Source organism: Hordeum vulgare, chromosome 6H, assembly GCF_904849725.1.
Source record: "Hordeum vulgare subsp. vulgare chromosome 6H, MorexV3_pseudomolecules_assembly, whole genome shotgun sequence".
Taxonomy (NCBI): Eukaryota; Viridiplantae; Streptophyta; class Magnoliopsida; order Poales; family Poaceae; genus Hordeum; species Hordeum vulgare.
This window is the reverse complement of record NC_058523.1, coordinates 278020242-278164420: the sequence shown is the minus strand read 5'-3', so window position 1 is coordinate 278164420 and position 144179 is coordinate 278020242.

Sequence of the window (144179 nt, the reverse complement as noted above, 5' to 3'; positions counted from 1 at the left end):
TACACAATTGGTTGGGACTCAAGAATGTCTATCGATATCTCCAAAGGCATCAAACATACTGTCTTTCAAGTTTTAAAGAAATCTTAAAACCAATACCATTGGATAAATTGATCAGATCCCCGCTATGTGAGATCATAGACAAGTTTTGTGTTCCTACTAGGTGTGGTAGCCCTCTCATGAAGAGTCTTTGAAACAGACTTATGGCTACATCCACCAACCATTATATAAACGATAATGTTTCTTGTGTTGCCCGGATGCAAACAAGTTACGCAATAAGCAACATAGCTATATGCATATCTTGCAAGTCAAATCATGTGACTTATTTTCTCACGAAGTCTCTACCTACTTTTACATTCCATAAATATGTTCATGGATTTGGTATGTGACGACCTCAAAATTTGCAAGAATCAGGGGGAGTATCTTCCTGAATTATTCCTGTCCAATGCATCATATTATACTCTTTTTTCCTTCGTGAGTTTACTATAAAGGTTCTCATAAAGGTTTTTAATGAGGTAATATCAACACAAGATTATATGTCCTACTTTATATTTTCCCCATCGGGTTACTTAGGAAAGTATATACGACATATTTATTGTCCTCTAAACTCTATGCTTCTCACATATTGAGTTAAGGGAGACAATAACTATTATATGTTGCAGCATTTTCTCCTTATTTTCCCACTTGGTTTGAAGGAGTTCTGGCAACATATAAAATATTATACTCCTCATATTTTCCCACATGTTTTTGGATGAGCTTTTAAGATGACAATGTCTACAAGGATAGCGTATATTAGGGGGAGTGTTGAGATTTAATTAAGACACATGTTAATTAAGAAGAATCTCCAGTATCCCTAACCGCCATGCATGAGGGACGCGATTGTTCGCTCGTGTCCCTCCAGACCATCGTGTCTCTTGGATACATCCCCTCGGGGCTATATATACTTGTACTCAATCGTCAATAAAGAAAATGGTTCACTTTACATCTGTGTGAATTCTTGTCTCTCGTTATATTCTAACAGAATCAAAAAGCTTCAAAATTAAGAAATATAGGGAATTAAAATAATTAATTAAGAGAGCTTGTTGAGAAATTGTTGATGGGGTCAAAATGAGGTGATAAATTCTACTTCGACACCTCAACTGATTACGAGGCATGCAATCCTAGGAAACTTAATGATATACTCCCTCTGTACAGAATTGCTTGTCGCACAAATTTATAGAAATAGGTGTATATAGAAATAAAATACATCTAGATGGATCCATTTTTGTGATAAGTATTATCAGACGAACTGTGAGGAACTTGAATCTCACATACTAGATAGGATGAATTGGGGAAAATGTACTGGAAGAATTCAAATTACAGGAACGAGTTCTTCTCTCTCTCCTTATCCACTCACGCGGGTTGGCTGAGCCGCCAGTCCATCGCCACCTGGTCTAGAGAACGACCAATGGTATAAGTAGAGTTACACCCGCACTAGCAGGCCGAGTGTGGGCTTGCAAGCCTGTAGGATAAGTTCCTAGGCCTTGTAGACTTGGGACTTTTTGCGAGCCTTGTAGTCTTCAGGCCTTGGTCATCAGTTGTGTCGGTGTTCTGGGAATGGGGGTACCCATACCTGCCTGCCTACGGCCCAGGGCTATCCCACTTCATCAAGCAAACCAACGGGCCCGACACCACCCAAGACAAGGCCCTCGCGAGGGTCCAAGCCTCGCGAGGAGGAACGACATCACAACCCACAAGGGGCCTCCTCAGGACCCCTCTGGAGCGGTGGATATTCCGAGGCGAGGCCCGGCCTCAGGAGTCAAGGATGACGCAAGGGAAGGACAGGCGAGTAGCGGACAGCATGACCGGGCAGTTTCCCCTTTGGTGCAAAGGGGGCAAGGACAAATACAAGTTCCCAAGGCATCTTCTAAAGGTTTCCATTCCGGTGCAACAAGACCATGGTCACCCACCGGCAGGACGGACGTCACCCCTGAACCGGCCCCTACAACGCTGGCAGCTACTTTGTAGGCGAAGACCACTTTTGGAGACGGGAAGCACTTTCCGTGTCCCCCTTCGAAATTGGCCATTGTGGGATCCCTTCCCGCCAAAACGATAAGGGAAGAGGACCGGGGCCGCCACTATAAATAGAGGATAGGTTGCTTCATAGAGAGCGGCCCGGTCATTCATTCACCCATCTTGACACCACTAAGGCCACCCAGCTCCAGGAGACCGAAGAACACTGTACTAGTTCATCCACCAGCCCCAACGAGAGGCAATCCACCAAAGCAGGAGTAGGGTTTTACGCTTCACAGCGGACCGAACCTGGGTAAACTGTTGTGTTCTATGTTTCCCTCACCATCGAGTGAGTTCTTCGCCGTTCCCATCAAGGAGCATGCTAGGCGAGGTTAGGTCATGGGAGATCTTTGTACACACCCGTGAGTTCGAATATTTACGATTTTGCGGAGCCCGAAATCCGACATTTGGCGCGCCAGGTAGGGGGTGTGTTAAGGTCTTCTCCAAGCTTCATCTTCCCTAGGCACGCCAGGTCGTCAACATCGTCTCCACCGTTATAACCACCCGCACCACACAAGCGCACGAGGCTGGGTGGCGTCCCCGGCAGCCACGACACGCCACATCAACTTGGGGGACCTCGACGCGCACGACGCGTTGCAGATGGCAAGCGAGATGCTCTGCCAACGACCGACGTAAGGTGGCTTCGACGCCTGGGCGGACCACATTATGGAGCTGATCACCATCGCCCAGAAGGCCATACAACCCTGCTCTTCTTCAAGGTCGCAAGCGTCGGGCACCGGGGGCTCGCACCTCATGCCGGCCCTCGGGGCTGCAAGGAACGGGGTCCCTCCTATGTTGGGCGGGACCGAGAGAGACGCACCTCGTGCCGCCCTCCTCCTCCTCCAGGTTCCGGCGCTCGGCCCCGAGGTGCATCACGCCGATAACCACCAGGGGCGCGAAGAGAACGGCAGAACGATCGATGCACACACCGGTGCGCATCACGAAGACCAGGTCGGCCCCCGATAGTCCGGGGCGGCCAGACAGGAGCGCTCCCTCCGGCGCAGCCAGCAGAAGGCGGAGGCGACGGCGTGGGCGAACCACGACAACAGAGACGTGCCGGGGCACCAAGCGGGGAGTCAACACCGAGTGGCGCATGGACCAACCAACGACAACAACAGGAACAAGCGACTTCGCGCGGAGGCTTATCATAGGAAGATCTTCGAGAAGCACGACCGGGGGGACCCCCTCCACCGTTGAGGGGACCGCCACCATCGCACTACTGGACGGCTTCAGAGGATGATCGAATGCCTACATGGAGCCATACATGCCGGAGTATGCGACATCACCTGACCCTCCCGACGAGGAAGAGCGCAAGCGTCCCCCCGGGCGCCTATCTTCCTCAGGAGTGAGGAACGCTTTGGGACCCCTCCTTGAGCCGGGCCCAAGAGGCGCGGGCAGGCAGGTGCGGGTGCCGAGGGCAAGGCCTCATGAGTCGCCCCCAGGCACAAAGAAGCCATTGGAGGTAATTTTTTGGATTTACTGCATTAGGAAGCGTGTGCTGACCGGACGAACTTCAAACATTCAGGGAATGTCTCCGCCCTCCATATCATTTGCGCACGCTTCCATAACTTTTGCTACCTCCGTTCGACGACCTAACATCTTGCCTTGCTTGCATATTTGGGCAAACTACCCCCCCCGCTCGGGGGCTACGACCGGTGCACGACGCCCCGTCACGGGACTTGGAGACGCCCCACAACTCCCCAGGGCCACAGCAAAGAAGAAGAGATGGGGGCCGCTTGAGCGTCAAAAGGGGGCTCCTGAGCATCGCGCCTCTGGGGCCTTATCGGTCATAAGGTCACCTGCCACCCTTGATATCGTCCACGAACATTCGGTCATTATCGGTAGGTGGCAGGGCTTAACCCTGTAGCTACATCGGTTCATTTGGTCCAACGCAACGATGGTTGGGAAATGTGCGGGATTGGATCCTAGCGACACAGAGCCGCTCAAACGTTAAAGGGGGCTTTTGAGCATCGTGCCTCAGGAGCCTTACCGGTCACAAAGCCACTTGGCCCCTGGTTCAAGGCCTTGCCCCCGTGAGGCGCCTCACGGTGGTAGGGAAATGTGCGGGACTGGATCCTACAGACGTAGACAAATAGAAAAGCCCTTAACCGGTCTCAGGAGAATGAGCGCGCTAGACCTACACCAACTCACGACAACTCTGCATCATCCTGCAATCCTTCCGGAACCTACTTCATCCCGTGAAACTCTCATGTAATAACGAGCCGAGGCTGCATACGCCTAGGGCCCCCCGAGGACACAGAAGGGGTCCACACCACGCCTAGTGGTAGCCCTATGCTCAGCGCTGGGGAGAAGACGATGATAATCAACACAGTCCACCAATGGCTTACGGAATCAGGCGCCTAATGCCTCGGGAGTAGGGAGACTCGTGAGGCCAAAGCGTCCTCACGACCTCCCATACACACCCCCACCGTGACACTCTCACGTAATAACGAGCCATGGCTGTATACGCCCAGGCACCCCCGAGGATGCGGAAGGGTCAACCCCACGCCTTGTGGTAGCCCTATGTTCAACGCTGGGGTTGGGGGCACCCAATCTAGTCCACCAATGACTATGCCCCCAGCTAGCAAAGGAACCAACTCAGTCCACCAATGACTGTGCCAGCTTAGATGCCGGGCACGGTGTTTTGCTTGCTTTTTTCTTGGGTCTTGAACTCTCTTCCGCTGAACTCAAACTTGCCGATTTCAAAAGTTGGTTTCTAACCCTCATTACCGTACGTTTGAAAAACATAAAAGGGGGGGGGGTGGACTTTCTCTTGCGCTTTCTCCTTTCGCCGGCTTCAAAGCCTCCTTTACCGGATTACATTTTTGGAGTTGAACGCTCCGCACCGCCCCTAGGAGTCAAGGAGCACGAAAGAAAGGACTTGCCGCCCCAGGGGAGAACACTTTTCAGTAGTCAACCCCCGCTCGGGGGTCCAGACCGAAACTTGATACCACCACAAAGAGTCTCGGGAGGCCTCAGGGCCCCCTGTGGCGATGACCAAAGGAACAGAGTGCGGAATCACTCGAGCGCCAAAAGGGGGGATCCTGGGCACCGCCCCACGAGCCTTACCGGTCATAATGCCACTCGCCGCTATTGGTGCCTTCCCGGAGCTCCGGTTGGCGTCAGGAGTGGCGGGGCCCCGCCCTGTGAAGTGCGAACCTAACAGCACGGGGATGTGCGGGATCTGGGCCTGTTGATGTAGAGCGGCTTGAGTGTCAAGGGGGGCTCCTGAGAAGCATGCCTTAGGAGCCTTACTGGTCGCAAGGCCACTCGACCACCCAGGTATCGACCACGTTGGCACCTGGGGCGCCGGGGCTTTGCTCCATGAGAACAACCTTGGTAACGGGTTGCGCCTGACGGAGGCACAAAAATGTGCAGGACCGGGACATGCAGACATAGAGTGCTGAAAGGGTCTTCACCTTGTCCCATCTACAAAACAGGAGCTACTTAGGAGGGGCTACACAAGAGACCGGTGCAAACCCACGAGCTAAGTATGCCGCAGGCCCAGACCGGGACTATCTGGTTTCACATCACACTAACGAGGAATTAAAAATATGCGCACTAACGAAGGGATGAAGAGCCCAAGGATTCAGCTGTGGTGAGGAAGGAGGTCATCAACCAAGCGTGCGGTGACACGGGCGGTACCTTGGGAGGACGGGACCTCCTGATGGTCCCGGCCGCCGTTACTCCCGAGCGACGGCTGGGGCAGCAACGAGCCCTATGCAAAGAAGCCGAGCTGCAAGGACTACCGACAAGCAAGCAATCGAGCCACGAGCGAAAGGGAAAATGGAAAACAACAAAGGTAACGAACACAATTTTAACGCCCAACAGGGCAGAGTTCTTCGTCTGACGTTAGAGGGGAAGGAAACGGAAGCTAGGAGACGCCTAGGGGGAAAGGCCGCCGACGCCACCCTTGGCGCCTGTGGGCTCGGCGTCGGAGGCCTCCTCCTCGCTGGAGAGACGCGCCCGGACGTACCGCTCCACCAGGGCGTCCACGTACGGGTGCACTTCGTCTCGGAGAAGGCGCTGGGGCTCAGCGGGCACCGGCTCGACGACGCGCTGGAGATCGAGCTCTGGGACAAGGCGATGCAGCTTGGAGAAGACAAGCGTCAAGGCAAGGCCCAGAAGCTCGCGCTCGTCGGACGCGCTCTCCTCCTCCACTCGGGAGACGCCGGCCTCCAGCGCCTCCACCACCTTCTCGAAGAAGGCGAGGTAGCCCCCGTCGCTCCTCACATTTGGCAGCGCCGAGGCCTCCCTCGTAAACCGGCGCGTCGCATCAGCCGCCCAGCCGGCGATGCCCGCGAACTACTTGGCCCGCTGGGACGCCATCATCCTTGGCGGCCAAGACGGCGTGGGTCGCCTCCTGGACCTGCTTCTGCAGCGACGTCAGCTCGGCGTTGGCCTCCGCTTTGCCCTCGCGGGCGGCGTGGAGGGCGGCCTTAGCCCTCATGAGATGAGCCCGCAACCCCTCCACCTCCTCCTGAAGGTCGCCTAATTTGAGCTTCTTGGCAGAGGGCGCTCTGGAGTAAGGGAAAGATCAACCAACAAGCAGCAGATGAGGCGATAAGGAAAGGAGATGCACACGAGGGACTTGCTCGTCACTCAGGGCCCAACGGTGGCGGGCGCGCGGTGACTCGGAGGGCCCTCCGCCGCTGCCCCCGGGGACGTACAAAGGCGCGGAAGGTGCCGCGCACTTCCCCCGGTTGAGATCACCTCCGGGAGACGCCATGAGGACAAGTAACGAAGGGAAGTATTGGTTTTTTGGCTGTGAAGCAGAGGAAGTAGAGAAGGAGCTCAAGGTTGCGATGCCTCGCCCTTGGCGGAGGCGGGGCGGATTTATAGGCGAACCACGGCCACCAACCGTCGTGGGAGCGCGAGCGTCGCGCGCCCAATGAGGGTCGCGAGGTGGACCGACTGGAGCGTTGTAGCTCACGTCTCTTCACCTGTTCACCGAGCGGTCACGTCCGCGGGGGCCGTTGGGTGTGGTCAGGCCGCACCTTTGCCATTCAACAAGAGCAATGATGGTCTGCCTGGTTCTTGGAGAGCATGCCGCCGTGGCCTGGTGCACCCAGACGCCTCGAGGAGCAAGAGCGACGCCACATAGCCGCTAGACACGTGGCCGCCTGGCTCATAGGCAAATAGGGCCCGTGACGCTTTATGCCGCCCTCAAGGGTTTGCCAAGAAGCCAACCAGGGCGCACCTTGGGCCCGGGGGCTACTGTCAGCGTTCTGGGAATGGGGTACCCAGACCTGCCTGCTTACGGCCCAGGGTTGGCCCAGTTCATCAAGCAAACCAACGGACCCGATACCATCCAAGACAGGGCCCTCGCGAGGGGCCAGGCCTCGTGAGGAGGAACGACATCAGGACCGGCAGGGGGCCTCCTCAGGACCCCTCTGGAGCGATGGATATTTTGAGGCGAGGCCCGACCTCAGGACTCAAGGATGACGCAAGGGAAGGACAGGCGAGGAGCAGATAGCAGGACGGAGCAGTTTCCCCTTTGGTACAAAGGTGGCAAGGACGAACGCAGGTTCCCAAGGCATCTTCTAAAGGTTTCCATTCTGGTGCAACAAGACCATGGTGGTCCGCCGATAGGACGAACGTCACCCCTGAACCGGCCCCTACAGCGTTGGCAGCTACTTTGCAGGCGAAGACCACGTTTGGACAGGGGAAGCATGTTCCAGTGTCCCCCTATGAAATTGGGTGTTGTGGGATCCCTTCCCGTCGAAACGATAAGGCAAGAGGACCATGGCCGCCACTATATATAGAGAGTAGGTTACTTCATAGAAGGGGAGAGATGGATTCATACTCATTAACCCATCTTCATACCACTAAGGCCACCTAGCCTCAGGAGGCCGAAGGGCCCTATACTAGTTCATCCACCAACCTCCACGAGAGGCAATCCACCAAAGCAGGAGTAGGGTTTTACGCTTCGCAGCGGCCCAAACCTGGGTAAACTGTTGTGTTCTGTCTTTCCCTCACCATAGAGTGAGTTCTTCACCGTTCCCATCGAGTAGCATGCTAGGCGAGGTTCGTCCGTGAGAGATCTTCGTACATGCCCCTGAGTTCGAATCTTTAGGGTTTTGCGGAGCCCGAAATCCGACAATTTTCACGTCCCGCGTCGCTCCCTTCTCCTTCATTGATTGCCTGAGTCATTAGTGGGTCGCTGACATCCCCCTTGTTTAGTAGCGGCTTGCCCCCAAGCCGCAGCCCGAGGGAACTACTGTTGCAAGGACTCCGAGTCTTTCGAAATAGCTTTAGCAAGACGATAACCATTCCATAAGATCAACCCTTGTGCTACAGTCTTCTGACCAGCTTGGCAGACGCGAGTTTGCAGAACTGCCACTGGAACCCGCAATGGTAGGAATCAAATGGTAGCTTGGGTTGAATTGCAGACATTGTGGAAACAACTTTCTTGAGTTGTGACACATGAAAAATTGGATGAATCTTGCTTGTGGGAGGCAACTCCAATTTGTAGGCCACTTCACCAAACTTGTCAATAATCTGGTAAGGTCCAAAATACATGAAGGAAAGCTTGTGGTTAGCTCTGCCCGCTATAGTAGATTGCACCTAGGGTTGCACCTTCAGGAATACCATCTTGTGGAAGGATGATATGAAGAACTCATGTTGAGTTGTGTGCGAGTTTTCTTAATGAGGGTCTGCTAGAAAGCACTAGTGAAGATAGGATCCGTGTCACATACAATGTATTCTGGCATACCATGCAACTTGTAAACATTGCCCAAGAACATCTTAGCAACTTTGGTAGCAGTGAAATGATGCTTAAGAGGCATGAAATGTCCATACTTGGTAAATTTATCAATGACAACGAGGACACAATTAGAGTGGCCTGAAATAGGAAGTCCAGTAATGAAATCCATGGGGACATATTCCCATGTTTTCTTAGGAACTAGTAGAGGTGACATCAGACCAGGGTAATTCACTCTCTCAGGTTTAGCCTGCTGACAAGTGAAATAGGATTGCATTCTGTCCTTAATGAATTTCTTCATTCCAACCCACGTGAACAGAGAATGAATTTTGTGATATGCGACAGGAAACCCTGAATGACCTCCCACTGGACTATCATGGAAAGCAGCAAAAAAATTGTTATGGAGTTGAACTTTAGCACCTATCCAAATGGCCCCTTTGTATCTGATTATCCCGTGCAACAACTGGTAACTAGGCTTGGAAGAAGGATCCACAGTTAGTTGCTGAAGCAAGGCAGTGGCTGCTTTGTCAGTCTCATAGCTGTCCAGGATCGGTGTCGTCCAAATAGGCTGAGCACTGGAAATAGACCAACTCAAACTCAACTGTTCTCCTTGATAAGGCACCAACTATAGAATTTTCAACTCCTTTTTGTAGACTATCCGATAATCAACCCCATTATCTTAGTGAGGGCTTTCTGCTGCCAAATACTATGTAACTTCCGACTCTGCAAATGTACCCAACTCTTTTGATCAATTTTGATGATAAAATGCTGCATTTGCAGGTAGGGTCTCCATTATTCAACTGCTAGCCATATCGCCAAGTACTTCTTTTCATAGACTAACATAGCTCTATTCTTGGGTAAAAGGGCCTTACTCACATAGGCTAAGGGGTGGCCTTTTTGCATAATTACTGCACCAATCCTCTTATCACAAGCATCCGTTTCAATAACAGAAGGTTTTTCAAACCGAGGAAGATCTAGCACACAGGTTCCACAAAGGCTTTCTTCAAGATAGAAAAAGCTTACTCACTTACTGGAGACTAGATGAATGGCACAACCTTCTTCAAAAATTCAGTAAAAGGTTTGCTGATAATACCATAGTGCTTTATTAACTTCTTGTAGTAACCATTGAGACCCAGTGTAACACCCTGGTTTTTGCTCATGTTTTTTGTCCTTTGTGGGATTTGACTCCCATCCTTTTTGTCGGTGTTATCATATTTCTTTCACTCCAGGGTGTATGAAGATGGTCATTCAGCCTTGCCTTCCTCTCCAGCAAGAGATTCTTTCCAGTCCAACCCTGCCACCGAAGATCTATCTCCAGACTTTGCCACTGAAACCCTACCTTTCGAGTTGCGGGAAGGGAAACCCTAATCCATCCAGTTACAAAGGAACCCCAATTTCCTTTGATCTGTTGCCTCCAAAATGGTTCCCAGTGATCTTCCTTCATCTTTAAACCCTAGATATGCAAAATATTGCCACGTCATTTGCAATATTTTTCATTTATAATTAATTTCTTTTTCAGCCTTTCAGAGGAATTAAATTCAGGAAATTATCTATCCATCTCGAGAGGTCATGAAAACTTGTGGAGATATTCCTTGTGATCATATTGAGCCCCCATAAATATATCGGCCATAATTAAATAAGGGAAATTTAATTTTCCTATTTAATGCCAATATTGCATGTTGGGCACTTTCTAAAGGAACTACCATTTTGGTAGCCAGGAAAAATCCCAAATAATTTGTGGAGCTTCTAATACACATATCATCCCCAGTTCCACCAAGAACCCAAGTTCCATAGTTCAAAGTTTGAGCACAACATCAATTTGCAAATTCTGTCCAGTTGGGAAATTTGCAAAGGAAGTGCTTGAATCCTTGATCTATATGAGCTGAAACTTTTCATGGTGGTTAACATTGCTAAATCACCCATGGATTCCAAAAATCAGCTCAATCCATCTATCCATTTTCCCTCAGTATTTTTCCGAAGTTTCTGTCCATTGGAAAGCATTGTGAAGGAAGTACCATTTTGGTGTCCCCAAATGGTATGAAATTTTTGGAGTAGCTTCATATATTCAAATAACTTCCCTCCACCAAATTTGAGCCAAATTCATCTAGCCAATTTGTCCGAGTAAATTATTTTCCATTTCTGGCCACTTTGTAAGTTTGCAAAGGAGGTACCATCTAGAATTTGCTAAACTTGGCTAGGATGGTTACCCTGGTGAATGATCAACCTTTGCCACAGATCAGGCCAAGGAGATCACTGTGGTGGTCACACTATGATACGTGCATTTTGCATCATGCTTTCATGTTGATATTTATCGCTTTATGGACTATTATTATACTTTGTGGAACCTTACCGGCAGCTGGAATTCTGGACTTGAAAAGGAGCAAGTCTGAGTCCTCTATTCTGCGCAACTCCAAACGCCCTGAAAATCAATGTGGATTTTTTTTGGATTTTATAAAAAATACTGGGCGAAAGAAGTGTCAGAGGGGAGCAACCAGGGGCCCACAAGCTTGGTTGTTGCGGCTTACCCCCCTGACCGCGGCAACAGGGCTTGTGGGAACCCTGGCGGCCCACTGCCCCCTCTTTTGCTATATGAAGGGTTTCGTCGGGAAAAAAATCAGGGTGGATCTTTTTCGTGGATTCTCCGCCGCCACGAGGCGGAACTTGAGCAGATCCAATCTAGAGCTCCGGAAGGACGATCCTGCCGGGGAAACTTCCCTCCCGGAGGGGGAAATCGTCGCCATCATCATCACCAACACTGCTCTCGTTGGAGGTAAGGCATCTCCATCAACATCTTCATCAGCACCATCTCCTCTCCAATCCCTAGTTCATCTCTTGTATCCAATCGCCGTCTCGCGACTCCGGTTGGTACTTGTAAGGTTGCTAGTAGTGTTGATTACTCTTTGTAGTTGATGCTAGTTGGATTACTTGGTGGAAGAGTTTATGTTCAGATCCTTGATGCTATTCATTACACCTCTGATCATGATTATGATTATGCTTTGTGAGTAGTTACTTTTGTTCATGAGGACATGGGATAAGTCATGCTAATAATAGTCATGTGAATTTGGTATTCGTTTGGTATTTTGATATGCTGTATGTTGTTTTTCCTCTAGTGGTGTTATGTGAACGTTGACTACATAACGCTTCACCATATTTGGTCCTAGAGGAAGGCATTGGGGAGTAGTAAGTAGATGATGGGTTGCTGGAGTGACAGAAGCTTAAACCCCAGTCTATGCGTTGCTTCGTAAGTGGCTGATTTGGATCCACTAGTTTAATGCTATGGTTAGACGCTGTCTTAATTCTTATTTCGTAGTTGCGGATGCTTGCGAGAGGGGTTAATCATTAGTGGGATGCTTGTCCAAGTAAGGGCAATACCCAAGCGCCGGTCCACCCACATATCAAACTATCAAAGTAATGAATGCGAATCATATGAACATGATGAAACTAGCATGACAGAAATTCCCGTGTGTCCTCGGGAGCGTTTTTCCTCTTATAAGACTTTGTTAAGGCTTGTCCCTTGCTACAAAAGGGATTGGGCCACTTGCTGCACCGTTTCTATTACTTGTTACTTGTTACTTTTCGCTTGCTACATTTCACCTCACTACACCATCACTTGTTAACGCTACTTTCAGTGCTTGCAGTTATTACGTTGCTGAAAACCGTTTATCAGAGCCTTCTCCTCCTCGTTGAGTTCGACACTCTTACTTATCGAAAGGACTATGATTGATCCCCTATACTTGTGGGTCATCAGGACTCTTTTCTGGCGCCGTTGTCGGGGAGGAAGCTCCTTTGGTAAGTGGAATTTGGTTAGGAAACATTTATATACTGTGCTGAAATTTATTGTCACTTGTCACCATGGAAACTGTTCCTTTGAGGAGTTTGTTCGGGGTATCTTCACCATGAACGGAAGCACGAGGAGTTGTTCCTCAACCTGAGGTACCTACTGAAAATATCTTTTATGAAATTCCTTCGGGTATGCTTGAGAAACTGTTGGCTAATCCTTTTACAGGAGATGGATCATCACATCCAGACTTGCATCTAATCTATGTAGATGATGTTTGTGGTTTATTTAAGCTTGCAGGTTTGCCCGAGGATGAGGTAAAGAAGAAAGTCTTTTCTTTATCTTTGAAGGATTAGGCCTTGACATGGTATAGGCTATGTGATGATACTGGATCATTTGACTACAATCGGTTGAAATTGGAATTTCATCAAAAGTTTTATCCTATGCATTTAGTACATCATGATCGAAAGTATATTTATAAATTTTGGCCTCGTGACAGGGAAAGCATAGCTCAAGCTTGGGGGAGGCTTAAATCAATGCTATATTCATGCCCCAATCATGAGCTCTCGAGAGAAATTATCACTCAAAACTTTTATGCTCGGCTTTCTCATGAAGATCGTACCATGCTTGACACTTCTTGTACCGGTTCTTTTATGAAGAACGATATTGACCACAAGTGGAATTTATTGGAAAGAATCAAACGTAACTCTGAAGATTGGGAGCTGGAAGAAGGTAAGGATTCAGGTATGAATTTCCAGTTTGATTGCGTTAAATATTTTGTTGAAACAAACACTTCTAAAGATTTTAGCGCTAAGTATGGACTTGACTCTGAGATAGTAGCTTCTCTATGTGAATCTTTTTCTGCTCATGTTGATCTTCCCAAAGAGAAGTGGTTTAAGTATCATCCTCCTGTAGAAATCAACATAGTTAAACTCAATCTAGTTGAGGAGAAAGTCATTGCCTTTAGTGATCCTATTGTTCCTTGTGCCTACACTGAGAAACCACCTTACCCTGCTAGGAAAAAGGATTATTCTAAAGCTCCAACTGTGATACGTAGGGGTTACATTAGACCACTTGCACCCCCTGAGGAAATTAGAGTTGAACCTAGTGTTGCTATTATCAAAGATCTCTTAGCCAAAGACATAGATGGGCATGTTATCAAATTCTATGAGGACTCTGCTAGAATAGCTAAACCTCACTTGAAAGACAAATACGGACCTGTAGTTGGCCTGCCCGTTGTTTCTGTCAAGATAGGAGATCACTGTTACCATGGTTTATGTGATATGGGTGCTAGTGTTAGTGCAATACCCCGTTCCCTATATGATGAAATCAAATATGAGATTGCACCTGCTGAGTTAGAACCCATTGATGTCACTATTACGCTAGCTAATAGAGACACTATCTGTCCCCTGGGAATTGTGAGAGACGTAGAAGTCCTGTGTGGTAAGATGAAGTATCCTACTGATTTCCTCGTCCTTGCTACTACACAATATAGCTTTTGTCCCATCATATTTGGTAGACCCTTTCTCAACACTGTCAATGCTCACATTGATTGCATTAAACAGACTATCACGGTTAGTTTTGAGGGTGTGTCTCATGAATTTAACTTCTCCAAGTTTGGAAGAGAACCCCATGAAAAAGAGTCGTCTGGTAGGGATGAAATCATTGCTCTTGCCACTATTGCCGTACCTCCTACGGATCCTTTAGAGCAATATCTGCTTGAGCTTGAAAATGATATGCATATGGAGTAAAGAGATGAGATAGATAAAATTGTCTTAGAACAATATCCTATTCTCAAGAATAATCTGCGCATTGAACTGCTTGGGGATCCTCCCCCACCAAAGGGTGATCCTGTGTTCGAGCTAAAACCGTTACTAGATACTCTTAAGTATGCCTATCTTGATGAGAAGGAGATATATCCTGTTATTATTAGTGCTCACCTCTCGAATCATGAAGAGAAGAAGTTATTAAAAACTTTGAGGAAGCACCGTGCTGCTATTGGATATACTCTTGATGATCTTAAGGGTATTAGTCCCACTCTATGTCAGCACAGGAGTAAAACCGATCCTGATTCTAAACCAGTTGCTGATCATCAACGGAGACTAAATCCGAGGATGAAAGAGGTCGTGAGAAAAGAAATATTGAAGCTTATGGAAGCAGGAATCATTTATCCTGTTGCTCATAGTGATTGGGTAAGTCCAGTACATTGCGTACCTAAGAAGGGAGGTATCACCATCGTCCCTAATGATGAGGATGAACTAATCTCGTAGAGGATTATTACTGGCTATAGGATGGTGATAGACTTCCAGAAACTGAACAAGGCAACCAGGAAGGACCATTACCCTTTGCCGTTTATCGACCAGATGCTAGAAAGGCTATCTAAACACACACACTTATGCTTTCTAGACGGTTATTCAGGTTTCTCGCAAATACCTGTTGCACAATCTGATCAAGAGAAAACCACCTTCACATGCCCCTTCGGTACCTTCGCTTATAAACGCATGCCTTTTGGCTTGTGCAATGCACCTGCACCTTTCAAAGATGTATGATGGCTATATTCTCTGACTTTTGTGAAAAGATTGTTGAGGTTTTAATGGATGATTTCTCCGCTTACGGTTCTTCCTTTGACGATTGCCTCAGCAATCTTGATCAAGTCTTACAGAGATGCAAAGATACCAACCTCGTCTTGAACTAGGAGAAGTGCCACTTCATGGTTAATGAAGGCATCATCTTAGGACACAAAATCTCTGAGAGAGGCATTGAAGTTGATAAGGCTAAGGTTGATGCAATTGAGAAAATGCCTTGTCCCATAGATATCAGAGGTATACGAAGTTTCCTAGGTCATGCTGGTTTCTATAGGAGGTTCATTAAAGACTTCTCTAAGATTTCTAGGCTTCTTACCAACCTCTTGCAGAAGGATGTTCCTTTTGTTTTTGATGAGGATTGTGAGGAAGCTTTCGAAATACTTAAGAAGGCCTTAATAACCGCACCTATTGTTCAACCACCTGATTGGAACTTTCCCTTTGAAATCATGTGCGATGCTAGTGATTATGCTGTTGGTGCTATTCTAGGACAAAGAGTTGACAAGAAGTTGAATGTCATTCACTACGCTGGTAAAACTCTAGACAGTGCCCAAAGAAACTACGCCACTACGGAGAAGGAGTTTTTAACAGTCGTGTTTGCATGCGAAAAGTTCAGATCTTATATAGTTGACTCCAAAGTCACTATTCACTCTGATCATGCTGCTATTAAGTACCTTATGGAGAAGAAGGACGCTAAGCCTAGACTAATCAGATGGGTTCTCCTGCTGCAGGAATTTGATTTGCACGTTGTTGACTGAAAGGGTGCTGATAACCCTGTAACAGATAACTTGTCTAGGCTAGAGAATATCCTTGATGACCCACGACCTATAGATGAAAGTTTACCCGATGAGCATTTGAATGTCATCTGCACTTCACATAGTGCACCGTGGTATGCTGATTACGCAAACTATATCGAAGCCAAATACATACCACCCAGTTTCACCTACCAGCAAAAGAAGAAATTCTTATTTGATTGGAGACACTACTTTGGGATCATCCTCACCTTTATAAGGAAGGAGTAGATGGTGTTATTAGACGACGTGTGCCTGAACATGAACAGGGACAGATCCTGCAGAAGTGTCATTCCGAGGCCTACGGAGGACACCATGCTGGAGACAGAACTGCTCATAAGGTATTGCAATCACATTTCTATTGGCCCACTCTCTTCAAGGATGCCCGTATGTTTGTCTTGTCTTGTGACGAATGTCAAAGAATAGGGAACAATAGTAAACATCAGGAAATGCCTATGAACTATTCACTGGTCATTGAACCATTTGATGTCTGGGGCTTTGATTATATGGGACCCTTCCCGAGTTCCCATGGGTACACTCACATCTTAGTTGCTATGGATTATGTCACTAAGTGGGTAGAGGCTATCCCCACTAAAAATGCTGATCACCACACCTCTATTAAGATGCTTAAAGAAGTCATTTTCCCAAGATTTGGAGTCCCTATATATCTGATGACTAATGGCGGTTCACACTTCATTCATGGTGTTTTCCGCAAGATGCTCGCTAAGTACGATGTCAACCATAGAGTTGCATCTCCTTATCATCCTCAGTCTAGTGGTCAAGTGGAGTTGAGTAATAGGGAGATCAAATTGATCTTGCAAAAGACCGTCAATAGATCTCGAAAGATTTGGTCTAGCAATCTTGACGATGCACTATGGGCTTATAGGACTGCTTATAAGAATCCCATGGGCATGTCACCGTATAAAAAGGTTTACGGTAAGGCCTGCCATTTACCTCTTGAGCTGGAACACAAAGCTTATTGGGCAATCAAAGAGCTCAACTTTGATTTCAAACTTGCCGGTGAGAAGCGGTTGTTTGATATCAGCTCATTAGATGAATGGAGGGCCCAGGCATATGAGAATGCCAAGTTGTTCAAGGAAAAGGTTAAGAGATGGAACGACAAAATAATACAAAAACGAGAGTTCAATGTAGGTGATTATGTCCTACTATACAATTCTCGTTTAAGATTCTTCGCAGGCAAGCTTCTCTCTAAATGGGAAGGTCCCTACATTGTCGAGGAAGTATATCGTTCCGGTGCCATCAAAATCAATAACACGGAAGGTAATTTTCCTAGGGTGGTAAAGGGGCAAAGAATCAAGCATTATATCTCTGGTACTCCCATAAATATTGAGACCAATATCATCAATATCATAACTCCAGAGGAGTACATAAGGGATGTTTATCAGCCTGTTTCAGACCCTGAAAACCAAGAGGTATCTGTTTCGGTAAGTAATTGGACTCCAAAACTTTTCCAATAGGAATTTTTATCCGTTTTGGAATTTATGCAAAATTAGAAAAATAAAAAGCAGTCCGGAGAGCGCACGAGGCGGCCACAAGCTTGGTTGCCGCGGCCTACCCCCCTGGCCGCGACAATAGGGCTTGTGGGCAGCTCGTGTGCCTCCCGGACTCCGTTTTCTTGCAGAGCACTCCTTCCGGTCCAGAAAAAATCATTATATATAAGCCCGAGGGTTTTGATCTCCGTATCGCGCAGTTTTCCTATGTTTTTGTTTCGAGCTTGTTTCTGTCGCAGATCTAGACCATCATGACTTCCCCAAAAGCTCATAAGGACAAGATGTTCGAAAAGGTCATCAATCCCTACCTCACAGAAGTGCTGAAACACCCTCAATCTATTAAGATGAGTGAGGGCATGTTGCACATCCGTGATGTTGAGGGGCCTAAGAAGACCGGAAGTGTGGAGACGAGGCTCGAAGCAATGGAGCGACAAGTCTTCAACTGCCAAGGGATGATGGAGCGTGGACTCAACGCCAACCGCATGATGATCACGGAGTTCACCAGCAATCACAAGATGGATGCCATTGACATTGGGAAGCACCTCTCCAGGCTCTATGACAGGGTTGATAGACTCCAGGGCCAGATCTATGACCTGCAGAACCAAAACTGTGAGTATGAGTATAGATTTAAATCAATACGGTTGGCTGCAGATTTGAGGATTCTGGCGACTCGTTCATCCGGCCATGATGGAGCACCTATGCCTTGGAAGACGGAGTATCAGACTACTTCAACATCGCCACCACCATCACCACCAAAGGAAGACAACTAGGCATTGGTATGGGCACTTTCTATAATTGTGAGCACTCACCAAACTATTACATGCCTAGAAGTAGGTGTTGGACAAGGAAGACAACATAATGAATTGTGTTTGCTTGGTTCCAAACAACGTTATATGATTAGAGATCCCTTAGCATGTGACGATTGCTTCCACCTCACATTAGCCAAAACTCCCGCACCAAGTAGAGATACTACTTGTGCATCCATAAACCTTCAACCCAGTTTTGCCATGAGTTTCCACCATACCTACCTATGGATTGAATAAGATTCCTCAAGTAAGTTATCATTGGTGCAAGCAATAAAAATTGCTCTCTAATATGTATGATCTATTAGTGTGTGGAAAATAAACTTTGTACGAACCTGTGATGAGGAAGACATAAAAGCGACAGACTGCATAATAAAGTTCTTTTATCACATGAGGCAATATAAAGTGACGTTCCTCCGCACTAAGAGGACACGCATCCAAACCTCAAAAGCGCATGACAACCTCTGCTTCCCTCTGCGAAGGGCCTATCTTGTACCTTTACTTTTTGCCCTTATAAGAGTCATGGTGATCTTCATCAATTCCTTATTTAGCCTTTTTCTTGGTGAACGTCATACGCTTGGGAAAGATCTATATTCATATATCAACTTGGAGCTGAGTACTTATGCTTTATCATTGTTGACTTTACCCTTGAGGTAAATGGTTGGGAGGCAAACTATAAGCCCCTATCTTTTTGTGTGTCCAACTGAAACTTTGATACCATGAGTACCATGTGAGTTGTAACAATTGTGGAAAACAAAAGAGATGATTGAGTATGTGAATTTGCTTTACAAGCTCTTATTTGACTCTTTCTGATAATATGATAAATTGCAATTGCTTCAATGACTTTGGACGGTTGTTGGCCACTTCTCGGTAAGGTTTTTGTTTCATACTTTGCTTTGTGAAGGAATTGTTACTTTCCCATAAGAATCTCTATGATGCATTGCTGTTCTATGTGTGATCATGATGCCCTCATGTCCGTATTATGTTTTATCGACACCTTCATCCCTAAACATGTGGACATGTTTTGGGTCTTGGTTTTCGCTTGAGGACAAGCGAGGTCTAAGCTTGGGGGAGTTGATACGTCCATTTTGCATCATGCTTTCATGTTGATATTTATCGCTTTATGGACTATTATTATACTTTGTGGAACCTTACTTATGCCTTTTCTCTCTTATTTTGCAAGGTTTATTTGAAGAGGGAGACTACTGGCAGCTGGAATTCTGGACTGGAAAAGGAGCAAGTCGGAGGCCTCTATTCTGCGCAACTCCAAACGCCCTGAAAATTAACATGGATTTTTTTTGGATTTTATAAAAAATACTGGGCGAAAGAAGTGTCAGAGGGGAGCAACCAGGGGCCCACAAGCCTGGTTGCCGCGGCCTACCCCCTGGCCACGGCAACAGGGCTTGTGGGCACCCTGGCGGCCCACTGGCCCCCCTCTTTTGCTATATGAAGGGTTTCGTCCAAAAAAATCAGGTTGAAGCTTTTTCGTGGATTCTCCGCCGCCACGAGGCAGAACTTGAGTAGATCCAATCTAGAGCTCCGGCAGGACGATCCTGCCGGGGAAACTTCCCTCCCGGAGGGGGAAATCGTCGCCATCGTCATCACCAACACTCCTCTCGTCGGAGGGAAGGCATCTCCATCAACATCTTCATCAACACCATCTCCTCTCCAATCCCTAGTTCATCTCTTGTAACCAACCTCCGTCTCGCGACTCCGATTGGTACTTGTAAGGTTGCTAGTAGTGTTGATTACTCTTTGTAGTTGATGCTAGTTGGATTACTTGGTGGAAGATTTTATGTTCAGATCCTTGATGCTATTCATTACACCTCTGATCATGATTACGATTATGCTTTGTGAGTAGTTACTTTTGTTCCTGAGGACATGGGATAAGTCATGCTAATAATAGTCATGTGAATTTGGTATTCGTTCGGTATTTTGATATGCTGTATGTTGTTTTTCCTCTAGTGGTGTTATGTGAACGTCGACTACATAAAACTTCACCATATTTGGGCCTAGAGGAAGGCATTGGGGAGTAGTAAGTAGATGATGGGTTGCTGGAGTGACAGAAGCTTAAACCCCAGTCTATGTGTTGCTTCGTAAGGGGCTGATTTGGATCCACTAGTTTAATGCTATGGTTAGACGTTGTCTTAATTCTTCTTGTGTAGTTGCGGATGCTTACGAGAGGGGTTAATCATAAGTGGGATGCTTGTCCAAGTAAGGGCAGTACCCAAGCGCCGGTCCACCGACATATCAAACTATCAAAGTAACGAACGCGAATCATATGAACATGATGAAACTAGCATGACAGAAATTCCCGTGTGTCCTCGGGAGCGTTTTTCCTCTTATAAGAGTTTGTTGAGGCTTGTCCCTTGCTACACCTCATAATGATACTCTGCTCAACTCACTGGTCATATCAAGGATTACAGAAGCTATATATGACAGAATCCTTTCCATGAGTGATAGAGTTTGAAACAGGACATTCAGATAGAATGGCTCAAAGCACGTCAGCACAAACAACCCGTAGACGTCATTGGAATAAGAAATTACTATCTATGATTACCATGTGATCATGCCCGGCATTTCAGTTGGGGATATAGCAACAATAGCTCGGTCATGCTTATCCATGGATGGCAGATCACGTAAGTACAAAGTCAGGATGCTGAAGACAAAAGGAAATGTTAGTACGGAACTCACAACCACACTGAGCATTCTGACACGGCAAAAGAGAACCACCCCTAGTAGCTTGAGGCCATACGAGCAGGTGAGCCTAGTACCAGGAAAGGATGTCTTACCCATGACACTGAGGGTACGAAGCATCACAATAAAACCCAAAACAGTTACTTCCAGGCCATGGAAACCGAGAAGTTTGTTGGTATTACCCATCCAGCAACATCACTACTAGGACAAGAAGTTCACCTGACAGGAAAGGAAGGATTCAATAAAGTTGTGTGCAGAAACAACAAATGGTTCATCAGAAGAAGTAGTTAAAGGGTCAGTGAACCAACGAAAACAAGAACGCCGATGGATCCAAGTCGCACACAGGTAAGTCCCTCTTCCCCGGGAGGTAAGCCTGGAAATCTCGAGGGCGAGATTTTCTTAAGGGGGAGTAGGTTTGTAATACCCTGATTTTTGCTCCTGTTTTTTTCCTTTGCGGGATTTGACTCCCGTCCTTTTTCTCGGTGTTATCGGATTTCTTTCATTCCTGGGTATATGAAGATGGTCATTCAGCCTTTCCTTCCTCTCCAGCGAGAGATTCTTTCCAGTCCAACCCTGCCATCCAAGATCTATCTCTCGACTTTGCCACTGAAACCATACCTTCCGAGTTGCCAGAAGGGAAACCCTAATCCATCCAGTTACAAAGGAATTAAATCCAGGAAATTATCAATCCATTAATTACTTTTTCAGCCTTTCTGAGGAATTAAATCCAGGAAATTATCTATCCATCTCCACATGTCATGAAAACTTGTGGAGATATTCCTTGTGATCATATTAAGCTCCCATAAAAGTATTGACCATAATTAAATAAGGAAAATTGTACTTTCCTATTGCATGTTGGGCACTTTGTAAAGCAACTACCATTTTGGTAGACAGGAAAAATCCCAAATAATTTGTGGAGCTTCTAATACACACATCATCCCCATTTCCACCAAGAACCCAAGTTCCATAGTTCAAAGTTTGAGCACAACATCAATTTGCAAATTCTGTCGAGTTGGGAAATTTGCAAAGGAAGTGCTTGAATCCTTAATCTATTTGAGCTAAAACTTTTCATGGTGGTTAACATTGCTAAATCACCCATGGATTCCAAAAATCAGCTCAATCCATCTATCCATTTTGCCTTAGTATTTTTCCCAAGTTTGTGTGCATTGGAAAGCTGTGTGAAGGAAGTACCATTTTGGTGTCCCCAAATAGTATGAAAATTTTATAGTATCTTCATATATTCAAATAACTTCCCTCCACCAAATTTGAGCCAAATTCATCTAGCCAATTTGTCCTAGGAAATTCTTTTCCATTTCTGGCCAGTTTGTAAGTTTGCAAAGGAGGTACCATCTAGAGTGGTTCATTTGTGCTAAGACTTGGCTAAGATGTTCACCCTGGTAAATGATCAACCTCTGCCACATATCAGGCCAAGGAGATCACTGTGGTGGTCACACTAGAACACAAACACCTTGCTGTTTGTTGTTGTTTGACCAAGGTGCAGTTATATCGAAACTCTCCCGTGCCATCTAGCTGCACAAGTCGATCCAGGGAAGGGTGGAGAACACTCCAGACATATCTTGGCAACGAGTGTAGCATGGCAATGTTGGGGAACGTCGCATGGGAAACAAAAATTTTCCTACGCGCACGAAGACCTATCATGGTGATGTCCATCTACGAGAGGGGATGAGTGATCTACGTACCCTGGTAGATCGTACAGCAGAAGCGTTAGAGAACGCGGTTGATGTAGTGGAACGTCCTCACGTCCCTCGATCCGCCCCGCGAACATTCCCGCGATCAGTCCCACGATCTAGTACCGAACGGACGGCACCTCCACGTTCAACACACGTACAGCTCAACGATGATCTCGGCCTTCTTGATCCAGCAAGAGAGACGAGAGGTAGAAGAGTTCTCCGGCAGCGTGACGGCGCTCCGGAGGTTGGTGATGACCTTGTCTTAGCAGGGCTCCGCCCGAGCTCCGCAGAAACGCGATCTAGAGGAAAAACCGTGGAGGTATGTGGTCGGGCAGCCGTGAGAAAGTCGTCTCAAATCAGCCCTAAAACCTCCGTATATATAGGTGGGAGGGAGGGGGGCCTTTCCTTGGGGTCCAAGGACCCTCCAGGAGTCGGCCGAGCCAAGGGGGAGGACTCTCCCCCCAAACCGAGTTGGACTAGGTTTGGTGGGAGGGAGTCCCCCTCCCTTCCCACCTCCTCCCTCTTTTTTTTTTCTTTTCTTTTGATTTCTTATCCTTGGCGCATAGGCCCCTCTTGGGCTGTCCCACCAGCCCACTAAGGGCTGGTGCACCACCCTCATAGCCTATGGGCTTCCCCGGGGTGGGTTGCCCCCCCGGTGAACTCCCGGAACCCATTCGTCATTCCCGGTACATTCCCGGTAACTCCGAAAACCTTCCGGTAATCAAATGAGGTCATCCTATATATCAATCTTCGTTTCCGGATCATTCCGGAAACCCTCGTGACGTCCGTGATCTCATCCAGGACTCCGAACAACATTCGGTAACCAACCATATAACTCAAATACGCATAAAACAACGTCGAACCTTAAGTGTGCAGACCCTGCGGGTTCGAGAACTATGTAGACATGACCCGAGAGACTCCTCGGTCAATATCCAATAGCGGGACCTGGATGCCCATATTGGATCCTACATATTCTACGAAGATCTTATCGTTCGAACCTCAGTGCCAAGGATTCGTATAATCCCGTATGTCATTCCCTTTGTCCTTCGGTATGTTACTTGCCCGAGATTCGATCGTCAGTATCCGCATACCTATTTCAATCTCGTTTACCGGCAAGTCTCTTTACTCGTTCCGTAATACAAGATCCCGCAACTTACACTAAGTTACATTGCTTGTAAGGCTTGTGTGTGATATTGCATTACCGAGTGGGCCCCGAGATACCTCTTCCTCACACGGAGTGACAAATCCCAGTCTTGATCCATACTAACTCAACTAACACCTTCAGAGATACCTGTAGAGCATCTTTATAGTCACCCAGTTACGTTGCGACGTTTGATACACGCAAAGCATTCATCCGGTGTCAGTGAGTTATATGATCTCATGGTCATAGGAATAAATACTTGACACGCAGAAAACAGTAGCAACAAAATGACACGATCAACATGCTACGTCTATTAGTTTGGGTCTAGTCCATCACGTGATTCTCCCAATGACGTGATCCAGTTATCAAGCAACAACACCTTGTTCATAATCAGAAGACACTGACCATCATTGATCAACTGGCTAGCCAACTAGAGGCATGCTAGGGACGGTGTTTTGTCTATGTATCCACACATGTAAATGAGTCTTCATTCAATACAATTGTAGCATGGATAATAAACTATTATCTTGATACAGGAATTATAATAATAACTATACATTTATTATTGCCTCTAGGGCATAATTCCAACAGTCTCCCACTTGCACTAGAGTCAATAATCTAGCCCTCACATCACCATGTGAATTACATTGTAATAAATCTAACACCCATACAGTTCTGGTGTCGATCATGTTTTGGCCGTGGAAGAGGTTTAGTCAGTGGGTCTGCTACATTCAGATCCGTGTGCACTTTGCATATATTTACGTCCTCCTCCTCGACGTAGTCGCGGATGAGGTTGAAGCGTCGTTTGATGTGTCTGGTCTTCTTGTGAAACCTTGGTTCCTTTGCTAAGGCAATGGCACCAGTGTTGTCACAGAACAAGGTTATTGGATCCAGTGCACTTGGCACCACTCCAAGATCCGTCATGAACTGCTTCATCCAGACACCCTCCTTAGCCGCCTCCAAGGCAGCCATGTACTCCGCTTCACATGTAGAATCTGCTATGACGCTTTGCTTGGAACTGCACCAGCTTACTGCACCCCCATTAAGAATAAATACGTATCCGCTTTGCGACTTAGAGTCGTCCGGATCTGTGTCAAAGCTTGCATCAACGTAACCTTTTACGGCGAGCTCTTCATCACCTCCATACACGAGAAACATCTCCTTAGTCCTTTTCAGGTACTTCAGGATATTCTTGACCGCTGTCCAGTGATCCACTCCTGGATTACTCTGGAACCTTCCTGCCATACTTATGGCCAGGCTAACATCCGGTCTAGTGCACAACATTGCATACATGATAGAACCTATGGCTGAAGCATAGGGGACGGAGCGCATATTCTCTCTATCTTCATCAGTTGCTGGGCACTGAGTCTTACTCAATCTCGTACCTTGTAACACTGGCAAGAACCCTTTCTTGGACTGTTCCATTTTGAACCTCTTCAAAACTTTATCAAGGTATGTGCTTTGTGAAAGTCCTATCAGGCGTTTTGATCTATCCCTATAGATCTTAATGCCTAGAATGTAAGCAGCTTCTCCTAGGTCCTTCATAGAGAAACTTTTATTCAAGTAACCTTTTATGCTCTCCAAAAGCTCTACGTTGTTTCCAATCAGTAATATGTCATCCACATATAATATTAGAAATGCCACAGAGCTCCCACTCACTTTCTTGTAAATACAAGATTCTCCAACCACTTGTATAAACCCAAATGCTTTGATCACCTCATCAAAGCGTTTGTTCCAACTCCGAGATGCTTGCACCAGTCCATAAATGGATCGCTGGAGTTTGCACACCTTGTCCGCATTTTTAGGATCGACAAAACCTTTGAGTTGTATCATATACAACTCTTCCTTAAGGAAACCGTTAAGGAACGCCGTTTTGACACCCATCTGCCAGATTTCATAATCGAAAAATGCAGCTATTGCTAACATGATTCTGACGGACTTAAGCATCGCTACGGGTGAGAAAGTCTCATCGTAGTCAATTCCTGGAACTTGTGAAAAACCTTTTGCCACAAGTCGAGCTTTATAAACGGTCACATTACCGTCAGCGTCCGTCTTCTTCTTAGAGATCCATTTGTTCTGAATAGATTTGCGGCCCTCAGGTAGTATCTCCAAAGTCCACACTTTGTTCTCATACATGGATCCTATCTCGGATTTCATGGCTTCTAGCCATTTGTTGGAATCTGGGCTCACCATTGCTTCTTCATAATTTGCAGGTTCATTCTTGTCTAACAACATGATTGATAAGACGGGATTACCGTACCACTCTGGAGCAGCGCGTGATCTCGTCGACCTGCGTGGTTCAACAGAAACTTGAACTGGAGTTTCATGATCATCATCATTAACTTCCTCCTCAACCGGCGTCGCAACGACAGAGGTTTCCCCTTGCCCTGCGCCACCATCCAGAGGGATGAGAGGTTCGACAACCTCGTCAAGTTCTATCTTCCTCCCACTCAATTCTCTCGAGAGAAACTCCTTCTCGAGAAAAGCTCTGTTTTTAGCAACAAACACTTTGCCCTCGGATTTGAGACAGAAGGTGTACCCAACTGTCTCTTTTGGGTAACCTATGAAGACGCACTTTTCCGCTTTGGGTTCCAGCTTTTCAGGCTGAAGCTTTTTGACATAAGCATCACATCCCCAAACTTTAAGAAACGACAACTTTGGCCTTTTGCCATACCACAGTTCGTATGGTGTCGTCTCAACGGATTTTGATGGTGCCCTATTTAAAGTGAATGCAGCTGTTTCTAATGCATAACCCCAAAATGATAACGGCAAATCAGTAAGAGACATCATAGATCGCACCATCTCAAAGTACGATTACGACGTTCGGACACACCATTACGCTGTGGTGTTCCAGGCGGTGTTAATTGCGAAACAATTCCACATTGTCTTAAGTGAGCACCAAACTCGAAACTCAGATATTCACCCCCACGATCAGACCGCAGGAACTTGATCTTCTTGTTACGATGATTTTCCACTTCACTCTGAAATTGCTTGAACTTTTCAAATGTTTCAGACTTGTGCTTCATCAAGTAGACATAACCATATCTACTTAAATCGTTATTGAAGGTGAGAAAAGAACGATATCCGCCGCGTGCCTCTACGCTCATTGGACCACACACATCGGTATGTATGATTTCCAACAAGTCACTTGCACGCTCCATTGTTCCGGAGAACGGAGTTTTAGTCATCTTGCCCATGAGGCATGGTTCGCACGTGTCAAGTGAATCAAACTCAAGTGACTCCAAAAGTCCATCAGCATGGAGTTTCTTCATGCGTTTTACACCAATATGACCTAAACGGCAGTGCCACAAAAATATGACGCTATCATTGTTTACTCTAACTCTTTTGGTCTCAATGTTATGTATATGTGTATCGCTATCAAGATTCAATATGAACAATCCTCTCATATTCGGTGCATGACCATAAAAGATGTTACTCATAGAAATAGAACAACCATTATTCTCAGACTTAAAAGAGTAACCGTCTCGCAATAAACAAGATCCAGATATAATGTTCATGCTCAACGCAGGCACTAAATAACAATGATTTAAGTTCATCACTAATCCCGATGGTAGCTGAAGTGACACTGTGCCGACGGCGATTGCATCAACCTTGGAACCGTTTCCTACGCGCATCGTCACTTCGTCTTTCGCCAGCCTTCGTCTATTCCGCAGTTCCTGTTTCGAGTTGCAAATGTGAGCAACAGAACCGGTATCAAATACCCAGGCACTACTACGAGAGCCGGTTAAGTACACATCAATAACATGTATATCAAATATACCTGATTTTTCTTTGCCCGCCTTCTTATCTGCCAGATACTTGGGGCAATTGCGCTTCCAGTGACCCATACCCTTGCAATAGAAGCACTCTGTTTCAGGCTTAGGTCCAGCCTTGGGTTTCTTCGGTGGATTGGCAACAGGCTTGCCGCTCTTCTTCGAATTGCCCTTCTTGCCTTTGCCGTTTCTCTTGAAACTAGTGGTCTTGCTCACCATCAACACTTGATGCTCTTTATGGAGTTCAGACTCTGCGACTTTCAGCATCGCAAACAACTCGCCGGGAGACTTGTTCATCCCTTGCATGTTGTAGTTCAACACAAAGCCTTTATAGCTTGGCGGCAGTGATTGAAGGATTCTGTCAGTGATAGCTTCTTGCGGGAGTTCAATCCCCAGTTCAGCTAGACGGTTTGAGTACCCAGACATTTCGAGCACATGTTCACTGACAGACGAGTTTTCCTCCATCTTGCAAGCATAGAATTTATCGGAGGTCTCATACCTCTCGATCCGGGCGTTCTTCTGAAAGATAAACTCCAACTCCTGGAACATCTCAAATGCTCCATGACGCTCAAAGCGACGTTGAAGTCCCGGTTCTAAGCCATACAAGACTGCACATTGAACTATTGAGTAGTCCTCCTTACGTGCTAACCAAGCGTTCTTAACATCCTGATCAGCCGTAGCGGGTGGTTCATCTCCTAGCGCAGCATTAAGGACATAATCCTTCTTCCCAGCTTGTAAGATTAGCTTAAGATTACGAGCCCAGTCTACAAAGTTGCTTCCATCATCTTTCAACTTAGCTTTCTCTAGGAACGTATTAAAATTCAGGATGACTGTCGCGTGAGCCATGATCTACAACACAAATATATTCAAAGTGGACTTAGACTATGTTCAAGATAATTAGAGTTCAACTTAATCAAATTATATGCTAAACTCCCACTCAAAAAGTACATCTCTCTAGTCATTTGAGTGGTTCATGATCCACTTACACTATCCCAAGTCCGATCATCACGTGAGTTGAGTATAGTTTCAGTGGTAAGCATCCCTATGCTAATCATATCAACTACATGATTCATGATCGACCTTTCGGTCTCATGTGTTCCGAGGCCATGTCTGCACATGCTAGGCTCGTCAAGCTTAACCCGAGTGTTCCGCGTGCGCAACTGTTTTGCACCCGTTGTATGTGAATGTTGAGTCTATCACACCCGATCATCACGTGGTGTCTCGAAACGACGAACTGTAGCAACGGTGCACAGTCGGGGAGAACACAATTTCGTCTTGAAATTTTAGTGAGAGATCACCTCATAATGCTACCGTCGTTCTAAGCAAAATAAGGTGCATAAAAGGATTAACATCACATGCAATTCATAAGTGACATGATATGGCCATCATCACGTGCCTCTTGATCTCCATCACCAAAGCACCGGCACGATCTTCTTGTCACCGGCGCCACACCATGATCATCCATCAATGTGTTGCCATCGGGGTTGTCGTGCTACTTATGCTATTACTACTAAAGCTACATCCTAGCAAAATAGTAAACGCATCTGCAAGCACAAGCGTTAGTATAAAGACAACCCTATGGCTCCTGCCGGTTGCCGTACCATCGACGTGCAAGTCGATATTTCTATTACAACATGATCATCTCATACATCCGATATATCACATCACATCGTTGGCCATATCACATCACAATCATACCCTGCAAAAACAAGTTAGACGTCCTCTAATTTTGTTGTTGCATGTTTTACGTGGTGACCAAGGGTATCTAGTAGGATCGCATCTTACTTACGCAAACACCACAACAGAGATATATGAGTTGCTATTTAACCTCATCCAAGGACCTCCTCGGTCAAATCCGATTCAACTAAAGTTGGAGAAACCGTCACTTGCCAGTCATCTTTGAGCAAAGGGGATTACTCGTAACGATGAAACCAGTCTCTCGTAAGCGTACGAGTAATGTCGGTCCAAGCCGCTTCAATCCAACAATACTGCGGAATCAAGAAAATACTAAGGAGGGCAGCAAAGCGCACATCACCGCCCACAAAACCTTTGTGTTCTACTCGAGAAGACATCTACGCATGAACCTAGGTCATGATGCCACTGTAGGGGAACGTCGCATGGGAAACAAAAATTTTCCTACGCGCACGAAGACCTATCATGGTGATGTCCATCTACGAGAGGGGATGAGTGATCTACGTACCCTTGTAGATCGTACAGCAGAAGCGTTAGAGAACGCGGTTGATGTAGTGGAACGTCCTCAAGTCCCTCGATCAGCCCCGCGAACAATCCCGCGATCAGTCCCACGATCTAGTACCGAACGGACGGCACCTCCGCGTTCAGCACACGTACAGCTCGACGATGATCTCGGCCTTCTTGATCCAACAAGAGAGACGGAGAGGTAGAAGAGTTCTCCGGCAGCGTGACGGCGCTCCGGAGGTTGGTGATGACCTTGTCTCAGCAGGGCTCCGCCCGAGCTCCGCAGAAACACGATCTAGAGGAAAAACCGTGGAGGTATGTGGTCGGGCAGCCGTGAGAAAGTCGTCTCAAATCAGCCCTAAAACCTCCGTATATATAGGTGGGAGGGAGGGGGGCCTTGCCTTGGGGTCCAAGGACCCTCAAGGAGTCGGCCGAGCCAAGCGGGAGGACTCTCCCCCCCCAAACCGAGTTGGACTAGGTTTGGTGGGAGGGAGTCCCCCTCCCTTCCCACCTCCTCCCTCTTTTTTTTTCTTTTCCTTTGATTTCTTATCCTTGGCGCATAGGCCCCTCTTGGGCTGTCCCACCAGCCCACTAAGGGCTGGTGCGCCACCCTCATAGCCTATGGGCTTCCCCGGGGTGGGTTGCCCCCCCGGTGAACTCCCGGAACCCATTCGTCATTCCTGGTACATTCCCGGTAACTCCGAACACCTTCCGGTAATCAAATGAGGTCATCCTATATATCAATCTTCGTTTCCGGATCATTCCGGAAACCCTCGTGACGTCCATGATCTCATCCGGGACTCCGAACAACATTCGGTAACCAACCATATAACTCAAATACGCATAAAACAACGTCGAACCTTAAGTGTGCAGACCCTGCGGGTTTGAGAACTATGTAGACATGACCCGAGAGACTCCTCGGTCAATATCCAATAGCGGGACCTGGATGCCCATATTGGATCCTACATATTCTACGAAGATCTTATCGTTCGAACCTCAGTGCCAAGGATTCGTATAATCCCGTATGTCATTCCCTTTGTCCTTCGGTATGTTACTTGCCCGAGATTCGATCGTCAGTATCCGCATACCTGTTTCAATCTCGTTTACCGGCAAGTCTCTTTACTCATTCCGTAATACAAGATCCCGCAACTTACACTAAGTTACATTGCTTGCAAGGCTTGTGTGTGATGTTGCATTATCGAGTGGGCCCCGAGATACCTCTCCGTCACACGGAGTGACAAATCCCAGTCTTGATCCATACTAACTCAACTAACACCTTCGGAGATACCTGTAGAGCATCTTTATAGTCACCCAGTTACGTTGCGACGTTTGATACACACAAAGCATTCCTCCGGTGTCAGTGAGTTATATGATCTCATGGTCATAGGAATAAATACTTGACACGCAGAAAACAGTAGCAACAAAATGACACGATCAACATGCTACATCTATTAGTTTGGGTCTAGTCCATCACGTGATTCTCCCAATGACGTGATCCAGTTATCAAGGAACAACACCTTGTTCATAATCAGAAGACACTGACCATCATTGATCAACTGGCTAGCCAACTAGAGGCATGCTAGGGACGGTGTTTTGTCTATGTATCCACACATGTAAATGAGTCTTCATTCAATACAATTATAGCATGGATAATAAACTATTATCTTGATACAGGAATTATAATAATAACTATACATTTATTATTGCCTCTAGGGCATAATTCCAACAGGCAATGCGGTGGCCACGCAGTGACCACGTGCAGAGCACGCCAAACCCGCACCCTGTGCTCTGTACATGTCGGGAGTGCGCCTCCAGCAGATTTTGGCTTGCCCGTGAGCACCGGCGAGCTACCCACCACACGCGTGTGCCCTCTGGAACTCTCTCCCCCTCGTCGCCTAACTCCTGGCCACCTCTACCGACGTTGATTCGCCGCTAGGTTGCCGCCACATCGACGAGCTCTCGAAGCTCCATCCGTCATCGCGTAGCCCCTTCCCTAGCCTATTTAAGGCGTTCCCTGAGCCCTCCTCCTCTCGAGCGACCTCCCAAGCCCTCTCTCTCGAGCTCCCGGAGCTCTCTGCCCTCCCATGGCCGAAGTGGCAACTGACACCACCCTCCCAAATTCACTCGCCCTAGGGCCCTTTTCTCTCCCTCTGGTCCCGCAGCCGACCACCATCACCACCTAGAGCCCTCCCCATCTCCAGTTTTCCTCTTGGCAGGCCATAGCCTCGGCCCCGAGCTCATTACAAGCTGGCATAATACAGGTACCACAGGTCCATTACATATAGGTTTAATACATCACTAAGACAGATGTACAAGTTCTCAGCCAACATCAAATATATTAAAAAGTACCACGACAAGAGCACCAAGAACACCAGAACATAACCACACAACCTAAGATATACACCCCCTTGGCAGCAGGTACAGAAATGGGAAATGACAAAAGGACCACAGTGGATCACTGAGTATCATCATCAGCATCACCATCGCTATCACCATCACTTGAGTCATCAGTGTCTAAAAGAAACTCCGAAAAATCTAAGTCATAAAAAAATCGACACCCGAAATAGGAAACGACGCAGGAAGAGGCTCATCAGGCTCAACAGGGCTCTCAGGGCGCGCACGAAGGCGAGCCCTAAGAGGGTTCACCTCAGAGATGCGATGAACCTCCGCGTTAGCAACATGAGAGGCGGTGAAGTGGCATGTGTCAAAGATTTCTTTATGGGACTTCCCAATAAAGCGAGCTAGGCGATCAAAAGGCTTCATTAAAGGTCTAGGGAGACGAGAAGTTATCTCAGCACTTGGAGGAACACTAGCCTTTCCTCTGAGAAAGTCATCGCGCGGAGTCCACATGGTGTGAATGGACGTCTTGGCGATGGTACATGGATAAACAGAGTCAATGCATGTCTCAATGAAGGGGGCATTGGGAAGGCTCCGAAGCTTATGGAGGCAAGCTAGACGAATCTCGTGCCATACGAAGTCGGCCATGTCAATGGGACATTTGGCAGCCGTTCGAGAATAATACATTAAGTCAATGCTGTATGCCCGAACCATTCCACCATCCCCTTTCTTGGCGGTAATGAAGTTAAGGACACACTGGAAAAGCCACCTGTATTTGGGATGAAAGAGAGAGATATCATTTAGTTCCTTTCGTTTCTGCACCGTGGTCATCTGAGAAGGGGGGATGACAAGACAGCCACACGCACTAACGTACATGGCTTCAAACTTTGAATTGACCGCATGTTTCCTATACAGGTGAGCTTCAAAGCCAGGCATCCCCAAAGAAGTAGAAAACTCCTCGAAGGTGATAGTAAACTAAGAATGATGATTCATCCAAGTGATGGAGCAATCCAGGTGGAAGAAACATGTGGCCTAGAATTGTCGAATGGAAGCCTCATTCCAATCACAATCAAGAGTCATGGCATGACATAGCACCATGCCATCAATCTTCTCCAGAACACCCTCAAACTTGGAAGCATTTGCCTCGATGAATTCCATATCCACATGATGTTGGGGAGAGAACCTTAGGTGAGCAATTACAGACGGGTATATGTCTTGCCGAGCCAATGTACGAAAACAAGGATCGGTGGCATTTGGAGGGGCAGCAAATTGATTGACGTTACTCCTTAGCACAAAGTACTCTGAGGGCCCGATGGAGCGAAAATCAACGGGACGACAACCACGGTTGGAGGGGTTGGCCAGGGACAAAACCAAACCTACAGCAGAACCAGACTAAGAACTTGAACAAGTGGATGCCATCTTCCTCTTTGATTTGGTCTTGGGACGAGCAGGCACAAGTTCCTCATGCTAGATATCAGCCGCAAAATAAGGGTCATCAAGCCCCACATAGGAAGGACATGCATAACTCGACACCTTCTTGAGAGGATGAGCACAATCTTCGAAGTTCGTTGAGCCCTGACGACGTGCGGCTACGAGCATGAACAGTACATGGCCATACTATGAATACGAAACACTAGATGTACAAGCAACTACAAAGAATTGAAAATCATAGGGGAAACAAAGATGTAGTACCACAAGAGGGGCTCGTGGTCGTCTTCTTGACGTGCCGACCACCTCCACTGCCTTCGACCACCATGGTGGTTCCCCAGAGCAGAGGATCAAGCAGCAAGAGGGAGGGGGGGGGGGACACCCAGAGGGACTGCGACGACACAATAGATCGGGGGAAGGAGAGATACGAGCACTGGAGCACATAGCCGGCCGGGCTGGCTATAGCGGCCACAGAGAACCACTGGCAAAGCAGGATCTGCGGAGACAAAGGCGAGTTGGGGAAGAGAAAAGACAGATGGATAACCCTCTGCTCCCCCCGTTACCTTCTTTTTAGTTCCAGGCGTGGACCTTCTCAGATGTTTGGAGTATGCCTCAGATGATCCGGACGAGTTTGGATGTCGGAAACTAGACCCGGATGATCCGGAGGTGTCCGGATGTTCGGAAGAGTACCCGGATATCCGAGCAGGGGCATATTGGGGAGAAGGATAGGACAATTCTAATGTTGCCTTGGATGGATGTCAATGGAAAGAGATGCATTATCCTAGGAGAGCAAGTGAGAGTGAGCATGCATGGCTTGGCATGGGCATGATGGATTGCAGCTTATAGAGCATTATGAACAAGACTAAAACAAATAATGATGACCCTCTATGAGATAACTTGAGTGTTCTAAGATTGCTCGTAAGAGAGGTGACATGGCCACCATGTTTCAGCGTATGTGGCATGAGACTGTGAGGATACGAACCTTGAGCCCATTGCCACAACTCCATCATTTAAAGTACCAAGTCACAAAATGACCATAATAACTTTGAGAGTGTTTAGTGATTTATGCATTATATAGGGTGAGAGAACTCATGAATTGAGTGTCCTCCCCTAGATAAATGCCTACATCTAAACACAACATGACATAACTATATGCATGTGTGCAAACTTTCACATAATGCTATCAAGCTACCAAGTTCACGCCTAAGTTGACAAAACCTACATTCATCAAGTGATTTGGTGAAAATATCAGCAAGTTGCATACCCGTGCCAACATGAGCAATGCCAATGTCACCCTTTTTCACATGGTCTCTTAAGAAGTGATATCGAATGTCAATGTGCTTGGTGCGAGAGTGATCACTAGGGTTTTCAGCAATCTTGATGGCACTTTCATTATCGCATAGTAGAGGCACATGTGTGTAAGTTATACCATAGTCCTTGAAAGTGTGCCTCATCCATATCAATTGTGTTGCACAACTTGTGGTTGGAATATATTCGACTTCAGCGATGGATAGGGAGACACAATTTTGCTTCTTCGAGTAACAATTTACCAGGGAGCTTCCAAGAAACTGACATGTCCCGGAGGTGGAATTTCTTTCCACCTTGTCTCCGGCCCAATCCGCATCTATGTACCCAATGAGATCAAACTTGGAATCCTTGGGGTGTGAACAAGGTATCTGAGAATATGCTGAACAACCTTATGATGGCTTGCCCTAGGGGAAGCTTGAAGTCTAGCACAAATGCCTACACTTAAAGTGATGTCTCGTCTAGATGCACAAAGGTAAAGCAATGAACCAATCATAGAGCGGTAAATAGATGGGTGAAATGAAATACTGTTTGTGTCTTCGTTAAGAGAAGTTGTGGTTAGCATGGGTACCTTGCATGGACTGGCATTTGTCATGCCGAACTTTGCAACAATATCCTTTAGATACTTAGTTTGAGACAAGAAAATTCCTTCTTGACATTATTGGATTTGAAAACCGAGAAAGAACTTCAAATACGTGTTAAGTGACATCTCAAAGTTCTTTGTCATGGATTCCGCAAACTTCTTGTATAAATGGATGTTAGGGGAACCAAAAATGATATCATCTACATAAATTTGACACAAGATAGAATCACCTTTTCTCCTCTTAGTGAAGAGTGTATGTCGGTGTCTGGGAATGGGGGTACCTAGACCTGCCTGCCTACGGCCTAGGGCTAGCCCACTTCATCAAGGAAACCAACGGGCCCGGCATCACTCAAGGCAAGGCCCTCGTGAGGGGCCAAGCCTCACGAGGAGGAATGGCATCAAGACTCACAGGAGGCCTCCTCAGGACACCTCCAGAGCGGCATATATTCCAAGGCGAGGCCCAGCCTCAGGAGTCAAGGATGACGGAGAAGAAGGACATGCGAGCAGCGGACATCAGGATGGAGCAGTTTCCTCTTTGGTGCAAAGGGGGCAAGGACGAACACAGGTTCCCAAGGCATTTTCTAAAGGTTTCCATTGTGGTGCGACAAGACCATGGCCGCCCGCCGGCAGGATGGACATCATCCCTGAACCAGCCCCTACAGCGCTGGCAGCTACTTTGCAGGCGAAGACCACTTTTTTGGACAGGGGAAGCATGTTCCCCTATCCCACTTCAAAATTGGTCGTTGTGGGATCCCATCCCGCCGAAACGATAAGGAAGAGGACCGGGGCCGGCACTATATATAGAGAGTAGGTTACTTCATAGAAGGGGCGAGATGTATTCATCCTCATTCACCCATCATCATACCACTAAGGCCACCTAGCCTCAGGAGGCCGAAGGGCACTGTACTAGTTCATCCACCAACCTCCACGAGAGGCAATCCACTAAAGAAGGAGTAGGTTTTACGCTTCGTAGCGGTCCGAACCTGGGTAAACTGTTATGTTCTCTGTTTCCCTCACCATCGAGTGAGTTCTTCACCGATCCCATCAAGTAGCGTGATAGGCGAGGTTAGGCCGTGAGAGATCTTTGTACACGCCCCTGAGTTCGAATCCTTAGGGTTTTGCGGAGCCTGAAATCCGACATTTGGCGCGCCTAGGAGGGGGCGTATTAAGGTCTTCTCCGAGCTTCATCTTTCCTAGGCCTGCTGCTCTGATGCCCGGCGCCCAACTAGCTTCTTCGAGCCTCGTCAACCTGGCCTCCAACCGACACATCACAGCGTCCGGAAGCATGCATACTAGCATTGCGGTACCAGGTAGCTCATACCAGATCAACAACATCGTCTCCAGCGTTGCAATCACAGCGGCCGGAAGCATGCAGACGTGACAGCCCGAGACCGACGTTCCAGAAGATTCCCCTTTTCTTTCCGTTTTTGTCATGTATCTATTTTATTTTGACGCATCATCATCGCATCATGCACATCATCTGCATTGCATCGGCATCTCCGTTGCCGCTAGTTTTCAAAACTTGCATCTGTTGTTAGTTGCCGGTTCAAGTCATTGTCTGTTCTGAGCCCGACCGCACATGCACGCGCGTGCGACAACGTTTAAATCTTGTTTTCAAAAGTGTGTTTAAAACTTTCTCTGATCAGGGTGAAACTTGGCATGAGGTCATAATTAGTAATAGCTAGGCCGCCTGTCGAATTTCGTCGCGATCGGAGACCGTCTGGTACCCGATCGGTCGACCGTAGCGGTACCGTATTCAGTCTATCGTCGGACGTTTGTCGGTGTTTTAAATACATTGCCGGGCCGCCCGTTTTCCCTCTCGTCTCCGGATATCTACCTACAGGGCCACTTACCCGTTCCCGCGTGCGGAATCGTCCGAATCCGACCGCACGGTTGGATCCGGAACAAAATTCCCGTTAACCTAGCCCCCCTTTTCTCTATAAATACCCCTCGTGCATTTTAGACAGCCTCCCTCTAATTCCTCCTTGTTTTCCGTGCCTCCTACCCCTAACCCTAGCTTCCTCCCGCAACCCCTCTCTCCCCAGCTGTCGTGGGCCAGCCGAGCCCATCCGAGGCCTGCCCGGGCCCGAGCCGCCGCCGCCCCCGTTCTCCTCCCATGCCTGAGCTCCTCCTGCCACGAGCCGCCTCACCGGGGCACCCCCACCAACCTCTCGCTGAGGTGCCCCGAGTAGCTCCCTCCGCCGCCTGCAGCGCGCAGCCATGCGTCCCTCCCCTCGCCTTGCCTCCACGCCGGCCGCGCCAGGTCGCCGCCGTCCCTCGCAGCCCGTGCCGAGGCTTCCCCGCCGGCCGCCTCCCTGCAAACCGCGCGCCGCCGCGCCAGATCTCGCCTCCCGCGACCCCCGCCGCCCGGATCCGCAGTTGGCCGCGCCGCCCGTCCCGTTCCCGGCCTGTCCGAGTCCCTCCGCCAGCCGCCGCCTCGGGAACCTGCAACCGCTGCCGCCTGCATCTCAGTTCGAGGGAACGAGGAGACCACGCAACGCCGCTAGCCCCCGCGTTGACCGCGCCGTCCCCGCGCAGGCCAAATGGGCTCCGCTCCAACTGCAACACCGATCCGGCCTCCTTCGGCCCAGCTCGGCGGCCCAGATCCTGCGGTGGCGACCGAGGCCGTCGCTCGCTACGTCGGCCTGCTCCGCCTCTCCCCAACGGCCCGAAGGCCTGAAGTAACCCCTGTTGAGCCCTCTATTTTGCACCTTGTGTGCCCTTTAGTTATTCCGCGCTCATCTGTAGGCCCGTTTAGCATCAGATTCAGCCCGAGAGGCTTTTTTTATTATCTGCGGATTTATTATTTCGAGATTAATGCTAGATATTCAAGTGCTCGTATATTTAAATCCGTGTGTCAGAACGAGGCATGTAGTATATGTATTTGGTGTAGTTTTGCGCGTAGAATCCGATTATAAAACTTGCATATTTGTTTGACGTTGTTTAGCGTGCCGTATGATGTAGGTTAAATGTGCTGTCCTATTATGTTTGTGCTCCGTATTTATTTTTCGCGCGTCTCCGGTTTGCCCGTATGCCGTAGGTTAAATGTCCATCTTTTAGGAACCCTCTTTCCATGTATTTTAGAGGGGTCATTGGTATTTTTGCGTGTAGTGATTTGCCGCTAGTTTATCTTCCGTGCTTAGGACATCTTCTCGCATTTACGTGTGGCAATATTTACGTGTTGCAACCCCACATGTTTTATATGTTTTCGGGGTAGAAAAATCCATAGGATTTGTCTGTGCAATTAGTTTTAGCTTTTGAGTAAGTTAGTTCGCACGATATTTTGCCATGTTGCCCTCTTGTCTATTACGTAGGATTTATTCCGTGCTTCGTTTGAAGGAGTTGTCAACAAGGGAGTTGATCTTTGATGTTTAGCCTAGCCCCTGGTATTTTTAGTTGCAATAGAAATGCATGTTCAGGTGTGGTTTGCTTGCTCTCAAGTTGCTAGAAATAGTGCTGATTTGGAGGTGCTGAAATATTTCTAAGTCTGGAATCTGTTATATTTTGTTGCTGTTTTGTTTTGCTTCTATCTTGTAATATGTAGCTCTTTTGAGGTTAGTCCAATGGACTTAGTTCTAGAACTTGTGATTCTCTAGCATGTTATGAATTTTCTTGCCATTTGGAGTCCTTTAGATTATAGTTTTGCTGCTGTCAATATGCCTTCAGATCGAAAACTGCAGCTTCGTAAGTTGTTATTATCACTAAGTCTGAAATAGTGTGTGAGATGCTATTTTGGGACTTCTTTCCCTAGTGATCCATGATGCGATGCTAGTTGTTGTTAGTTGTTTGTTGTAGTGATTCTTGCCCTCTTTCGTTTCATGCCTTGGTTGAGTAGATTGGAGTTTTGTAGCTCGTAGTTGTGGGGCGTAGAAAATGCTATGTGGCTGATTTTGGCAGATTGTAGTGATTTTTTGTTTAGCTCGTAGTTTTTGATCCGTAGCTCCGTTTTGATCGTGTACTATATGAAACTTGCTTATAATCTTGTGTAGTTTCTTTCTCTCTTTATGGTTGTATGTCTTGAAGTGCTCATGACCGTCGTTGCACATACTTCGCATTCAGGCCATCATATCTTGCGGTGCCCGTATCTTTTGAACCGTAGTTCCGTTGGAGATGATCTCTATGTGTAAATTGCTTGTAACGACGCGTAGAATCTCGTGAAACTATTTGTTGTGCTGTTTAACAGATAATTAAATGTGTTAGTTCAGATCTGGACAGAATTGTAAATTAACATGTGAGGTCGTTTCGGAGGTGCTATATGACATTTCCGACCTCATTTAAAATGCCTAGATAGGTAGATTAATTACTCTTCACCTCTTGCCATTTTTAACATATTTAATATTGCCGTGTATCTAATCGGGATATAACTAAATAATTAACGTGGAGTTTCGTCAATATGCAACTCGTTGCATATTAAACTTCACTTAATGTGTAGTGATGATTGTGTGATTTGTCATGCCGTGACTTTCATGTATTCGGCTTCTCATGCATCATTTGTGTTGTGCATCGTGTGGTGAATTCCGTGTGTTGATTTTTGTTTCCGGTTTGCTTCGTCTCGATAGAGTTCTGTAGCGTGCCGGATTGTGAGGACCCGTTCGACTACGTCGGTTCGTCTGCTTCACGGAGGCATTCTTCTTCCAAGCGGGATCTCAGGCAAGATGACCATTTCCCCAGATACCATTACTATCATTGCCATGCAAGTTTTATCGCATCTATCGATTATGTCTCGTGGCCTACCACATGTTAAATATCAGCCTCTCAACAATGCCATGAAAACCTTCAACCTGTTCAAGCTAGCAAACCACTGATTGGCTATGTTACTGCTTGCTTAACCCTGTGTTAGCTTTGCTAGGTGCAGGTGCAGTTGCTTCCGTGTGATAACATGGGTTCCTTGTTATATCACCATATTAATGCTATTTAATTTAATGCACCTATATACTCGGTAAAAGGTGGAAGGCTCGGCCTTTCTAGCCTGGTGTTTTGTTCCACCTTTGCCCCTTAGTTTTCGACTACCGGTGTTATGTTCCATAATGGAGCGCTCCTAACACGATCAGGGTTGTTATGGGGACCCCCTTGATAATTCGATTTAGATTAAAGCTGGTTTGGTAAGGCCCAACTTTGGTACTACATTTGCCTAATAACCTAATAATAATGCATAGGGACCCGTCGGCACCCGCGGAGTAATTTAATCAACCCCCGGGCCAGTGCTCCTCCTGAGTGTTGGTCCAAAACAGAGCAACTTATTAACGCTACCCAGGGCAACTCGGTGTTTGGCGTGGTAACCATCGCTCATCCGTCGTGTCCTGAGAACGAGATACGCGGCTCCTATCGGGATCATCGACACGTCGGGCGAGCTTGCTGGATTAGTTTTACCTTTGACGAAATATCTTGTGCATCAGGATTCCGGTGATGTTGTGGGTAATCTCAGAGTTGAGGTTTTCCACTAGGGAATCCGACGAGATCGCGAACTTCGTGATTGAGGATTTCTATCCGGCTTGTGGTAATTTGTGATGGACTAGTTGGAGCACCCCTGCAGGGTTAAATCTTTCGGAAAGCCGTGCCCGCGGTTATGTGGCAACTGGAAACTTTGTTTAACACTAGTTCTAGATAACTTGAAGTTAACTTAATTAAAATATGCCAACTGTTTGCGTAACCGTGACTGTCTCTTTCGTGAGTTCCTTCTCCGATCGAGGACATGGTGGGGTTATCACTGACGTAGGTAGGTGTTCAGGATCATTCATTTGATCATCAGTAGCTCACTTCCGTTATGCGTAGAACTTCCCCCTCTTATTTCTTGTACTCGTAAGTTAGCCACCATATACATATGCTTAGCTGCTGCTGCAACCTCACCACTTAACCATACCTCACCCAATAAGCTTTGCTAGTCTTGATACCTTTGGAAATGAGATTGCTGAGTCCCCTGTGGCTCACAGATTACTACAACACCAGTTGCAGGTACGGGTATAGGTTACTTGACGCGAGCGTGTTGATTGTTCATTTGGAGTTGCTTCTTCTTCTTCTTCTTCATCGATCTAGGATGGGTTCTAGGCCGGCGGCCTGGGATAGCAAGGATGGACGTCGTTCTTCTTTTCTCATTTGTTTTCGTCCGTAGTCGGACCCTGCTCTTCTTCATGATGTTTGTGTACTGTACTGCTGTGACTCTGATGTAGCTTGTGGTGAGTGTAAGACAATTCTATTTATTTAACTCTTCTTTTCAGTACATGTACTTGTAACGATATTCATTCTTGTGACACGATGAGATGCGCTTCTATCCCTGACGAGGCCCTCTTGCCAAATTGAGGATAGGGTCGCATCTTGGGCGTGACAAGTTGGTATCATAGCAGTACGGACCTAGGAGCCCCCTTGATTGATGGAACTTGGTCGAGTCGAGTCTAGTGAAAAACTACTTTGAGTCTAGTTATATATCGGAGCGTAGGATTTTTTTTCTCCTCTTCTATGCTCTGGTGTGGAATCTTGACGTAATATTTTATTCTACTCCTCTTCTCACTCAAATTTTTTTTAGGATCACGCGGATATTTTTGGAGTCTATATGATGCCGATATGATGGAGTTCTGTCTTGGTGCCTCTTGTCTGACTTGATTTTCTTCTGGGGAGTTGAGCTCCAGGGGATTCTTGAGCACATCGTTATCATTCAGATTTCCTAATATCTTAGGACGAAGGATGTTCATAATTGCTTCAATACTAGTAGTGGCGAGATAACCCCGGTGTCCCCAGTACTGGTGCAGATTGTTCGGGAGTACTGCCATACTTTGTATCGTTGTGATCACGAGGGTCTGTTGTAGATGAAGGTCCGAGATTCTGGTTGTGTGTTGACGGATGTGATACAGGTGACGGGTTAGTATAGGAGTTGTGTGAAATATTACTCCTTGTATCCGTGTACCAGATTGCATGACCAGATATTTCGGGAATTCATAGGTGGGAATTCAAGTAGTTGCTTATAGGACAATCTTCCAACAAATGCATGATGTTAGGTTGGGGTTCGACATCTAGTGGATTCGTTTGTTGACGATCGACTTAGAGCGGTTCTCGTTGTGTCTTAAAGAGTCCTTGTAGCTTGCTACGATTCGGGGATGCTTCGTATGTCGGGTGCACTGCCTTGCACTTGATGTCTACTGTAAGGTTCGAGCCCGTGCGATCATGTCCACGAAAATATCGGACGAAATCTTTCTCCTGAGTTTGTTCTGGCTTGTTTCATAAGCCTCTCCCTTTGTTTTGTTGAATATGGTAATTCAAGTTGCTTCGATGTCAAGTGGTGATTTCAGATCTTTCCAAGAGGTGTTCTCATATTTTTTATGGGGATGCTAATTCTTTTGCTCAATCAATGTCTTATCAATTCTTGTCAATCAGAGTCGACATGTTAATTCTTTTCCAGCCGGTGTGTTTCTCTCCAAGTGAATTCCATCCTCTCCAATTTTTGCAAGATCATTCTCTCATTTTAATCCGGAGTTCATCTCATCTAGCCCAAGTTGTCTTTGTTTTTCCCCGCCCTCCCGCCCTTTTCTTCAGTGATTGGATTTCATCCAAGTGCATTTCATTCCAGTGATGCTTCCGCTATCTCATCTTCCTTTCGTAGCCGTTGATTCATTGCAAAGATTCTCAGGAGCTTCGTGTTAATATTTATTCAATCTTGTCATCTTTCCCGGTGAATTCAATTTAATTATCCGTGTTCATAATATGTTGTTCATCCTTGTAATTCTTTCCTATGTTGGAGATTCTTACCAGTCTATCTTGTTTATTTAGTTATCTCTATTCTATCCGAAGAGTTGAAGTTATCTCAGAATTCTTGTTCTCAATTCTTAATTATTTCGAGGTTCTCAACCTCATATAGTTTTCATTTGCACCGGTGCAGTATCCTTCTTTTTGAGAAATCTTTTCAACGGTGGTTCTTTTGAGTGGGCCCATAACCCACAGGTTCTTTCCCAGGATCTTTCCTGGCTCTTCTAATTTTTTCCCGGAGATCTCTAATTCTTTTCAACTATGACGTAAGTATGAATTTCATCAGTCATATCCCTTCTCCAAGGCCTATTTGAATTAAATCTCACATTTGGCTCAACCTTGCATTTTTCTTATTCCGGAGTGTCTCAGCTATTCTTGGTGTTGTTCCTCGTCATCATTCTCAGCTTGCAAATTCGAAGGAGTGTTTCTCTCGAATCTTGGTCTATTCTCTTGGATATTCGTCATTTCAGCTTTGTGTTATCATCCTGAATTTGTTTTCAATCATGAGTGATTCATTTATTGCTATCCCATGTTTTCTGAGTTGTTTTCATTCTCGATCCTCCGAAGGCCATCATTTCAGAAGATTCTTCGTTCTCAGCTTTCAGCTTTCACCCTCAATTCTTCTCAATTGTTGTCTCTTCGTCCGTCTCTCGATTATCCGGTGCCTTGTTCAAGTTTTCTCTCAGGTGGGTTATGATCTCTTCACTCTTATGTATCTCCATTAATTCGTGGTGTTCCCATTCAATTGTGAATTCTTACCGATGCGTACTTCAGTTATGCTTCAAGTGGTGCTTATCTCTCTGTCTCTTCAAGATTCTTTCAAGAGGAATAAGTGGTATGCTTCATCCATTATTTTTCATCAATTTAATTGGTGAAGGATTAGCATAACATAATTCTTATTCTTGTTTCATCAAATGATTTCAGTTCTTCGTCCGGAGTGGCTCATGATATCAATTCCTTTTTCTCAAGTGTTCTTATCTTTTCTTTTCCGGAGTTCCAAGCTTTATCAAGTATCTCTTTGTGAAGTATCATCTAAATCTTGGGAAGGTCATAATCTTATTCTTTTCTACCTTCATATTTGTTGCATCATTCAGTTGTATATGGAGGTCCTTCATGGTGGTTCGTCAAGATTTCATTCATTCTGAAGTGTTCTTCAAGATTCTTATTGGAGAACCTAAAGTATTCTTTCTCTTGCATTTCCAAGTGCAATTCTTCTTCCTTTATCCTTCGAGGTGGTATTATAGCATTCTTGTTAGTGTAGGAGTCTCGAAGAGTATTCCTTTCAAGAATGAGATAATTAAACCCACCAGTTCTATGATCTTGAGATATTTTCAACCCATGATTTCTTCATTGAGCTACCTTGGTTTGGATTTCAGCTAAAGCCTTTCATATGGATTGTTGCTATCATGGTGCTTGTCATTAATCCAAGTTCTCAATGTATCCTCTTGGTGTAAGAAATTGTTCATATCTTGTTTCTCCCAATCAACCCTTGTTTCTGTTAGTGGCAGGTTGTCACTTCATTAGTTTGATAAGGTTTCCATAAGCCCACTTCTATCTTGTTCTTTTCATTGTTGTTTTTCCAACAACTCCGTCCAATTCTTCTTGCAAGGATGCTTTCCAAGTTCATTGGAGTTAGTAGTTGTCATTCTCTTCTTCCGTATGACCTAGTTCCTATTCTATTGTTCCGGTGGCATTGTGATATTTCGCTTTTGGGTCAATCTTGTTGTTCTATCAAGATCATGGTGTTCCCTTGTTCTATGTAGTTGATTGTTATGAATATTGTCTATTTCTTCCATCTTATCGATTTTTTTGTCCCATTTTTCTACCGAAGTGCTGCCAAATTTTTCCGTGAATTCTTGCTTCTTTCTCATATCATTCCTCATCGCCTTGAAACTTTCAAGGATCATTTGTTTCACTCTTTGTCAAACAAGTGACTAAGTTTTTACCACTTGTTCTTTCTCATCCTCTCCCCCTTTCATTCTTGGATCTCGGGGCGAGATCCTCTTGTAGTGTAGGAGAGTTGTGACAGCCCGAGACCGACGTTCCAGAAGATTCCCCTTTTCTTTCTGTTTTCGTCGTGTGTCTATTTTCTTTTGTCGCATCATCGTCGCATCATGCGCATCATCTGCATTGCATCGGCATCTCCGTTGCCGCCAGTTTTCAAAACTTGCATCCGTTGTTAGTTGCCGGTTGACGTCGTTGTCCGTTCTGAGCCCGACCGCACACGCACACGCACGCGCCCGCGGCAATGTTTAAATCTTGTTTTCAAAAGTGTGTTTAAAACTTTCTCTGATCGGGGTGAAACTTGGCATGCTGTCGTAATTAGTAATAGCTAGGCCGCTTGTCGAATTTTGTCGCGATTGGAGACCCTCTGGTACCCGAACGGTCGACCGTAGCGGTACCGTATTCAGTCTATCGTCGGACGTTTGTCGATGTTTCAAATATGTTGCCGGGCCGCCCGTTTTCCCTCTCGTCTCCAGATATCTACCTACACGGCAACATACCCGTTCCCGCGTGCGGAATCGTCCGAATCTGACCGCACGGTTGGATCCGAAACGAAATTTCGGTTAACCTAGCCCCCCTTTTCTCTATAAATACCCCCCCTGTGCATTTTAGACAGGCTCGCTCTAATTCCGCCTTGTTTTCCGCGCCTCCTACCCCTAACCCTAGCTTCCTCCCGCAACCCCTCTCTCCCCAGCTGCCGTGGCCCCGCCGAGCCCATCCGAGGCCCGCCCGGGCTTGAGCCGCCGCCGCCCCCGTTCTCCTCCCATGCTCGAGCTCCTCCTGCCAGGAGCTAGCTCACCGGGGCACCCCCACCAACCCCTCGCCGAGGTGCCCCGAGCAGCTCCCTCCGCCGCCTGCAGCGCGCGGCCATGCGCCCTCCCCTCGCCTTGCCTCCACGCCAGTTGCGCCAAGTCGCCGCCGTCCCTAGTAGCCCCTGCCGAGGCTTCCCCGCCGGCCGCCTCCCTGCAAACCGCGCCAGATCTTGCCTCCCGCAACCCTCGCCGCCCGGATCTGCAGTTGACCGCGCCGCCCGTCCCGTTCCCGGCCGGTCCGAGTCCCTCCGCCGGCCGCCGCCTCGGGAACCTGCAACCGCTGCCGCCTGCATCTCAGTTCGAGGGAAAGAGGAGACCACGCAGCGCCGCCAGCCCCCGCGTTGTCTGCGCCGTCCCCACGCACGCCAGATGGGCCCCGCTCCAACCGCAACCCCGATCCAGCCTCCTTCGGCCCAGCTCAGCGGCCCAGATCCCGCGGTGGTGACCGAGGCCGTCGCCCGCTTCCCCGGCCTGTTCCGCCTCTCCCCAACGGCCCGAAGGCCCGAGGTAACCCCTGTTGAGGCCTCTATTGTGCACCTTGTACGCCCTTTAGTTAATCCGCGCTCACCTGTAGGCCCGTTTGGCATCAGATTCGGCCCGAGAGGCTTTTTTTTATTTTCTGGGGATTTATTATCTCGAAATTAATGCTAGATATTCAAGTGCTTGTATCTTTAAATCCGTGTGTCGGAACGAGGCATGTAGTATATGTATTCGGTGTAGTTTTGCGCGTAAATCCGATTATAAAACTTGCGTAGTTGTTTGACGTCATTTAGCGTGCCGTATGCCTAGAAACACGTGCCGTCCTATTATGTTTGCGTCCCGTATTTATTTTTCGCGCGTGTCCAGTTTGCCCGTATGCCGTAGGTTAAATGTCCATGTTTAAGGAACCCTCTTGCCATGTATTTTATAGCGGTCATTGGTATTTTTGCATGTAGGGAGTTGCCTCTAGTTTATTTTCCGTGCTTAGGACATTATCTCGCATTTACGTGTAGCAATATTTTTGTGTTGCAACCCCACATGTTTTATATGTTTTCAGGGTAGAAAAATCCATAGGATTTGTTCGTGCAATTAGTTTTAGCTTTTGAGTAAGTTAGTTCGCACAATATTTTGCCATGTAGCCCTCTTGTCTATTTCGTAGGATTTATTCCGTGCTTTCTTTGAAGGAGTTGTCAATTAGGGAGTTGTTCTTTGATGTTTAGCCTGGCCCCTGGTATTTTTAGTTGCAATAGAAATGCATGTTTAGGTGTGGTTTGCTTGCTCTCAAGTTGCTAGAAATAGTGCTGATTTGGAGGTGCTGAAATATTTCTAAGTCTGGAATTTGTTATATTTTATTGCTGTTTTGTTTTGCTTCTATCTTGTGATCTGTAGCTCTTTTGAGGTTGGTCCAATGGAGTTAGTTGTAGACCTTGTGATTCTCTAGCATGCTGTGGGTTTTCATGCCATTTGGAGTCCTGTACCTTATGGTCTTGCTGCTGTCAATATGCCTTCAGATCGAAAACTGCAGCTTCATAAGTTGCTATTTTCACTAAGTCTGAAATAGTGTGTGAGATGCCATTTTGTGACTTCTTTCCCTAGTGATCCATGATGCCATGCTAGTTGTTGCTAGTTGTTTGTTGTAGTGCTTCTTGCCCTCTTTCGTGTCATGCCTTGGTTGAGTAGGTTGGAGTTTTGTAGCTCGTAGTTGTGGGGCATAGAAAATGTTATGTGGCTGATTTTGGCAAATTGTAGTGATTTCTTGGTTAGCTCGTAGTTTTTGATCCGTAGCTCCGTTTTGATCGTGTCCTATATAAAACTTGCTTAGAATCTCGTGTAGTTTCTTTTTCTCTTGCTGGTTGTATGTTTTGAAGTGCTCGTGACCGTCGTTGCACATATTTTGCATTCATGCCATCATATCTTGCGGTGCCCGTATCTTTTGAACCGTAGCTCCGTTGGAGATGATCTCTATGTGTAAATTGCTTGTAACGACGCGTAGAATCACGTGAAACTATTTGTTGTGATGTTTAACAGCTAATTAAATGTGTTAGTTCAGATCTGGACAGAATTGTAAATTAACATGTGAGGTCGTTTCGGAGGTGCTATATGACATTTCCGACCTCATTTAAAATGCCTAGATAGGTAGATTAATTACGCTTCACCTCTTGCCATGTTTAAGCATATTTAATATTGCCATGTATCTAATCGGGGTATAACTAAATAATTAACATGGAGTTTCGACAATATGCAACTCGTTGCATATTGAACTTCACTTAATGTGTAGTGATTGATTGTGTGATTTGTCATGCCGTGACTTGCATGTATTCGGCTGCTCATGCATCATTTGTGTTGTGCATCGTGTGGTGAATTCCGTGTGTTGATTTTTGTTTCCGGTTTGCTTAATCTCGATAGAGTTCTGTAGCGTGCCGGATGGTGAGGACCCGTTCGACTACGTCGGTTCGTCTGCTTCACGGAGGCATTCTTCTTCCAAGCGGGATCTCAGGCAAGATGACCATTTCCCCAGATACCATTACTATTATTGCCATGCTAGTTTTATCGCATCTATCGATTATGTCTCGTGTCCTACCACATGTTAAATATCAGCCTCTCAACAATGCCATGAAAACCTTCAACCTGTTCAACCTAGCAAACCACTGACTGGTTATGTTACTGCTTGCTTAACCCTGTGTAGCGTTGCTAGTTGCAGGTGCAGTTGCCTCCATGTGATAACATGGGTTCCTTGTTATATCACCATATTAATGCTATTTAATTTAGTGCACCTATATACTCGGTAAAAGGTCGAAGGCTCGACGTTTCTAGCCTAGTGTTTTGTTCCACCTTTGCCCCTTAGTTTTCGGCTACTGGTGTTATGTTCCATAATTGAGCGCTCCAAACACGATCGGGGTTGTTATGGGGACTCCCTTGATAATTCATTTTAGATTAAAGCTGGTTCGGCAAGGCCCAACTTTGGTACTACATTTGCCTAATAACCTAATAATAATGCATAGGGACCCGCGGCACCCGCGGAGTAATCTAATCAACCCCCGGGCCAGTGCTCCTCATGAGTGTTGGTCCAAAACAGAGCAACTTATTAATGCTACCCGGGGCAACTCGGCGTTTGGCGTGGTAACCATCGCTCATCCGTTCTGTCCTGAGAACGAGATACGCGGCTCCTATCGGGATCGTCGAAACGTCGGGCGGCCTTGCTGGATTAGTTCTACCTTTGACGAAATATCTTGTGCATCGGGATTCCGGTGATGTTCTGGGTAATCTCAGAGTTGAGGTTTTCCACTAGGGAATCCGACGAGATTGCGAGCTTCGTGATTGAGGATTTCTATGCGGCACGTGGTAATTTGTGATGGACTAGTTGGAGCACCCCTGCAGGGTTAAATCTTTCGGAAAGCCGTGCCCGCGGTTATGTGGCAACATGGAAACTTTGTTTAACACTGGTTCTAGATAACTTGAAGTTAACTTAATTAAAATATGCCAATTGTGTGCGTAACCGTGACTGTCTCTTTCGTGAGTTGCTTCTCCGATCGAGGACATGGTGGGGTTATGACTGACATAGGTAGGTGTTCAGGATCATTCATTTGATCATCAGTAGCTCACGTCCGTTATGCGTAGATCTCCCCCTCTTATTTCTTGTACTCGTAAGTTAGTCACCATATACATATGCTTAGCCGCTGCTGCAACCTCACCACTTAACCATACCTCACCCATTAAGCTTTGCTAGTCTTGGTACCTTTGGAAATGAGATTGCTCAGTCCCGTGTGGCTCATAGATTACTACAACACCAGTTGCACGTACATGTAAAGGTTACTTGACGCGAGCGCGTTGATTGTTCATTTGGAGTTGCTTCTTTTTCTTCTTCATCATCGATCTAGGATGGGTTCCAGGCCAGCAGCCTGGGATAGCAAGGATGGAAGTCGTTCTTCTTTTCTCGTTTGTTCTCGTCCGTAGTCGGACCCTGCTCTTCTTCATGATGTTTGTGTACTGTGCTGCTGTGACTGTGATGTAGCTTGTGGCGAGTGTAAGCCAATTCTATTTTTTTAACTCTTTTCAGTACATGTACTTGTAACGATATCCATTCTTGCGACACGATGAGATGCGCTTCTATCCCTGACGAGGCCCTCGTGCCAAATTGAGGATAAGGTCGCATCTTGGGCGTGACATGATCGCCATCGCCCAGAAGACCATTCAACCCCGCTCTTCTTCAAGGCCGCACACGTTGGGCGCCGGGGGATCGCACCTCATGTCGGCCCCCGGGGCTACGAGCAATGGGGCCCCTCCTACGCTAGGCGAGGCCGAGAGAGACGCACCTGATGCAGCCCTCCTCCTCCTCCAGAGTCCGGTAGCTGGCCCCGAGGCGCATCACGCTAACAACCACCAGGGGCGCGAAGAGAACAGAGGAACGATCGATGCACACATCGGTGCACATCACCAAGACCAGGTCGGCCTCCGACAGTTCGGGGCGGCCAGACCGGAGCGCTCCCTCCGGCGCAACCAGCAGAAGGCGGAGGCATCGGCGCGGGCAAACTACGACAATGGAGACACGCCGGGGCACCGAGGGGGGAGTCAGCACCGGGCGGTGCCGAGACCAACCAACGGAGGCAACAGGAAAAAGCGACTTCACGCGGAGGCTTATCACAAGAAGATCTTCGAGCACCATGGCTAGGGGGACGCCCTCCACCGCCGAGAGGGACCGCGACCGTTGCGCTACTGAACGGCTTCAGAGCACGATCGAATGCCTACATGGAGCCGTACGTGCTGGAGTGTGCGGCATTACGTGGCCCTCCCGACGAGGAAGAGCCTCAAGCGCCTTCCCGATTGCCTATATTCCTTATGAGTGAGGAACGCTTTGGGGCCACTCCTTGAGCTGGGCCCAAGAGGCGTGGGCAGGGAGGCACCCTCGAGCCACGGGGCATGGCGCCAGCCGCCTCACCCGTGGAGGAACTACGAAGGGCCAAACCCCAGGCCTCAGGAGGACGAGTCAGATGCAACGAGAAAACATAAGTGACACGGGCCAACCGCGGGAACCACGATGCAGGCGTGGGCACTGAGGGCCGGGCCTTGCGAGGCGCTCCTCAGCCACAAAGAAGCCATTTGAGGTATTTTTTTGGGTTTACTGCATTAGGAAGTGTCTGCTGACCATAGGAACTTCAAATATTCAGGGCATCTCACTGTCCATCATATCAATTGCACAAGCTTTCATAACTTTTTGCTGCGTCCATTCGGCGACATGACATCTTGCCTTGCTTGCATCTTTGGGCGATGTATGACCCCCCCGCTCAGGGGCCCCGGCCGGTGCACGATGCCCCGTCACGGGGACCCGGGGAGGCCTTGCGGCTCCCCAGGGCCACCATCAACACGACGAGATGGGGGCTGCTGGAGCGTCAAAAGGGGGCGCCTGAGCATCGCGCCTCAGGGGCCTTACCGGTCATAAGTCCACCTGCCACCCTTGATATCGTCCACGGACATTCAGTCATTATCAGGGGTGGCAGGGCTTGACCCCGTAGCTACATCTGTTCATTCGGTCCCACGCAACGGCGGTTGGGAAATGTGCGGGACTAGATCTTAGCAACGTAGAGCCGCTCGAATGTTAAAGGGGGCTTCTGAGTATCGCGCCTCAGGAGCCTTACCGGTCACAAAGCCACTTGTCCCCCGGGTCAGGGACTTGCCTCATGAGGCACCTCATGGTGGGAGGGAAATGTGCGGGAATCGATCCTGCCGACCTAGAGTAATAGAAAAGCCCTCAACCGGTCTCAGGAGAACGAGCGTGCGGGACCTGCATAAACCCATGGCAACTCTGCATCGTCCTTCAATCCTAACAGAACCTACTTTATCCTGTGACACTCTCTCATAATAACGACCCGAGGCTGTATACGCCCAGGGCCCCCCAAGGACTCGGAAGGGGTCCACCCCATGCCTAGTGGTAGCCCTATGCTCCATGCTGGGGAGAAGACAGCGATAATCAACACAGTCCACCAATGACTTCCGGAATCAGGCGCCTAATGCCTCGGGGGTACGGACACTCATGAGGCCAAAGCGTCCCCGCGACCTCCCACATACACCCCCACCGTGACACACTCACGTAATAATGAGCTGAGGCTGTATACGCCCAGGCCCCCCCGAGGATGCGGAAGATGTCCATCCCATGCCTAGTGGAAGCCCTACGCTCCGCGCTCGCGATGGGGGCAACCAATCCAGTCCACCAATGACTATGCCCCCAGTTGGAAAAGGAACCAACTCAAGCCACCATTACTATGACAGCTTAGGTGCCGGATGCGGCGTTTTGCTTGCTTCTTATTCAGTCTTGAACTATCTTCCGCTGAACTTGAACTTGCTGATTTTAAAAGTTGGTTTTTAATTCTCAGTACCCGACGTTTGAAAACAAAAAGGGGGGAAAACTTTCTCTTGCGCTTTCTCGTTTCGCAGGCGTTAAAGCCTCCTATTATGAATGACATTTTTTTGGAGATGAATGCTTCGCACCGCCCCTAGGAGCCAAGGAGCATGAAAGCACGTACTTACCGCCCTAGGTGCAAACATCTTTCAGTGGACAACCCCCGCTCGGGGGTCCGGACGAAACTTGATACCACCACATAGAGTCTCGGGAGGCCTCAGGGAACCCTGGGGCGATGAACAAAGGAACAGAGTGCGAAATCACTCGAGTGCCAAAAGGGGGTCTCCTGGGCACCGCCTCAGGAGCCTTACTGGTCATATTGCCATTCGCCACTGTTGGTGCCGTCCTGGAGCTCTGCTTGGCGTCAGGAGTGGCAGGGCCCCGCCCTGTGAAGTGCGAACCTAACATCAGTGGGGAAATGTCCGGGACCGGGGTCTGTCGACGTAGAGCTGTTTTAGTGTCAAGGGGGGCTCCTGAGGAGCATGCCTCAGGGGCCTTACTGGCCGCATGGCCACTCGGCCACCCAGGTGTCGACCATATCGGCACTTGGGGCGCCGGGGCTTTTCCCCGTGAGGAACAACCTTGGTAACGGGTTGCGCCTTACGGAGGCAGGGAAATGTGCGGAACCGGGACCTGGAGACATAGAGTGCCGAAAGGGTCTTCACCCCGTCCCACCTACAAAACAAGAACTACCCAGGAGGGGCTACGCAAGAGACCGGGTCAAAGCCACGAGCTAAGTACCCCGCAGGCCCAGATCTGGTTTCACGTCAGACTAACGATGAATGAAAAATATGCGTACTAACGAAGGGATGCACAACATAAGGACTCGGCTGCAGTGAGGAAGGAGGCCATCGACCAAGTGTGCAGTGACATGGGCGGTACCTCGGGAGGATGAGACCTCCTAAGGACTCTGGTCGTCGTTATCCTCGAGTGATGGCTGAGGCAGCGACGAGCCCTATGCAAGGAAGCCGAACCGCAACGACTACTAGCAAGCGAGCAATCGACCCATGAGCGAAAGGAGAAACGGAGAACGACAAAGGTAACGAACAGAAGTTTAACGCCCAACAGGGCAGAGTTCTTGGTCTGACCTTACACGGGAAGGAAACGGAAGCTGGGGGACGCCTAGGGGGAAAGGCCGCCGACGCCGCCCTTGGCGCCTGTGGGCTCAGCATCGGAGGCCTCCTCCTCATAGGAGTTAGGCGCCCAGATATACCGCTCCACCAGGGCATCCACGTGCAGGCGCACTTCGTCCCGGAGAAGGCATCAGGGCTCAGCGGGCACCGGCTCGACGACGCGCTGGAGATCAAGCTCCGGGACAAGGCGGCGCAGGCTGGAGAAGACAAGTGTAAGGCAAGGCCCAGGAACTCACGCACGCCGGACGCGTGGTCCTCCTCCACCTTCTTGAAGAAGGCGAGGTATCCCCCATCGCTCCACACGTTTGGCAGCGCTGGGGCCTCGCCCGGAAACCCGCGCGTCGCATCAGCCGCCCGGCTGGCGATGCCCGCAAACTGCTTGGCACACTCGAATTCCATCATCCGGGCGAATGACGCCTCGTCCTTGGCATCCAGGACATCATCGATCGCCTCGTGGTCGTGCTTCTGCAGTGATGTCAGCTCGGCTTTGGCTTCCGCTTCGCCCTCACGGACGTCCTGGAGGGCGGCTTCAGCACTCACGAGCCAAGCCCGCAGGCCCTCCACCTCCTTCTGAAGGTCTCCTAGCTTGAGCTTCTTGCATGAGGGCGCTCTGGAGTAAAGGAAAGATCAACCAACAAGCAGAAGATGAGGCGACAAGGAAAGGAGATGCAGATGAGGGACTTACTCGTTGCTCAGGGCCGAATGGTGGCGGACGCACGACGACTTGGAGGGCCCTCCACCGCTGGCCCCTGGGACAGACGAAGGCGCGGAAGGTGCCGCGCGCTTCCCCCGGCTAAGATCACCTCCGGGAGACGCCATGAAGACGAGGAACGAAGGGAAGAACATGTTTTTTCGCAGCGAAGAAGAGGAAGCAGAGAGGCAACTCAGGGTTGTAGTGCCTCCCCCTTGCCAGGGGTGGGGCAAATTTATAGACGAACCACGGCCACCAACCGTCGCGGGAGCGCGAGCGTCTTGCGCCCCATGAAGGTCGTGAGGTGGGCCGACGGGAGCGTTGCCACTCACGTCGCTTCACCTGTCCACCGACTGGTCACGTCCGCGAGGGACGTTGGGTGTGGTCAGGTCGCACCGCTGCCATTCAATGAGAATAATGATGGCCTACGTGGTTCTTGGAGATCGTGCCGTCGTGGCGTGGCGTACCCCAGACGCCTCGAGGAGCGAGAGCGTCACCACATGGCTACTGAACACGTGTGTCCATTGGCACGCAGGTAAATAGGGCCCGCGATGCTTCATGCCGCCCTCAAGGCTTTGCCAAGAAGCCAACCCAGGCGCGCCTTGGGCTCGGGGGGCTACTGTCGATGTTCTGGGAATGGGGGTACCAGGAGCTGCCTGCCTACGGCCGAGGGCTGGACCAGTTCATCAAGCAAACCAACGACCCCAACATCACTCAAGGCAAGGCCTTCATGAGGGCCAAGCGTGAGGAGGAGGAATGGCATCAAGACCCGCAGGGGCCCTCCTCAGGACCCCTCCGGAGCGGCGGATATTCGAAGGTGAGGCCCAGCCTCAGGAGTCAAGCATGACGCAAAAGAAGGACCTGCGAGCAACGGACAGCAGGACGAAGCAGTTTCGCCTTTGGTGCAAAGGGGGCAAGGACGAACGCACGCTCCAAAGGCATCTTCTAAAGGTTTCCATTCTGGTGCAACAAGACCATGGCCGCCCGCTGGCAGGATGGACGTCCTCTATGAACCAACACCTACAGCTCTGGAGCTACTTTGCAGGCGAAGACCACTTTTGGATAGGGGAAGCATGTTCCCCTATCCCTCTTTAAAATTGGCCATTATGGGATCCCTTCCCGCTGAAACAATAAGGGAAGAGGATCGGGGCTGCCACTATATATAGAGAGTAGGTTACTTCGTAGACGGCCCGAGCTGGATTCATCCTCATTCACCCATCTTCATACCACTAAGGTCACCTAGCGTCAGGAGGCCGAAGAGCACTATAATAGTTCATCCACCAACCTCCACGACAGGCAATCCACCAAGGAAGGAGTAGGGTTTTATGCTTCGCAGCAGCCCGAACCTGGGTAAACTGTTGTGTTCTGAGTTTCCCTCACCATCGAGTGAGTTCTTCACAGCTCCCATCGAGTAGCGTGCTAGGCGTGGTTAGGCCATGAGAGATCTTCGTACACGCCCCTGAGTTCGAATCATTAGGGTTTTGCGGAGCCTGAAATCCGACAGAGTAGGGTCAATCACCCCGCACACAAAACCATCATCGAGTAGAAACTTCTTAAGATGATCATACCAAGCACGAGGTGTTTGTTTGAGGCCATATATGGCCTTGGGAAGTTTGTACACATAGTCTTTGTGATCGGGGTCACTGAAACTAGGTGGTTGTGCTACATATACTTATTATTGTAGAGGACCAATAAGAAAATCAGTCTTAACGTCCATTTGGTCTAAAGTAAAACCATTAAAGGCATCATAAGCAAGTAAAATGCGAATTGATTCAAGACGGACACCGGGGGCAAAGGTCTCATCAAAGTCCAAACCTTCAACTTGTGTGAATCATTGTGCCACTAACCTTGCCTTATTTCTGATGTAATTACCATCTTGTTTGTTCTTGAAGATCCATTTTCTTCCAATGACATTGTGCTCCTTAGTTGGCCTTTCGACTAAAGACCACACTTGGTTGCGCTCGGAGCTGTTCAACTCTTCTTGCATAGCAACAAGCTAGTCGTGGTCCATCAATGCATCTTGTGCCTTGAGAGGCACTACTATAGAGACAAAAGAGAAGGGAGCACAAAAGTTTGTCAATTGTTTATGAGTGACTCTACCTTCCAACATCTTGGTGAGAATTTGGTGAACGTCAACACGACCAACCATACGAGGCATGATGGAGGTGAAGGTTTCACAAGGTTGAACTGTGTTCCCATCATCAGCACCCTCAACATAAGGATCTAAAATGTGTGGAGGAAGATCTTCATGCATCGTTTGTTGAGGTTCATAATCATGAGCAGTTTCATTAACATCGACATATGCATGTTCTTGTTCTTGTACTTGACGACATACTTGATCTTGTTCTTGTACCAGATGGTGAACATCTTCTTGTTCTTGAATTATGGACTCCTCTCGAGGGATGAGATTTGGGGTGGCAAAGGCGTAGTAGTTGGTTGAGTATGAGTGGTGCTTGTGTCCTCATATTCACCTGCATGAGGAACATGTTCCATTGGAAGGAGAGCACCTACACCCATGGTCAAAATGTCTTGCGAAGGATCTTCTTCACCTGCATCACTTAGACCAACTTTCTCCCCATGGGAGCTATTAAATTCATCAAACAACACATCACAGGTTTCTACAACGCATCTGATAGATTTGTTGTAGATCCTGTAGGCATGAGAATTTGATCCATATCCAACAAATATTCCCCCGGTCGTTTTAGATTGAAATTTTCCTAACCGTTCTCTCTTGTTGAGAATGAAACATTTGAAGAGAAATACCCGGAAATACTTGACATTTGGCTTGTTTCCTGTAATGAGATCATATGGGGTTTTCTCCAAGATCTTGCAGTGGAAGAGATGATTTGAAGCATGGCATGCGGTGTTCACGGCTTCAGCCCAAAAGCTGTGGGGAGACTTGTACTCATCCATCATGGATCTTACCATCTCCACAAGAGTGTTGTTCTTTCTTTTGGCTACCCCATTTTGTTGTGGGGTATATGGTGCGGAGTATTGATGCTTAATTCCTTCATCACTGAGAAACTCTTCGAGGGTTTAGTTCTTGAATTCAGATCCATTGTCACTTCTTATTGCCAAGATTTGTTTGTCAAACTTGCGTTGAGCTTGCTTGGAAAAATCAATGAAGGCGATCTTTGTCTCAACCTTGGATTTAAGAAAGAACACCCATGTATATCTCGAGTAATCATCAACAGTGACGAATACATACTTCTTCCCACTAAGACTATCCATGAAGGAGGCCCAAGAGTTACACATGAAGAGCTCCAAAGGTCTTGAGGTTGATACAATATTCTTGGGGGTAAGATTTGATTGATGTTGCTTCCCGACAATGCATGCACTGCACACACCATCTTTCTCAAATGATACATTGGTTAGTCCAAGGATGTGTTCACCCTTTAATACATCTTGAAGATTTTTCATACCGACATGGGCAAGGCGACGATGCCATAGACCTCCCTTGTCGGCCTTGGCCATGAGGCAAGTTGCATGGAATGTGCTATCTTTTGAGAAATCAACCGTGTAAAGGTTGCCATCTAACTCCCCCACAAAGGTAACTTCAAGAGTATCTCTCTTAAAGACTTTCACATCTGTTGGTCCAAAAAGTGTATCATAGCCAACAGAGGCCAATTGACGAACACAGAGTAAGTGATATTTAAGGGATTGGACAAGCATGGCATTTGCAAGTGACATGTCATTTGTTATGGCTACCTTGCCCAGCCCAAGTACCTATCCTTTAGACCTACTGCCAAATACAATGCTCATAAATGGTCGAATTGCTTCCATGAAGTCCATGAGCAAAGTGCCATCTGTGGCCATATGATTGGTGCGTCCACTATCAATCACCCATTTAACTCCACCAGAGAAGGTGACCTACACACATTTCAAAACTTGGTTAGAGGCACCCATTTTACAATGGGACCTCTCACGTTAGTAACAAGAGTCTTAGGCACCCAGATTGCATAGAATAGAAAAGCATTTCAAGGACCAAAAAATTGAGCATAAACATCTCCATCTTTTGCCTTACGAAGCACATATGATGGATGCATGCATTCTTTTGGCATGTTGGGAGTAGGCTAGCCCCTCGTGACCTTCCTACTCGCAACCTTCTCGACGTCTCCCAATCTATTTTCCTTATGCCCTTCTTGCACAAATATCTCCTTGAGAGGAGTTGTGCACTTATGTGTCGTTATTGCATTCCCGCTTAAGCTTGGATTACATCCAAGCCCTTCCTTAGCTAGTACCTCCTTTTGTTGACTCAACACCTCATTGAGGTTCTTTTGTCCTTAGGCACATGACATGAGCCCTTTTTCAATTTGAGCCTTTAGCAACCGGTTCTCCTAAAAAACACTAGCTAGGTCACCACTTGGGTTAGTAGCACAAGCATCAACATTTATAATAGGAGACGAGTAAACTTCTCCTGGAATGTTAAAGAATTTGAAAGAGAGTAGGTGCGAGACAGTGGGATTGTATCGGAATGCTCAGGGGGGGCTTGCTTGCCAGACACTTTTGAAGATAATAGTGAGTCTTCATCAGTGACATCGATCTCAATGTCGGAATAACGTCTACCGATGGAGAACAAACACCACCAACAACAAAAGGAGCAACATTTAATTCACGGAAATGCAACATTATGGTGCATGAGCATGACATGGCGATACGATGTTGTTTGAGATAATGCATCTAGCAACAAGATTGAATGAAGTTGGTTTGAACCAAAGGTTCAATTCAAACTCCATATATGGTTATTTAAATGTCATTTCAATGAATTGTCCTAAACAGAGGACATAAGTTGTGCGAACATGGATGAAAGTGCCATAAACAGATTCCTTGCATTTTTGATAACTTTTCATATATTATTTGTTTTCATTGGAGTCACGGTTGAATTTCTATGATTTTTTCAAAGTTTATAGTATGTTCTAGAATTAAATAAATACGGAAATAGCTTATTGCGTCATCGTTGCGTCACACTCGTGTCAGCAGTTCAACTCACCCAATCGGGGTCAAATTTGATGAATTGGTCCAACATGTTAGTGACATGGTGGCTAATTAAACGATTTAACCTAAATTAAGCCAAATTAACAGGGCATGGGCCCCACCGTTAGTAACAAAGGGTTTAGTTAACACGGTTATTAGGTCCTAACCTAATCCCTGACCGGCCGGGCCCACATGACAGTGGCACAGGCCGGCGAGGTCATCTTCGGTGACCATAGTCGACGACGGAGGAACTCCGTCTGGCCGATTCAGGCAACCAGTCGAGGCGCGGCTGGCTTCTATGGATTCATAATGAGGAGATGCTTCTAATGGTGGTAAGAACGTGGTTGGAGGTGGTCACTAGCGACGCTGATGAAGAGCTCAAGAGCGGTCGGAGCACGGGGTCGAAGGAACCGAGGCACATGAGCACCTCGGGAGCAGCCGAAGCGAACCACAGACTCGTGGGAGGCTCCTGAGCACATTGGCGGGCTCGGGCGAGAGCCACAATGGTTATGGCCTCGGCCACACCTTTGAGGATGCGGAGAGGCCAGGGAAGAGGGGGAATCAAAGGATTGGCCAAAAGGGTGGACGACAAGCTCGGGGAGGTGCGTTCGCTGCTAATTCATCGATGGAGTCCGACGAATCCGAGGTAGAAGACGACCGTGACGACGATTCTCCAATGCACGAAGGCTAGCATGGCTCATCGAGGGGAGGGTAGAAGGCGTCAAGGTTGAGCTCTTGGGCAGCTTGAGGGGGCCAGAGGAGGGCGATGGCTGTGAGCGGTGGCGACGACCGCCTTTGGTCGTGCGTGTGAGAGAGAGATAGGGGAGGGGATGAGCACAGGGAGAGTGAGAGAGAGAGACCAGGGGGGCGTGGTGTCTCTAGGTCGTTGGGGAGGAAGGCAGGCTAGCAAGAGGTGGCTGGGGACGTGGCCTTGGGTGAGCGCGCTCGACTGCGAGCTACTCCTACTGGTAGGATGAAGACAACGGGGAAGGAGCTGGGCTGGGCCATCGGATGGTCTTCGCGGGTAAGTCCTCTCTCTATCTCTTTCTATTTGTATAAGTTTTCTATTTTGTGCAATTTTTTTGAATTTGGTTTGCTAACAAAATCATTTTATAAAATTTTGGAACTTTTTGTGGGCACTATTTGAGAGGCCCTCGGAAAGTTTCAAAATTATTGGAGCCATAAAATTATTTATTGCATTTTAAAGGCCCCAAATCAAATATAATATGTGTTGATTCAAAAACCCATATTACTTAGAAAAATGTGCATCACCTCTCATTGATGTTCTCAACAAGTTCCAGAAGTAATAGACATTTTTGAAAGCCAATTTATGTTAATTAAAAATTATATTAGGTTAAACCTACTTGAATTATATTTATGCTAGGGTTTGATAATCCCCCTTTCAATTTCAAAAGAAAATTAATCTATGGGGACCTCGACTTACGAGTCGAGATTGCCGAATGAACGTGCTCAGTGATCCCTAAGATCGATGCTCACCGAACACATAGAAATTGAATAACAAGAGTCTTACATCCATAGATACTGTTTGATACAATAAAAGACCATTACGGTCAAGTCTTACATATATAGGGCCTTGAAGGCCAACACACCAAACTTGACCAATAGCGGAGATATTGGTCGAAAGCGTAAACCCATGCGATCATCCTTAACCTACAAGCATTCTGACTGGGAAGCGTCCTAGCTCGCAGGAACGTCACCAAGTTACCCTTCTCCGTTTCCTGTTCTCTCATGCCTGGTCAATGAAATAACCAGTGGCAAGCCAATGAGTACTTTGAATGTACTCGCAAACAGCCCATGATGTGGAACAAGGTAACAAAAGAACATGAACTAGCATAAGATTGCAGCCTTTGTGGAAAGCAAGTTTTTCTTTAATTGTAGTAACATGGTCAAGTGTATGTATAATCATGCATCATAAGGTAGATGGTAATCATAAGAACAGGTTACATATATCAACATATCTGGTGAGGGATGAACACCTCAGGTTTACCCTATATGCCAAGTCACCGGACTTGACAATAACATCTTTCTCAACCACACACACACACATCACACACACACACACACACACTTGGTTTATGTGGAAACGACTTGATATAGTATAAGCGGGATTACCCATCTATCCTTGACCGTGGACATGGCTATTTGAATAGTTTTACACTCTACAGAGGTTGTAGGATGTACCCACAAGATCCGGGCATACCTGGCTAAACGGGCCAGGCCGGCCCGGCCCGGCCTGGCCCTCCGTAATCATGCGAGGCACTGTACGGCCCGCCTGGGCCCGATTAATATACGGGTCGTGTCGTGCCATCCCGCGTGCCAGGCTATCAGGCCCAAGCACGACACGTTGCCTAATCGGGCCGGCCCGCATCACGTTAGGCCCACGACACGCTCGCCGATTTTGATTTAAAAAATAAAACAGGCCAAAAAAATCATCTCCTGCGCCCATTTCCCGCGCCCCCTCCCGCCCAGCCGCCCCTGCCCCGCTGACTGCCGCTGACCGCACCCAGATCTATCGGTCTAAGACGTGCCCCCCGCCGGCCCGCCTCGCTCCCTCTTAATCGGGCCGGGCCGTGCTGGCACACGGGCTCGGGGTGGCGGCCCGGGCACGGCCCACGGCGTGCTCGTGCCTCGCCTAGGCACGATTAGCCCGTGCCGGGCCGGGCCCTTCTCGTGCCTGGCCTACGGGCAGCCGTGCCGGCCCGTCAGGCACGGCACGTTTGGCCAGGTCTAGATCCGGGAAACTTTCGTGGCATCCACAACTCGCGCTATATAACATACCCGAGGTAAGTACCCAATCATTGCCTTTCCCCTGATGACACTAGACAAAAAAACCACTCAATTGGTACCCAGTCCACATGTTGTACGTCTTACAAGCACCAACTCCAGACCGTATCATCCATGTGGGGACCAACGGTGTGCCCGGAACACATAAAAACGGCATAGTCAACCTACCTGGTACGACCCCGTCACGAGAGTGACCATATCACTCTCGCCAGTAGTAATGCGGGCTCTTTGTTAGCACCGACCAAAGTAATCAACAAAGCCCCATTCCATAAAGGGGTATCGTGGTCGTACATGTAAGGTTGGGACGGTCGACACATCATAAATCTAATCCCATTTCCGAAACAACTCATACAAAACCTTTCCTCTGTGCCACTTCTTTCTCAAGTGGTCATCCAGCTTAACAACAACACCCTCGGGCATTAGTGGCACCCGACGGGGTTGAAAACCTTTGATTGCATCTTTGTGTTACCATCATCATGCATATGCTCATCCTATGTGTAGCACTACTACTACTTGTCAACTTTTATCAGTGTGACCCTCATAGATGGTAGGGTCATGCTCAATGCAAGTGCTCCAGAGGAGCTATAGGTAAGACCCTACCGAGGGGTTACCGACTAATTCATGATCATATGCATCGGAGTAAAGTACTCAACATGACATGCATAAAAAATGTTTTCTCAGACATGGTCAAAGGGCTGTTTGCCTTTGCTCACATAAGACCTCGGGGTCTTTGAGGTCTTCAGGTCCAACTCCGAGTACTCGGTCTACTCCATCAACGATCATAGGAACAATCACAGTAAGCCACACAACAAGCAGAAACAAAAGTGTTATATAAATTGGAGTTTCATTTTTCTTGGACCTCTCTGGTCATAAGAAAAATACCTGAAGCTTTCTCTAGGAGATTTGGACCATCATGGATTTTTGAATGAACGAACGGAGGTACAGAAAAATACCATCATGGACCATCATGGATTTGGACCATCATGGACCATCTGGTCATAAGAAAAATACCTGAAGCCTACAGAAAACATTCTGCTAAAATTGAGTGGAGGCACTCATTTAATAGAACATGAACTTATAAACATTTAGGAAGTGGTTTCACTAGATTTGGAGTTGATATGAATATTCTAGGGATTTTACAACATTGGATAAATAGCAAAAAGGAACTATTTATTTAATACAACAGAAACATGCCAGATAAAAATGTTGACCAATGCTTAAAAAATGGTGCATGATATTAGAGGATTCTGGAAATTGGAATCACTCCTTTCGGAGTTGATTTGAATCCTCTAGGATTTTTGCAAGGTGGTATTTAAATATTCAAACATGTATTTGAATATTAATCCCACAGAAAAGTCTTATGGAAAAATGTGCAATGCACATATATGGATATGTCTTGTTTTGAGGAAACTATAGAAATTTGAATCATCAGATTTGGAATAAAATGAATTTATTATGGATTTTGGAACTTCCTAGTAAAAGAAAAATGAAAGGAAAGGTTTTTACCAGGGGTTAAATTGCGCCCAATGCGCTAAATAGGCCTCGTGCCGGCCCAGCTATGCGGGGGAGTGGTGACGCCGATGGCGCACTTCGGCAAAGGCACTTTAGCAACAGGGAGGCAGAGTCGGGCACCGGGCGCTTCCACTTAAACGGGTGGCCCCGGCCTCTGGCTCACCGACACGCGGGCCCCGGCCACTGTGTCATCCCCTACCTACCGCCCCATGATGGAGGTGCTGGGGAGAGCGAGGCAGGGCCCAAGTCGGCGCCTGCCCTGGTGGCTCCAGCGAGGGCTGGCAGCACCGCAACCACCTATGAGCTCGGGGAAGGGAGTCGCACCCACGTGGGCTGCCCTCCCCTACTGGAAGGCGCCGGAGAGCGCCGGCCCCCTGGCCGTTGTGGAGGTCGATGGAGGAAGCCCCAGGAGTGGTGCTCCAGCCACTCTGAGATGAAGGAGAGGAGAGCGAGGAGGCCGCAGAGGTGTAGGGGGTCCGTCGTGGACCAGAGAGAGGGGGGAGACGCCCTGCATGCCCGGATTTGGAGCTGGGTGGCCGGAGCTCCTTCGGCCATGGCGAGGGAACGATGGCATTGGAGCTTGATTGGGGGCACAGGGGCATTAGGGGGAGAGTGAAGGGGCTAGAAGAGTCGAGAGGGGATCGGGGGAGGCTCTATACAGATGGGGCAATGAAGAGGACATTTGATGCCCTCGGGTGCACTCTGGGCACGGGGAAGCACGCGTGCCACGGCGATTTGGAGGCTAGCCAGTGTTGGGGAGCGAGGTTTGACGGTCAAGGGAGGCATTGTGGCGCTTTGGGACACGTTTCCCTCGCTGGACCCAAGCTGCATCAAGAGGCCAAGGTGTAGAGCATCGTCTCTGCATGCCACGGAGGTAGTCACCGCGACCACCTATATATGTCTACAGGGCCCTTGTGACCAATCAAAGATGTCCCTAGAGCAAGGCATGCATGCAGAAAGATGACTCTGGAGTTTGGTTGCACATGGGGCTGATTTCAATAGGTTTTGACTGTAGTTTAGTTTGCAGCAGCAAACTTAAGGCTAATAATGAGGACACTTACTTCAGAGATAATGGGGTGAAACCATGTCTAGTAGTCTTAAGCATGGAAGGACTACAGTTCTACAAAGTTTCAGCTCAAGGGGATGAGTTTAGCTAGTAGTTGTAGCGCAAGGCTACAATTCTACCAAAAATCAAGTTTCAGATGTGATGCTCATTTTCCACACATGAGCATGTTATATTTTGATTTGAAATGATGCATTAGCATGGTAGAGATGCCCTGGAAGAATGTGGGGGCTTTGGCTTAAACAAAAGTACATCAAGAGGGAAAAAAGGTAGATACATGGAGTCATCCACGAATAATTGACCAGTGGCCATGGAAAGGTTACTGGAGGAATAAGGGAACTAGGGAAGGCTGTGGTAAAAAAAGAAGATCAAGGTAAATAGTGGAAGGGGCTAAAGCAACAACTTGTGTAAATGGACATAAGGTGTTTCATGGATGTTAGGGCTAGCGAATGGACTCCATTTCTTATGAAACTTAAGAGGATCACATAATAGATGAGAATAAGCTTCGACACCAAATTTGGGATTTGATGAAGAAAGTTTCCAATGTAGACTTGAAAAACCCATGAAATGGGCAGAAATGCCTTTCTGCTTATGAAACATTAAACAGTTTGGGATCAATTCCCACAAATCCACAACTTGGTGTGGGGGCATTACTCGAACATTAAAGCATGCACCACTTGGTATGGATGCAGTATTAGAGTATGAGAACATGTCCACCAAATTTGAGCACAATTGGAGACACTTGGCAATGTAGAGTTGGTCAAATTTGTATCTGGACAGATAGGGTTCTAAAATAATTAAGTGAATCAAATCAACTCGGATTGAGATGAAACTTGGCAAGATCATCACATATATCATATGTGACATTCTAGTATTTTACAGGAATATATCGAGAATATTTCTTACAGAAATATTACAAAAGCTTGAAATAGGCAGGAAGGGTTTTGAACTGTTCTGCCTAATATTTTGAACATGACCATGTGTTGGAACTACCATATATGGAATATATATGACCACCGAGTCTCCCAAAATTTTCTGAAATAGTTTGGAAGCAATAAAAACAACTTTCCTTCGTAAGGGACCATTTCTGGCGTCAAATAAAGGTATTTAAATAAAATAATATTTTTTTTAAATAATAATATGTGGTTTTGGGAAGTTATATTGATAATGGGATTTAAATAAAATATTTTGTCCAAAATAAGCTCCCTAATTTGAGGACTTGTAGTACAAATCCCAACTTAGGGTTTTTTGAAAGCCTAAATCAAGGAAATGCTTTTTGGTGAAAATAATATTTGGTAAAAATAGTTTCTAGTCCTATACACATGACATGATCATTAGGCAAGGTTTTCGGTCAAGGAGGTGAGTCTATAGAGTAGCAAGAACACTAGGATTCAAACACAAGCAAACAAGCAAACAAGCAACAATCACATCAAGCATCACAATCAGTCATACATTTTTTAATTGGTCCTAATTTTTGAGACAAGATAATTTGCCAGGAGAGTTAAACACAGGGTGTGACAGACCTTACCCCCTTAAGAAAATCTCGTCCTCGAGATTTCTTAGCTAGGCGTTGGAGAGGTACTGAATTTTAAGTTGAAGGCAGTCTTCACGTCCCCATGTTGCTGTTGTGGATTTTGAGGTTCTTTATGATACAACTTCTAATGCTGTGCCCGTCCTCGCCTAACCATGAGAGGAGTTTTGTAAATAAGTTAGGCTTGACAGAGGGTCAAGGGCTTGGTGCACTAAGTTCGTGCAGGCTTCTGGCTTGCGCGTATACTCCGAGGTCGGAATACGTCGCAGGGAAGGGTGTCTGGGTGCTGGTCTCGGGGTTGCTCATGTCGGTTAGTGACGTCTAGATGTCTCGTTTTAGAACATAAGGGTCAAGGTCTTCGCATAGCTCCCTCCTGACAGGGATGTCCTTGACTCCTTTAAGGCAGGCGGGCTATGGTCACAGGTGATCTTCATCCTCGAGGGTGTTGCAGCGGATCTTCGAAGGCTTCTTGACATCGTTGATGTAGTCGGTGCAGGATCGGTGGTTGACATCTACTACTTCTTCTTCCTCGTCGTGGTTTCCCAATCATGGCGGTTCTTCGTCTTGTCTTGGGTAGGATAGACTCCCGCTGCCTTCGAGAAGCCCACCTTCTCGAGATAACACCTTACTCTCGAGGGGCATAGCGATCGTTGTTCCTTGGGCTCGTCCAAACAGGACTAAAGTGTTCCTCCTCTTATTGGGTGGATAAGTATGTCATCCATGAGGATAACAACATACTTCCCCAAGCATCACATAAGCACGGTGCTCATGAGACAGGTGAGAGAACGGGAACTTGCTATGGGTGGTCACTGGCCGAGAGGTTTGTGGTCCAACATGATCTAGTCCTTCATGACCATGTTCGTCATAGACACGATGGGTGGTGGTCGGGCGTAGTACTGGCCATATTCCAATGAATTAGAGCCATTTCCTATGGTCATAATCCGCTCACCTTATGGCTCGGTGAAGCTTTGGGGTTTCATGGAACTTAGGACGTTAGTGAACATATATCATCTTATCCTAAGCACATTCCTTAGATGCCAATAGTCTGACCTCTCACTCTGGACAAAATTAGCCTATTTCATCGAAGATACCATCTCACATAAGTCAACTCCGCACCACTCATGCTAGTCGACTCCAGGGTTGAGGGAGGGACTAAACCCAACACCACAAGTATGATATAGCTACGTTGCACATGCATTTCTATGCAAGAACCTCGGGAAGACATAAAAGCTCCTAAGCTTAAATTGAGACACCACAAATCCAAATGTCCAGCTAGATCATCCAATGGAGAGGGTACCACATTTCTATAATAAGGAAACACGTAATATACCAATCCGAGATCTTGTTTCCTTTCTACGAATCCGATCAAGTGGTCCATCAATCTGGTCGATCATCACTAGACCCATCACACCTACAACTCCAATACCGATGGGTTTCTACATGATCACTCAGAGTCCTCATGTTCCACATATTATCGCCCGGACTACTTCATAGTGTATCCACCAACCTTCAATATCATGGCCAACTAATCTCTGAAGCTGGTGTCAGACTTCGGGCTCCGCAAAACCCTAAATTTACAAACTCAGGGGCGTGTACAAAGATCTCTCACGGCCAAACCTCACCTAGCACGCTACTCGATGGGAACAAGGAAGAACTCACTCTATGGTGAGGGAAACACATAACACAACAGTTTACCCAGGTTCTGGCCGCTGCAAAGCGTAAAAATCTACTTCTGCTTTGGTGGATTGCCTCTCGTGGAGGTTGGTGGATGAACTAGTGAAGTGTTCTTCGGCCTCCTGAGGCTAGGTGGACTTAGTGGTGTGAAGATGGGTGAATGAATGGTCCGGATCGGCCCCCCTCTATGAAGTAACCTACTCTCGATATACATTGGCGGCCCTGGTCCTCTTCCCTTATTGTTTCGGCGGGAAGGGATCCCACAATGGCCAATTTCAAAAGGGGACAGGGGAACATGCTTCCACTATCCAAAAGTGGTCTTCGCTTGCAAAGTAGCTGCCAGCGCTGTAGGGGCTGGTTCAGGGATGACGACCTTCCTGCCGGCGAGCGGCCAATGGTCTTGTTGCACCATAATGGAAACCTTTAGAAGATGCCTTGGGAACCTGCGTTCGTCCTTGCCCCCTTTGCACCAAAGGGGAAACTGCTCCGTCCTGCTGTCTCCTGCCCGCCTGTCTTTCCTCTGCGCCAGCCTTGACTCCTGAGGCCGGGCCTCACCTCGGAATATCGGCCGCTCCGGAGGTGTCCTAAAGAGGCCCCCTGTGGGTCTTGATGCTGTTCCTCCTCGTGAGGCTTGGCCGCTCACGAGGGCCTTGCCTTGAGTGATGTCGGGCCCGTTGGTTTTCTTGATGAACTGGGCCAGCCCTGGGCCATAGGAAAGCAGGTCTAGGTACCCCCATTCCCAGAACACCGACAGTAGTCCCCGGGCCCAAGGCGCGCCTGGGTTGGCTTATTGGCAAAGCCTTTAGGGCAGCCTGAAGCGTCGCGGGACCTATTTGCCCACGGGCTAGGTGGCACACGTGTTCAACAGACATGTGGTGATGCTCTCGCACCTCGAGGCGTCCGGTGTATGACAGGCCATGATGACACGATCTCCAAGAACCACACATGCCATCATTGTTCTCATTGAATGGTAGCGGTTCGGCCTGACCACACCCAACGGCCATCGCGGACGTGACCACTCGGTGGACAGGTGAAGCGATGTGAGTGGCAACACTCACGTTGGCCCACATTGCGACCCTCCTGGGGCGCGCGATGCTCGTTCTCCCACGACGGTTGGTGGCAGTGGTTCGTCTATAAATCTGCCCCACCCCTAGCAAGGGGGATGCATTGCAACTCTAAGCTCCCTCTGTACTTCCTCTACTTCGCCAGGAAAAAACCGCTTCTCCCCTTCGTTCCTCGTCTTCATGGCATCTCCCGGAGGTGATCTTAGCCGGGGGAAGCGAGCAGCACATTCCGCGCCTTCGTCCTTCCCCGGGGACATTAGAGGAGGGCCCTCCGAGTCGCCACGCGTCCGCCATCATTGGACCCTGAGCGACGGGTAAGTCTCTCGTCTGCATCTCCTCTCCTTGTCGTCCTATCTGCTGCTTGTTGGTTGATCTTTCCTTTACACCAGAGCTCCCTCGGCAAAAAAGCTCAGGCTAAGCCAGCTTCAGGAAGAGGTGGAGGGGTTGCGGGCTCGGATCGCGAGTGCTGTGGCTGCCATCAAGGCCGCCCGCGAGGGCGACGTAAAGGCCAAGGCTGAGCTGACGTCGCTGCAGATGCAGGTCCAGGAGGCGACCGACGCTGTCTTGGCCACCAAGGACGAGGCATCATAATCCCGGACGATGACATTCCAACGGGCCAAGTAGTTCGCGGGCATCGCCGGCCGTGCGGCAGATGTGACGCGTCGATTCATGGGGGAGGCCCCAACACTGCCCAACATGAGGAGCGACAGGGGCTTCCTCGCCTTCTTTGAGAAGGTGGTGGAGGCGTTGGAGGCCGGCGTCTCCCGGGTGGAGGAGGACCATGCGTCCGGTGCGCGCAAGATTTTGGGCCTGACCTTGACACTTGTCTTCTCCAACCTACGCTGCCTTCTCTCGCAGCTCGACCTCTAGCGTGTCACCGAGCCGGTTCCTGCTAAGCCCCGGTGCCTTCTCCGGGACAAAGTGCGCCCGCACGTGGACGCCCTGGTTCGGCGGTACGTCTGGGTGCCTGTCTCCAGCAAGGAGGAGGCCTCCGACGCCGAACCCACAGGTGCCAAGGGCGGCGTCGGAGGTCTTTCCCCCTAGATGTCCCCCAACTTCCGTTTCCTTCCCGTGTAATGTGAGGACAAGAACTCTGCCCTGTTGGGCGTTAAACTTTTTTTCGTTACCTTCGTCGTTCTCCGGTTTTCCTTTGCTCACGGGTCGATTTCTCGCTTGTCGGTGGTCATTGCAGCTCGACTTATTTGCATAGGGCTCGTCGCTGCCCAAGCCATCACTCGGGGGTAACGAAGGCCAGGGCCCTCGGGAGGTCCAGTCCTCCCGAGGTACCACCCGTATCTCCGCATGCTTGGTCGATGGCCTCCTTCCTTGTCGCAGCTGAATCCTTAGGCTCTGCATCCATTCATTAGCACGCATGTTTGTAATTCATTGTTAGTTTGACGTGAAACCAGATGGTCCTGGTCTGGGCCTGCGGGGTACTTAGCTCGTGGGTTTGCGCCGATCTCCTGCGTATCCCCTCGTGAGTAGCTCCTATTTTGTAGGTGGGACCGGGTGAATACCCTTTCAACACTCTTTGTATGCAGGTCCTAGTCCCGCACATTTCCCTGGCTCCGTAAGGCGCAACCCGTTACCAAGGTTTTTCCTCACGGGGCAAAGCCCCGACACCCCAGGTGCCGACATGGTCGACACTTGGGTGGCCGAGTGGCCTTGCGACCAGTAAGGCCCCTGAGGCATGCTACTCAGGAGCCCCCCTTGACACTCAAGCTGATCTACTTCGACACGCCCCAGCCCCGCACATTTCCCCACCGCTGTTAGGTTCGCATTTCACACGGTGGGGCCCCGCCACTCCTGACACCGACAGGAGCTCCGGGACGACACCAACAGTGGCTAGTGGCATTATGACTGGTAAGGTTGTTGAGGCGGTGCCCCAGAGCTCCCCTCTGGCGCTCGAGCGATTCCACACTCCGTTCATTTGGTCATTGCCCAAGGGGGCCATTAGGCCTCCCAAGACTCTTTATGGTGGTATCAAGTTTCGGTCTGGACCCCCGAGCGGATGTTGACCACTAAAATGTTTACCCCTGGGGTGACAAGTCCTTACTTTCATGCTCCTTGAGTCCTAGGGGCGGTGCGGAGCGTTCATCTCCAAAAAATGTTATCCGGAAAGGAGGCTTTAAAGCCGGAGAAATGGGAAAGCGCAAGAGAAAGTTTCCCCCCTTCTTATTTTTCAAACGTCGGGTACTGAGAATTAAAAACCAACTTTTGAAATCGGCAACTTTAAGTTCACCAGAAGATTGTTCAAGACCCAAGAAGAAGAAAGAAAAACGCCGCGCCCGGCACCTAAGCTGGCAAAGTCATTGGTGGACTGAGTTGGTTCCTTTGCCAGTTGGGGGCATAGTCATTGGTGGACTGGATTGGGTGCCCCCATCCCGAGGCTGAGCATAGGGCTTCCACTAGGCGTGGGATGGACCCCTTCCGCATCCCTGGGGGGCCCTGGGCATATACAGCCTCGGCTCGTTATTACGTGAGAGTGTCACAGTGGGGGTGTATATGGGAGGTCGCGAGGATGCTTCGGCCTTGCGAGTCATTAGGCGCCTGATTTCGAAAGTCATTGGTGGACTGTGTTGATTATTGCCGTCTTCTCCCCAGCGTGGATGATAGGGCTACCACTAGGCATGGGGTGGACCCCTTCCGCGTCCTCAGGGGGCCCTGGGCGTATAAAGCCTCGGCTCGTTATTACATGAGAGTTTCATGGGATGAAGTAGGTTTCCGAAAGGATTGAAGGACGATGCAGAGTTGCCATGGGTTAATGTAGGTCCCGCGTGCTCGTTCTCCTGAGACCGGTTGAGGGATTTTCTATTAGTCTATGTCGGCAGGATACAGTCCCGCACATTTCCCTCGCACCGGGAGGCGCCTCATGGGGAAAAGGCCTAACCTGTGGGCCAAGTGGCTTTTTGACCGGTAAGGCTCCTCAGGCGTGATGCTCAGAAGCCCCTTTAACGTTCGAGCGGTTGTACGTCGCTAAGATCCAGTCCCGCACATTTCCAAACAACCGTTGCGTGTGACCGAATGAGCGGATGTAGCTATGGGGTCAGGCCTTGCCACCCCTGATGACGAACGAATGTCTGTGGATGATATCAAGGGTGGCAGGTGGCCTTTTGACCAGTAGAGCCCCTGAGGCGCGATGCTTACGAGCCCCCGTTTGACGCTCAAGTGGCCCCCATCTCATCTTGTTTATTGTGGCCCTGGGAGCCGTGAGGCCTCCCGAGGTACCGTGACAGGGCGTCGTGCACTTACTAGAGCCCCTGAGCGCGCGCGCGCGCGGGGGGGGGGGGGGGGGTAGATCGCCCAAAGATGCAAGCAAGGCAAGATGTCAAGTTGCCAAATGGATGCAACAGAAGTTATGGAAGCTCGCGCAAATGATATGACGGGTAGAGGCATGCCCTGAATATTTGAACTTCCTGCGGTCAGCAGACGCTTCCTAAGGCAGTAAACCCAAAAAATTACCTCGAATAGCTTCTTTGTGCCTGAGGACCACCTCGCGAGGCCTGGCCCTCGGTGCCTACGCCTGCATCATGGTTGCCGTGGGTGGTCCGCGCCACCTGTGTCTCGTCGCTGCATCTGACTCATCCTCCTGAGGCCTAGGGTTTGGCCCTTCGTAGTTCCTCCGCGGGGGAGGCGGCTGGTGCTACGGCAACAAAAGTCCTTCCCTGGTGCTTAGGAATTCTTCTTGTTACTTCTCTGGTTTGCGTCGGTTTTTCCCTTGAAGAGGAAAGAGTGATGCCGCACAGGAGCAGTAAGTATTTCCCTCAGTTTGAGAACCAAGGTATCAATCCAGAAGGAGGGCCTCATCAAGTCCAAAGTACCTGTACAAACACAAACAAGCTTGCACTCAACGCTTCAAAGGGGTTGTCAATCCCTTCAAGATTGTTTGCAAAGTGAGATCTTAAGGCGGAAAGTGCAACGAAGTAAAAAGTGTAATGCTGAAATATGGTGTGGAGTAGACCCTGGGGGCCATAGTGTTCACTAGAGGCTTCTCTCATAATAGCAAATATCACGGTGGGTGAACAAATTACTGTCGAGCAATTGATAGAACCGCGCAAAGTCATGACGATATCTAAGGCAATGATCATACATATATGCATCACATCCGAGACAAGTAGACCGATACTTTCTGCATCTACTACTATTACTCCACACATCGACCGCTATCCAGCATGCATCTAGTGTATTGAGTTCATGACGAACAGAGTAACGCCTTAAGCAAGATGACATGATGTAGAGGGATAATCTCAAACCAATGATGAAAACCCCATCTTTTTACCCTTGATGGCAACAACACGATGCGTGCCTCGCTACCCCTTCTGTCAGTGGGCTTAGGTCACCGCAAGGTATGAACCCAAAATCAAGCACTTCTCCCATTGCAAGAATCATAGATCTAGTTGGCCAGACAAAACCCACAACTCGAAGAGAATTACAGGGATATGAAATCATGCATAAGAGAGATCAGAAGAAACTCAAATAAGATTCATAGATAATCTGATCATAAATCCACAATTCATCGGATCTCGACAAACACACCGCAAAAGAAGATTACATTGGATAGATCTCCATGAAGATCATGGAGAACTTTGTACTGAAGATCCAAGAGGTAGAAGACGCCATCTAGTTACTAGCTATGTTCCCGTAGGTCTATGGTGAACTACTCACGCATCATCGGAGAGGTCATGGTGTTGATGAAGAAGCCCTCCGTGTCCGAATCCCCCTCCTGCAGGGCACCAGGACGTGCCCCAGATGGGTTCTTGCGGAGACAGAAGCTTGCGGCGGCGGAAAAGTACTTTCGATGATCTCCTGACTTTTACTGGAATTTATGGGATTATATAGGCGAAAGACCTAGGGCAAAGGGTGTCCAGGGGGCCCACAAGCCTGGATGACGCGACCTCCCCCCTGGCCACGGGGTGGGGTCTTGTGGGGGCCCCTGAGGCTCCCCTGCCTTGGATCCCAAGCTTCCCGATCTTCTTCTCTTCCAAAAAAAATCTTTTCAAGGATTTTCTTCCGTTTGGACTCCGTTTCAAAATCTCCTCTGAAAGGGGTCAAAAACATGAAAAAAACAGGAACTGGCACTTGGCACTAAGTTAATAAGTTAGTCCCAAAAAATATATAAAAGGCATACAAAACATCCAAAGTTTGACAAGATAATAGCATGAAACCATCAAAAATTATAGATACGTTGGAGACGTATCAGCTGGCACCACGCCCCGTGGGTCAAGGGCACCTCCCTGCCCATGCCTCTTGGGCACGGCTCAAGGAGGGGCCCCAAAGCGTTCCTCACTCCTGAGGAAGATAGGCGCCCAGGGTGGATGCTTGAGGCTCTTCGTCGTCGGGAGGCTCAGATGATGCCGCATACTCTGTTACGTACGACTCCATGTAGGCGTTCGATTGACCTGCAAAGTTGTTCAGCAACGCGATGGTGGCGGTCGCTCTCGGCGTTGGAGGGGGATCCCGTCGTCCGTGCTGCTCGAAGATCCTCCTGTGATAAGCCTCCGCGCGAAGTCGCTTGTTCCTGTTGCTGCCGTTGGTTGGTCCCGGCACCGCCCGGTGCTGACTCCCCCCTTGGTGCCCCGGCATGTCTCCGTTGTCGTAGTTCGCCCGTGCCGACGCCTTCGCCTTCTGCTGTCTACGCCGTAGGGAGCGCTCCTCTCTGGCCGCCCCGGACAGCGGGGGCCGACCTGGTATTGATGATGCGCACCAGTGTGTGCATTGATTGTCCCGCCGTTCTCTTCGCACTCCTGGTGGTTGTCAGCGTGATGCACCTCGAGGCTAGTCACCGGAATCTGGAGGAGGAGGAGGGAAGCATGAGGCGCGTCTCTCTCGGTCCCCCCCAGCGTAGGAGGGGCCCTGTTGCTTGCCGGCTAGGGGGCCTACACGAGGTGCGAGCCGCCGGCGCCTGCGGCCTTGAAGAAGAGCGGGGTTGGATGGTCTTCTGGGCGATGGCGATCAACTCCATGATGTGGTCCGCCTAGGCGTCGAAGCCCCCTTGCGTTGGTCGTTGGCAGTGCTTCTCGCTCACCATCTGCAATGCGTCGTGCGCGCCAAGGTCCCCCAAGTTGATGCGATGCGTCATGGGTGCTGGGGTTGCCGCCCAGCCGTCGTGCGCCTGGGTGGCGTGGTGGTTCCGACGGTGGGGACGATGTTAATGAGCTGGTACGAGCCACCTGGTGCCACAACACCGGTATGTATGCTTCCTGCCGCTGTGACATGACGGTTGGAGGCCATCTCAATGAGGCTCGAAGAAGATGATTGGGCGCCGGCCATCGGAGCAGCGGGCCTAGGGAAGACGAAGCTGAGAGAAGAACTTAACACGCCCCCTACCTGGCACGCAAAATGTTGGATTTCGTGCTTCGAAAAACCCTAAAGGTTCGAACTCAGGGGCGTGTACGAAGATCTCTCACAGCCACACCTCGTTCATCCTTGCCCCCTTTGCACCAAAGGGGAAACTGCTCCGTCCTGCTGTTTGCTGCCCGCCTGACCTTCCTCTGTGTCAGCCTTGAATCCTGAGTCCGGGCCTCACCTCGGAATATCCGCCGCTCCGGAGTGGTCCTGAAGAGGCCCCCTGCGGGTCTTGATGTCGTTCCTCCTCGTGAGGATTTGCCCCTCACGAGGGCCTTGCCTTGAGTGATGCCGGGCCTGTTGGTTTGCTTGATGCAGTGGGCCAGTCCTGGGCTGTAGGAACGCAGGTCTGGGTACCCGCATTCCCAGAATGTTGACAGCCGGCTTATATAGGTTCGTAAATCAATTTGATGACTGCAAGTACCTGTACTTGTTATCCGCCGAGGAACATGGTATTGTGATCGAGATCGTTGGGCTAAATCCAATTTACTCCGAACCATGTGGCCTCATACATCATTGATACTCAATTTAGGTTACCTATTTAACCTGGATCTCAAGTCCAATAAGAACATTTACTCATTACAGCAAGTCTTTATGGTAAAATCATCAAATGATATCAACTACTTGATAAAGTCAATTAAACCACCAAGAATTATTGCTCGTGATCATAATCGTCCTACTAAATCCAAACTTACTCCAGGAACATGTAGGTTATGCTACTTATCAGCTTGTTCCACCAAGTTCACCTACCTTTATAAGGGTCTTACGATCCACCAAGATAGTCTAGCTATATCCTCAAGACACCTATCATCATCACAACAAACCATGGTCTAATATTCTTATATCCGAGAATAGTCCTTCTTATGGCATTGGGGTTTTCGTGCTAGCTTAGGATTGAAGGATACTTGTTCACCATGATCACTTGTTCCATAAAGAACTCGATGCTAAGCGGGGGTTTATCGGGGCTCAACGGTGCTCTGCCATATCCGTTTGTCAGACACGTGGCCAGAATTTGAGCTGAGAAATCTCACGAGGTTAGGTCGGTCTAGGGAGGGTCTTCCAATCCTGAGTGGGAAACATAATGCTATGGGGTTGCGTCTAGTGGAATATGCTGCAGTCGGAGTTTTCAGTGTCAACTGTCCATCGAAGTAGATCCTTGGTGCAGCTTGTTTTGCTGGTTTCCAGTTGTCGAGAAGGGTGAGAGAGAGAATAGCAGCAAATAGGGGAGTGCCTAAGGGGTGTTATAGTGAAGTGCAATCAAACAAGTGTCGAAAATTCAACTCAAACATCAAGATAATACACGTGATATAATCGCGTACGCACTGCGGGAGGCAAAAGCGCGACTTATATCAAAGCACAATCTAGCAAAACAAGCAAGACATAACATGGTCCCAGCCGAACCATTTCACGGACATGACTTCGTATAGGGAATTCACGACTCATCCTACCCTAGGGGTTATTGGACTCAACGGTCGTGCTTGCTTCATGTCTCGAAGAGGGTCCACTCAGTCTTCTGGGTTTCCTCATGGTGTTGCCATGTCTCTTGTTGTTGTTTGCCGAAACGAGTCGGGTTGAGCTGAAAAGAATTCTTGACGACTTCCTGTCTCTTGAGCTGCCGACGAGGGTGGTTCCTCATGGTTGTCATTGACAAGGTCTTCTATTATCATTGCAATCTTGTCATTGTCTTCTTCTCTTCCAAGGCGTCAAGAGTTCCAAGTGGACAACTTTGATCCAACGTCATCAGCAAGGCATGATAGAGTTTTGACCTGTCAGTCATGTTGATCACAACATCCACACATAGAGAGGGGGTCGAAGAGAACCATATCCTGCTCATTAAGGTGAGGCGGACCAAATGGCGAGGTTCTCATCCACTGTTGGTGGTCGACACAACCTTTATATTGAAAGGGTCGCTCTATTAGCGATGCAGATCATGGTCTTGGACATATTATGTCCTGATTATCGTAGGTGAAGGTGGCATCACTCCAGAACAGTGTCGAGGGTGTCACCATGTTTTGGGTCTCGATGTCCTTGTTCCTCATGGAGGTACTTCTGTTTGCGTCGTCTGGTAGTAGCGTTGTCATCTTTGTCCTCCAAGTACGTGGGTGGTCGCTTGGAAAGGTTACTTCCTTCCGAGTTACCCAGGAGGGTTTTAGTAATCCCGAGGTCACGCATAAGGGTGTTAGTGACCATTTGCAAGTTTTGAAGAAGGAGACGAGGAGTGTCAAGAGAATAAGAGTGGAAGTGCTAAGGCCAAAACCTTGCTTCCTTTGCAAATTTAGGAGAGGTGAGAAAGATACAGGTTTTGCAAGTAGTTTTGAAAGGTGTGGAAACAGTTTGTCCTAGCTAACATCCGTGCTAACTTATAGCTTCCTACAGTCAGGATCGCTTTGATACCAGCTCTGTGGGGACCCATACTTATGAGTCGAGATCACCAAATGAACGTGATCAGTGATCGTAGAGATCAATGCTCACTGAGGACACAAAAACTAAATAACAAGAGTCTTACATCCATACATACCGTCTGATACAGTAAACGACCATTGTGGTCAAGTCTTACATGTATAGGGCCTTGAAGGCGAGCACACTAAACTTGACCAATAACAGAGATATTGGTCGAAAGCATGAACCCATGCCATCAGCCGTAACCTACAAGAATTCTTACTAGGAAGCATCCTAGCTCGGAAGAACGTCACCAAGTTACTCTTCACCATTTCCTGTTCTCTCATACCTGGTCAATGAAATAACCAATGGCAAGCCAATGAGCACTTTGAATGTATTTGCAAACAACCCATGATGTGGAACAAGGTAATAAAGGAACATGAACTAGCATAAGAATGCAGGCTTTGCGGAAAGCATGTTTTTCTTTAATTGTAGTAACATGATTAAGTGTAGGTATAATCATGCATCTTAAGGTAGATAGTAATCCTAAGATAATGTTACATATATCAATATATCTGCTGAGGGCTGAATACCTCAGGTTCACCCTATAGGCCAAGTCACCGGACTTGACAATATCATCTTTCTCAACCACACACACACTTGGTTTATGCGGAAACGACTGGCCGTAGTTTAAGTAGGATTACCCAACTTTCCTTCACCGTGGACACGGCTATTCAAATAGTTTTACACTCTGCAGAGGTTGGACACTGTACCCATGAGATCCGGAAACTTCCGTGTCATCCATGACTCGCGGTATATAACATCCCCTGGCGACACTAGACAAAGAGTCCACTCGATTGGTACCCAGCCCACATGATGCACGTCTTACGAGCACCAACTTTAGACCGTATCATCCATGCGGGGACCAACGGTGTGCCCGGAACAAGTAAAAACAGCATAGTCGACCTACTTGGTACGAACCCGTCATGACAGTGACCATATCACTCCTGCCACTAGTAATGCGGGTCTTTGTTAGCATCGACCAAATTAATCAACAAAGCCCCATCCCATAAAGGGGTATCATGGTCGCACATGTAAGGTTGGGACGGTCGACACATCATAAATCTAATCCCATTTCCAAAACCACTCACACAAAATCTTTCTGCTGTGCCACTTCTTTTTCAAGTGGTCATCAGCTCAACACGATCACCCTCGGGCATTAGTGGCACCTGACGGGGTTTTCGAAAAACCTTTGATTTCATCTTTGTGTTACCATCACCATGCATATGCTCATCTTATTCTTAGCACCACTACTACTTGTCAACTTTTACCAGCGTGACCCTCATAGATGGTAGGGTCATGCTCAATGCAAGTGCTCCAGAGGAGTTCTCGGAAACACCCTACCGAGGGGTTACCGAGTAATTCATGTTCATATGCATCGGAGTAAAGTATTCAAGATGGCATGCATAGAAATGTTTTATCAGACATGGTCAAAGGGTTACTTGCCTTTGCTCACATAAGTCCTCGGGGTCTTCGAGGTATTTCGGTCCAACTCCGAGTGCTCTGTATACTCCGTCAACTAACGCCGGAACAACAATAGTAAGCCACACAACAAGCTGAAATAAAAGTGCTATATAAAAATACCTGAAGCTTGCTCTAGGAGATTTGGACCATCAGGGATTTTTGAATGGACGAAAGGAGGAATAGGTGATCCTTTAAGAACCCTACAGAAAACATTTTGCTAAAAATGAGTAGAGGCACTCATTTAATAAGGCATGAATTTAGAACATTTAGGAAGTGGTTTCACTGGATTTGGAGTTGATATGAATACTCTAGGGATTTTACAACATTGGATAAATAGCAAAAAGTAGCTATTTATTTAATGCAACACGAACATGCCACATAAAAATATTGACTAATGATTCAAAAATGGTGCATGATATTAGAAGACTCTCGAAATAGGAATCACTCCTTTTGGAGTTGATTTGAATCCTCTAGGATTTTTGCAACGTGGTGTTTAAATATTCAAATGGGTATTTGAAATTAATCCCACAGAAAAATCTTTTGGGAAAATGTGCAATGCACATATATGGATAGGTCTTGATTTCAGGAATGTGTAGAGATTTGAATCATCAGATTTGGAATACAAATGAATTTATTATGGATTTTGGAACTTCCTGGTAAAAGAAAAAGGAAAGGAAAGGTTTTTACCAGGGGTTAAATTGCGCCCAATGCGCTTGTCCGCGTTGTGGGAACGGGGGTACCCAGACTCGCCTATCTGCAGCCCAGGGATGGCCCACTCCATCAACCAAGCATCGGCAGGCTCGACAAGGCCCTCGTGAGGGGCCAGGCCTCACGAGGAGGAGCGACATCAAGACCCGCATGAGGACTCCTCAGGACCCCTCCGGAGCGGAGGACATTCTGAGGCAAGGCCGAGCCTCGGGAGTGAAGGGTGACGCCAAGAAAGGACAGGTGAGCAGCAGATGGAAGAGCGGGGCAGTTTCCCCTTTGGTGCAAAGGGGCCAGGAGCATACAGGGGTCCCAAAGGCATGTTCCAAAGGTTTCCCCTTCTGGTGCAATGAAGCCGTCGCCGCCCGCCAGTAGGGAAAACGTCATCCTCGGGCCCGTCTCTGCTGCTCGGACAATTACTTTGTAGGAGAAGACCACCTTTGGGCAGGGGAGCATGTTCCCCTGTTCCCCTTCAAAATTGGCCATTATGAGATCCTTTCCCGCCGAAGCTATGAGGGAAGAGGACCCGGGCCTTCACTATAAATGGAGAGGGTACGATACTTGAGAGAGAGAGGGTTCATTCAGACAGTAGAACAATACACCTAGCCACTTGGCCTCCGAAGGCTCGAGGGCACTGTACTAATTCCACCACCTCCGTGAGAGGCAATCCACCAAAAGCAGGAGTAGGGTTTTACGCTTCGCAGTGGCCCGAACCTGGGTAAACTACATTGTTTCTCATCTCTCTCACCGTTGCATGAGTTCGTAGCCTTGCACATCGAGTGACGAGCCTAGAAAATTGAATCTGTTGAGTGGCCTCCGTGCGAGCCCCTGAGTTCGAATCCTTAGGGTTTTGCTGAGATCAAAATCCGACAGTGCTAAATAGGCCTCGGGCCGATCCAGCTGTGCGGGGGAGTGGTGACGCCGATGGTGCACTTCGGCAAAGGCACTTTAGCCACAGGGAGGCGAAGTCGGGCGCTGGGCGGTTCCACTTAAACGGGTGGCCCCGGCCTTTGGCTCACCAACATGCGGACCCCGGCCACCGGGTCAGCCCCTACCTCCCGCCACACGATGCAGGAGCTGGGGAGAGCGAGGCGGGGCCCAAGCCGGCGCCTGCCCCGGTGGCTCCGGCGAGGGTTGGCAGCGCCGCGGCCACGTACGAGCTCGAGGAAGGGAGCCCCACCCACCTGGGATGCTCTCCCCTGCTGGAAGGCGCCGGAGAGCGACGACACCCTGGCCGCAGTGGAGGTCGAGGACGGCAGCCCCAGGAGTGGTGCTCCGTACACTGGGCGAGGGAGGAGAGCAGAGGGAGGAGGCCGTGGAGGTGCATGAGGTCCATCATGGACCAGAGAGGGAGGAGACGCCTTGCGTGCCCGGATTTGGAGCGGGGTTGCTAGAGGTCCTTCGGCCATGGCGAGGGAACGAGGGCATGGGAAATTGATTGGGGGCACAGGGGCATTAGGGGGAGAGTGAGGGGGCTAGAAGAGCCGAGAGGGGCTCATGGGAGGCTCTATACAGAGGGAGCAATGAAGAGGACCTTGGATGCCCTTGGGTGCACTCTGGCAACGAGGAAGTACGCATGCCAGGGCGATTTGGATGCCACACAGTGTTGGGGAGCGACGTTTGACGGTCAAGGGAGGCACTGTGGCGCTGTGGGACACGTTTCCCTCGCTGGACCCAAGCTGCAGCAAGCGGCCAAGGTTCAGAGCACCGTTTCTGCATGCCAGCAATCACCACGGCCACCTGTGTCTACATGGCCCTACGACCAATCAAAGATATCCCTAGTGGAAGGCATGCATGCAGAAAGATGACTCTGGAGTTTGGTTGCATATGGGGCTGATTTGAATAGGTTTTGACTGTAGTTTAGTTTGCAGCAACAAACTTAAGGCTAACAATGAGGGCAATTACTCGAGAGATAATGGGGTGAAACCATGTCTAGTAGTCTTAGGCATGGAAGGACTATAGTTCTTCAAAGTTTCAGCTCAAGGGGATGAGTTTAGCTAGTAGTTGTAGTGCAAGGCTACAATTCTTGCAGAAATCAAGTTTCAGATGTTCTTCTCATTTCCCCCACATGAGCATGCTCTATTTTGATTTGAAATAATGCATTAGCATGCTAGAGATGATCCCGAAGAATGTGGGGGCTTAGGCTTAAGAATAAGTATAGCAAGAGGGGTAAAACAGTGCTGCCAAGGTAGAAATTGAGAGGTAGATACATGGAGTCATCCTCAAAAAATTGACCAGTGGCCATGGAAAGGTTATTGGGGGAAAGGGGAACTAGGGAAGGCTGTGGTAAAAATTTAAGATCAAGGGAAATAGTGGAAGGGGCCAAAGCATCAACTTTTATAAATGGACATAAGGTGTTTGATGGATGTTAGGGCTAGCAAATGGACTCCATTTGCTATGAAACTTAATAGGATCACATAATAGATGAGAATAATCTTGGAGACCAAATTTGGGATTTGGTGGAGAAAGTTTCCAACGCAGACTTGAAAAACCTATGAATGGGCAAAAGTGCCTTTGTGCTTATGAAACCATGCAAATCAATTCCCACAAATCCACAACTTGGTGTGGGAGCATTATTCGAGCATTAAATCATGTCCAAAAAGTTTGGGATCAGTTGGAGAAACTTTATAATGTAAAGTTTCCCAAAGTTAGAAATCAAGAGAGAAGGTTTTGAGGGGTTAGGGACAAGTTCTTCTATTCGCCTTGATGCACCACTTGGCGTGGATGCATTATTAAAGTATCAGAACATGTCCACCAAATTTGAGCACAATTGGGGACACTTGGCAATGTAGAGTTGCTCAAATTTGGTTCTGGACAGATAGGGTTTTAGAATAATTAAGTGAATCAAATCAACTTGGATTTCTATGAAACTCGGCAAGATCATCACATATATCATATGTGACATGCTAGAATTTTACAGGAATTTATTGAGAATATTTCTTACAGAAATATTCCAAAAACTTGAAATAGGCAGGAATGGTTTTGAAGGGTTCTGCCTAATATTTTGAACATGACCATGTGTTGGAACTCCCATATATGGAATATATATGACCACTCAGTTTCCCTAAATTTTCTCAAATATTTTGGAAGCAATAAAAATAACTTTCCTTCCTAAGGGACCATTTGTGGCCTCAGAGGAAGGTATTTAAATAAAATTGTAAAATAATTTTTCAAATAATAATATGTGGTTTTGGGAAGTAATTTTGATAATTGGATTTAAATATAATATTTTGTGCAAAATAACCTCCCTAATTTGAGGACTTGTAGTACAAATCCCAACTGAGGGGTTTTCGAAAGCCTAAATCAAGGAAATGCTTTTTGGTGAAAATAATATTTGGTAAAAATAGTTTCTGGTTCTATACACATGGCATTATCATTAGGTAAGGGTTTGGGTCAAGGAGGTGAGTCCATAGAGTAGGAGGAACATTGGGATTCAAACATAAGCAAACAAGCAAACAAGCAGCAATCACATCAAGCATCAGAATGAGTCATATTTTTTTTTATTTCGTCCTAATTTTTGAGATAAGATAATTAGTCACGAGAGTTAAACATAGGGTGTGATATAAGCATAATGCCATCAATGCCAAAAGAAACTATTTACAAGCAAATTCTAGGGTTGTGACTACTCACCCCCACTAAACAAGAATCTCGTCCCGAGATTCACGCGTCGGGTAAGAGGAAGAGGGGGCACTAACTATCACAATCTTCATGATCCATTTGTCCTCCTCAAAGGTATTGATTCGTTGCATCTTGATGATCTTGACATCATTTCCTTCGGGGTCTTCATCCAACACGACGACAAAAGAACAATAAATACTCTACAAGATTCGATCTCTCGAAGATCGAGCAACTCATGATCAACTCATAGAATGAGATGTAGGAACGTCCCTTGAGCTGAGACACAAAACACATAACATGGATGAGGAAATGAGGCATACGATGAAGTTCAATTGGTGGGCAACAATTCCATGCTTAATATTGATGGTGAAAAGGTTTCAATGGAACGATAACTTAAATTGCCCTTGATACCATAGTGGGGCAACTTAGGAGGGTGACTCGTAGAATTATTACCTTAAGTGGCAAAAATAATTACTTTTGATACAACGATCATTCAAAGTCTTCATACCAGGATAAGGCAATTCACAAATTATTATTTGAAGGAGTTCGAAGAAATAGCATACTCAGCTTGGAAAAGGAACTAGAGTTATAGAACAACTCGGGAAACGGAAGGCACATTCAATTTGTTACCAAGGATATAATCTAGTGTATGAGCATGCTCTCAAGAACTTGAGAAATTCTATATTCATCAAGGTTTTACCAACATCCATGCCAAGGATCCTGGCAACACCTCATACTACCATGATGAATAGTGATGGAGGATGCAGATGCAAATGAAGAAAACACTTTCTTAGATTTCTCCTTAACCGTGCCAAGGGAACGAAACATGGATAATCGACTGAGAGACATTTAGCACTCCACTTCTAATGTTCTCCTTGATGTATTGGTATAACCCAATTATATGTAATGTTTGGTATCTAGAACATGAAGTAAAGTCGGACTTCGGGGTTCTAAAGGGTTAGTGAGGAACAATTTCAAGAATAAGTCATATAGAATCCTCATGGAGAAGTGGCAAGATTGCTGATACAAGATATTATAAGAATATGTCTTCCGACTAGGTTTGTTAGCCACAACATCACCCTACCGGTTACATAGAGACCAATATTATAACCCTTGGCAAACGTTCCAACCATCATGTCTACCTGAGATTCCGATCTGGTTGGTGACAGGATGTTTCAGACTCAGCATGTGTGAAAAGGAAGGTTTGCAACACAAACCGATGAGATAACGCTGCGACATTCTCACGAATGAAATATGGAAGACAACTCCGAAACCTGAGCTAGTTTGCAAGACACATGTGAGCAAAATGTCCAGGACAATCACGCCCACATAGAAGTCCTACAACAAAACACTACCAAGTTTTAGTTGGGAACCATCATCGAGGATAGCAAAGTCCTTATATAAGCCCGAGTTAGATCTTAAGAAGAAACTTATTTTTCTTATAAAAATCAATGAGTGGCTTGGGGTGATAGGGAATACATATGGAATGGAGGTAATTAATCTTCCAGAGCATAACATACTTTCACATGTGCATGAATGACTTGGGATGATTCCAAAGGAAGCAAAATAACTGTTCTTGGATTCACGGTGGCAACTTGCATCAAATGCACGTGAACTGAGAGGGAGTCACTTCTTACACCTAACATATGCTTCATGTACAAGACATAAAGGTAATGCCTACGAAAGTTACCAAAACTAGCATGATGTTCATAAAATCATGGAGAGGATAAACAATGTTATCAGTGGGCTCAACAGCAGTTTCTCAAGGTTTCCATGAAGATGGATGTCCATAACTATGTGAACAAAGTAATAGCATTGGTCATACCAAAATATATAATGGTGCCAGCTCGAGGAGGCATCCACAAGTATGACAACATTAGGAAAATCTTTGGTTCTGATTTCGATTTGACGATACCCATAGTCAAATCAATGATTGAGTAAGACAACAAAACAAAAATTGACCACAAGGTTCAAACGATGAGGCTATCATCTATCTTCAACACACACACACACACACACACACAAGGATATCCCTTTGGATTGAACTAAATCAGACGAAGCTTTTTTCTTCCAACTCTCCAAGTTATTGTTTAGCTTAACCAAGTAGTTCTAGGGTATCCACCAAGAGTCCTTGGACAAAGGGTGGTTTATAAGAGAAGCAACTTGGTCACGAACTCAACATAATGGTCAGGGAGCAACCTGGTAATACATGTGAGAAGATATTCAAAAAATCACGAACTATATGGTATGCTATTGAGATCAACAACAATATTACTTTTCAAGGCAAGACGATATAATCAAAGAGAAAAGGATTGACACAATCCTAACCCATTGACTGAGGAGTGCTCCAGGAAAGATTGACTAGGTAGTACGATCAATCTTTAGAATGATGATTCAATAACTAACACATTGAGAATGAAATTATTGTCCATTAACTTCCAAGGCAACAAGATTGCTAGGATTATTGATTTCACACATCATGGTTCCGATTACAACAAACACGGACACCGAGAAATGAATAATGATGGCGATAAGTACCACAGTATCAATAACCCATAAGAGGTTGTGTAATTCTCACGACATCCATGACATAAAAAGGGTAATACTACATGGTGGAACAGATAAAAAGCTAGATTGGTGTTTTGATCTGTGGAATGCAACTGGTTTGACCCAATCCAAGAGATGGACGAGGTACTGGAGTTTGTTTCTCCTAGACATTCTGAAATAGAATGACTCGATGGACCACAAGAATAATAGGCATCGATGAACACGAATGCACAAGTACCCTGGACTATTCATGGATAGCTGAGGGCCACAATAAAACAGAGGGGTCAACTAAAGAGCATATGATTTTTTTGAGTTGTGAATGCATAGATCAACATGTCGAACATAGTTCAACACATTTCTTCGGGATAACCCATGCAAAAAGGCAGGATTGGCAGAGTCACAATATGAAATAGAGAACTCGTCAAAACAACTCTTATTATGATCATTTAGTTCATGAAGAACTTATGCCATAGTTGATTCATGGTTTTGGAAGAATGATATACCATGGACCTTGAAGGGTATTACAAAGTTACTAACCATCCTAAAGGAACGAGCAAACACTATCAACGTGAGCGAGCAGAATGATCCTTGGGTTCAAGAATCCAGATTTGGAATACGTACTATTATATAACATCATGGGATGCTTTTGATAATGATGGGCATAATTATCACACTGGAAACACAAAACACAACTAGACTATTGGGTGTTTTTCCAAGATAACATGGTTTCCTAACACTTCAAAAAATAGTATAGGTAATAGAGTACCTAAACACAATAATTAGTGTGCTTTGTCTGGCCCAAAACACATCGAGAACAGAAGGAAGGAGTTTGCAATTGCATCAGATTATATAACCCTTGGATAACTCGGAAGGAATAACGGCTGTACGAGCATGAAATATGAGGCAACCCGAATGAAACTGACAACACAAGACTGAATTATTATGGAGAAACCAATCCAAAAAGACAACAACTTTCCTATAAGTCTCCAGCATAGTAACTCATCATCCTGATAGATAGATGAGAAAGCCTAGTTACTAATCCCCATAGAATAAAGAAGGGGGTGACTCAGAATTAGAATGACACGAGGAAATGTGTAAAATATCTTACGTTCCCTTCCACAATCAATTCCTTTATATAAATAAAGTAGTTCTAGACTCAACATCAACTAGTTTGGCTTAGTTATCCTACATGCGGTAAAGCTCTGATACCAACACTGTCGGGACCCTGATCCTAAGCCTTACAAATCCAGCATTTAGCACGTCACATAACTTTGTGGCCTCACGCACGGTAAACTCCACGGCTGCCGCCTTACCTTGGCCAGGACTGTTTGCGTCTTTTTGCTCATGTATATGAATGTGTTGCTAGCAATCATATGTTAGAGAACCCGAGTCGACATGACTAGTTATATACCCAAGTGGCACATCCATATAGGAACATGCATATGTAACCCAGCAATGCAGGTGTCAGTCATTAGCATGTGTAGACGAGTCGTAGCAATCTACAAGGATTCCATTACACCGCATGGCATTTCCCCGTACGGACAAACAAAGCAGAGAAGAAGGACATGTGCCGATCAATCAATGTGTCTGGAGCAGTAGCAAGCTACCAAGGCTCAGTGGAAGCACAAACAGGCATTTCCCCGTGAAGAAGACAACTAAAGGCATACAACTAGGTGTCGAATCCCACGCGTACAATGCATTTCAAAACATACACACAATATGCATGATATGTGTAGATACAAAATGGGATCACAACACAACTCTACGACTCAAGCATATATTAATGACTTGTAAGAGTCAACATAGTGTGATATTACAAACCGGGGTCACATGACCCAACACTCAAGTCATACAAGCAACAAGCAGAAGAAAAACATGTCTGGGTACAAACATCTACTAAAAGTGGCTGGAAGAGCCTAAAAATCTACAACAACCCTCCGAAAGGAGCCAGACCTGAGTCTGGGATTCCCAAGATAATCCGATCAACAATGAACTTCGCATAGAAAACCAATAACGAGACTAACGTGTCCTGTGCAAAAACGTAATTATGCAACCGTGAGTACAAAGGTACTCAGCAAGACTTACATCAGAACTATCTACACATGCATAATTGTCAACAAGGGGATTGTGTAGTTTATTGCAACAAGCCAGCTTTGACTCTTGTCTAACCTGTACTACGACTACAAATAGTATCTTTGGGGTAAGTGAGCATACAGGAGTCCTCATATTCACCAAATCAATACACCTCTATGGATCCACTTCCGTCTCCCTACGAGAAGGCCATCCATAGCACTCACACTTATCTTGCGTATTTTAGAGTATCCATTTCAAGTTGTCTATGTACCACATAATGTTTCCAAGTAGTACATATCCGAGGATGCGACTCTTCAAAAAAATTAATTCACCCTGCAAGGGTATACTTCTTCACACACGCTCTCACCACTTATCACCATATGCACGTCATGCATCTCGGCAACCGTCAAGCGGAAGCACTAGCGTGGGCGTTGACCACGACCGTTAACCGTGCAAGACACTAGTTCAGGTTTATCGCCTATTTGAGACTAAAAACCGGAAGGAATTCCGGCCGAAGTATCCTCTACGGCCTCAAACGATGTGTGCAGGGTTCCACAAGACCACCATCCGGGTGCCACTTGGTACACCGTGCCACTGTGTATTTACCGCACGGAAGCCTACCTCGCGGGTAGACCTAAACACGGTCGCCAACACTTTTCCTACAAACACCAAAAACTAGTTGCAACTCTTGGGCAATGATCTAGGCGATTAATAAGTCGAGAGGGTCAATTAAGTATCCCAATGCATGGTAGTATCTTGTCCTGGATAAAATACAAGAACTCAGTTCTTAGGGATGACCACAATGAGACAGCCCGCCATGTACTCCTACATGGCAACTCATCTCTAGCTTTACCAAATCGGATTCAGACACTTCACTCTCACACGGTAAAACATGAACACAACTATTTCGATTCAGCGCCTAAATAGATCAAGCCCAACAGAACTCTATGCATAGGAGGTATAGTAAGAAAGCATGAATGAGTAAGCACGACAAGGCTCAAGCTGTTTCTACTCATGCTAAGTGGTTTCAACTATTTATTGTGAGAAGGACAAGTCACGCAAAGTAATGGGTTCAACTACCGAGAACAAGTAACATTTGAACCATTGTATTCCTAATGCATTTAAAAGAGAGCAGGAGTGAGAGAGTGGGATTGTATTAGAATGCTCAAGGGGGGTTGCTTGCCCGACACTTCTGAAGTTAAAAGTGAGTTTTTGAAAGCACAATTGCTCCCTAAGGTGGTTTTAGTAATAAATCGCAACATATGCATGATTGGACTAATGAGTTTATTCAAGTATATTTCAGAAAATTTCAAAGATGCTTCGGCTATAGGATTGTGAGGAGATGCCCCTTAATGCAAGGAAGGAATAGGATTGGATCAAGCTTCAAGCAAGAATACTCTTCATTTTACACTTTGTGAGAAATCACTTTGAGTCCATAGGAAAGCCAATAGTATTAAAAGGGGAACATGTATTATGATGAAATGGTTGCTCAAGTGCGTGGAGGTAGCCACCAAAATACTCAGCCATTCTCCCACAAAATATCTCTATCCAAACCTAAACCAGAAAAATTGGTGCCACCAAGAATTTCAATTCGGCCATACCGGTTTTACACTTGATAGATCCTATGCAAAGTCCTACCATCTCGGTACCACCAACATTCGTATCGGTGCCACTCATATTCGATGACGAACTTTCCGTTGAGAAGATTTCAAGAATTGGATTTTTTGAGTTTGAAATTGGTCTCAATAAGATTTGGAAACTGGTCTAGGTCGTCGTATCGGTACCACCAAGAATTTAAAAGTTTCCACATTTAGTGCAACTCGGTACCACCGAGATTCTTTTTGGTATCACCATGTTTCGCAATAATGTTGTAACAGTTGGATTTTGGGGGATGCCTATATATACCCCTCTACCTAGCTATCACTCGTAGAGGAAGCACTCAGAACACACTTACACTTGCGAGATATATTTTTCTCAGAGAGAGCCACCTACTCTTGTGTTAAGATCAGGAGATTCCATTCCAACCATTTGAAACTTGATTTCTAGCCTCCCCAAGTTTCCTTCCACAAGATCAATCTCTCATACCCCTACCAAATCTGAGAAATAGTGACTAAGTGCTGAGGCGACTATCTTTAGAAGCATAAGACCAGGGAGTTCATCGTTCTACCACATCTATTACCTTTTGGAGGGTGGTGCCTCCTAGTTGGTTAGGTGTCTCTTGGGAGCCTCCTACTTCGCGTTGTGCAGTTGAACCAAGATGTTTGCAAGGGCAAGGAGATCGCCTATTTTGTGAAGATTTACAATGAGTGAGGCTAGTCCTGTGTGGACAGAAGCTGTGGTGGAATAGACAATGCTGCTTCTTTGTTGACCCCTTGTGGGTGGGGCCCTTCATGGACTCTTGCAGACTTTACCCTCCGTGGGTTGAAGTCTCCACTAACATGGATGTACGATAGCGCCACCTATCGGAACAATGCCAAAAATTGCCGTGTCAACCTTTGCGTTTGACCTCCCTACCTTACCCTCTACTTTACACTTGCATGTTTTACTTACCGCTCCTATACTCTTAGATGTGCATGTGTAGGGACTACTTTACTATTCATAATTGCTAAAACTAGACCACACTTAAAATTGGGAAAAGGCTAAGTTTTTATCTTGTCAAGTAGTCTAATCACCCACCTCTAGACATACTCTAAATCCTACAATTGGTATCAGAGCTTTGGTCTCCATTGCATCGGTTTCACAACCTAGGAGAGTATGGCGTCTAGTGAGGGAAATTATCACCGTAGAGGTCCATATTTCGATGGCACTAATTTTTCTAGTTGGAACAATAAGATGAAAATACATATTCTTGGTCATGATCCTACAATTTGGGTTGTTGTTCGTGTTGGTTTGCACGGTGATTTCTTTGGAGAAGGAAAAGAACTGGATCGTGATGAGATAGAGGAAGAACTAAGGATGCTGGAATTCAATTCTCAAGCATGTGATATTTGATTCAACTGCTTGTGTCTCGAAGAATTCAAAAAAATTAGTCGCCTAAAAAATTAAAAGGAAATTTGGGATACTTTGATTGATATGCATGAAGGTACTAATTCTGTCAGGGAATCTAAGTTGAATGTGCTTCAAAGTCAGCTTGACAAGTTCGAGATGAAGGATGTTGAAGGAGTCGCTGAGATGTACTCTAGGCTAGTTCTCATCACAAATGACATTGCCACCTTAGAAAGTGAAGAGATGACCGACGTATTCATCATCAAGAAGATACTTAGAGGCTTGGGCGAAAGATACGACACCGCATGCACATTAATCCAAATGATGACAAACTACAAGGATCTCAAGCCAACTGAAGTTATTGGAAGGATTGTTGCTCATGAAGTGTCTCTCAAGGACAAATATGAGCTGCATAGCAAGTCAAGCGGTGCATACAAAGTTTCAGTCGATGCTCCCACTACTTCAACTGACAACCTTGTTACCAATGAAGAGATAAGCCTCATGGTTAGAAAATTCAACAAGTTGTACAAGAGTAGAGTCAAAGAAAGAAACTCAAGCTCTAGATATGATGAGAAGCGTTCATATAGTAGTGATCAAAACTGGTACAACTGTGGAAAGCCCGGACACTTTTCCAATGAGTTCTCGGCTCCCCACAAACAAAGAGAAGAGTGTGGGGACCCCGGATTACGAGTCGAGATCACCAAATGAACGTGTACAGTGACCCCAGAGATCAATGCTCACTGAACACACAGATACTGAATAACAAGAGTCATACATCCATGATTAACGTCTGATACAAATACGGACCATTATGGTCAAGTCTTACATAGATAGGAGTATGAAGGCCAATCACACCAACTCAAATACTAGAGGAAATCTTGGTAGTAATCGTGGACCCGTGCCATCAGCCTTAACCAACATGCATTCTGACTGGGAAGCGTCCTAGTTCACGTGTCTGTCTCCGACGATGATTCTTCTCCATATTCTGGATCCTCCATGTCTTGTTAATAAATCAACCAGTGGCAAGCCAATGAGTACTTTGAATGTACTCACAAACAGCCCATGATGCAGATTATGCAATTGAGTGAACTATGAAGTATAATGCAGCCTTTGCGGAAAGCAGGTTTTATAAATGCATAAACATGGTCATGTATTTAGTCATGCTTCAATATGTAAATAGTAACCATACGAACAAGTTACATATATCAATATAATATTTCGAGGACTGAACACCTCATGTTCATTCTCCATGTCAAACCACCAATCTTGACCAAGTAATCACTTCCTCATGTAACTCCTCTATACGCATGCACACTTGGTTGATGTAGAAATGACTGAACGTAGTCTAAGCAGGATTACCCAACTGTCCTTTACTATGGACACAATTATTCGAATAGTTTTACACTCTGCAGAGGTTGTACGCTGTACCCACGAGATCCAGGAAACTTCCAAGTCAACCATGACTCACGGTATATAACATACCCGAGGTAAGTACCCGATCATTGCCTTTCCCATGATGACACTAGACAAGGAGTCCACTCGATTGGTACCTAGCCCACATGATGTACATCTTACAAGCAAGACCGTACCATCTATGCAGGGACCAACGGTATGCCCAAACACGTAAAAACGACATAGTCATCCTACCTGGCATGACCCCGTCACGAGAGTGACCATATCACTCCCGCCACTAGTAATGCGGGCTCTTTGCTAGCACGACCAGAGTAATCAACGAAGCCTCGTCCCATAAAAGGGTATCATGGTCTCACATGGAACGTTGGGATGGTCAGCAAATCATAAATCTAATCCCATTTCCGAAACCACTGACACAAAACCTTTCCGGTGCACCACTTCTTACTCAAGTGGTCATCCGGCTCAACACCCTCACCCTCGGGCAATAGTGGCACCCGACGGGGTTTTCGTAAAACCTTTGATATCACCTCTGTGTTACCATCACCATGCATATGCTCATTCTATGCGTAGCAATACTAACTACTTGTTAACTTTTATCAGTGTGACCCTCATAGTTGGTAGGGTCATGCTCAATGCAAGTGCTCCAGGGTGCCATCGTTAACACCATACCGAGATGTACCGATTAATCATGACTATATGCACTGGAATAAATTAATCACACATGGTCAAAGGGCTGCTTGCCTTGATAAGCTAGGTATCCGGGGTCTTCGAGGTCTTCGGGTCCAAGTCCTTCGTCAAATGCGTGATCTATCATCGTAATTGCAATAATAGCAATAAGGACCACAACCAAAAATAGACTACAAACTCACATAAAAAATGTTATTCTATTCTCTAAAATCCTGTTATTGTTTATCAAAATATTCGTTTCTGGTTTTGGTGTGAAAATGTATTTTTGAAGTCTTTTTAATAGGGATTAAAAATTCTTAAACTAGGTTTTAAAATAAACCTGTGCATAAAAGTTTTTATAAAAATTCGACAAACAACATTGTTAAATACTTCACAATTTCACAAGAATAATGGTGGAAAAATATTTAAGTTTGGATAAATAATTAATCATGTCTATTTATTTTAAAAACTAGAATTAAAAATAACACAAAAGTCCAGCTCACTGGCCTGGCTAGGCCAGTAGATGGGTCGGCCGAGCTAGCCTACCAGCCAGCCAGCCAGCCAGCCCAGGCATGCACGTGCCGTCAGGTTCAAACCTGATGCGCGGGCCCCTGCGGCCAGCGACAGAGAGGAGAGAGGGTGGGAGAGAGGGGACCGATAGCTGGGGTCCTTCTGTTGGGGTCATCTTCTTCCTCCAGACACAGGAGAGGGGTGGCTCACCTACGACAGCTTCGGGGTCCTCGTGGCCAGGAAAGCACGGGAATGGGCTTGTGGAAACTCCGCCTACCGAATGGGGGTTGAGGGGTCGATGGAGACGGCCTGAGTCGCCAGAGACGATGAAGCCGCGGTGGAGACCTATCGGGAAGGTGATGGAAATGGTGCTCCGAGCGAGGGGAAGGACAGTGGAGTGGTGGAGAAGGCTGGGGGGATCTTTGCGGTCACATGGGAGGTGTAAAGATCTCCATATGGGTCACGACGACCCATATGGAGTCGTGTCCCTTTCCTGACTTAGGTAGACTGGTGATGAAGTCCATACCGAATTTATCCCACTTCCATTCAGGCACTTGGAGAGGTTGTAGCAGCCCAACAGGCCCTGGTTCTCAGCTTAGATTCGTTGTCATATGTCGCACTTGGCAACATATGAAGCTATTTCCCTCTTCATGACATGCCACCAGAATATTTCTCTAATGCCTTCATACATCTTGATCCCACCAGGGTGAATTGAGTATAGAGTGTCGTGGGCTTCTTGCAAGATTAGCTTCTTCAGTTCAGCCTTGTTGGCTATGCCTATGCGATTCCCAAGCCACAAAACTCCATGTTCATCCACTGAGAACCCTGGGCCTTGCCTTACTTGATCTTCCTCTTAATGCCTTCAATGCTCTCGTGTCCCTTCTGGGCCTTTTTAATGTCATCCATCAACGTGGGTTTTGCTTCAATGTTCGCTAGGAATCCTTGTTCGACTAGGTCAAACCCAAAGCTTTCCAGCTCCTCATATAGAGTGGGTAGCCTTTCATTCATCATGGCATTCAAGGTGGAAGCCTTTTGTCTCAAGGCGTCTGCTACGACGTTGGACTTACCAGGATGGTATTGAATGTTGTGGTTGTAGTTTTTAAGCAACTCCAACCATCTTCTTTCCCTCATATTCAATTCCTTTTGGGTAAAAATATACTTCAGAATCTTGTGGTCGGTGTAAAGATCTCGGGAGCGTGCGTGTCGCCCGAGATCGACGGAGCCCCGACGCGGCGGCTCCTCGGTCGATGTGGAGCATTGGGGCTCTCTTAGCTCGAGGGGTGCTCGGGGTGGTCGATTCGAGTGGAGAGGGATGTCCTGGTTGTGCGAAGGAGTGCAGGTGAGCCTTTATATAGGTGGACGAAGAGTCACTAAACGGCGGTGAGATGGTGGATTTGCTAAGGCGGCAGAAGAGGGAGAGAGAGCTCGAGCACGAAACCGTGATATTGCGGACATGGTTTATGATCGTGCGACATCTTCAGGAGAAGCGGGGGTAGCCTCTTGGCGCGTCGAGGTGGCGGGGTCCTACTAGCCGCTTCGGTCGTGTGGGGGCACGCGTTCCTAGGGGCACAAGACAGGGGAAGAAGAGTGGCCCGACGCTGCCATGGACTCGATCGTTGGTGCGGTCAAATAGGGGCAACGGGTGGAGGCGAGAACCGGCCGGTCCTAGTCCCCTAGGCTCGGGTGCGCCTTGTAGTGCGTCCAAAGCGCAGCTTTGGCTTGCCACGGCAGCTAGCGCGCTCTGGCACATCTTGGCCATGCCTGGCGTGTCTGGGAGATGGGTTAGATGCCCCTTGGATGCCAGGAACCGAGAAGTATAAAACTGGCCAAGGGGAGAGAGTTAAAGTGGTGCTGCCAGCCTTGATGCAGGAGCTCAAATGGAGATTTTGTCTCCCCTCATTGCACAAGTGTTGGGTTTCTTGTCTGCAGTTGAGAAGGGGCACATGCCATGTGTGACATGAGTTTGGACTGAAGGGAGTAAGTGTGGTGGTTGATAGATGTTGTTTTCCAAATCTGGCAGAAGGTGTTTGATGCATGTTTGGTGAAGTTAACCTGCTCCAAATGCACTTAAAGTTAACATGATTTAATTTTAGGTATAATGAGGAGGCTCTACCAATTTTGAGCTCCATTGGACAAGTTTGATAATGTAAACTTGAAAATACCCACAAATGGGCAGATCTATATTCTTGTTAGAAGATGTGAGCAAATCAATTCCCACAAATCCAACTCTTGTCATGATCTCCTTATTTGGGGTATTGAGCACTCCTGGAAAGTTTGTGACCAAATGGACAAAATTAGGAATGTAGAGTTGCTCCAACTTGATTCTAGATAAAGAGGATTTCTGAATTATTTGGTGAATCAAATCACCTTGGATGGAGGTGACACTTGGCATGATCACCAAATATAGCATGTGGGACATGCTAGAAGTTTATGGGAACTTATTGAGAATATTTCCTTTGGAAATATTTCAAAAGATGAAAACACACATAATAGATTTTCAAAGGTTTTCTCAATTATTTTGAACAGGACTAGGGGTTGAAACTCTAATGTATGGAAAATATATGCGCTCTGAGTATTCCCAAGTTTTCTCACATTTTTCTAAGGTAGGAAAATAATTTTTCACCTAGAAATACCATTTCTGGCCTTAGAAAAGGACATATAAATAAAATAGGAAAATGAATTTAAAAATAATAATTTCATGGTTTTGAAGAGTTATATTAACATTAGAATCAGAATACAATCTTTGGGTGAAGGTACTCCCTTAAATTCACGGACTTGCAGTGCAAACCCCAAAGCAAGGTTTTGGTTTATCAAATTTACTAAAAGGTATTATTGTGGAAATAGTACTTTATAAAAACTGTTTTTAGAGGTCTACTGACAAGCACACATACAAACAATGACAATCAAGATAGTCATAGCATTTAATTAAATTTTAGTTTATAGCAAATTTTGAAAGAGAGACAACACAGACATAGTGATGTGAAAACAGTGTGTGACACACCTATCCCCCTTACAAGAATCTCGTCCCTCAGATTCCGAAGCTAGGTGCTAAAAAGGTACGAAAACTCGAATCTACGACAGTCTTCACGTTCCCATGTTGCCTCTGCCTCGGTGTGGCTGCTCCACTGGACCTTGAAGTACTTGATTGTACGACTTTGGTTACAATGCTCGGCTTCGTCCAAAATGCGTATCGGTCTCTCGCGATAAGTGAGATCCGACTGAAGGTCAATCGCTTGATGATCGATGACCTTATAAAGGTCTGGACGACTTGGCGCTTGAAGGAACTTCCGGAGTTGTGACACGTGGAAGACATTGTGCACACCCGAAAGCTCTGGCGGTAGCTCCAACTGGAAAGCAACCTCTCCACGCGTGGAGTGATCTTAAAAGGTCCAATTTACCTATGAGCAAGCTTCCCCTTGACGTGGAAACACTTTGTCCCCTTGAGAGGCATAGAGGTCCACGTGATCTCCAGGGTTGAGCTCCACTTCTCGACAATGTTAATCCGCGTAGCTCTTTTGCCGCGACTTGGCAGCCTTTAGGTGCTCCCTGACGAGTTGCACCTTCTCCTCAGCTTCTCGGACCATTTGAGGGGAGTGCGACACTTACATCCGTACAACACCTCAAATGGAGCCATCTAGAGACTAGACTGATAGTTGTTGTTGTAAGAGAACTCAGCAAAAGGCAGACAATCTTCCCATTTGGTTTCGTGTGCCAAGACACAAGCACGGAGCATGTCCTCAAGTATCCGATTTACTCTTTCCGTCTGCCCCTGGGTCTCTGGGTGGAAGGAGGTGCTGAATGAGAGCTTGGTTCACAATCTCGATGTGAATTGGGTGCCTCGGTTGGACACAATCTCCTTGGGAACTCCATGGAGGCTCACAATACGCTAAATATAGAGACTAGCCAACTTGTTTCTCTCATATTTGGTACAGATGGGAATGAAGTGGGCCACTTTGGTCAGATGCTCGACGACGACCCATATGGAGTCGTGTCCCTTTCCTGACTTAGGTAGACTGGTGATGAAGTCCATACCGAATTTATCCCACTTCCATTCAGGCACTTGGAGAGGTTGTAGCAGCCCAACAGGCCCTGGTTCTCAGCTTAGATTCGTTGTCATATGTCGCACTTGGCAACATATGAAGCTATTTCCCTCTTCATGACATGCCACCAGAATATTTCTCTAATGCCTTCATACATCTTGGTCCCACCAGGGTGAATTGAGTATAGGGTGTCGTGGGCTTCTTGCAAGATTAGCTTCTTCAGTTCAGCCTTGTTGGCTATGCCTATGCGATTCCCAAGCCACAAAACTCCATGTTCATCCACTGAGAACCCTGGGCCTTGCCTTACTTGATCTTCATCTTAATGCCTTCAATGCTCTCGTGTCCCTTCTGGGCCTTTTTAATGTCGTCCATCAACGTGGGTTTGGCTTCAATGTTCGCTAGGAATCCTTGTTCGACTAGGTCCAACCCAAAGCTTTCCAGCTCCTCATATAGAGTGGGTAGCCTTTCCTTCATCATGGCATTCAAGGTGGAAGCCTTTTGTCTCAAGGCGTCTGCTACGACGTTGGACTTACCGGGATGGTATTGAATGTTGTGGTTGTAGTTTTTAAGCAACTCCAACCATCTTCTTTCCCTCATATTCAATTCCTTTTGGGTAAAAATATACTTCAGAATCTTGTGGTCGGTGTATATTTCGCATCGCTTACCTAGAAGGTAATGCCGCCATGTCTTCAAGGCATGAAGTACAGGCGCCAACTCGAGGTCATGCATGGCGTAGTTCTCTTCATGAGGGCGCAGTTGCCGTGAGAGATAAGCCACGACCCTGCGGTCTTGCATTAAAACGCTATCGAGCCCGATTATTGATGCATCATAGTATATCACATACTCTTTGTTGATACATGGAGTGGGCAGTACTAGGGCGGTGGTTAACCTCTTCTTCACTTCTTGGAAACTTTCTTCGCACTCTGACGTCCATTCGAACTTTTTGCCCTTCTTCAGGAGCTGAGTCATTGGTCAGGCGATGCGGGAGAATCCTTCCATGAACTTTCGATAATATCCCGCGAGTCCGAGGAAGCTTCTGACTTTCTTCACAATGATTGGCGATTTCGAGTTTGTTATCGTAGTAATGTTTGTGGGATCGACTGCTAATCCTTCTGCTGTCATGGTATGACCCAAGAATGCAACTTAGTGTAGCCAAAAATCGCACTTGCTGAATTTGGCAGAAAGTTGATGCTCTCGAAGTTTTTCAACACCATCCTCAAGTGTTTCTCATTCTCTTCTTCGGACTTGGAGAAGATGAGTACGTCATCGATGAAGATGATGACAAACTTGTCCAGGTATTCCATTAAGACTTTGTTCATGACGTACATGAAGTAGGCTGGGGCATTCGTCAACCCAAATGACATGACGGTGCACTTGTACAAGCCATACCTGGTCACGAATGCCATCTTTGGAACGTCTTCGGGCCAAATATTTAGTTGGTAGTACTCGGATCTGAGATCAATCTTGGAGAATACCTTGGCACCGTTTAACTGGTCGAACAAGTCTTCAATCTTGGGGAGTGGATACTTGTTCTTTATCATGACTTCATTTAGGGAACGGTAATCAATGTAGATCCTGGTAGTCCATCCTTCTTGGACACGAATAGAACAAGTGATCCCCAAGGTTAGGCACTAGGGCAAATAAATACCTTCCTGAGCTGCTCGGCTAGCTGCTTCTTTAGTTCTTCCAGTTCCTCAGATCCCATCCTATAGGGCTTCTTATTGATAGGCCTTGAACCGGGCATGAGCTCAATGATGAACTCGATGTCTCCATCAGGAGGCATCCCATGCAGTTCATCGGGAAAGACGTCCAGATATTCACGTACCACTGACACTTGATCCAACTCTTTTCCCGAAAGGCAGTTAACCTGAGGAACTTGAGCGGAGGTAGGCTCAGAAACATATTTGACCTTGATTCCTTGGTAACTGGTCATGGTGATAGACCAATTGGTGCAGTCTAGTATGCTCTGGTGCTTGGCCAACCAGTCCATACCAAGGATCACGTCCAAGCTGTCGGCGTTCTGGGAATGGGGGCACCCAGACCTGCCTGCCTGCGGACCACGGATGGCCCACTTCATCGACCAAAACCAACAGGCCCGGCACCACTCAAGTCAAGGTCCTCGCGAGGGGCCAAGCCTCACGAGGAGGAGCAGCTTCAGGACACACAGAGGGCCTCCTCAAGACCCCTCCGGAGCGGCGGAGATTCTGAGGCAAGACCCAGCCTCGACAGTCAAGGATGATGAGGGGGAAGGACAGGTGAGCAGCGGGTTGCAGGATGGTGCAGTTTCCCCTTTCGTAGAAAGGAGGAAGTACGTACGCGGGTTCCCATGGCATCTTCCAAAGGTTTCCATTCTGGTGCAACAAGGCCATCACTGCCAGCCGGCGGGAGGGACGTCATCCCTGGACCCGACCCTGCTGCGCTGACAACCACTTTGCACGCGAAGACCACATTTGGGAAGGAGAGCATGTTCCCCTGTTCCCCTTCAAAATTGGCCATTTTGGGATCCCTTCCCGCCGAAATGATAAGGGAGGAGGACCGGGTCCGCCACTATATATGGAGGATAGGTTACTTCGTAGAGGCGGGATCTATTCACACCACGCAAGGGTCATTCAGCCTCCGAAGGCTCCCAAGTATGGTACTAGTTTATCCAACAACCTCCACGAGAGGCAATCCACCAAAGGAGGAGTAGGGTATTACGCTTCCCAGTGGCCTGAACATGGGTAAACTGTTGTGTTCTGTGTCTTTCTCACCATCGAGTGAGTTCCCTACCATCCCCGACGAGTAGTGAGTTAGGTAAGGCAAGCCCACGAGAGATCTTCGTACATGCCCTGAGTTCGAATCTGTAGGGTTTTGCGGAGCCCGAAATCCGACATTTTGCGCGCCACGTAGGTGGTGTGTCAAGGTCTCTCGCAGGGCTCGGATCGCTGAAGCTAGTCACACTCATGGTAGGGGGACGACGAATCTGCGCGGAGAGGTGGGCCACACGCGTGTCTCTCGCAGGGCTCGGATCGCTGAAGCTAGTCACACTCATGGTAGGGGGACGACGAATCTGCGCGGAGAGGTGGGCCACACGCGTGTCACGGCCGGTGCAGGCGGGTCGGAATGCCCTGTGACATTCCGCCACCCCGTCAGCCGACGTTCACGTTGGATGGGCTTCCAACAAGCGTCGGGCGCTGTCGCCTTCACCAACCACGCAGCATCCCCTCGTCGCCCCGACCCTTCCTTGCACCGAGGCTGTTCCACCCCTTCTCGAGTTTGTCAGCACCCTACGCACAGACATGTAGCGCTCTTGGTGGCGCAAGAGCTCAGGTGCCGATACGCCGCCTGCCGACGCGGCGTGCCATGGGAGCAACGTCGCCGGCGAGACCCAAGCGCGTCCCTGTGGGAGCCGCACTCGTCAGCCCGCACCGCCTGGGGTTACAACTTGGGAATCCTGCGGGCGTGCCTGGGACACCCGCCCAGGCCTGTCCCCGTTGGGGTCCGGCGGGAGCTCCTGGAGGCATGGGACTTGGTCGTGCTGGGGAGGCATCGTCCAGCATCCCCCGGCGTGCTTCACGAAACGAGGAGGGAGTACTGGAGGCCCGACTATATGAACCCCTGGAGGCACGCACAGTTTGACAATGACCACGCCAGCACACGTCCGGGCTATGGAGGAAGCGACGCGGACCATCACCACGGTAGGAGGCACGCGCGTGACCCCGTAGGCAGCCCCCGCGCAAACAGTTATGAACAGCACCGCAGGGGTGGCCCGCGGGGGTGGCTTCGCGGGGACGCTCAGCGCGGGTGTCCTTGCGGGGCACACCTACTGTACGAGAGATGCTACGGGCAGACGTCTGGGTTTGGGGACCGGGGACCCCTTGCCTGGGCCAGGGTGGACGCACCCTTGTGTCCTAGCTGAGAGGCCCCAGCCTAGGAACGGAGCTAGAGCACACACCCATGTTCCTGGGCCAGACGATCCTAACCTGGGGTCGGGGTGGTATATCCTCCCTTGCTTCTGGGGCGTGCGACGCCCGCCTGGGGACTGAGGGTGGAACACACGCCCATGTCTCCAGTGCAGGCTTTGTTCGATCGCGAGCGGGTGTTTGGGTACCTGTCGTTGCCCTCAGGATGGGTTAGCCCGACCTAGGGGCATGGATGAGGGTACCAACGTGGGAACCTGGGGGGCCCCACCGAGGCGCATTGGGGCAACACCCCGGGGACTGAGGACCTACCGTCTGGGCGAGCTCTCCGGCCAGCGAGTGCTGGGGGATCCTCCCACGCTCGAGGACTTGCTCACGGCAGGTCATGCCACGTCGCTACGAGCCCGGGGACCACGAGCGGAGCACGCGCCTGAGAGGCGTGGGCCTCCCGAAGCGTCCCCGGGACCTGCATCGACCCGTGACGCCTCTACATCGTCCTTCAACCCTTCCGGAACCTACTTCATCCCGTGACACTCTCACGTAATAATGAGCCAAGGACGTATATGCCCAGGGCCGCCTCAGGACACTGAAGGGGTCCATACCATGCCTAGTGGCAGCCCTACGCTCCGGGCTGGGGAGAAGACAGAGGCAATAAACACAGTCCACCAATGACTTTCGAAATCAGGCGCCTACGCCTCGGGGGTAGGGACACTCGCGAGCAAAATCGTCACAATCGCGATTCTAAATTGGATCGGAGCTCCGTTGCTAGATCGCGAATCGTAGAATGTTCACTATCAGGATCGTAGAAACTTATATTCTATGAGCAAAATCGTAAAATCGGAAGGGGCTATTTTGGATCATAAGATCTTAAGATTCTAAGACTTGAGTCACGATTCTGACAACTTTGCTTTTGAGGCCAAAGCATCCTCGCGACCTCCCAGATAAACCCCCACCGTGACACTCCCACGTAATAACGAGCCGAGGCTGTATACGCCCAGGACCGCCAAGCACGCGGAGGGGTCCATCCCACGCCGAGTGGAAGCCCTATGCTCCGCGTTGCGGGAGACGGAGGCAGTGAATGGCTAGGAGCCGTACGCGTCCGTTTCTTTTTCTTTTCTTGCGCTTCAAGTTGTGACCCTCAAGGGCCACCCCTTTGTCTTTTGAGCTGTCAAAGGCTTGAATATCTCTTTGCTTAATGTTTTGAAAATAAAAGAAGGGTGGTGATTTCTTCTCTATGTTCTCTCGTTTTACCGAAACTTGTTTTCTCTTTCTACCTTTGTTTTGACTGGTGGTTTGCGGGAACCTCGAGAGACCGTCGAGCCTCCCGAGGCAACCACAGGAGGGGGGGATGGGGAATCGTTCAAGCGCGAAAGGGGACTCCTGAGGCACGCCTCAGGAGCCTTACCGGTCATAATGCCACTTGCCGTCCTTGATGCCATCCTGGAATTGCGGTCGGTATTAGGGGAGGCAGGGCCCCGCCCCTTAGATGCGCCCTTCGTGGACGTACCTAATGGTGGTGGGGAAATGTGCAGGACTGGGACCTGTCGACGTAGAGCAGTTTGAGTGTCAAGGGGGGACTCCTGAGCAACATGCCTCAGGAGCCTGACCGGTCGCAAGGCCACTTGACCACCCAGGTGCCGCCCACACGGGCACCCAGGGCGTCAGGGCTTTGGCCCGCGAGGAACAAGCTTGGTAACGGGTTGCGCCTCGTGGCGGCAGGGAAATGTGCGGGACCGGGACCTGCAGACACAGAGTGCCGAAAGGGTCATCAAACCGCCCCACAAGCAGGGAGGAATCGTCACGAACGGAGTCGTGCTCGCGGGTCAGACCGTAAGCGTCGCGACAACATACGGGTGGCAGCGGCCGTGGCTAGGAGGAAAACATCGCATACACCTCGTCCTCAAAGGACGCGTTGAGAGGTACCCTCCAGTTACACCAAAGTTGCTGTTAAATCTAATACATAGCCATATCAGGAGGACAAGGCGGCGGATCAGGAGGACACATCATCACAAGAGCTCACGCCGCAGCCTTCGGGAGCTATCCTTGTCACCAGGTCTTCCACATGGACCTCGACCCATTCAGCTAGGGCGGCACGGACCGTCTCTAGCATCGGATCCAGCACGACAGCGAAGTTAAAGTCTGGGTCTAGGCGAAGGAGGTGGATGAACACATCCGAGGACCCTTGGCCCAAGAGGTCAGGGTTCTTCTCCTCTGCAAGAGCATGGGCCTTCTCGGCACCCGTCTCAAGACGCTCCACGACATGGAGGAAGAAGCCCAGGTACCCACCGTCACCGGGGACCAGGGGGCTCGAGACACCCTTGTCGCAGATGTCGCTCAAATCCCGGGAGGCTCTCACCTCAAGGGATTGGAACATCCGGGAGCGTTCAAGTTGGAGGCCGCGAGCATGGATCGCCTCTCCGGAGGTCTCTCCAACCAGGGAAGCTGTGCCTTTCATCTATTTGTGAAGAAGAGACAGTTTACCTTCAGTAGTAGACTGGGCTTCCATCGCGACCTGTCAATGTTTCACTTCCTGATCCAACCTTTTCTGGAGGGCATTGACCTTGTTTTTCAGTTGGTCGCGGCGCTCGCAGAAGTGAGACTCCTGGAGCCTAAGCTTCGCACGATAGTCAAGAAGAAGGGAATGCTGAGCCTCCGCCACCCCCTGTCAATCTCCTCCTGAAGCTTCGCCTCACGAGAGGCAAGGAATTCTTGAGCAAGCGACACCTGGCGCTCCTTCACCTCCAGACGCTCCCACTCTAGGCTCTGCTCCATCTCTACCAGCGCAAGCGAGTCGGCAGACGCTCGAAAGCCCACGCCGACAGGGAAGAACTCACTGTGCGTACCCCCTCGGGCGGCCCTCAGCCAAGCCTGTTCTTCAAGATCGACGTTGAGGGGCGCAAAGCTCCCTCTGGTAATCCTCGCAGGCCCTGCACCGACAATCAGCCTCTTGAGCCTCGGAGAGAGCACGTTCTCTGTCTTCCGCTGCCACGGCAAGAGACCTCTCCGCCTCTACGTGGTCGCGCTCACGCTGTAGACGGCCGAGGTTCACGACAACTTCAAGCTGGCGCCACTCCGATGCAAGGTGCTAGTGCTCGTCCTCCACGAGGACATCACTGCTGGCAAGCCCCGTTCCTTGATGCTGAAGCACATTCGCTGGAGTGTGGTGGAGGCCGCACAGCGTGGCATGCAAACCCTCAAATGACTCCAGTGGTGCACGAGAGCTCTCAATGTCTACACGACGAGAGGGAGAGGCACACGAGGAGTCTCCTAGCCCAAATCCATGCTCGGGGGCTGGGGGCTCACCCGCACGCGCTTCGCCGGAAAGAACAACCCCTTGAGGCCCCACGTCGCCAAGCAGAAGGGGACCGGAAGGGAGGGAAAGCATGACCCGACGAGGAGACACATGCAAGGGGAATGGAACTCTCCTGCGGAACTGGAGGCCGTGGGTGAGGAAGACTGCAGTGTGCTCATGTACGAGGGACTCAGGAGGTTGGACCCCTCTGGGCGCGGGGGAAGAAACCATAAGATGTTGGGTGATCTGAGTGGCGGGCAGCACTGACCCATTTCCCCTGTTCCCGGGAGGGAGCCTGCAGAACAAAGGCTCAGATTGTAGGCACAAAAAGAAAGAACAAAGGAGGGTGCGGGAGCTTACTCGTCTATGGCGCCCCCCTTCTTCTTCATCGGAGCCCACCGCGTCATGTGGCGGCTATTCTCAGGTGACCTCCTCTGCTTGCCAACGCGTCTGGCCCGGGGAGGAGTCCCAGCGGTTCTTAGTTGAAGCTTGAAAGCGGGTGCAGTGACTTCCACCATCGACGGTCGTCACTACCAACCCCGGCCCGTCCAGGAGCAAGAGCCGGGGGAGCGGGCGGCGATACACCTCCCACCTCGGGTGCTGGAGGGGCAACACGACCTGAGTTTTCATGGGCCTGGAACCCAAGGGTCGAGGCCCCCAGGGGGCACGCGTCCCCTCCATGGAGGAACCCCCACTCATCAAAGAGCGGCATCTCTCCGACGAGAGCTTCCGGGGCCTTGAAGTTGTACAATGGGAGGCCATTCTGGGGAAGCTCGTCGAGATCACCACCAGTCAGTCGACGGAGCAACTCGCGCAGGACGTGAGGGGAGAGCGGTAGGATCTGGATCCTCATTGGGTCGTGAGGTCCCACGTAGGCCCACATCGGACGGGAGTGTCGCTAGAGAGGAGCGATCCACCGTCGGATAAACTCCCGCACAACCATCGCCATCGTCACCCCTGCTCGCTTCAGTTTCTCCAGCCGGATCAGGACCGGCGTGAGCCGGGGGTCATTAAGCTCCTCGCGCTTCCACCCGAGGCTTGGCGTTGTGGGGGTCGACGGGGGCTGGAATAGGGCTTTGTCCTCGGCAGTTTCAACCCGCACGACTGCCGCCGGAAGCCCTTTACTTCGGCGAGGAGCTCGGTGTCGAGGGCCCCCGGAACCAATGCGTTGGCCATTTTGAAGGACACGCACCCGGAGCACTACTACTCGGAGACCAATTCAAGGGAGAAGAAGTGGCGAAGTGTGGGGACCCTGACTTACTAGTCGAGATCGCCGAATGAACGTGCTCAGTGATCCCAGAGATCAATGCTAACCGAACACACATAAACTGAATAACAAGAGTCTTACATCCATACATACCGATTGATGCAATAAATGACCACTGCAGTTAAGTCTTACATATATAGGGCCTTGAAGACCAACACATCAAACTTGACCAATAGCGGAAATATTGGTCAAAAGTGTGAACCCATGCCATCAGTCTTAACCTACATGCATCGTGACTGGGAAGCGTCCTAGTTTGCAGGAACGTCACCAAGGTGCTCTTCACCAGTTCTTGATCTCTCATACCCGTTTAATGAAATAACCAGTGGAAAGCCAATGAGTACTTTGAATGTACTCGCAAACAGCCCATGATATGGAAAATGCAGTTGGTATGATAACAAGTAATATTTAGTATTCATGGATAGCAACTTGTTTGTAAATAAACATGGTCATAGATGGATGTGCAACATAAGCTGGATGGTATTTAGAAGAACATGCCATAGATATCAACATATCTATTAAGGGCTGAACACTCCGGTTCATCCGATATGCCAAGTCACCAAACTTGGTCATATCAACTCTTTCTCAGATATCACCATTAAAGAGACACACACTCACACTTGGTTTATGCGGAAACGACTAGACGTAGTTTAAGCAGGATTACCCAACTGACCTTGACCATGGACACGGCTATTCGAATAGTTTTACACTGTGCAGAGGTTGTACACTGTACCCACCAGATCCGGGAAACTTCCGTGTCATCCACGACTCGCGGTATCTAACACACCCGAGATAAGTACCCGATCAATGCCTTTCCCTTGACGATACTATACAAAGAGATCCACTCGATTGGTACCCAGCCCACATGATGTACCTCTTACGAGCACCGAGTCTAGACAGTATCATCCATGCAGGGACCAACGGTGTGCACGGAACACGTAAAAACGACATAGTCGTCCTACCTGGCACGACCCCGTTACGAGAGTGACCACACATCACTCCCGCTACTAGTGATTTGGCTCTTTGCTAGCACCGACCAGAGTAATCAACAAAGCCCCGTCCCATAAAGGGGTAACATGGTCGCACATGTAAGGTTGGGATGGTCGACTCATCATAAGTCTATTCCCATTACCCAAACCACTCACACCAAAATACACCTAGTGCACCACTTCTCCAAAAGTGGCCACCTTTCTCATCATCACCCTTGGGCATTAGTGGCACCCGATAGGGTTTTCATAAACATTTGATATTTACCATTATCATGCTCATGCTACCACTATGCTTAGCTCTACTTGTCAACAAGATATTAGCGTGACCCTCATAGGTGGTAGGATCATGCTCAATATGCAAGTGCTCCGGAGGAGCCATCGGTAACATCACATCGACAATTTATCGAATATTCATGATCATATGCAACAAGAATAATTGCTCTACTAGCATGCAATATAGTATTTTTATCAAACATGGTCAAAGGGCTTCTTGCCTTTTCTCTCATAAGTTCTCGGGGTCTTCGAGGTCTTCCGATCCAACTCCGAGTACTCCGTCAACTGAAGCTTGCTATTGGAGGTTTGGACTACCAGGGATTTTTGAATGGATGAACGGAGGAATAGGTGATCTTAAAAGAAGTCTGTAGAAAATATCATGATAAAAATGAGTGGAGGCACTCATTTCACAGAGTATAATTTTAGAAATATTTAGGAAGTTGTTTCACTGGATTTGGAGTTAATATGAATATACTAGGGATTTTCTAACATTGGATAAATAGCAAAAGGGAACTATTTATTTACTGTAGCAGAAATAGGTCATACAAAAATGTTGACCAATGCTTCAAAAATAGGGTATGATATTAGAAGGCTGTGGAATTTGAAATCCCTCCGTTTGGAGTGGATTTGAACCCTATAGGATTTTTGAAAGGTGGGGCTAAATTTATTCAAATCTGTATTGGAATAATAACATAACAGAAAAGTTGCTTGAAAAAATGTGACAAGCACATCTTTGGATAGGTCTTGATTTTAGGGATCTCAGGGCTATCCTGCGCTTAGGCGGCCGATAGGCAGATGGGCCGGCCCAGCCGCGCGTGCTGGCCAGCAGGGCGGCCTCGCCGAAGGCTTATATCGGTGTTTACACTTTCGGCGCGGGGAGGCGGCTCCCAACCGAAGGCACGACCACTTAACGCCTGGGCCCGGTCGTTGAGCCTCTGATCGTTAGGCCCAAGCGGTCACATCCTTCTCCTTCCTCTTGTTAGAACAGGAGAAAGAGGAGGGGGAGAGGGAGGCCGCCATGCGGAGGCTCGCCCGATGGCTCCGGTGACAGCTGGCGATGCCGTGGCTAGCGTCGAGCTCGGGGGGAGATCCGCACCCTCCTTGCGGCCCAGCTCTGCAGGAGGGCTCCTGGGGCGAGGGGCCCCCTATCCATGGCGGAGGTCGAAGGGGGTCAGCCCTGGTTGGTGGCACTCCGGCGACGGGAGGAAAAGGAGGGAGCACATGGGGTCTGTGGGGAGCTCCGGGGCTCTCCTATGCAGCTGGAGGATGAGAGGAGTGGGGCTGGCGAGACCAGACGAGCTCATGGCCGAAGCGTGGCCATGGCGGCCATGGAAGGAGAAGAGAGGCTCCGACAACCTCGGGCTGGGTTGGGGAGGTTCGAACGGTTGCTGGGAAGTGAGGGGAGAAGAGGCGAGGCAGCAGGGGCTTGGGGAGAGAGGTAAAATGGAGGGGGCAGACGAAGAAATCTCATGAGCTCTCGGAGCTGTGAGGGAATGGGGAAGACACGCGTCCCTGGGGAGATTTGGGTGCTTCTAGGCGTCGGGAAGGACATGGACTAGTCAAATGGAATCCCCGGTGCTTTGAGACACACTGCAACGACCCAAAACGAGCTGCATCAAGAGGAGAAGGGGTAGAGCACCATTATTGCATGCTGCCAGCGTGGTCACCTTGGCCACTCATGTCTACAGGGAACTCATGACCAGTCAAACATGTCCAACACATAAGGCACACATGCAGGAAGGAGACTGAGGAGTTTGGAAGCATCTGGGGCTGGTTAGGTGGGGTTTTCACTAGGGTTCAGTCTTCAATAGCAAACTTAGGGCTAGGATGGAGGGTGCTTAATGGAGTGATCTCAGATTAGGACCTTGTCTAGCATGCTTGGATATGCAAGGACTACAACAATGCCAACTTTGAGCTCAAGCAGAGGAGGGTATGTAGTACTTGCTGTACAAAGCTACTTTTCAGCCAGAAATCAACTTGTAGATGTGCTGCTCATTTTTCCTACATGAGCATGCCTCTCTTGGTTTGAAATGATGCCTTGGGATTCTAGGCACCCTCTGGAAAGAGGTGGGGGCTTTGGCTTAAGAAGAAGTGGGATAAGAGGGGTAAAAATGGTAATCCAAGGGTAAAAATGAGAAGTATTCACATGGAGTCTCCCTCCAAAAATTGACCAGAGGTCATGGCAATGCTACTTGAGGTAAAATATAACTATATAGAGCTGTGGTAGAAATATCAGCTCAAGGGTAAAAGTGGAAGCGGCCAAAGTAGCCAATTTGGTGAATGCACACGAGGCTTTTGATAAGAGTCAGGGAAAACAGATGAACTTCAACGGACATGAAACTTAACAGGATCAAATAATAGATGAAAATAAGCTTGGCACCAAATTTGGGATTTGGTGGAGAATGTTTCCAATGTAGACTTGGAAAACCCATGAAATGGGTAGAAATGGCCTTATGTTTACAAACCTATTCAAATCAATTCCCACAAATCAAATATTTGGTTTGGGGCATTATTTGAGCATTAAGGCAGGCCCAAAAAGTTTGGGGTCAGGTGGAGAAACTTTATAATGTAAAGTTTCCCAAAGTCAGAAATCAGCAGAGAGGGTTTTGAGGGGCTTGGGGCAAGTTCTTCTATTCTCCTTGATGCACCACTTGGTGTGTATGAATTACTTGAGTATCATAACATGTCCACCAAATTTAAGAACGATTGCAGACACTTGGCTATGTAGAGTTGTTCAAATTTGGATATGGACAGATAGGGTTTTAGAATAATTAGGAGAGTCAAATCAACTTGGATTGCGATGAAACTTGGCAAGATCGTCACATATGTCATATGTGACATGCTAGAAATTTATTAGAATTTATGGAGAATATTTCTTATTGAAATATTCCAAAAGCTTGAAATAGGCAGGAAGTGTTTTGAAGGGGTTTGCCCAATATTTTGAACATGACCATGTGTTGAAACTCAGATATATGAAATATATATGTCCACAGAGTTTTCCTAAATTTTCTCAAATATTTTGAAAGCAATAAAATTAACTTTCCTTTATAAGAGGCCATTTCTGGCCTCACAGGAAGGCATTTAAATGAAATAGTAAAATAACTTCTATAATAATAATATTGTGGTTTTGGGAAGCCATTTTGATAATGGATTTTAAATAAAATAATTGGTGCAAAATAAATTTCATAATTTGAGGACTGGTAGTACAAATCCCATATGAGGGGTTTGAAAGCTTACTTCAAAGAAATGCCTTTTGTTGAAACTAATATTTGGTAAAAATAGTTTCTGGTCCTAAACACATGGCATAATCATTAGGTAGGAGGTTTGGGCCAAGGAGGTTAGTCTGGAGAGTAATAAGAATTATTGAGAATCAAACGCAAACATACAAGCAAGCAAGCAATAGTCACTTCAAGCATCACAAGAATTCACAAATTTTTTAGTTGGTGCTAGTTTTTGAGAAAAAGCAAATTAGTGAGGAGAGTTAAAAATAGGGTGTTACACGAAGCAATGCCACGGAAGGGGTAACACCAACAATGGCCTCGCACAAGAACGCGAAGGCCAAGAGGAGAACCAGAGAACTGTGGTCAAGATGGAGTGCGCGGATCTGATAGTGCGAGAGCACTGTGACAAAGAAGCTTGAGAACGGCGGCAGTACACGAGGCAGAAGGGCGTGGATATGAAGGGGAACCGGGGGGTCGCCATCTCACTCCGGGGCCATAAATCGAGCCAAATCTAGGTGCCCCCCACTCATTGGAGCCGACCGTGACTACCAGTCGGATCTTCTCCAACCCCTCAAAGTTCACCACCATTGACCGGCCCAACGCGGGCCAAGGCGCTCTCAAAACGGACAGACCCCGCGAGCCTCCGCTCTTTCCCCCCTTTGGAGGCATGGTGAGGATAATCAGGGGAAAAACGGCGCAGCACGGGGGCTCGGAGAAGGGAGCCGAGGTCGCATAGGGGGAAGAACCGATAGCGAAATCGAAGGGAGACGAAGGCGGCTCGCAGATGCGGGTCAAGTGGTTCAACGAGCTTGGGTGAGGCTGGCCAGGCGCGGAGAAGATGGGCAGATAAGCTTTCAGTTCACAGTTCATAGGACCTAGCCCGCAGGCATATAGGGCCCGCGACGCCTCGAGTTACCCCCGAGGCTTCGCCGGGAAGCCAACTCGGGTCCTGGGGGCTACTGTCAACACTCTGGGAATGGGGGTACCCAGACCTGCCTGCCTGTGGGCCAGGGCTGGCCCACTTCATCGACCAAAACCAACGGGCCCGGAACCACTCACGGCAAGGCCCTCACGAGGGGCCAAGCCTCCCGAGGAGGAGCAGCTTCAAGACTCGCAGGGGTCTGATGACCCACAAGTATAGGGGATCAATTGTAGTCCTTTCGATAAGTAAGAGTGTCGAACCCAACAAGGAGCAAAAGGATCCGACAAGTGGTTTTCACCAAGGAAAAATCTGCAAGCACTGAAATTGTCGGCAACAAGTGATTGTGTGGTGAGATGATTCGTAGCAAGCAACAAGTAACAAAAGTAGTAAGGGTGCAGCAAATTGGCCCAATCCCTTTTGTAGCAAGGTACAAGCCTGGACAAAGTCTTATAAGAGGACACACGGGAGTTCCTGTCATGCTAGTTTTCATCATGTTCATATGATTCGCTTTTGTTACTTTGATAGTTTGATATGTGGGTGGACTGGCGCTTGGGTACTGTCCATACTTGGAAAAGCATCCCACTTATGATTAGCCCCTCTCGCAAGCATCCGCAACTACGAAAGAAGAATTAAGACAAAGTCTAACCATAGCATTAAACTAGTGGATCCAAATCAGCCCCTTACGAACTAACGCATAAACTAGGGTTTAAGATTCGGTCACTCTAGCAACCCATCATCTGCTTACTACTTCCCAATGCCTTCCTCTAGGCCCAAATAATGGTGAAGTGTTATGTAGTTGACGTTCACAGAACACCACTAGAGGAAAAACAACATACAACATATCAAAATACCGAACGAATACCAAATTCACATGACTACTATTAGCATGACTTATCCCATGTCCTCAGGAACAAAAGTAACTACTCAGAAAGCATAATCATATTCATGACCAGAGAGGTAATGACTAGCATCAAGGATCTAAACATAAACTCTTCCACCAAGTAATCCAACTAACATCAACTACAAAGAGTAATCAACACTACTAGCAACCTTACAAGTACCAATCGGAGTAGTGAGACGGAGATTGGTTACAAGAGATGAACTAGGGTTTGGAGATGAGATGGTGCTGATGAAGATGTTGATGGTGACGAGTCCCCTCCGATGAGAGGAGTGTTGGTGATGAGGATGGCGATGATTTCCCCCTCCGGGAGGGAAGTTTCCCAGGCAGGATCGTCCTGCCGGAGCTCTAGATTGGTTCTGCTCAAGTTCCGCCTCGTGGCGACGGAAAAACCACGAAAAAGTTCCTCCTTCATTTTTTCCAGGAAGAAACCGTCCATATAGCAAAAGAGGGGGGCAAGTGGGCCAGCAGGGTGCCCACAAGCCCCCATGGCGCGACCTGGGGGGTGGCCGCGCCGTGCAGGCTTGTGGCGACCCCCCTGGCGTCCCTCTGGCACTTCTTCGGCCTAGTATTTTTGATAATCTGGGAAAAAAATCCTCGTTGATTTTTACGGCGTTTGGAGTTGCGTAGAATAGGTATCTCAAACTTGCTCCACTTTCAGGACAGAATTCCAGTTGCCGGTATTCTCCTTCTTCATGTAAACCTTGCAAAATAAGAGAGAAAAGGCATACGAATTGTACCATGAAGTGAAATAACAGCTCAAGAAGCGATAAATATCAACATGAAAACATGATGCAAAATGGGCGTATCAACTCCCCCAAGATTAGACCTCGCTTGTCCTCAAGCGAAAGCCTAGCTCAATAAATATGTCCACATGTTTAGGTAGAGAGGTGTCGATAAAACAAGATACGAACATGCATGCATCATGATCATGATCAGAACAACAATACCAACATATAATCTCTCATGCTAAAGTGATGATTCCTTCACAAAGTAAAGCATGGATCAAGAACCTTACCGAGAAGTAACAACCGATAGCCTTTAGTCATTGAAGCAATTGCAATTTATCACAACATCAGAAAGAGTCAAACAAGAGCTTGTAAAGCAAATCCACATACTCAATCATTCTTTCGTTCTCTACAATTGCTACAACTCACGTGGTACTCCTGAGATCAAAGTTTCAGCTGGACACAGAGAAAGATAGGGGCTTATAGTTTTGACTCCCAAGTGCTTACCTCAAGAGTAATGTCAACAATAATAATTCATGACTGCCTACCTCCAAGTTGACATATGAATATAGATCTTTCCCAAGCATATGACCGTAGACAAGATAAAGGCGAAATAAGGAATTGGTGAAGATCACCATGACTCTTTCAAGGGAAAAAAAGTAAAGGTACAAGATAGGACCTTCGCAGAGGGAAGCATAGGTTGTCATGCGCTTCTGAGGTTTGGATGCGTGTCCTCTTAGTGCGGAGGAACGTCACTTTATATTGCCCCCTGTGATAAAGAACTTTATTATGCAGTCTGTCGCTTTTATGTCTTCCTCATCACAGGTTAGAGAGCAATTTTTATACATATTAGAGAGCAATTTTTATTTCTTGCACCGATGACAACTTACTTGAGGGATCTTATTCAATACATAGGTAGGTATGGTGGACTCACATGGTAAAACTGGTTTGAAGGTTTAAGGATGCACAAGTAGTATCTCTACTTGGTGCGGGAGTTTTGGCTAATGTGAGGTGGAAGCAATCGTCACATGCCAAGGGATCTCTAATCATATAACATTGTCCAGAGCCAAGCAAACACAATTCATTATGTTGTCTTCCTTGTCCAACATCCACTTCTAGGCATGCAGTAGTTTAGTGAGTGTTCACAATCATAGATGGTGTCAGAGATGATATATTTATATGTGAACCTCTCCTTCTTTATCACTTCCTATTAATTGCAACCATAACCAAGGTTTACATTTGCCTACCCTCAAGAAGTTTCAATCCTCATTCTTTTTATATGTGAAGCCATCACTTCCCATAAGATCATTAAATGATCTTTCATGCTTTTGTTCTATTCTCACTCTTTGGATCATGGCAAGAGGCAAAGCCCTTCAACTAAGACACTCTTTATTATATGGCTCTCGACTAAAACTGAAAACTTAAGACTAAAACACTAAGACTTTTAATCTACTAGAGAAAACTCAAAAGGAAAACTAAAACAAAGGTAAAGACAAAAGATGTGATGGTGATACGATACCGGGGCAACTCCCCCAAGCTTGGCACAAGCCAAGGGGATTGCCCATACCCATGTTTTGTTGTCTTCCTTTGGAGGTGATGGTGGTGGAGTTGTTGCAATATTTGACTCCAAGAGGGCCATTAATATTTGATTTATTCCTTGGAGATCTGCAACAGAAATAGGATCGAAACACAAAATAGAGGAAATTTGCGTGGTGTAGGGGTCAGACCAAACGGGAGTATATATAATGATTTTTTTCACACCAGAAGGAGTAGCCTGCACGAAAACGGAGTCCGAGAGGCGCATGAGGTTGCCACAAGCCCTCACGGCGTGCCCAGGGGGTGGGCCCGTGCCGTGCAGGCTTGTCGCCTCCTCGCGCACTTTCCGGACTACTTCCAATTTTTGTATTTTTTCAAATATTCCAAAACGGAGAAAATTTCCTACTGGAAAAGTTTTGGACTCTGTTTTCTTACCGAATCACATACCTCTTCGTTTTCGGAGTCTGAAACAGGGTGGTAAATGTCCCTTAGGTATTCTGCCGGGGTTATGGTATTGATGATATTACTTTCAACATTTATGGAGTACCTGAGATATAATTCTTGATTCTCTGCCCATTTACAACTCTCGGACAATTACCTTCTGTGTTGTTGATCTTGATAGCACCGGAACGATATACTTCCTCAACAACATAGGGACCTTCCCATTTAGAGAGAAGCTTGCCTGCAAAAAATCTTAAACGAGAGTTATATAGCAAGACATAATCACCTACATTGAACTCATGCTTTTGTATCCTCTTATCATGCCACCTCTTAACCTTCTCTTTGAACATCTTGGCATTCTCATATGCTTGAGTTCTCCACTCATCAAGCAAGCTAATATCAAATAACCTCTTCTCATCGGCAAGTTTGAAATCAAAGTTGAGCTCTTTGATTGCCCAATAAGCTCTATGCTCTAGCTCAAGAGGTAAATGACATGCTTTACCGTACACCAATTTGCACGGAGACATGCCCATGGGATTCTTATAGGCAGTTCTATAAGCCCACAGTGCATCATCGAGCTTCTTAGACCAATTCTTTCTAGACCTCTTGACAATCTTTTGTAGAATCAGTTTATCTCTCTATTACTTAGCTCTACTTGACCACTAGACTGAGGGTGATAGGGGGACACAATTCTATGGCTGACATCGTACTTAGCGAGCATTTTACGGAAATCACCATGAATGAAGTGTGAACCACCGTTGGTCATTAGATATCTAGGGACTCCAAATCTAGGGAAGATAACTTCTTTCAACATCTTGATAGAGGTGTTGTGATCAGCACTACTAGTGGGGATAGCTTCTACCCACCTAGTGACGTAATCAACAGCAACTAAGATGTGAGTATACCCATTGGATTTTGGAAAAGGTCCCATATAATCAAAGCCCCAAACATCAAATGGTTCAATGACAAGTGAATAGTTCATAGGCATTTCCTGACGTTTTCTAATATTACCTATTCTTTGACATTCGTCACAAGACAAGACAAACTTACGGGCATCCTTGAAGAGAGTGGGCCAATAGAAACCTGATTACAATACCTTGTGTGCAGTTCTATCTCCCGCATGGTGTCCTCCGTAGGCCTCGGAGTGACACTTCTGTAGGATCTGTCCCTGTTCATGTTCAGGTACACAATGTCTAATAACACCATCTACTCCTTCCTTATAAAGGTGAGGATCATCCCAAAAGTAGTGTCTCAAGTCAAAGAAGAATTTCTTCTTTTGCTGGTACGTGAAACTAGGTTGTATATATTTGGCAACGATATAGTTTGCATAATCAGCATACCACGGTGCACTACGTGAAGCATTGATGACATTCAATTGCTCGTTGGGAAAGCTATCATCAATAGGTTGTGGGTCATCAAGAACGTTCTCCAACCTAGACAAGTTATCTGCTACTGGGTTATCAGCACCCTTTCTGTCGACAACGTGCAAATCAAACTCTTGTAGCAAGAGAACCCATCTGATAAGTCTAGGTTTAGCGTCCTTATTCTCCATGAGGTACTTAATAGCAGCATGATCAGTGTGGATGGTGACTTTGAAATCAACTATGTAAGACTTGAACTTTTCACATGCAAACACGACTGCTAAAAATTCCTTCTCCGTAGTAGCATAGTTTCTCTGGGCACTGTCTAGAGTTTTACTAGCGTAGTGAATAACATTCAACTTCTTGTCAACTCTTTGCCCTAGAACAACACCAACAGTATAATCACTAGCGTCACACATGATCTCAAAAGGCAAGTTCCAATCAGGTGGTTGAACAATAGGTGCAGTTATCAAAGCCCTCTTAAGTATTTAGAAGGCTTCCTCACAATCATCGTCGAAAACAAAAGGAATGTCCTGTTGCAAGAGATTTGTAAGAGGCCTAGAAATCTTAGAGAAGTCCTTAATAAACCTTCTATAGAAACCAACATGACCAAGGAAACTTCTTATACCTTTGATATCTGTGGGTTATGGCATTTTCTCGATTGCATCAACCTTAGCCTTATCGACTTCAGTACCTCTTTCAGAAATTTTATGTCCTAAGACGATGTCTTCACTAACCATAAAGTGACACTTCTCCCAATTCAAGATAAGATTGGTGTCTTTACATCTATGTAAGACTCGATCAAGGTTGCTGAGGCAATCATCAAAGGAAGACCCGTAAACGGAGAAGTCATCCATGAAAACCTCAACAATATTTTAACAAAAGTCAGAGAATATAGCCATCATCCATCTTTGAAAGGTGGAAGGTGCATTACATAAGCCAAAAGGCATACGTCTATAAGCAAAGGTACCGAAAGGGCAGGTGAAAGTGGTTTTCTCCTGATCAGATTGTGCAACTGGTATTTGGGAGAAACCAGAATACCCGTCTAGAAAGCAGAAGTGTGTGTGTTTGGACAACCTTTCTAGCATTTGGTTGATAAAAGGCAAAGGGTAATGATCTTTCCTAGTGGCTTTATTCAGTTTCCTAAAATCGATCACCATCCTATAGCCAGTAATAATCGTCTGTGGGATCAATTCATACTTATCATTAGGGACAACGGTAATGCCTCCCTTCTTATGGACGCAATGCACCGGACTTACCCAATCGCTATGAGCAACAAGATAGATAATACCCGCTTCCAGGAGCTTTAGTATTTGTTTTCTTACTACTTCCTTCATCTTAGGATTTAATCTCCTTTGATGATCAGCAACTGGTTTGAAGTCAGGATCAGTATTAATCTTGTGCTGGCATAGAGTGGGACTAATGCCCTTAAGATCATCAAGAGTATATCCGATAGCAGCACGATGCTTCCTCAGAGTTTTTAGTACCTTCTTCTCTTCATGCCCCGAGAGGCTAGCACTAATAATAACAGGATATATCTCTTTTTCATCAAGATAGGCATACTTAAGAGTATCAGGCAACTGTTTAAGCTCGACCACAGGATCACCCTTTGGTGGGTGTGGATCCCCAAGCAGTTCAACAGGAAAGTTATTCTTAAGTATAGGATATTGTTCTAAGACAACTCTATCTATCTCATCCCTTTCATCCATATGCATATCATTTTCATGCTCAAGCAAGTATTGCTCTAAGGGATCAGTAGGAGGCACGACAATAGAGGCTAAGGCAATAGTTTCATCCCTACTAGGCAACTCTTTTTCATGAGGTTGTCTACTAAACTTGGAGAAATTGAACTCATGTGACACACCTTCAAAGCCAACAGTGACAGTTTGCTTCTCACAGTCAATATTAGCATTGACGGTATTAAGAAAAGGTCTGCCAAATATGATGGGACAAAAGCTATCTTGTGCGGTAGCAAGAACGATGAAATCAATAGGATACTTTGTTTTACCACACAAGACTTCAACATCCCTAACAATTCCCATAGGGAAGATAATATCTCTATTGGCAAGCTGAATATTGACATCTACAGGCTCTATCTCAACAGGTGCAATCTCGTCTTTGATTTCATCGTATAAGGATAGAGGTATTGCACTAACACTAGCACCCACGTCACATAAACCATGATACCACTGATCTCCTATCTTAACAGAAACCACAGGCATGCCAACAACAGGCCTATGTTTGTCTCTAACGTGAGGTTTAGCAATTCTAGCAGCATCTTCACAGAAGTGAATAGTATGTCCCTCAACTTCTTCAGACAGAAGATCTTTGATAATAGCAATGCTAGGTTCAACTCTAATTTTCTCAGGGGGTGTAGGTGTTCTAATATATCCTCTACGTATCCCAGTTGAAGCATTAGAATGATCCTTTATCCTAACAGGGAAAGGTGGTTTCTCAATGTAAGCACTGGGAACCACATGATCATTATAGGCAATGTCGTGGGTATAAGCCTGACAGTAGATGTGTAGGGTACGAATGAAATGGGCAGAGTCCAAGCTACGGCGAGGTTGTATGAGTACACGCCCCTCTACGGTGGAGGTAATAGCCCTACGTCTCAGTGCTCTTGGAGCTTGTTACCGAGTGTAATATGGAGTACAATGTTTTTCTAACCCTTTTACCAGTGGGGGAGGGGGGCTTATATAGAGTGCGCTGCCCTCCACAACGGTTCTGATTCAAGGGTGGAGTAGTGGCAATTGAATGCATGCGTTACAGGTAACGTATGCTATAAATGCTAGTTAACGCACCCGGAAACGTACGACAGTTTCCCTCCAGGGAGGTTACGACGCACCGAGTGTATCCAGTCGGTAGGTCCGGTGTCCTCCGATTCTTAGTCTCCGACTGGATGATTCTGGGCCCGTTACCGACTGGATGATGGGGACACCTTAATACAGTCGGGCATACTTAAGGTCCTGTCCCTTGCGTGGGGTAGTCCTTGGGTAGGACCTGTAGGACAGGCCTATGACCCTACCCTAGGACTATGACCCCATCATTAGTCCCCGAATGGATTGGGGTTGAAACGTCAAAGCAGTGCTCGATGCTCAGATCCGACTGGACTAGGTTCGGCTTGGGCGTTGCTTGCCTCTATCCATTCTATCTCTCCTGGCCAATGATCCGAGTGAATGTGTTCTGCGGAACGGACTGTCGGGAACCGAGTGCTTTCGCAGCATCTTTTGACACAACCGGTCAACTGACAGCGGCGGATTTTCCGGGATCTCAAATTTCGGGTTCCGCGCGCTTAGCGGGGGCGACGTCAGCGCGCTCGAGTAGCGCCTGACTCCTCGATCCTCGCGCCTTCAACTCCTCCGCCGATATCGCCGCGGCTGGTTGGGCGGATAAGATTTCGGGCCCGCTCGTCAGCGACCCAGTCGGTGTTCTATTTAACTCCGGCCGAGGAGACCCTTCGGTTACGGTTGTCGAATCCTCTGCTCTTGCTTGCTCCGTCTTCCTCGCCACCTCTTGCGCTCATACACCTTTCTCTTCCCATCCTTCTCGAAAGCTCGCCATCGCCGCCATGACCAAGGGCCAGACCAGCAAGATGGAGGCAAGGAAGAAGAAGGGCAAAGCGGCGGCTGCTCAGCGGCGGCACCGGCCATTGCCAGCGGAATGGATCCAGGGAGACTTTCTCCCCTCCACAGCGACGGAGGGGGACCTGCTGGAGCTGGTAGAGCACGGCCAGCTCGTGCATAAATCTTGGAGGTTGCCGGCGGACGACGAGGTTAAGCCGGCGCCACGGGAGGGGGAGCGCGTCTTGCTCCTCAGCCATGTTCACAGAGGTTTTTCTCTCCCCCCGCATCCCTTCTTCAAAGGCATCATGAATCATTTTGGTGCTCAACTCCATCACTTCCCTCCAAATGCCATTGCCCACCTTTCTGCCTTCATTGTTCTGTGCGAATGCTTTATCGGTTGCCCCCCTCATTGGGGTTTATTCAAACATATCTTCTCCGCCCGTTCTCAAACCATCAAACGTCTTAGTCAGTCGGATGACAAGACGCATCTCCTCCAGCTCTGCGGGGGTTTAGGGTTTCAGAAAAAGAGTCGGAGTAGCTACCCTGCTCTCTAGTTGAACGAGTCGGTTAGGAACTGGCAGTCGACGTGGTTCTACTGCCAGGACATAGCCTGTCCGAACGCGTCGACTGGGCTGCCTCCATTTAGTCTAGACCGCCCTGCTCCACCCAAGCAACTCGCCCTCTCGAAAGCCGAGAGGAATGACATCCAGCCTTTGGTTGAGGCACTCGCGGATGTTGTCAGGAGTGGGGTCATCGGTATTGACGTGTTGGGAGTCTTCATCGGTCGACGGATCCAGCCTCTTCAAGCTCGCCACCATGCTATGTGGCTATACACAGGGCCCGAGGATTCCACTCGGACCGTCGCGGTGGGGATACTCGAGGAGAAGGTGACCTCGATAGTGCTCCAAATCACGGGACCTTGCGAGAACCCTAAAGGAGCTCGCCGAGTGGTGCCTTACAGCACGGACAACCCGCCACCGAATCAGCTGAGTAGCATTAGCCGAATATATCGAACTGTTTTGATTTCAGTCATTCATTTATATCCTCGTGTGATGCTTAATGTTTCCGACTGAATCTCATGTAGGAATGGACCAACTGGTCCTCCCCTGTCTCGGACGGGGATCCGGAGGATGAGGAGGAAGAAGGTAGCCAGGAGGGGAGCGTGGATAGCGTTGAATATGTCTCCGACAGCCGGGAGTCGAAGGAGGAGGATAGCGAGGAGGAGGAAGAAGACGAAGAGCGCGACTCTCCGCCTCCACCGCCAGAACAGCAGAGTAAGCGTCGACATGAGCTTGTCGTCCCTTCGGCTCCCCCCGCGTTGTCGAGTGCTCTACCTACCGCTCCGGCGGTCCCGAGTGCTCGAGGCACGAAGAGGTCTAGGGACGCACCCGCTGAGCCTGCAGGCCAATCTCCCAGGGCGCCCAAACCGAGTGGGCCCAAACCTCGGAGGGCTCTGCCGCACATGAGGGTTGCCATCCCCGTCACATCCACGTAAGAGAATCCAACTCTCGGCTTTTTATGTTATCCGAGTGCACTCCCGCTTTACAAGTCGAATGGGCTTCACTTGACAGGGTCGCCACTTCTACAACCTCTCCGGTCCGCCAAGGGGATGACCCCATGGACACAGACAACGTCGTCTCGTCCCAGCCGGGTATGTTGCAGGAGAGTCATGTGTTTTATTCCTGTAGACTGTACTATCCTTTTCTTTTTCTGAATCATCATGCTATTCGGCTTGTCAGGGGCGATTCACCCGGACGAAGACAGGCAAGGGAGAGCCGACCCGGCCGTGGAGCCTGTCCTTGAGGCTGCTTCTCCTGCTGCTGCCCCTGCCGCCGACGCTCCGTCGACTGAAGCACCTCCACCGACCGAACTAGTGTCGGAGGGCGACGAACTGACTGCGGCGAATCTTGGGATGCCCCAGGATCTTCCCACGATTCCTGGTTCATCGAATGTTGAATTCAGCATTCGGTGTGTACCAGAGGAGCAGGTGGGAGCGGCCAAGGGAGCCATGATCCAAGCGGAGCTGATGACCGGGGAGGCCAAGAAGGCTTATGACTCTGTTGCGGCTTTGTACCAGCGGAGCTTGGAGCTGTGCGACGACATCCGAGTAAGTAGTCTAGTAAGTACTTACTTTTCTTTTGTAACCCACTGGGTGTTGTCGTAGTCTGTTGGTTGCAATGGGTTCACTCCGAGTGAACCCAGTGGGTGTAGTCCCCGAGACTTCTGTCGAGTGCTTGCACCAATAGTTGTCTTTATACATTTGGTATTTATTTTTGTCGTGTCCGTAGACAAGATTTCTGAGTGCAAGTACTTACTGCAGTCGGAGCACTCTTGCGGTAAGAGTTCCCTAGAGTAAACTGCACACAGGTGGAGTAGCTTTAGCCTCGGAGGCGTAAGTGAAAACGTGCACCTCAAAATGGCAGACCTGGTTGAGGTGCATGCCAGTGGTGTCACTCTTAGTGAACCCACTGGGTGTAGTCCCCGAGACCGCTGTCGACTGCTTGCGTCGGCAGGGGTCTGAAGAACATAGTTGGTATTGAGAAAGTTGCTGATAACCCTTTGTTCCGTTTTGTAGAAAACTTGTGATATGCGGATCGCTTATGAAGCCTTGAGGGCTGAGACGAACCAATATGCTGCTGAACTAGAAGCCGCGACGCTCGCCATGGCTGGCCTGAAGAACGTGCTGGAAGTTCGAGAGAAATCCTTGGAGGAAGCGTTGGAGGCAAACAGGGCGTTGGTGGCGGAGGTGGAGAGGCTGAAGAAACAGAGGACCAAAGTGTACGATCAAATGGCTGCTCGGAATAAACGATGGACAGCTCAGGAGAAGTATGTGAACGACTGGGCTGTCGAGATGATGAGTCGTCTGGCTGGTAAGTCTGATGATTTGTCGAGTGGTTGTATCTTGTGACGAAAACTCGGTTTGTAATTTCTATTTGCTCGTTTGTGGCAGATTTTTGTGGTGACGCTGAAGCTGAAGCAGCGGCCGTCGAACGATCCATGAAGGACAATGTGCCACTCAGCGAGGACGCCAACCGGAATCTACTCCGGGCTCATATCCGTGTAGGCAAAGTGGGTCCGTTCATCAACCGACTGAGAGAAATCTTCGGCCGCATTGAGAAGGAGCTTTGGCCGGAAGACGAGTCGCGGGAGAAGATGGAGACTCTGTTGGGGCGACTGGGGGAGATTCCGGCCCGAGTGCAATCTTGGAAGAAATCGGCAGCGCGTTGCGGTGCTGATGTGGCGCTGTCCTTGGTCCGAGTCCATTGCAAAGAAGTGCAGGAAGATAAGCTGAAAGCCTTGAAAGTCGCCAACACGAAGAAGCTTCAATTCGAAGACTTCATGGAGACATTCCTGGAGACTGCGACCCACATTTCTGATGGAATCGACCTAGATACCTTCGTGGAACCTTCCAGTCCTGACGCGGGCCCAGCTGACTCATGATCGAACTTTATCCTCTGTATGCCGAGTGTTTGCCTGTACGATATTCTGGCCACTTTTGTTGGCCGTCATACTTTTAGATCGGTGCGCGTAAGCTTGATCCGAACCGAGTCTGTTATCGTGTCTAGACTATTGGACTCACCACAAAAACACTTATTCTTTTGCTTGAATGCTGTTTGGAGTTGAACACTTAATGTGTACTCGTAGGATATTAGGACTTAGGTGATTCATGATCAGTGCTAAGTTCCCGAGTGTAACATATAGAGCACATTCGGAGGAGCGATTAGTACTTAGGCGATGCAGGATCGCAGCTAAGTCCTTGAGTGTGACGTGAAGTGCACACTCGAAGGAAGATTAGTACTTAGGCGATGCGTGATCGCAATTAAGTCCCCGAGTGTGACGGAAAGTGCACACTCGGAGGAAGTTAATACTTAGGCGATGCGTGATCGTAGCTAAGTCCCCGAGTGTGACGGAAAGTGCACACTCGGAGGAAGTTAATACTTAGGCGATGCGTGATCGTAGCTAAGTCCCCGAGTGTGACGTAAAGTGCACACTCGGAGGAAGTTAATACTTAGGCGATGAGTGATCGCAGCTAAGTCCCCGAGTGTGACATAAAGTGCACACTCGGAGGAAGTTAATACTTAGGCGATGCGTGATCGCAGCTAAGTCTCCGAGTGTGACGGAAAGTGCACACTCGGAGGAAGTTAATACTTAGGCGATGCGTGATCGCAGCTAAGTCCCCGAGTGTGACGTAAGGTGCACCCTCGGAGGAAGTTAATACTTAGGCGATGCGTGATCGCAGCTAAGTCTCCGAGTGTGACTTAAGTGCACACTCGGAGGAATTTAATACTTAGGCGATGCGTGATCGCAGCTAAGTCCCCGAGTGTGACGTAAAGTGCACACTCGGAGGAAGTTAATGCTTAGGCAATGCAGGATCGCAGCTAAGTCTCCGAGTGCAACGTGAAGTGCACACTCGGAGAAGTTAATACTTAGGCGATGCGTGATCGCAGCTAAGTCCCCGAGTGCGACGTAAAGTGCACACTCGGAGGAAGGTGTTACTTAGGCGATTCGGGATCGCAGCTAAGTCCCCAAGTGCGACGTGAAGTGCACACTCGGAGATAGTTAATACTTAGGCGATGCAGGATCGCAGCTAAGTCCCCGAGTGCGACGTAAAGTGCACACTCGGAGGAAGGTGTTACTTAGGCGATTCGGGATCGCAGCTAAGTCTCCGAGTGCGACGTGAAGTGCACACTCGGAGAAGTTAATACTTAGGCGATGCGTGATCGAAGCTAAGTCCGCGAGTGCGACGTAAAGTGCACACTCGGAGGAAGTTAATACTTAGGCGATGCAGGATCGCAGCTAAGTCCCCGAGTGCGACGTAAAGTGCACACTCGGAGGAAGGTGTTACTTAGGCGATTCGGGATCGCAGCTAAGTCTCGGAGTGCGACGTGAAGTGCACACTCGGAGAAGTTAATACTTAGGAGATGTGTGATCGCAGCTAAGTCCCCGAGTGCGACGTGAAGTGCACACTCGGAGAAGTTAATACTTAGGCGATGCAGGATCGCAGCTAAGTCTCCGAGTGCGACGTAAAGTGCACACTCGGAGGAAGGTGTTACTTAGGCGATTCGGGATCGCAGCTAAGCCCCCGAGTGCGACGTAAAGTGCACACTCGGAGATAGTTAATACTTAGGCGATGCATGATCGCAGCTAAGTTTTTTTTTTGTGACCATAGTCTGCAACCACGGAAGAACTCTGAATCTGCAAAAGAAATTGAATCTGCTGTATATTATTTCTCCAAAACTTGTTCGTTACACTGCTTCAGTCGGCGATCACGTATAAAAACGCTTGAGGAGGTCTCCGTTCCACGCACGGGGTTCGTCGGTCTCCTTCTGAATGTTGTAGAGTCTGTATGCCCCGTTGTTCAGCACCTTTGAAATGATGAAAGGACCTTCCCAGGCCGGAGCCAACTTGTGTGGTCTCTGCTGATCCACTCGGAGCACCAAATCGCCAGCCTGGAACTTGCGGCTTCTGACATGTCGTGCATGAAAACGTCGCAAATCTTGCTGATAAATTGTTGAGCGAGTAAGTGCCATCTCGCGCTCCTCCTCTAGAAGATCGACTCCATCTTGCCTTGCTTGTTCTTCTTCGGCTTCGGAGAAGAGCTCGACTCGCGGGGCATTGTGAAGCAGGTCACTCGGAAGGACCGCTTCTGCTCCATAGACGAGGAAGAATGGTGATCGCCCTGTTGATGTGTTCGGAGTGGTGCGGAGACCCCAAAGTACTGAAGGTAACTCGGTTACCCAAGCACCAGCAGCATGTCCTATCTCTCGCTAGAGTCGAGGCTTCAAACCTTGAAGGATAAGTCCATTTGCACGCTCAGCTTGTCCATTGGATTGCGCATGTGCTACGGAAGCAAAATCCACTCGGATACCTTCACTCGCGCAGAAACCTTTGAATCTGTCCGAGTCAAAGTTTGTCCCATTGTCCGTGATTATGCTGTGAGGCACTCCGAATCTGGAGATGATGTCTCTGACAAACTTCACAGCTGTGGAGGCGTCGAGTTTCTTGATGGGCTTGGCTTCTATCCACTTTGTAAACTTGTGGACTGCCACCAACAGATGTGTGTAGCCTCCTTGGCCTGTGTTGAATGGTCCAAGTGTGTCTAATCCCCAAACTGCAAACGGCCACACAAGTGGGATTGTCTGTAGTGCAGATGTTGGCTTGTGGGACTTGTTGGAGTAGAACTGACAGCCTTCGCATCGATCGACCATAGCTTTGGCCATTTCGTTAGCCTGCAGCCAGAAGAATCCAGCCCTGAACGCCTTGGCGACGATTGCTCTTGAAGAAGCATGATGGCCGCAGGTTCCCGAGTGGATATCCTCTAGGATCAACTGCCCTTCCTCTGGGGAAATGCAACGTTGGAGAACGCCTGAAACACTCTCCTTATACAATTGACCGTCAATGACAGTGAACGCCTTCGACATGCGAACTATTTGTCGGGCTTGGACTTCGTCTTCTCGAAGTTCTTGCCTTAGGATATATGCCATAATCGGCACAGTCCACTCGGGGATGATTACCAGAATCTTTGTGACCAGATCAACCATAGTAGGCACATCGACTTCAGTCGGGTCTGTTGCGCTCTTGGGTTGCACTGGCTCTTCCGTGAAGGGATCTTCTTTGACTGAAGGAAGATGGATGTGCTCGAGGCAGACATCACTCGGGACGGGTCTCCGAGTGGATCCGAGCTTCGCCAATTCGTCCGCCGCTTGGTTCTTCAGTCTTGGAACATGATGAAGTTCTAGACCTTCAAACTTCTTCTCCAGCTTCCTGACTGCATTGCAGTAGGTTGTCATAGTGGGGTTCCTTACGTCCCACTCTTTCATCACTTGGTTGACCACCAAGTCTGAATCGCCGTAGACCATCAGGCGACGGACGCCGAGTGAGATGGCCATGCGCAATCCGTAGAGAAGAGCTTCATACTCTGCCTCATTGTTAGAGGAATCAAAGTGTATCTGAAGCACATACTTGAGCTTGTCACCCTTTGGTGATACGATCACAACACCAGCGCCGGATCCATTCAACATCTTAGACCCATCGAAGAACATTGTCCAATGAGCCGAGTAGATGTGAGTCGGTTGCTGTTGTTCTACCCATTCTGCTATAAAGTCAGCTAGGGCTTGAGACTTAATAGCTTTCTTGGGCTCGAACTTGATGTCACAGTACAACATCTCCATCGCCCACTTCGCCACTCGGCCTGACGCGTCTCGATTGTGGAGAATTTCCGACAAAGGAGAATCAGAAACGACAGATGCCGAGTGGTCTTGGAAATAATGGGCAACCTTCTTCGCAGTCAAATAGATCCCATAGATAAGCTTCTGATAATGGGGATACCTCTGCTTGGAAGGGGTCAGAACCTCGGAAACGTAGTACACTAGCCACTGAACTTTGTAAGCTTTGCCCTCCTCCTCTCGCTCGACTGTAAGAACAGTACTAACTACTTGATTTGTGGCCGCGATATATAGAAGAAGGGGCTCTTTACTGAGCAGAGCAGTAAGAATTGGCTGGGTGGAAAGTAGGACTTTGAGGTCGTCGAACGCGACTTGGGCTTCGTCTGTCCACTCGAAGGTACCTGATTTCTTCATGAGTCGGTACAGAGGAAGTGCTTTCTCGCCAAGTCGACTGATGAACCTGCTCAAAGCTGCTAAGCAACCTATGAGTCATTGAACATTGTGTATTCTGACCGGCCTCTCCATTCGGACGATGGTCCCGATCTTTTCGGGGTTAACATCGATCCCTCGTTCGGAAACAAAGAAACCGAGTAACTTTCCGCTGGGAACACCGAATGAACACTTGGCAGGATTTAGCTTGATATCGTACCTACGAAGGTTGGCGAATGTTTCTGCCAAGTCAGTCAGCAGGTCGGAACCTTTGCGGGACTTGACTACGATATCATCCATGTATGCTTCCACATTGCGACCGATCTGGTCGAGGAGACATTTTTGGATCATGCGCATAAAGGTAGCTCCTGCATTCTTCAGACCGAAAGGCATGGTGATGTAGCAGAAGCACCCAAACGGGGTGATGAAAGCTGTTTTCAACTCATCGGGACCATACAGACGGATCTGATGATAACCCGAGTAGGCATCAAGAAATGATAAACGCTCGCACCCCGCAGTGGAATCGACAATTTGATCTATGCGGGGGAGCGGAAAATGGTCTTTCGGGCAGACCTTATTGAGGTGCTTGAAGTCAATGCACATTCGGAGTGATTTGTCCTTCTTGGGCACCATGACTACATTGGCGAGCCACTCGGAGTGGTGAACCTCGCGAATGAATCTGGCAGCTAATAGCTTAGCCACCTCTTCTCCGATTGCCTTCCTTTTGTGCGCGGCGGACCGGCGCAGGCACTCTCGGACAGGCCGAGCAGCGGGATCCACATGCAGTCGGTGCTCAGCCAACTCCGTAGGTACACCCGGCATGTCAAATGGCTTCCATGCGAAGATGTCCCAGTTCTCCCGGAGGAATTGGGTGAGCTCGGCTTCCTATTTGGGATCCAGGGTGGTGGAGATGTTCGTCGGGGCGGCAGACTCGTCCGTCGGGTGGATGCTGACCTTCTTAGTCTCTCCCGCGGACTGGAACGCGGACTCAGAAGCTGGCTTCTTTGAGCGCATTAAGTCGGCGGGGTCGACTGTCTTCTTGTACTCTTCGAGCTCGAGTACATCCATCTGCTGGTCGGCGATCCTCGACCCCTCTTGCAGACACTCCTCGGCTCGCTGGCGGTTGCCGGTGATGGTGATAACGCCTTTTGGACCGGGCATTTTCAACTTCAAGTACACATAACACGGTCGTGCCATGAAACTCACATATGCCGGGCGGCCCAGAATTGCATGGTAAGCGCTCTGGAAGTCCACCACCTCAAACGTGAGCTTCTCCTTGCGAAAGTTCTTGTCGGAGCCGAAGATGACCTCCAATGCGATCTGGCCGAGTGATTTGGCCTTCCGCCCTCGGACGACTCCGTGGAACTGCATATTGCTCTCGCTGAGTCTGGACATCGGAATGCCCATTCCCTTGAGAGTGTCGGCGTACATAATATTCAATCCGATGCCGCCGTCCATTAGGACTTTGCGCAGTCGGACTCCTTCCACCACCGGGTCGACGACCAGAGCCTGCCTTCCTGGGTGGGGACATGTGTTGGATGATCCGACTGATCGAAGGTAATCGCAGTCTGAGACGATTTGAGAAACTTGGGGGCAGTCGGAACGGCCATGTTGACTTCTCTGTTTACTAGCTTCAGTCGACTCTTGCTTTCGACGTCAGCGAAGATCATGAGGGTTGCATGGACTTGGGGGAACCGATCCTCCTTGTCCTCCTCATCCTGTTCAGGATTCTTCTCACTCGGCTGCCCTTCGCTGAAAACCTGGATCAGGAGACGGCACTGCCGAGTGGTGTGCTTTGCATATATGGGGTTACCTTCCTCATCCATCTTCGTATGGATTGGACAAGGCTGGTCCAGGATGGGATTGTTGAAAGGCTTTTTCTTGGGGGTGAACTGCGCTTTCCCTTTGCCCTTGAATTTGGCGCTGGTTACAGCTGCAGCTTCTGCTTGCGGTATGGGCGGAACCTTCGGTTTCTGCTTCCGAGTGTTACCTCCGTCGGCATCGCTGACTGTCTTGTGTTTACCGCTCCGGATGCGGTCCTCTTCTTCGCCATTTGCATAGCGAGTTGCTATCTCCATCATCTTTCTCATGGAGATGTCGCCGGTTCGACCGAACTTCAAGTACAACTCCCTGTACCGCACGCCTGCCTTGAAGGCGCAGACTGCTTGATGCTCGGTGACGTTCTCCACCGTGTGGTAAAGAGTCGTCCATCGCTGGATGAAGTCGCGCCAGGGCTCATTCAGCTTCTGGACACAGTGCTGAAGCTCCACAAGACCTGCAGGGCGCTTGCACGTTCCTTCGAAGGTTCTGATGAACACTCGGGCTACATCTGCCCAACTGTAAATGCTTGAGGGGGCCAACTGATTCAGCCAAGCTCGGGCCGAGCCGTCGAGCATCAGAGGGAGGTGCTTCATAGCGACATGGTCGTCTCCTCCTCCGATCTGGACTGCCACTCGGTAGTCGTCTAGCCATGTTTCGGGCTTGGACTCTCGTGAGAATTTACCAATTCCCGCAGCCAATCGGAAGTTGGGCGGGATATCAGCCGAGCGGATGGCTCGACTAAAACACTCGGGACCAGATACGATGGGCCTGCTTCCACTCGGACGGTCCATATCGCGGCCATCGCGGTGGGCTCGATCCCTGTCGACTCTTCGCTGAGCGATTCGGCCCCTTGCGTCGGGTCTAGGGTCGTAAGTGTCGCCGACTGAATGCCGATCATCATGACGCCGGGACCCGTAGGGCCCACCCCGCGGAGGGGTGCGTGAGCGACGGCGATACTGATGGGATCTAGGGCTGTGAACCGATCTATGCGTGTTTGCATGGACGGAACTATTGCGGATCCGATTGTGTGACTGGGAGACTGCCGAATTCAGCTGCTGCGCCGTGCGCAACATTGCCCGGATTTGTTCGATTCTCCTTCCTGCCTCTGAATCAGTCGGCTGGAGGGAATCGGCAATCTGGGCAGCCGCGGCCAGGTTGAGGAGAGGTGTGCGGAACACCTCCACGTTGCTCCGCCGAGTGTGTCGGTTGGCAGAACGTGCGGAACACCTCCACGTGGCACCGGATGCTTCGCCAACTTCACCTCGGTCGGCTTGACGAGGATCTTCATGGGAGTTGGCCATGTGTACTTCTGCTGCAGGCCCACGACCCTCGTACTCGGTAGGAAGCTCAGTCGGAACCGAGTCCGAGCACTGGGAGCGTGGGGTGACTACAACAGACTCCAGGACTGCCACCTGAGAGGAGGCGAACTGGCGCGCTCGGGCATGCTGCACCCAACGTTGTAGACGCGGACTGCGAGATCGCCTGCTGCGACGCGTGACGAAGGTGCAAGCCGGCAACGGAGCCGATTGTTGGAGAAGAAGAACGCCGCGAGCGCCGGCACGAAAGTGCGTGGCCCCGCGACGGGGAAGCGCCTTGACGTCAACGGGTGCCTCCCGAAGCCACGCCGAATCGTCAACGACGAAGGAGAGAGCACCGAAGAGGATCTGGTGACCCATGCTCGAAACTCCGCCGGACGACATGCCAAAAGGAAGTAGTCGCAAACTCGCCGGAAGTCGCTTAGACGCCTGCCCCACGGTGGGCGCCAACTGTCGTGGGTATAAGCCTGACAGTAGATGTGTAGGGTACGAATGAGATGGGCAGAGTCCTAGCTACGGTGAGGTTGTATGAGTTCAGGCCCCTCTACGGTGGAGGTAATAGCCCTACGTCTCAGTGCTCTTGGAGCTTGTTACTGAGTGTAATATGGAGTACAATGTTTTTCTAACCCTTTTACCAGTGGGGGAGGGCGGCTTATATAGAGTGCGCTGCCCTCCACAACAGTTCTGATTCAAGGGTGGAGTAGTGGCGATTGAATGTATGCGTTACAGGTAACGTATGCTATAAATGCTAGTTAACGCACCCGGAAACGTACGGCAGTTTCCCTCCAGGGAGGTTACGATGCACCGAGTGTATCCAGTCGGTAGGTCCGGTGTCCTCCGAGTCTTAGTCTCCGACTGGATGATTCTGGGCCCGTTACCGACTGGATGATGGGGACACCTTAATACAGTCGGGCATACTTAAGGTCATGTCCCTTGCGTGGGGTAGTCCTTGGGTAGGACCTGTAGGACAGGCCTATGACCCTACCCTAGGACTATGACCCCATCAGGCAATGACTTTCTCTTCAACTGGAGTGGGTTTAACTACATTGACTTCTAAAGGAGGATGAAATTTAAACCACTTCTCTTTGGAGAGATCAATATGAGCAGCAAAGGATTCCCACAATGAAGCTACTATCTCAGAGTCAAGTCCATACTTAGTGCTAAAGTCACAAAAAGTATTTGCCTCAACAAAGGATTTAACGCAATCAAACGTGAAATTCATACCTGACTCCTTACCTTCTTCAAGATCCCAATCTTCAGAGCTACGTTTAATTTTCTCCAATAAATTCCATTTTAAGTCAATATCTCTCTTCATAAAAGAATCGGTACAAGAAGTGTCAAGCATGGTGCGATCATCATGAGAAAGCCGAGCATAGAAGTTCTGAATGATAATTGCTCTCGAGAGCTCATGATTGGGGCATGAATATAGCATTGATTTAAGCCTCCCCAAGCTTGAGCGATGCTTTCTGTGTCACGAGGCCAAAAATTATAAATATAATTCGGATCACGATGTACTAAATGCATAGGATAAAACTTTTGATGAAATTCCAATTTCAACCGATTGTAGTCCCATGATCCAGTATCATCACATAAACTATACCATGTCAACACCTTATCCTTCAAAGATAAAGGAAAGAACTTCTTCTTGACCTCATCCTGGGCACACCTGCAAGTTTAAATAAACCATAAACTTCATCTACATAGATCAGATGCAAGTCTGGATGTGATGTTCCATTTCCTGTAAAAGGATTAGCCAGCAGTTTCTCAAGCATACCTGATGAAAATTCAAAGAAAATATTTTCAGTAGCTGCAGCAGGTTGAGGAGCAACACTTTGTGCTTCCGTTCGAGGAGAAGATACCCCGAACAAGCCCCTCAAAGGATTAGTATCCATAGTGACAAGTGACAATAAATTTCAGCACACTATATGAATGTTTCCTTACCAAGTTCCACTTACCATAGGCGCTTCACTCCCCGCAACGGCGCCAGAAAAGAGTCTTGATAACCCACAAGTATAGGGATCAATCGTAGTCCTTTCGATAAGTAAGATTGTCAAACCCAACGAGGAGCAGAAGGATCCGACAAGGAAAAATCTGCAAGCACTGAAATTGTCGGTAACAAGTGATTGTGTGGTGAGATGATTCATAGCAAGCAACAAGTAACAAAAGTAGCAACGGTGCAGCAAAGTGGCCCAATCCCTTTTTTAGCAAGGGACAAGCCTAGACAAAGTCTTATAAGAGGAAAAACGCTCCCGAGGACACACGTGAATTTCTGTCATGCTAGTTTTCATCATGTTCATATGATTCACGTTCGTTACTCTGATAGTTTCATATGTGGGTGGACCGGCGCTTGGGTACTGTCCTTACTTGGACAAGCATCCCACTTATGATTAACCCCTATCGCAAGCATCCGCAACTACGAAAGAAGAATTAAGACAAAGTCTAACCATTGCATTAAACTAGTGGATCCAAATCAGCCCCTTACGAAGTAACGCATAAACTAGGGTTTAAGATTCGGTCACTCTAGCAACCCATCATCTGCTTACTACTTCCCAATGCCTTCCTCTAGGCCCAAATAATGGTGAAGTGTTATGTAGTTGACGTTCACAGAACACCACTAGAGGAAAAACAACATACAACATATCAAAATACCGAACGAATACCAAATTCACATGACTACTATTAGCATGACTTATCCCATGTCCTCAGGAACAAAAGCAACTACTCACAAAGCATAATCATATTCATGACCAGAGAGGTAATGACTAGCATCAAGGATCTGAACATAAACTCTTCCACCAAGTAATCCAACTAGCATCAACTACAAAGAGTAATCAACACTACTAGCAACCTTACAAGTACCAATCGGAGTCGCGGGACGGAGATTGGTTACAAGAGATGAACTAGGGTTTGGAGATGAGATGGTGCTGATGAAGATGTTGATGGTGACGAGTCCCCTCCGATGAGAGGAGTGTTGGTGATGAGGATGGCGACAATTTCCCCCTCCGGGAGGGATGTTTCCCAGGCAGGATCGTCCTGCCGGAGCTCTACATTGGTTCTGCACAAGTTCCGCATCGTGGCGACGGCGAAACCACGAAAACGCTCCTCCTTCATTTTTTCTAGGACGAAACCCTCCATATAGCAAAAGAGGGGGCAAGTGGGCCAGCAGGGTGCCCAGAAGCCCCCATGGCGTGACCTGGGGGGTGGCCGCGCCGTGCAGGCTTGTGGCCACCCCCTGGCGCCCTTGTGGCACTTCTTCGGCCCAGTATTTTTGATAAACTGGGAAAAAAATCCTCGTTGATTTTTACGGCATTTGGAGTTGCGCAGAATAGGTATCTCAAACTTGCTCCACTTTGAGTCCAGAGTTCTAGTTGCCGGTATTCTCCCTCTTCATGTAAACCTTGCAAAATAAGAGAGAAAAGGCATACGAATTGTACCGTGAAGTGAAATAACAGCCCAAGAAGCGATAAATATCAACATGAAAACATGATGCAAAACGGACGTATCAGGGGCCTCCTCAAGACCCCTCCGGAGCGGCGGAGATTCCGAGGCAAGACCCAGCCTCAGGAGTCAAGGATGATGCGGGAGAAGGACATGTGAGCAGCGGGTTGCAGGACAGTGCAGTTGCCCTTTTCGTACAAAGGAGGGAAGGATGTACGCGGGTTCCCAAGTCATCTTCCAAAGGTTTGTATTTTGGTGCAACAAGGCCATCGCCACCCGCCAGTGGGACGAACGTCATCCCTGGACCCGACCCTACTGCGCTGACAGCCACTTTGCAGGCGAAGACCACCTTTGGGCAGGAGAGTATGTTCCCCTATTCCCCTTAGAAATTGGCCATTGTGGGATCCCTTCCCGCCGAAACGATAAGGGAGGAGGACTGGGTCCGCCACTATATATAGACGATAGGTTACTTTGTACACGCGTGATCCATTCATTCGCGCATTGACATCACACAAGGGCCATTCAGCTTCCAGAGGCTACCAAGTACTGTACTAGTTTATCCAACAACCTCCACAAGTAGGAGTAGGGTATTACGCTTCCCAGCGGCTCGAACCTAGGTAAACTAATGTGTTCTGTGTCTTTCTCACCATTGAGTGAGTTCCATGCCATCCCCGACGAGTAGCGAGTTAGGTAAGGCGAGCCCATGAGAGATCTTCGTACACGCCCCTGAGTTCGAATCTTTAGGGTTTTAGGGAGCCCGAAATCCGACACAGGCCTTGCGACTTAAGGATGATGAGATATGCTACGAAGTCTACTCCATTAATGCTGATGCCAACTCCCCTACATCCTATGTTGGTCCTCAATACTCACCCGGGGTTTGTACCACCATTCGACGATTTAGGAATGTAGATTTCAAGCCACTCTTCATAGCAAACTTTTGGGTGACAAAAGAATGTGAAGCACCAAAATCAAACAATACTGTTGCTAGAGTTGTGGGGACCCCGACTTACGAGTCGAGATCGTTGAATGAAGGTGCTCAGTGATCCCAAGGATCAATGCTCACCAGATACACATAAACTGAATAACAAGAGTCCTACATCCATACATACCGTTTGATACAGTAAATGACCCTTGCAGTCAAGTCTTACATATATTGGGCCGTGAAGGCCAGCACACCAAACTGGACCAATAGCGCAAATATTGGTCGAAAGCATGAACCCATGCCATCAACCTTAACCTACAGGCATTCTGAATGGGAAGTGTTCCAGCTCGCAGGAACGTCACCAAGTTACTCTTCACCATAACCTTATCTCTCATACCTGGTCGATGAAATAACTAGTGGAAAGCGAATGAGTACTTTGAATGTACTCACAAACAGCCCATGATGCGGATAATGCAGTTGGTACGATAATAACCGATATGCAGCATTTGCGGAAAGCAAGCTTTGAAGGTAAATAAACATGATCATATACGAGTATGGATCTGCATCATAAGCTATATGATATTCAGAAGGGCAGGTTATACACATCAACATATCTGCTGAGGGCTGAACACTTCGGGTTCACCCGATATGCCAAGTCACTAAACGTGGTCATATCAACTCTTCCTCAGATAACTCCTTGAACACACACACACTTGGTTTATACGGAAACGACTGGACGTAGTTTGAGCAGGATTACCCAACTGTTCTTGAGCATGGACATGACTATTCGAATAGTTTTACAGTCTGCAGAGGTTGTACGTTGTACCCACGAGATCCGGGAAACTTCCGTGTCATCCACGACTCGCGGTATATAACATACCCGAGGTAAGTACCCAATTAATTCCTTTCCCCTGATGATACTAGACAAATAGTTCCACTCGATTGGTACCTAGCCCACAGTATCATCCATCCGAGGACCAACGGTGTGCGTGGAACACGTAAAAATGGCATTGTCTACCTACCTGGAATGACCCCATCATGAGAGTGACCATATATCACTCCCGCCACTCGTAATGTGGCTCTTTGCTAGCACAAATAAAAGTAACCAACAAAGCCCCGTCCCATAAAGGGGTAACGTGATGCACACGTAAGGTTGGGACGGTTGATGCATCATAAATTTATTCCTGTTGTCGAAACCACTTACACCAAATATACCCGGTGCACCACTTCTTCACAAGTGGCCACCTATCTCATCATCACCCTCGTGCATTAGTGGCACCCGACGGAGTTTTCATAAACCTTTGATATTTACCATCATCATGCTCATGCCTCTACTATGCTTAGCTCTACTTGTCAACATGATATTAGCGTGACCCTCATAGGTGGTAGGATCATGATGAAATGCAAGTGCTCCGGAGTAGCCATCGGAAACATCATATCGATGATTTACCAAATATTCATGATCATATGCAACGAGAATAATTGTTCTACTAGCATGCAATATAATATTTGCTCAAACATGGTCAAAGGGCTACTTGCCTTTTCTCACATAAGTTCTCGGGGTCTCCGAGGTCTTCTGGTCCAACTCCGAATGCTCCGTCTACTCCATCAACTATCGTCGGAAACAATCACAATAAGCCACACAACAAGCAGAACAAAAGTGCTATATAAATGGAAGTTTTATTTTTCATGGACCTCTCTGGTCAAAAGAAAAATACCTGAAGCTTGCTATAGGAGGTTTGGACCATCCAGGAATTTTTAATGGATGAAAGGAGGAATAGGTGATCCTTAAAGAAGCCTACAGAAAATATTAAGATAAAAATGAGTGGAGGCACTCATTTAACAGGGCATAATCTTAGAAACATCCAGGAAGTTGTCTCATGGGGTTTGGAGTTGAGATGAATGTTCTAGGGATTTTGTAATATTGGATAAATACCAATAGGAAGATATTTATTTAATGCAACAGAATAATGCTTGATAAAAATGTTGACCAAGGCTTCAAAAATAGGTTATGATATAAGAAGGCTGTGGAAATTGGAATCACTCCATTTGGAGTTGATTTGATCCTTATAGGATTTTTGCAAGGTGGGGTTTAAAATACCCAGATTTCATTTTGAATAATGCACTACAGAAAACCTCCTTGGAAAAATGTGCAAGGCACATATCTGTATAGGTATTGATTTTAGAAACCTGCAGAAATTTGAACCAACCAATTTGGAGTTAGGATGAATTGTTTATGGATTTGTGAAGTTTGTGATAAAAAGAAAAAGATAAGAGGGGCTAAACGAGGGAATTAAACTGCGCTCAGGGCGATAGTGAGGAAGATGGGCCGGCCCGACAGCTCGGCCTGGGCAACATGGCCATGCAGGACGCGTACTCAGCCGAATATGCCTTTGGCATGGGGGAGGCGTAGAATGCCCGAGGCGTTTCCACTTATTTGCCGGGCCTAGCCGTTGTGCCGCTTACAGGCGGGCCCCACCGGACTCTTCCTCTCTCTCTCTCCTCCTCGTCTCTTACCTCGTGACGGGGGCTGAGAGAGGAGCCAACCGCCGTGGTCGTGCTGTCCCACTGCTCCGGAGGCCGTTCTAGGGCACGAGGTGAATGCCCTATCCACGCCGCGCTCGGGGCTGCCCCGTTGGCTGGAGGGCGACCGGGGAACGCTGAGTTTGCCTTGGGGAGGCGGACAACGGCGCCAGCCGAAGCTGGGGGCATGGCATGGTCGCGGAGTGGGAGCCGCAGGAGGCACAAGGGTCTTCTACCGCCTGCAGGATGACCCTGGATCTCTTGGCTGAGGCGAGGGGCAGCTGGCTAGCTCGGGGTGAGGGAGTGATGGAGAGCCAGAGAGAGCTTGGGGTGAGGAGATAAGAGAGGGGGAAAGTAGGGAGAGCTTGGGAGCTCTCGGGTGCTCCCTGTGCATGGCGGCCACACGCCTCAGATGAAGCTTGGAGTCTAGCTGGTGTTGGGGAGCGGTTCAAACGGTCAAAAGTAGGGGCTATGGCATGCTGAGACAAGGGGTGGCTGCCTGATTCGAGCTGTGGGGCAAGGTTAAGGTGCACAACACCAGTTTTGCATGCCAGGGTGGTGAACACCATGGCCACCCATGCCTACACCAGCAGCTTCACGAGTCGAAGGTGTCTGGGGTGTGGGGCATGCTAGCTAGGGTGTGACTAAGGAGTTTGGTCCGTAGTGGAGTTGGTTTGAATTGTCTTTGAGTGAGGTTAAGTTTGCAACAACAAAGTTAGAGCTAAGAAAAGTGGGTCTCAAAATGGGAGCCTTGGGGAAATCAATGTATGTCAGTGTTAGCTATGCAAGGACTACAACACTGCCAAGTTTGAGCTCAAGCAAAGGAGGCTAGCTAGTACTTGCTGTACAAAGCTACAATTCAGCCAGAAATCAACTTGTAGATGTGCTTCTCATTTTTCCTACATGAGCATGCCACCTCTTGGTTTGAAATCATGCCTTGGGATGCTAGGGGCTCTCTGGAAAGAAGTGGGTGCATTGCCTTAGGCATAGGTGGGGGAAGAGGGATCAAAATGGTGCTGCCATGGTGAAAATGAAGTGTAGCTACATGGAATCACCCTCCAATAATTGACCTGTGGCCTTGGCAAAGCTACTGGAGTAAAAAGGTAGCTAGGGAAGTCTATGGTAAAAGTTTAGGCTGAAGGGTAAAAGTGGAAGGGGTCAAAGAAGCCAATTTGGTGAGTGCACACAAGGTGTTTGATGAGTGTAAGGTATATGAGATGGACTTCAATTGACATGAAAATTAATAGGATCAAATAATAGATGAAAATGAACTTGGACACCAAATTTGGGATTTGGTGGAGAAGGTTTCCAATGTAGACTTGGAAAACACATGAAATGGGCAGAAATGACCTTCTGCTTACAAAGCTATTCAAATCAATTCCCGCAAATACAATATTTGGTGTGGGGGCATTATTTGAGCATTTAAGCATGCCCAAAAAGTTTGGGATCAACTGGAGAAACTTTATAATGTAAAGTTTCCCAAAGCAAGAAATCAACATAGAGGGTTTTGAGGGGCTTGGGACAAGTTCTTCTATTCTCCTTGATGCACCACTTGGTGTGGATGCATTATTGGAGTATAAGAACATGTCTATCAAATTTGAGCACAATTAGAGACACTTGGCAATGTACAGTTGCTCAAATTTGGATCTGGACAGATACGGTTTTAGAATAATTAGGGGAATCAAATCAACTTGGATTGAGATGAAACTTGGCAAGATCATCACATATATCATATATGACATGCTAGAATTTGATAGGAATTTATTGAGAATATTTCTTATAAAAATATTCCAAAAGCTTGAAATAGGCAGGAAGGGTTTTGAAGGGGTATTCCCAATACTTTGAACATGACCATGTGTTGATACTCATATATATGGAATATATGTCCACTGAGTTACCCTAAATTTTCTTAAATATTTTGAAAGCAATAAAAATAACTTTCCTTCATAAGAGACCATTTCTGGCCTCACGGGAAGTCAATTAAATAAAATAGTAAAATAAATTTTATAAATATAATATTGTGGTTTTGGCAAGCCATTTTGATAATGGGTTTTAAATAAAATATTTTATGCAAAATAACTTCCCTAATTTGAGGATTTGTAGTACAAATCCCAACTAAGGGGTTTGAAAGCTTAAATCAAAGAAATGCTTTTTCATGAAAATAATATTTGGTAAAAATAGTTTTTGGTCCTAAACACATGGCATGATCATTAGGTAAGGGTTTGGATCAAGGAGCTGAGTTTGGAGAGTAGCAGGAGCATTAGATTCGAACACAAGAAATGGGCAGGCAAGCATACATCACATCAAGCATCACAAGCATTCACAAAAAAATAAAATTAATTGGTCCTAACTTTTGAGAAAAGTCATATCAGTGAGGAGAGTTAAAAACAGGGTGTTACAGGAGTGGAGTTGACGAGGAACGTACCCAGTATGCAGTCCAAGTCTTCCTAGGCTTCCTCTGCGGAAATATGGTTTACACGTCCCCTACTGTGGTATTGCTGGTTCCGGGAAGCCTGATTTTTGTTTGGTGCTCCATGTCCTTGTCCTTGATACGACACTTTTGGGCGCGGTGCATCGGGCTTCTTGTTGGGGCATTGCCTGGAGTAGTGTCTAGGCTGTCCACACCTGAAGCAAGTGACGTGCCGAGGGATGATGGGCTTGCCCCCATTGTTGTTGGGCGGGTTAAATGTCGGCTTGGGGTTGGCATACTGCTGAGGCTGAAAGCTTGGGGAGGTGCAGGGGTCTTGTACTGCTGCTGCTGATAGTTAGGCCTTGTCGGGGTTGTCTGCCATGGACGAGCCTATTGGTTGCTGGAACCACCATTGCCCATCAGGTTGAGTTTGCGAGTATCATCCATAGCACGACGCTTGTCTTCAAGCATGAGAGCCTTGTTCACCAGATCACACAAGGTCCGACAGTCATATACAACAAGCTGATACTGTAGCGACTGCTGAAGCCCTTCCATGAAGCGTTCCACTTTGGCGGCTTCAGTGCTGACATCATCAGCCGCATATTTCGACAAGAGGTTAAACTTTTACAGGTACTCCTTCAGTGTGCCCCTGCCTTGCTTCAGTGCACAGAACTCCTGCTTCTTGATAGTCATCATTCCCAGGGGAATGTGAGCAGCGCGGAACCATCCTTGAAAACAAGTGATAACCTGCGCGCCTTGCATGATTTGGAACCCATCCCACCAAGCCCTGTCAGTGCCCTCGAGATAGTGAGAGGCATAGAGAACCTTTTCACAGTCATCGGTGCATATAACCAGCGCAAGAAGTTCTTCAATTGTGCGGATCCAGTCATCGGCATGCAGGAGCTCAGTTGTCTCATTGAATATTGGAGGCGTAGTCCTCATGAACTCCGACACAGTGCAGCGACCATTGCCATTTCCGCCCTAGGGTAGGTTGTTCACTAAGGCCTCAGCTATCTGCTGGATAGCGGTGTTGTTGGCTTGGCGTTCCTCTCGGAGAGCCTGGAGGAACTAAGCCATAGTGAGGTTCTCCGGAGGAGGCGGTGGCAGGGGAATGATGCCTTGCAGCTGCTCCTTGTGAACTCCAGCTTGTGCAGACCCACCGACTCCTGGCTGCTGACTAGATTCGCGAATGCTGGGTTGGCCTAAGGTACTGTCCGAGTAGCAGTCACCATCCTGTTCGGAGAAGTCAGGTCAATATCCAAAATGGTCAAGAGGAAAGCATAAGGAAACATGCCTACATAAGGGGGGTTTGGTATGGTGCAAGTGTGTCAGACAAGAAGGGTCGAAGAACCCTTATGCAGATACATTAATTAAGATAAGCTATGTAGCCGCTTACATGTTGCCTAAGGAAAAAGCACGACTTGCATCAAGACAAAAAATATAAAGCACACACTACAAGCACACATGGTTTCATGTGAACCATTACACGGATTCGACTTAGCATGGGGACTTCTAGCTTGCCCTAAGACGTCCATCCTATGCGGCGGATTACCCCGTCGCATACCCGCGCTCCTCGGGGTCTTCCTCTTTGTCTTCTGCTACATCTTGAGCGTGCGTTGTTTTTCCCTTGAAGAGGAAAGGGTGATGTAGACAAGTAGATAAGTATTTCCGTCAGTTTATTGAGAACCAATGTATCAATCCAGTAGGAGGAACAAGCTAGGCCCCAACCTGAGCACCTACACAAACAATCAAACACTTTCACCCAACGCTAAAAAGGGGTTGTCAATCCCTTCATAATTATTTGCAAGGATGAGATCTGATAAAGATAGGTATAAAACATTGCTAGAAAAAAAGTAAAACAAAAGTAAATAATTGGAAGCAATATATTTTTGGTATTTTTGGTTTATAGATCTAAAAGTATAATATGGAAAATAGACCCGGGGGCGATATGTTTCACTAGAGGCTTCTCTCATGAAGGAAAATAATACGGGGGGTGAACAAATTACTCTCGAGCAATTGATAGAAAAGCGAATAATTACGAAGATATCCAAGGCAATGATTATGCATATAGGCATCACGTCCATATCAAGTAGACCGAAACGATTCTGCATCCACTACTACTACTCCACACATCAACCGACTCCTGCCCGCATCTAGAGTATTAAGTTCATGAAGAACAGAGTAACGCATTAGGTAAGATGAAATGATGTAGAGGGATAAACGCAAGAAATATGATGAAAACCCCATCAATTTATCCTCGATGGCAACAATGCAATACGTGCGTCGCTACCCCTACTTTGTCACTCGGTGAGGACACCGCAAGATTGAACCAAAAACTAAGCACTTCTCCCATTGCAAGAATTACCAATCTAGTTGGCCAAACCAAACCAATAGCTCGAAGAGACTTGATAAGATATGAAATCATGCATATAAGAATTCAGAGAAGATTCAGATAATATTCATAGATAATCTGAACATAAACCCAAAATTCATCGGATCTCCACAAACACACTTCAAAAGAGTATCACATCGGATAGATCTCCATGAAGATCATGAAGAACATGGTATTGAAGAACAAAGAGAGAGCAGAAGCCATCTAGATACTAGCTATGTACACGTCGGTCTGTGGTGAACTACTCACGTATCATCGGAGAGGTAATGGAGTTGAAGTAGATGCTCTCTGTGATCGATTCCCCCTCCGGCCGATTATCAAAAAAGGCTCCGAGCTTGGATCTCACGGGAACAGAGGCTCCCGGCGTCAGAAAAGTATTTTTGGTGTCCTTCTGGTATTGGGGGAATATTTGGGAATTTGTAGGACGAATATTAGGGTTAGGAGGCCTGTAGGGGGCCAGCAAAACAGACGGGTGCGCCCCCCTTGGGCACGCCCTACAGGATTGTTGTCTTCCAACAGTTCTCCTCCCCCCTTCTCCAAGTCTCGCAAGTTTCTTTTGGTCCAAGAAAAATCATTCCTGAGATTTTATTCCATTTGGACTCCATTTAATATTCCTTATATGCAATACTAAAAAAAATGAAAAAAAACAGAAACTAACACTAGGCTCTAGGTTAATAGGTTAGTCCCAAAAATAATATAGAATAGCATATTAATGCATATAGAACATCCGAAACAAATAATATAATGGCATGGAACAATAAAAAACTAAAGATACATTGGAGACGTATAAAGCAACCTCAAGCTTAATTCCTGCTCGTCCTCGAGTAGTGTCGTGGTTTAGTGACGACATTTGTCCTTGTGCAAGTACTTAGGTGTGGAGCCATCGCAGCTATGTGGCGGCCTGAGAGGGGTTGGTCGGAATCAAGAGATGCTCGTTTACCCAGATTCGGCCCTCCGATGGAGGAAAAAGCCTACGTCCTGCTTGTGTTTCATTGAGCTAGTCTCTTGAACTTGTGAATCTGTCCCTCTTAGGCCGCCTTACCCCTCCTTATACAAGTGTAAGGGGTAGGTTTACATGTAGATTCCTACTAGGAGTAGGAGTAGGACTAGTCTCTCCTTGTTGCCTTCTCGGGGGAGTCTTTCCTCTTCTTCGGAGTCTCTTGCGAGCCGCCTTCCTGGCCTCTCTATGAACCGCCTTATCTCGGGGTGCACGTCGGGCCTTGGGCCTTCATGCTTATCATTCGTCCGACCCGCCTACCGTGTCACCAGTGAGTCGCCAAGCTCAGTCGGGTTACCGGTGAGTCGCCAAGCTTGACCTGGTGATACTTTAAGCCGGGTTAACCCGCGGGGTATATCCCTGACATTAGCCCCCAAGTTAGCTTGAATTTATTCATGGTAAGCTCGTGAAATAAGAATAATAAATATGTGTAAGGGACCGGCTTGCTCTTAACCGTCTTCTTTCAACGAAGTGGCTCCTCAAAAAATCATGTTTTCTTCGAGACGTCTTCAAAATCATCTTGCACGTACGTATCCTTTGTAATAAATTACATATGACATTGAGTCGGCCTCCAATGCTTTGGCTTGACAAAAATATTAGACATCAAATAACCTTCTCGTGTTGAGCCAGCTTTGAATACTCCCGGCTTAAAGATATTTATAGCTTGCCAAGTTGCGATCGTCAAATTTGTCGGGTTAGGATTGATAATGTCAGGTGATGATTGTTGGTAATGCCCGGTCTTATAACTGAACTCCAATTTACTTGATCAAATTATTGGGAAAAATAAAATCCATGTGATGTTGAGCCGGTTTCTCAATGCTTTAACTAGATA